At 41.4% G+C, this 105,398-nt stretch overlaps 3 protein-coding genes and 1 long non-coding RNA gene across 14 annotated transcripts; 2 read left to right on the forward strand and 2 right to left on the reverse strand.

The window, feature by feature from the left end:
- Window positions 1-2,462: 2,462 nt before the first annotated feature.
- Window positions 2,463-45,659, reverse strand: KLRG1 (killer cell lectin like receptor G1). Of its 7 annotated transcripts, none has more exons than XM_064591609.1 (7): window positions 45,315-45,367; window positions 36,121-36,269; window positions 34,498-34,546; window positions 26,282-26,386; window positions 23,381-23,541; window positions 3,888-3,988; window positions 2,463-3,551 (listed from the first exon to the last, which is right to left on the reverse strand). In XM_064591609.1, exons 5-7 carry the CDS (start codon window positions 23,498-23,500, stop codon window positions 3,440-3,442), a joined length of 333 nt encoding a protein of 110 aa, XP_064447679.1. In that variant the 5' UTR covers window positions 23,501-23,541; window positions 26,282-26,386; window positions 34,498-34,546; window positions 36,121-36,269; window positions 45,315-45,367; the 3' UTR covers window positions 2,463-3,439. The 7 variants fall into 7 exon arrangements, with proteins under 7 accessions (XP_064447679.1, XP_054363166.1, XP_045729854.1 ...); XM_054507191.2 differs by lacking the exons at window positions 36,121-36,269; window positions 45,315-45,367 and adding exons at window positions 36,827-36,937; window positions 45,023-45,149; XM_045873898.3 differs by lacking the exons at window positions 36,121-36,269; window positions 45,315-45,367 and adding an exon at window positions 45,553-45,659.
- A 147-nt stretch (window positions 45,660-45,806) lies between these two features.
- M6PR (mannose-6-phosphate receptor, cation dependent) lies at window positions 45,807-56,253 on the forward strand. Of its 5 annotated transcripts, XM_045873891.3 has the most exons (8): window positions 45,814-46,038; window positions 49,685-49,864; window positions 51,669-51,835; window positions 52,981-53,090; window positions 53,375-53,505; window positions 54,061-54,187; window positions 54,663-54,781; window positions 55,709-56,253. In XM_045873891.3, exons 1-8 carry the CDS (start codon window positions 45,818-45,820, stop codon window positions 55,758-55,760), a joined length of 1,107 nt encoding a protein of 368 aa, XP_045729847.1. In that variant the 5' UTR covers window positions 45,814-45,817; the 3' UTR covers window positions 55,761-56,253. The 5 variants fall into 5 exon arrangements, with proteins under 5 accessions (XP_064447676.1, XP_045729846.1, XP_045729847.1 ...); XM_045873890.3 differs by lacking the exon at window positions 54,663-54,781 and having other exon boundaries at window positions 45,812-46,038; XM_045873892.3 differs by having other exon boundaries at window positions 45,817-46,038; window positions 54,663-56,253.
- A 334-nt stretch (window positions 56,254-56,587) lies between these two features.
- PHC1 (polyhomeotic homolog 1) lies at window positions 56,588-78,858 on the reverse strand. Its single transcript, XM_045873885.3, is given in 16 exon segments — window positions 56,588-57,321; window positions 58,155-58,386; window positions 58,842-58,992; window positions 59,216-59,324; window positions 60,012-60,126; window positions 60,708-60,919; window positions 61,168-61,315; window positions 62,158-62,757; window positions 62,759-62,967; window positions 65,038-65,533; window positions 70,753-70,908; window positions 71,510-71,659; window positions 72,423-72,503; window positions 73,723-73,833; window positions 75,366-75,523; window positions 78,488-78,858. Coding segments are annotated over 15 exon segments (3,039 nt in total). The 5' UTR covers window positions 75,480-75,523; window positions 78,488-78,858; the 3' UTR covers window positions 56,588-57,166.
- Window positions 62,965-67,280, forward strand: LOC123843989 (uncharacterized). The gene is made up of 4 exons (XR_006790685.3): window positions 62,965-63,660; window positions 64,942-65,025; window positions 65,873-66,097; window positions 66,371-67,280. It is a non-coding gene; the product is annotated as an uncharacterized LOC123843989 (long non-coding RNA).
- Window positions 78,859-105,398: the final 26,540 nt, after the last annotated feature.

A 105,398-nucleotide genomic window follows, 5' to 3' on the forward strand; every position in this document is an offset into this window, starting at 1 on the left:
GTTTGATTTTTTTTTTAAGATTTTATTTATTTATTTGACAGAGACAGAGATAGCGAGAGCAGGAACCCAAGCAGCGGGAGTGGGAGAGGGAGAAGCAGGCTTCCCCCCGAGGAGGGAGCCCGATGTGGAACTCGATCCCAGCACTCTGTGATCATGACCTGAGCTGAAGGCAGATGCTTAACAACTGAGCCACCCATGCGCCCAAGGAGTTTGATTAACTAATCACATACTCTAAAAAATAAAACACAGATGAAAGAAATTGAAGGTGACACAAACAAATGGGAAGATATTCCACACTCATGGATTGGAAGAATAAATATTGGGGGCGTCTGGCTGGCTCAGTCAATAGAGCATGTGACTCTTGATCTCAGGGGTTGTAAGTTAAAGCCCCACTTGGGTGTAGAGATTACTTAAAACTAAAAAATCTTTGGGGCGCCTGGGTAGCTCAGTCGTTAAGCATCTGCCTTCGGCTCAGGTCATGGTCCCAGGATCCTGGAATCGAGCCCCACATCGGGCTCCCTGCTCAGCAGGAAGCCTGCTTCTCCCTCTCCCACTCCCCCTGCTTGTGTTCCCTCTCTCCCTGTGTCTCTGTCAAATAAATAAATAAAATCTTTAAAAAATAATAAAATAAAGAATCTTTTAAAAAAGAATATTGTTAAAATGTCTACACTACCCAAAGCAATATATAAGTTTAATGCAATCCCTATCAAAACACCAACAGCATTTTTCAAAGAACAAGAACAAACAATCCTAAAATTTGTATGGAACCACAAAGAAAAACAAAACTGGAGGTATCACAATTAAGAGATTTCAAGATGCACTACAAAGCTGTAGTAATCCAAAGATTATGGTACTGGTACAAAACCGACACATAAATCAATGGAACAGAAGAGGATACCCAGAAATAAACCCACAGTTATATGGTCAATGAATCTTTGACAAAGGAGGCAAGAATATGCAATAGAGAAAAAGTCCTTTCAACAAATGGTAGTAGAGCTAGGGCTGAGCAGTTCTTTCTTTCCAGTACTTTTTAGTTCTTAAATTTTATGCTTGTATTTGATTATAGATGCCAGTGACATTTCATAGTTTCAAAAGTCCTTGATGCTCTGAGAAGTGTAGAGTCTAGTGAAAATTACATTGTCATAAGAGAAATGTGTTTTGTTTTTGTTTTTGTTTCCTTTTTTAAAGTTGCGCTATTTTGGCTCTACGCTCCCTGGAATATTACTGCTTTGTGAAAGTGCAGACCGGACACAGCGCCCTCCTTGTACCTAGTACATTTATAAACCTGGGTTTCTCACTACTTGATATGTTTGCATTAGTTAAGAGAGAAATTTGGTAGCTTGGTTAGAGGGGAGGGGAAATCTGCTGCTAGATAGGTCTGAAATAAGTGCCATACTCGTCTGGGTAGATTTGGGAAACAACCTCTGTACATTAAAAAAATAATAATAATAAATTAGTTAAACCTCACATAGTATACAGCCATTAAATTATTTAAAAAGTTAATTTATGAAGAAAGACCTTTTGTACAGATTTAAAAAAAATTTTTTTCATGGAGATAACTATATGATCAAGAGAGTTAATTTTTTATTTTTGTGGGGCCCCTGGGTGGCTCAGTCGTTAGGCATCTGCCTTCGGCTCAGGTCATGATCTCAGGGTCCTAGGATCAAACCCCACATCAGGCTCCCTGCTCCGCCGGGAGCCTGCTTCTCCCTCTCCCACTCCCCCTGCTTGTGTTCCTGCTCTCCCTGTCTCGCTCTCTGTCAAATAAATAAAATCTTTGAAAATAATAATAATAATAATGCAAAAGAATGAAGGTAGACCATTTTCTTGCACCAGACACAAAAATAAACTCAAACTTTATTTCACTAGGCAAAGTAGAAGAATTGAGTTAGTAACTGACCCTGGCCCCTAATGAGTAAGTTTAGAGGATAAATAATTAACTAGGAGATAAGTGATTTCTAACGTAACATCCTAAAGGGAGAAAGAGCAGTGAAGAACTAGATCCAATCCTGATGAGAGGTGGTGAGAAATCCTTGCAAAAAGACCGAACCTTTGTTGCAGAGAAGAGCTGCCTGCTCAGGGGAGAGCTCGGGAGCGTACCGTCCTCCTCTGTTTCTCTTTGAGTGAGTAAATGAGATTGTGCGCCCTGCAGCAGCCATGGCCATGGCCCAAGTGGAGTCATTATCATTACATCCTTAACCAAGCGGGAGTCGCTACCATCACATTCGTAATCAAGGGACACCCTCCCGCCCCAGAGCCAAAGGTAAGAGATCATAAGGAGATGGGAGTTTGTTTCCACCACTTCTGTGAACATTACATCTAGACGAAACTGGTTCGTTGCCTCTTTAGAGGCAGCTACTGAATGCACACATAGGTGGGGTTAGGAAGGATTAGAAAATACTGTGTTTCTTGCCCTTAATTCCTCTAATTAACTCATGGGCTAACAGAAAAAACTAGAGTCAGAATTTTTAAATTTTTTATTCATCCATTCATTTATTTAATATTCACTGATACAAGCACTATTTTAGGTGTGAGGGATACAATGGTGGATAAGATACAGTTCATGTTCCTAAAAAAATAAAATCTATGAGAGAAAGATAAGAGATTATAATCCAGCGTCATAACAGTACAGAATGGTGGTCCCCTTCAGTACTCCCTCCTATATCTTTTAAACAGCACCTTCTCTCCTGCTCTATCTCCAAACCCTACTTAAGAGAAATAATCGAGGTTTTCTCATTTTTGAGGCATTCATGCCTAAAATAATTTGGGAATCAAGCATGTAAACGGCTTCTGTAAACTTTCTTCAGATTGACAACTACTGTGAAATTAACCTGCGAATCACACATTCACAACATGGAAAAGCTATGATCATATATCAGTTTATTCAACCACACCCAGAAAAATTAAATTCAGCCAAGGCCAGGTCTCTAAGTGAAGAGCTGAGAAGCAGAAAGCACTACCCTGTTCTCATCCACTTACTACAACTTACATTCTCACTATTAGCATTATCCTTTAGAATACAGCTTTATCTGTGAAGGGCCCTTTACAATATATAACAATATAGTGTGAGGAATAAGTAACATGCCAACCCACTAGCACACATCAAACCCCTATAACACATGAGCAATAGTATACACCTGCACGTATTTTGTCAGATCAGTTCGGATCATAACATAGAGGAAAGGTACATTTTTTGACAGAGATGGTGGGAATGGGGATGAAGGAGGCAGCATCAGTCACTAGAGTGAGAAGTACTACAAAAAATGTTTATTTCCCAAATGTTCCTAGATCTGATCTTTAAATTGTTAAGATAATATCTAAATGTTCTCAGAGAGTCCAGAGTCTTGCATCGAATGCCATGTCCTAGAAGGTTCATGTCCATCCCAGCCCCAGAGGCCTGCTCCTTCTTACTAGGAAGCCATATGACAGATCTGACCCCTCAAAGTCTGACCTTCTTACAGACCCACTGTAAAAGAACTCCACAGCTAGAGGCTTGGAGACCATCTTTGCTGATGGTACCACACTTCTGTATCAAGTTGTTTGAAAGAATCCTGTAAGAAATCAGAAAAGTCAATCACTTAGGGTAACATGAGAGCAAAGGAGCTGCAAGGCATGAAGGGATAAAAACTGGGCAGTTCTTTCTCCCAATTCAGGCCCCACTTCTCTCAGCTCCCAAAACAGGAGAATAAAAATTGTTCACTAGCCTCTCTTTAAAATGTCTTTTTTTTTTTTTTGCTCTCATCCACCATTCATTTCCTCTCCTGTTCCCTAGTTCCTTTCCTTACCCTTTCCTCTCCTCTCCATCTGTTATCCTTGATCTATTTCCCCAGTCACATAATTTCTCTTCCCCTTTTCACTTTTTTTCCCATTGCTTTGAACCCCCTTACCTTGAGATGTTTAGGGCTGATCCATCTTCCCACCTCCAGCCAAAATTGTTCCTCAGACCAATCCAGTAAAAGTCCTTTTTGAGGAAATTTTGAAGCAGGCTCTAAGGGAAAGATTGAAGATGATGGAAAAAGGTAAGAAAATGCAGGAAACTGAAGAAGAGATTCAGTGTCCTGATCAAATTCCTTACATCCCCTCTCATTACCATTATTATGGACCAAATGTTTATGTCTCCCCAAAATTCATATATTGAAGCTCTAACCTCTAACGTGATGGTACCTGGGGGTACAGCCTTTCGAAGGTAATTAGGTCTAGATAAGGTCATGAGGCCCTCACTAATGATGGGATTAGTGTCCTTGTAAGAAGAAGAGACCCCAGTTCAATCTCCCTCTATCAGGAGAGGACACAATCAGAGGGCAGCTGTCTGCAAGTCACAAAGAAGGTTCTCACCAGAAACCAAACCTGTCAACACCTCAATCTTGGACTTCCCAGCCTCCACAACTGTGAGACACAAATGTCTGTGGTTTAAGCCACCCAGTGATACTTCGGTTAGCAGTTCAAGCTGATTAAAACCACCACCTAGTCCAAAATAACTAATCTCTCTTTTAAACTCTAATTCTACAGATGCACTGCAGAGTGGAACATTTCCTAGAATTGAACTTTATGTGTATGACTGCATTCTATAGCATGAAAGATAAACACTACACTCTGCCTTCCACTATAACTTCCTCCTTGATTAGACTGAAGTTATTCAAATAACTTTTACAGAAGAAAAGCTAAATACCACTATGGAAGCAGTCGTCTTTCTCATTATCATTTAATATATAAGTTATTATTAAGCCTGTAGCAATATACTTGTTTTTTCCCCACTACACACCCATTTTTCAAGTTCTCATCAATCTTGCATATGACAAAATAAAAACAGTTCTTAAGGAAACAAACGTAAGACAAAGTTAAGTTGGCTGCACACATAGGTCTCACGCTACCACTAGAACAGAGATAACAGATTCTTCGCTCTGCAGAGTCTGACATTCAAACGAAGAAGTTTATACTCTAAGGTAATTGCCTCTATAAGTGGAATAAAATAAAGGCTAAATCACAGAAGATTAATTCTGTTGTAGGATTTGGTGTTAGTGTAATGAACAGACTTCACAATAAATATCACCTCAGCTTTGAAAATTGCTTTTGTTACAGAGACTTTTCTTGTGATGCTGCATTTTTAATGTGACGTTAACGTTAACAAGTAATGTGTTTTTTCATGAGCAAGAAGGATAAAATTATAAGTCTGAAGACCAACATATTGATGGGAAACAGTTGCATATAAAATAAGAGGCTCAGTTTGTGTATATTTTAGAGTGTGAATGAATATTTAGAGGTATTCCTATGTGTCTTAACAGCAAAGTCCCTGGGTTACAAGTGGTGAGCAAGTATACATATGTGCACTGGCATTTGTGAACATTTGATAACTGATGTCTCTGTGTGTCCCGCAAATACTGTCTGTATAATTAATGAGATCATTGCTTGGCATCCTCTCGATACTCTACTTCTTATTCTTAATCCTCAAAGTCACTGCAAATCCCTTGTGGAAAAAAAATGGAAAACTAATAAGAAAGCATCCAAATTATATCTCCATTCCTTTTATTTTGTTCCCAGGAATCTTGTGTGTTAATGATTTTGTTTGGTTGCTTGGTTGGTTTGGTTTTCTCTGAGTTAGAGTTTAACCTGATAGATGTTAAAGAAAAAGGCCATAACTTGTCCCTGTGATCACGTACTTCCTGACCATTTGTCTCAAGCCTCCTTCCTACATTAATGCTTTGAGATAACCAGCCATTTCATCTGGCAGTGGTCATCACGAGAGCATCATATTCTCAAATTCAGTGAACTTGCTTTGATCTCTCTCCTCACTCTGTAGACTTCTTCCATTTGGAGGAATAGAAACTCAAAAAAGAGCAGTGACATATGTTATTCCACAGCAATTTAGTGGTAGGACTTGGACTAGAACCCAAGGTCTTGCCCTAGTACCCAAGGCCTTGGCATGTCCTCTACTGAGATAGTCCATCTCTCTGCAACCCAACTCTCTTTAAACTATGCTTTCTCAGGGCACCTGGCTGGCTCAGTTGGTAGAGCATGAGACCCTTGATCTTGGGGTTGTAAGTTTGAGTCCCATGTTGGGTGTACATATTACTTAAACAATAAAGTAAAATAAATTATGCTTTATCTAGCCCTGAAAAAAATCATGAGACTCCCAGGATGTGTCAAGAAACATGCACATTTAGCTAAGAAACCACATTCTCTTTGATGAAACACGCCAAGAAGACAGCTTAAGCTTATATTATAACATTAGATTCCAGTATTATTTACTTTCTTGGGGTCCCAGTTTTGCCACAGAACAGGCTGATGTATGAATAAGGATGTCTACTAAAGCAAATACATCACATGTGTTTCTCATTATACCCAAGGTCAGATATCCTAAAACCTGGGCTGGGTGAGGAAGACCTCACATGGCAGAGTACAAACTGCAGAACTAGAGGGCGAAAAGAAGCCACATCAGGGAAGATAGGAAGTGCCCAGACATGATTCTGGGGAGAAAAGAAACACAGGTGCTGCGGAGGGGAGGCAGTTTTGATCTTGGAAAGAGGAGAAAGAGAGAGGGAGAGAGAAAGAGAAAGAGAGAGACCACAAGAGAAACACTTGCCCAAAACCACTGACTAGGAAAACTAGAGCGGCTGATTATCACAAGTTTTTACAAGCAGGGGAGCCCGAAGTCTGAAGCTGCAGAAGTCCATTAGCCACCGCCTGGTGGAGGCTGGCAGCCATAGCAGTACTTCTATGGGGAAGGAAGGCAGAGACCTGGGACCAGACAGCATAGTTTGAGGATCCCCTGGGTTGCGCTGGAAGAGAGAGTTCCCCTTCTTGGAGTACATTTGGGAGAGGTGGCATGGCCCCTCAGGGGATAAAAGAGCTGGTGGGCACCAGTGTGCTGCCCTGGTCATTAGCACAGGAGCAGAGACACCTGCTGAGAGCAGCAAACCCTGGTGCTAGTTTTTGCTGCACTCTACCATAAACTCCAAGCCGCTGTGCAATCACGTCACTGCTTTTCTGGGAGTAATGGGCACCAACTGCAGCATGGCAGGACCTCCCCCAGAGGATCGTCACCATGCTGCACTGCTCTGGGTCTCTAAAATTTGGAGTTTTGAAACCCAGCCGGGAGCCTGAGAGTTTGAAAACACAGGAGTACTGTGCCATGCGGTGGGCAGATGGCTCAGCCACAGACAGCATGAGGGCAGGGTCTGATGGAAGCCAGGAACACAAGAGGGGAGACTGCTCTTCTGTGAGGGCTTCCTAAACAGTGGCAGGGCCCACCCCCCGTACCCTATAGGTGCACCTTTTACTAGGGCAAGTCAGCTTGACAACCAGCAGAGCAGGCTCCTCCCCCAGAAGACCAGCACAAATCCCTCACACACACCAAGTCTACTGACCATAGAGTGCTGCAAAGCTTCAACAGGAGGGGAAATAGGATCTAGCCTCTTAACAAGCAGACCAAAACACACCTAGTTAAAACTTGCCACACTGTGGACAAAATCCAAACACTACCCACTGCAGGCAAAGAGAAACTCTGCAGAGGACTGACCTGAGGGATAGAGCAGCCAAAACACAACAGCACAGTGCACACTCTGAAACACGTCCTAAAGCACCAGGCACTGGATAGTATAGGACCTCTTCTTAATATAGCTATTACTCTCAGGAGCGGGAAACGGAACAGGCTTTCCTAACACACATACACACAAAAACATTGACCTACCCAAAATGACAATAGAGGAATTCACCCTAAAAGAAAGAACAGGAAGAAGTGATGACCAGAGAACTAATCAAAACAGATGAGTAATATGCCTGAACTAGAACTTAAAACAACAATCATAAGGATACTAGCTGGGCTTGAGAAAAGCATAGAAGACACTAGAGATTCTTTCCTGCAGAGGTAAAAGAACTAAAAACTTGTCAGGCTGAAATAAAAAATGCTATAACTGAGGGGTGCCTGGATGGCCCAGTTGGTTAAGCATCTGCCTTCAGCTTAGTTCATGACCCCAGGGTCCTGGGATCAAGCCCCACATGCTGAGCAGGGACCTGCTTCTCCCTCTCCCTCTGTCTGCCACTCCCCATACTTGTGTGTGCTCTCTCTCTGTCTCTCTCTCTTTCAAATAAATAAATATTTTTAAAAATTAAAAATTAAAAAATTAAAAATGCTATAACTGAGATGTAGAACCAACTGGATGAAATGACAACAAGGATGGACAAATCAGAAGAACAAATCAGTGGTACAGAAGATATAATTATGGAAAATAATGAAGCTGAAGAGAAGAGGAAAAGAAAAGTATTGGATCATGAATGTAGACTTAGGGAACTCAGTGACTCCATAAAGCATAATAAAATTCATATCATAGGAATCCCAGAAGAAGAAGAGAGGGAAAAGGGGGCAGAAAGTTTATTTGAGCAAATTATAACTGAGAACTTCCCTAATCTGGGGAAGGAAACAGTCATCCAAATCCAGGAAGAACAGAGAACTCCCATCAAATTCAACAAAAGCTGGCCAACACCAAGACATATCATAGTTAAATTCGCAAAATATAGAGACAAGGAAAGAATCCTGAAAGCAGCAAGAGAAAAGAAATCCCTAACCTACAAGGGAAGATAAATTAGGTTAGCAGTAGCTCTCTCCACAGAAACCTGGCCGGCCACAAGAGAGTGGCATTCAACATGTTGAATGGGAAAAATATGCAGCCAAGAATACTTTATCCAGTGAGGCTGTCATTCTGAATAAAAGGAGAGATAAAGAGTTTCCCAGACAAACAAAAGCTAAAAGAGTTCATGACCACTAAACCAGCCCTGTAAGAAATACTAAAGGGGACACTTTAAGTGGGAAAGAAAGACTAAAAGCAACAAAGACTAGAAAGGAACAGAGAAAATTTCCAGAAACAGCAACTTTACAGGTAATACAATGGTACTAAATTCTTATCTATCATAATTACTCTGAATGCAAATGGACTAAATGCTCCAATGAAAAGATTCAGGGTATGAGAATGGATTAAAAAAATAAGACCCATCTATATGCTGCTTACAAAAGACTCATTTTAGACTTAAAGACACCTCCAGATTGAAAGTACAGGCATGGAAAACCATCTATCATGCTAATGGAAATCAAAAGAAAGCCAGAGTAGCCATACTTATATCAGACAAACTAGATTTTAAAGCAAAGAATATAACAAGAGAATTATATCATAATTAAGGGCTCTATCCAACAAGAAGATCTAACAATTATAAATATTTATGCCCCCAACTTGGGAGAACCCAAATATATAAATCAATTAATAACAAACATAAAGAAACTCACTGATGGGGCATCTAGGTGCTCAATCAGTTAAGTGTCTGCCTTCAGCTCGGGTCATGATCCCAGGGTCCTGGGAAAGTCCTGCGTTGGGCTCCCTGCTCAGCAGGGACTCTGACTCTCCCTCTCCCTCTCCTTCTGCCCTTCCCCCTGCTTGTGCACTCGCTCGCGCTCTCTCTCTCTCTTTCTCAAATATATAAAAAAAAATTTTTTTAAAGAAACTTGTTGATAATAATACAATTATAGAAGGGGACTTTAACAACCCACTTACAGCAATGGACAGATCATCTAAGCAGAAGATCAACAAGGAAACAATGGCTTTGAATGACACAATGGACTGGACAGACTTAACAGACATTCACAACATTTTATCCTAAAGGAGCGGAATACAATTTTTTTTTTTAATGCATATGGAACATTCTCCAGAAGAGATCACATACTGGGTCACAAATCAGCCCTCAACAACTACAAAAAGACTGAGATTGTACCATGCATATTTTCAGACCACAACACTATAAAACCTGAAGTCAACCACAAGAAAAAATTTGGAAAGACCACAAATATATGGAGGTTAAAGAACATCCTACTAAAGAATGAATGGGTTAACCAGGAAATTAAAGAAGAAATAAAAAAAAAATACATGGAAGCAAACAAAAATGAAAACACAACAGTCCAAAACCTCTGGGATGCAGCAAAGATGGTCATAAAAGGAAAGAAAAGAGAAAGGACCCAAATAAATAAAATCATGAGTGAAAAAGGAGAGATCACAACCAACACCACAGAAATACAAACAATTATAAGAGGATATTATGAAAAGCTATATGCCAACAAACTGGGCAATCTGGAAGAAATGGATAAATTCCTAGAAATGTATAAACTACCAAAACTGAAACAGGAAGAAATAGCAAATTTGAATAGAACCATAACCAGCAAAGAAATTGAATCAGTAATAAAAAATCTCCCAACAGACAAAAGTCCAGGGCCAGATGGCTTCCCAGGGGAATTCTACCAGACATTTAAAGAGTTAATACTGGGCGCCTGGGTGGCTCAGTTGTTAAGCGGCTGCCTTTGGCTCAGGTCATGATCCCAGGGTCCTGGGATCGAGTTCCACATCAGGCTCCCTGCTCACCGGGAAGCCTGCTTCTCCCTCTCCCATTCCCCCTGCTTGTGTTCCTGCTCTCGCTATCTCTCTCTCTGTCAAATAAACAATTTTTTTTGGAATGAGTCTACACGTTAAGCTTAATACACAGATCTACAACCAATTTAGCAATTCTAGTGCCATGAGCAACAAAATATTAATATAGCCTCACACACATAATTATTAACCAACTTAAAAATACAATTTAAGCCATTATTCTTGACGTGAAGTTCTCCAAGAAGTTTTAAAAGTACTTGCTTAAATGTCCACAATAGCCAAACTGTGGAAAGAGCCAAGATGTCCATCGACAGATGAATGGATAAAGAAGATGTGGTATATATATACAATGGAATATTATGCAGCCATCAAAAGGAATGAGATCTTGCCATTTGCAACGACGTGGATGGAACTGGAGGGTATTATGTTGAGCGAAATAAGTCAAACAGAGAAAGACATGTATCATATGACCTCACTGATATGAGGAATTCTTAATCGCAGGAAACAAACTGAGGGTTGCTAGAGTGGGGGGTGGGGTGGGAGGGATGGGGTTACTGGGTGATAGACACTGGGGAGGGTATGTGCTCTGGTAAGCACTGTGAATTGTGCAAGACTGTTGAATCTCAGATCTGTACCTCTGAAACAAATAATGCAATATATGTTAAGAAAAAAAAAAAAGAAGAAGAAGAAGGTAACAGGAGGGGAAGAATGAAGGGGGGAAAATTGGAGGGGTAGACGAAAAACAAACTGAGGGTTCTAGAGGGGAGGGGGGTGGGAGGATGGGTTAGCCTGGTGATGGGTATTGAGGAGGGCACATTCTGCATGGAGCACTAGGTGTTATGCACAAACAATGAATCATGGAACACTACATCTAAAACTAATGATGTAATGTATGGGGATTAACATAAGAATAAAAATTTAAAAAAAAATAAAATAAAAGTACTTGCTTAAAATGAAGAATCCCTAAACAGTCCTCTACTAAAGAAATCAATTAGGGGCGCCTGGGTGGCTCAGTCATTAAGCGTCTGCCTTCGGCTCAGGTCATGATCCCAGGGTACTGGGATCAAGTTCCACATCAGGCTCCCTGCTCACCAGGAAGCCTGCTTCTCTCTCTCCCACTCCCCCTGCTTGTGTTCCTGCTCTCGCTATCTCTCTCTGTGTGTCAAATAAATAAATAAAATCTTAAAAAAAAAAAAAAAGAGTTAATACCTATTCTTCTCAAACTGTTCCAAAAAACAGAAATGGAAGGAAAACTTCTGAACTGCTAGGAGTCTTATCTTCTATGATAAGAACCATATGATCCTCTCAATAGATGCAGAAAAAGCATTTGACAAAATACAGCATCGATTCTTGATAAAAACCCTTAACAAAGTAGGGACAGATGGAACATACTTCAACATCATAAAGGCCTATATGAAAGACCCACAGCAAATATCATCCTGACTGGGGAAAAACTGAGAGTTTTTCCTCTACAGTCAGAAACAAGACAGAGATGTCCACCCTCACCATCATTATTTAACATAGTATTGGAAGTCCTAGCCTCAGGAATCAGACATCAAAAAGAAATAAAAGTCATCCAAATAGGCAAGGCAGAAGTCAAACTTTCACTATCTACAGATCACATTATACTCTGTGTAGAAAACCCAAAAGACTCAACCAAAAAATTACTAGAACTGATACCTAAATTTAGCAATCACAGGATATAAAATCAACGTACAGAAATCTGTTGCATTTCTTTTTTATTTTTATTTTTTTAAGATTTTATTTATTAATTTGAGACACAGAGATACAGAGAGAGAGAGAGAGAGAGAGAGCATGAGCAGGGAGAGAGAGAAGCAGGCTCCCCGCAGAGCCAGGAGCCCGATGCGGGGCTCGATCCCAGGACCCTGGGATCATGACCTGAGCCAAAGGCAGATGCTTAACCATCTGAGCCACCCAGGCGCCCCCTGTTGCATTTCTATACACCAATAATGAAGCAACAGAAAGAGAAATCAAGGAATCAATTCCATTTACAATTACACCAAAACCATAAGATACCTGGGAATAAACCTAACCAAAGAGGTAAAAGATCTGTATTCTGAAAACTATAGAACACTTATGAAAGAAGTTGAAGAGGACACAAAGAAATGGAAAAACATTCCATGCTCATGGATTGGAAGAACAAGTATTGTTAAAATGTCTATGCTACCCAAAGCAATCTACACATTCAATGCAATCCCTATCAAAATACCACCAGTTGGGCGCCTGGGTGGCTCAGATGGTTGAGCGTCTGCCTTCGGCTCAGGTCATGATCTCAGGGTCCTGGGATCGAGTCCCGCATCGGGCTCCCTGCTCCTTAGGAGCCTGCTTCTCCCTCTGCCTTTCTCTCTCGCTCTGTCTCTCATGAATAATAATAAAAAAAAAATACCACCAGCATTTTCACTGAGCTAGAACAAACAATCCTAAAATTTGTATGGAACCACAAAAAACCCCAAATAGCCAAAGCAATCTTGAAAAAGAAAAGCAAATCTGGAAGCATCGCAATTCCAGACTTCAAGCTATATTACAAATCTGTAGCCATTAAGAGTATGGTACTGGCACAAAAACAGACACATAGATCAATGGAACAGGAACACAGATCCCAGAAATGGATGCACAATTGTATGGTCAACTAATCTTTGACAAAGCAGGAAAGAATATCCAATGGAAAAAAGACAGTCTGACAAATGGTACTGGGAAAACTGGACAGCAACATGCAGAAGAATGAGACTGGACCACTTTCCTACTCCATACACAAAAACAAATTCAAAATGGAAGAAAGACATAAATGTGAAACAGAAAACCATCAAAATCCTAGAGAAGAACACAGGCAGCAACCTCTTTGACCTCAGCTGTAGCAACTTCTTACTAGACACATCTCCAGAAGCAAGAGAAACAAAGGCAAAAATGAACTACTGGGTCTTCATCAGGATAAAAACCTTCTGCACAGTGAAGGAAACAATCAATAAAACTAAATGACAATCTATGTAATGGGAGAAGATATTTGCAAATGACATATCTGATAAATAGTATCCAAAACCTATAAAGAACTTATCAAACTTAACACCCAAAAAACAAATAATCCAATTAAGAAATGGGCAGACAACATGAACAGACATTTTTCCAAAGAGAACATTCAGATGGCTGACACATGAAAAGATGTTCAACATCACTCATCACCAGGGAAATACAAATCAAAACCACGATGAGATACCACTTCACACTGGTCAGATGGCCAAAATTAACAACATGGGAAACAACAGATGTTGGCAAGGATGTGGAGAATAAGGAACCCTCTTACACTGTTGGTGGGAATGCAAACTGGTGTAGGGAACACCATGGAGGTGTTCTTCAAAAACAGCATGGAGGTTCTTCAAAAAGTTAAAAACAGTATTACCCTATTCCCCAGCAATTGCACTACTGGGTATCTACCCAAAAGATACAAAAATCTGATTCAAAGGGGCACCTACACCCCGATGTTTATAGCAGCATTATCAACAATAGCTAAATTATGGAAAGAGCCCAAATGTCCATCAGCTGATGAATGGATAAAGATGTGGTGTGTATATACAATGGACTATTACTCAGCCATCAAAAAAGAATGAAGTCTTGCCATTTGCAAGGATGTGGATGGAACTAGATGGTACTATACTAATCAAAATAAGTCAGTCAGAGAAAGACAAATACTATATGATTTCACTCATATGTGGAATTTAAGACACAAAACAGATGGACATAGGGGAAGCAAAAAAGAGAGAGAGAGATGGGCGCCTGGGTGGCTCAGTCGGTTAAGCGACTGCCTTTGGCTCAGGTCATGATCCCAGGGTCCTGGGATCGAGTCCCACATCGGGCTCCCTGCTCTGCGGGGAGCCTGCTTCTCCCTCTCCCACTCCCCCTGCTTGTGTTCCCTCTCTCGCTGTCTCTCTCTCTGTCAAATAAATAAAATCTTTAAAAAAAAAAAAAGAGAGAGAGAAGCAAACCATAAGAGATTCAACTATACAGAATAAACTGAGGGTTGATGGAGTGGGGGGATGGGCTAAATGTATCATGGGTATTAAGCAGGACACTTGTTATCGATGAGCACTGGGTGTTATATGTAAGTGATGAATCACTAAATTCTACACCTGAAACCAATTTTACCATATGTGTTAACTAACTAGAACTTAAATAAAAACTTGAAATTTAAAAAAAAAAAAAAACAACTAAAAGATATGCAAGTTTTCTCATCCTCTTCTTTATAGAAGAGTAAAAAAGTTCACCTGGGTGAAAGGGCTTACCCAAGTGTCCTTATTGAGTAAGCATCCAAGTTTTCTCTCCCAGTACTAAACTTTTGCACTACATGAGGCACTTGCTCATGTACTAGATACTAGTAATAGTATTACCTTCTAGTAATAAATAAGATCCTATTGTGCCCCTGATTAATGCTCTCTGATGGTTTCCTCTTTCACATAGAATAAAATCAAAATAGTTACTATGTATTACAAGATTTTACATGATCTAGACCCTGCCAACTATTTATTCACTTACTAGCTTCCAGTCAGGCGAGTCTCTTTCTGTTCTTTTAACATGCCAAGGTCACTTTTACTTTAGGGTCTTTACATAGCTTTTCCCTTTCCCTAGATTTTTACATGGCTGTCATTCAGGCCTAGGTCTCAGCTCAAATGTTACCTCCTTAGAGAGGCCTTCCTTTGCTGGCCAATCTAAAGTAATACCTACATTCACTATTATACTGTTTCATATTCTTCAAAGCATATATCACCATATTTATTTACTTGTTTGTTGTCTGTCTTTCCTCTAACTAAAATGTAAGCACAGTAATAGCAAGAATTTTTGATTACTGTTGTATCCCCACCACCTAGGAAAATATATGAAGTGATTTAATTTAATTATCTAATATTATTTAATAATATTTACAGAATTAAGGAATATAAAGACAAGTCTTAGGCAGCAAGAAATTAAAACCTTTTGAACACAAACTCTGCACTTTTTACTCTACCCCCATGGAGTACTTACTTATTTTTTTTTTAAATTTTATTCTTATGTTAATCCCCATACATTACATCATCAGTTTTAGATGAAGTGTTCCATGATTCATTGTTTGTGCACAACACCCAGTGCTCCATGCAGAATGTGCCCTCCTCAATACCCACCACCAGGCTAACCCATCCTCCCACCCCCCTCCCCTCTAGAACCCTCAGTTTGTTTTTCAGAGTCTATCGTCTCTCATGGTTCGTCTACCCCTCCGATTTCCCCCGCTTCATTCTTCCCCTCCCTCTACCTTCTTCTCCTTCTTTTTTTTTTCTTAACATATATTGCATTATTTGTTTCAGAGGTACAGATCTGAGATTCAACAGTCTTGCACAATTCACAGCGCTTACCAGAGCACACACCCTCCCCAGTACTTACTTATATATGTTGGGGGTAGGGAGGTAAACTGAAGAGTCAAGGAAGGGTAAGAGAGATGAAATGATGTCCTAATTTCCAGAATAGCTTGAAACCTTTCATGCAGTTCTTAACCAAGTTGCTTTAAAGGATTATTTAAATTGGAAAAAATGACTTTTTCCTCATTTCTCCACTGGAATGACAAGAAAAACAGTCTCTTTCTTTCTTCCACTTATTTCAAGGGTAAAAGGATGGCTAATAAAGCAAAGAGATGAATAAAGACTTGCTCAAAAACCTCAGGTAGAGTCTGAAGAGCTGGGATTAGATAGTGCCCACATACAAAATGCCAACCCTGCACTAATTTACTACTCTCTCAGCGCACACAATTCTGAGTCACATGATCAGGCCAGTTTACTACTTCTCATTGATGAGGCTGGAGAGTGAAAATTTTTATATTCCACTTTCACTTGAAAACCTTCACACTTGGAATAAGCCTCAAAACCAGACTGCAATTACCTGTGTTATATGTACTCATGGATAGTGTGTGTGTGTGTGTGTGTGTGTGCAGAAGCAGCATAGAAGTATAAACAAGGGTGTTAACTCAGAATCCTTGTCCTCCAGAGAGGGTGTGAACTAAAGGACTCAGGTTTGTTATATTTACTTTAGAGTTTGTGATGTTTGGTCGTATTTGAGAGAGAAAATATGCAAAACCTAAAAGCAAAATGAAGACAGAACTCAAACAGATAAAATCAGATACATTTTTCTTTCTTTTTTTTTTGGGTCAGTATTTATGCCTTATACACACACAGACATACTTTTGCAAGTAATATTTTAAAATTATAACTTAAATATTATTAAGGCATAGAACATTCTCCTTAAAATACCAAACTAACATGGTTTATGGGATATATCTAAGTTATTTCAACCCTTATGGAAATAAACTAATAATATGTCAAAGTTACTTGGTCATATCTTCAATTGGCTAATCTAATATTAGAAATTATATCCTTAAAAAATGACTTCAAGAAAAATAATTCATGGGGCGCCTGGGTGGCTCAGTTGGTTAAGCGACTGCCTTCAGCTCAGGTCATGATCCTGGAGTCCCGGGATCGAGTCCCGCATCGGGCTCCCTGCTTGGCAGGGAGTCTGCTTCTCCCTCTGACCCTCCTCCCTCTCATGCTCTCTCTGTCTCATTCTTTCTCTCTCAGATAAATAAATAAAATCTTTAAAAAAGAAAAATAATTCATATAAATATGCTTTAACTGCATAAAAATTAGAAATAAGTAAAATTTTGTCTAAGAATATGAAAAATAGATAAGCAATAATAGAATATACAGAACCTTAAAAAATAAATACCTAAAATAATTTAATGTTTGGAAAAAACAGTAATGAAATAATGTTATATGATAAAAGCAGAATATAAATATAAGGTGACCAAAAAATCTAGAAACGTAGGATAAATATATTTTTAAATATATGTATCTGTTTTAAATAAATGTATCTGTTATATTTTTAAATAATACCATTAATATTTTTTTCTTCAATCTCTGGACACCTTTTCAGGTAAAGTGTTTAAAGAGATGAATGTAGTTATTAATTTGAAAAAAAAAAGTACAATACAGATCACCCATAATATCTAAAATCAACTGGATCTATTGCTTTAAATTTCGAGGAGTTTTGGGCGCCTGGGTGGCTCAGTTGGTTAGGCGACTGCCTTCGGCTCAGGTCATGATCTCAGGGTCCTGGGATCGAGTCCCGCATCGGGTTCCCTGCTCGGTGCAGAGCCTGCTTCTCCCTCTCCCTCTGCCACTCCCTCTGCTTGTGCTCTTCTGTCTATCTCTCTGTCAAATAAAAAAATAAAATCTTTAAAAATAAATAAATAAATAAATAAATAAATAAATAAATTTATTTCGAGGAGTTTTGCCTAAAAACATATCTAGAGGTTGAATAACAACATATTGAGCATATTATTTGAAAATGTAACTAACATACTATTTAAAAATAGGTTTCTCCTATGTTTCCAGACTTTCAGATACCTTACAGTCTACAAACAGCAATTAGTATCATATAAAAACATGCAGATACATTAAGAGATATCAAAGGAAAATCTGACAAGCTACACATTACTAGAGGTTAATATTGATATGAATGTTCCTTATAATTTTGTGTATGTACACAATACTAAAAGTCAATTAAGACTTGCTGTGTAGGGGCACCTGGGTGGCTCCGTTGGTTCAGCATCTGCCTTTGGCTCAGGTCACGATCCCAGGGTCCTGGGATCGAGTCCCGCACTGGGGTCCCTGCTTGGCGGGGATCCTGCTTCTCCCTCTCCCTCTGCCTGCAGCTCCCCCTGCTTGTGCTCTCTCCCGGTCTCTCTCAAATAAATAAATAAAATCTTTAAAAAAAAAAGACTTGCTGTGTAAACCAGAGCACTCTCTTTATTTATTTTTTTAGAGCACTCTCTTTAAAAGACAGTGAGACTGTCCATTGACAGATGAATGAATAAACAAAATGCGGTATATCCATATAATTGAATATTACTCAGCCACAGAAAGAAATGAAATTTTGATACATGCCTCAGCATGAATGGACCTTGAAAACATGCTAAGTGAAATAAGCCAGATACAAAAGGACATAATAGGCAAATTCAGAGACACAAAAAGTAGAACAGTGGTTACCAGGGGTTGAGGGAAAGGGGGAATGGGGAGTTAGTGTTTAATGGGTACAGAGTTTTGGTTTGGCATGATGAAAAAGTTCTGGAGATGAACAGTGGTGATGGTTGAACAACAATGTGACTGTACTTAATGCTACTTAATTGTACACTTGAAAATGGTTAAAATGGTAAATTTTATGTTATCCATGTATTTTACAATTTTGTAAAATGTTAACAACAACAAAAAAAGATAGTGAGAGATATCTTAACCTATCTACCACACCTACACTTTTGGTGTCAAGGTCACAGCTGCTGCTTGTTCTGTTTATTAGGGAAGGGTGACAAAAACATAGACATTATCAGACTATAAGCATCTCCAGAGTAAAACAGTTCTCCTACCATCACCCTGTGTTTCCAGGCATTTCTTTGAATCTTCTAACATATTTCAGATTTCCTCATAACAAAAATACATAGGTCAACAAGTCATAATTTATTTTGTGTTATATATTTATTGAAATTTCATGTCTTGGGAGACAGAAGAGAAAAGCAAGTTATTTTGACTCTAGGCTTTATTTTGAGCGACAAAAAGAATTAAAGTGGAAAAGAAGAAAAACTAAAATTAAGTGATTCCTACTATGTTAAAGGAAATTCCACACAGATTTTCTCATTTAATATCATAATAATTCTGGAAAGAATTTTCTCTACTTTATACCTGAGGAAATTGAGAGTCAAAGAGGTAGAGAAAATTTCTCAAATTCACATAGCTAGTAAGCAAGGGAATAAAAACCAACTCATGACTGTCTGAAAGAAACCAAAAAGCCCTTTCTGTTACTTTAAAATATGGGGGAAAGTGAGCACGTTACCACAGTGTTCGTGTTGTAGTATCCAAAGACGGAAGCCCTGAGTATATTTAGATGTAAATCCTAAAAACAAGAAAAGCCAATATCAAAAGTTCAGGAGGAAGACAGGGACAATCCCAAAGTCATAAACTCTGATAGGGAAAGAGGGATAAGGCTGAATGAGAGGTTTTTAAAACAAGAGCCTGATGATATAATCTCACATTATGATAATGAGGAAGAAAGATGTCACAGGGTGAGGAGCAGCAGGATAGATTTAAAGAAACCAAAGTATTTCCACAGGCAACTTTCTGGTCAACATGCGTTTTAAAATAACATACCAACAACTATAACAAATGCTAACAGAAGCGTGGGAGCGGCAAGGGCACTGGTTCCTGTGAGCCGGGCAGAGCGTGGGAGCTAAAAGAAAAAAAAAAAAACCTAAAAGCAAATGCTAACATCCTAAGTGAACTGAACCTAGCGGAAAAACATGACAACAAAAATCAAGAACTTGAATATACCTAAAGATCTAAAGATAAATTCAAAGAGCAAGAAAAACAACAAAGAGTCAATGCCATAATATAAACTGAAAACTGAAGAAATAACCGAGTGATTCAATTTCCATTTTGTATATTATTTTCTCAAAAATAAAATAAATATTTAAGGCCAAGATAGAAAAAAGATAATAAGTGAGCATCTCACTACTTTAAATATATTTAAATCCCAAGAGTCCTATAATGTACATTCCAGATTTCAACTTCAAATGATTTTTTAAACATGAGTAGAAAAGGCACAGCAGAAAATTAATAGGAAAAGTTATTTCATTTTTCAGCATGCCCAAGATGTATCTGGAAGCCATCAAATACAATATTTCTGTAAGTGACTTTAAAAGGCTGGCTGATAGTTTAAAATCTGGGTCTGAATAAAAAAATGTCTAGCTCTGCCAGATATGTAGCCTTACTTGTTCACTAACTCTTGTTCATTAACCATTGACTCCTCAGTAAATGGAGATGTTGAACTCAATTTTGTAGGATGTGCTGTGAAGATTGAGAATAATATACATAGAATACCTGGCACATGGTAGGTGCTCAATATATACTAGTTTCCTATTATATATACTTTGCTATAACTGATCTAAGATAGAAGTGGGCTATATTTATGTATCCTACTGACAGATAACTATTTAACAACAGGAGAGAGATACTTTCCCAAACCTTTGCGGCCTCTGGCATATAGCAAACTAATTCACTAGTAGTATTCTCCACCAGTGGAATGCCAATTTGAAAACCTTCCATTTTAATAGACCCGTATGCTCTTCTAGTAGCTGTTTAGTCCTAAGTATGATACCAGGAATATCAATCATACCTTAAAGTAGTATATAAATCTTGCCTTGAGAACAAAAGAATAACAGCGCTAGTACAGGAGGCTCACAGATCAGACAGAAGTCAAGCTGGTTCTATAGAATCTGACAAAAGCTGGGGGCAAGAAAAAGAATTAGACCAGAGAATCGAGCAAGACTCCACAGCAATGTCAGAAGCAAAACTCATCTGATTGCTATTAATCTCTCAGGGGCATTCTACCTTCTCTTGCACAGCCTTGAACCAAGGGGGCTTATGACAAAATGAACTGGTTTTGGAAATGTAGCCAACCTAATTCTGTTCAGCTTACTCAACAGCAGAGGCAGGACTCGGGGAAAGTAAAGAAAGACAGACAAAAAGCCCTCTAATACCGCTCCGTTCCTTCAGGGGAGCGCTGAGAAACAGAAACATCCCCAACCCCCAGATATTCTGGGCCTTAGGCCTTTTCCTCCTCCCTTCTTATTATCACCCGCCTCTTTTGTAACAGCTGCTACACCACACTTCTCTGTGGCCATCTTGCTTTATGACTCACTACTCTGTTTACCAGTATTAGCCCTGCAATGTTTCAAGCTCTTTGCTCTTTTCTGCTATTGACTTCAGTCAGCTCAAGACTCCAGATGCAGATATATCACAGTGAGAACAGGAGTTGCTGCAAAGGGTCCAGAAAGCAAGGCTATTATGATCAGATGCCACAAAACCAAGATCTACATATCTAATGAATAGACCCCATGCGTTCTACCATCTAGTTTAGGGAAGGCACAAAAGGAAAGGAAGTCACGGGGACAGACTGATTTGGAATTAGATTCTATGCAGAAATTTCAATAGAATGAGCATTCCTCTTTTGACAGAAAACAAGAAATCTAGATGCTTTAATCTTTTCTTAAAAGAGGAAGTTATACAATTTAAGGACTATATGTTCTCCTCATCAGCTTTAGAGTAGTTACCTCTCTGAATTTCCCCAAAGAATGTTAATATAGTTGAAATCTTTTTTTTTTTAATTGAAGTGTAATTGACACACTACATTAGTTTCAGATGTAGAACACAGTGATTGGACAACTCTGGGTATGCAATGCTACAAAAGCAGTTAACATGTGTCACCATACAATGCTATTATAATATAGTCTAATTCTTTTTTTCTTCCTTATCCTTCTTTTTTTTTATTATTAACATATGATGTACTATTTGTTTCAGGGGTACAGGTCTGTGATTCATCAGTCTTACACAATTCACAGCACTCACCATAGCACATACCCTCCCCAGTGTCCATCACCCAGCCACCCCATCCCTCCCACCCCCCACCACTCCAGCAACCCTCAGTTTGTTTCCTGAGATTGAGTCTCTTATGGTTTGTCTCCCTCTCTGGTTTCATCTTGTTTCATTTATTCCTCTCTTCCCCTATGATCCTCTGCCTTGTTTCTCAAATTCCACATATCAGTGAGATCATATAATTGCCTTTCTCTGATTGACTTATTTCGCTTAGCATAATACCCTCCAGTTCCATCCATGTTGTTACAAATGGCAAGTTATAGTTTATTAATAAACTGTTCTCTATGACTTAATTCTACCCAAAAGAGAATACATAAAACAGTATCAACACACAAAAATCAACATGAAATTAGCACTAAAAACCTGACTGGGGGGATGCCTGGGTGGCTCAGTTGGTTAAGCGTCTGCCTTTGTCTCAGGTCCTGGGATCGAGTCCCCACATTGGGCTCCCTGCTTATCGGGGAGCCTGCTTCTCCCTCTCCTTCTGCTTGTGTGCTCTCTCTCTCTGTCAAATAAATAAATAAAATCTCTAAAATAAATAAATAATAAATAAATAAATAAATAAATAAATAAATAAATAAATACCTAACTAGGATTTATTTTCTTTGTATATGTTATTTACATTGACAAGTTAGAATTAGATTTTTGTACCAGGTTATCTCAGGATGTCAATTCCTTATATTACCTTGAGATGCCCTAGGATTAATAACGAGCTCTCCTCCAGGAGACTACTGGGTGGAAAGGAAGGCTCTGAGAGGCATATAGGAAGTGGAGCCCTGCAGCTTAGCCCTGCAAGGAGGTTAAGATCTCTCTCGCTCTCTCTCTCTCTCTCTCTCACACACACACACACACACACACACACACATACACACTGTCCTTTCTTCTTTCCCAGCTCTCTGGAACTGCTTCTTCTTCATGCCCTATGCCTCATACCAAATGTTTGCTAGCCTAGAACTTACTGGATTCCAATGAATGAAGGGAAATTACTGAAAAAGGCATTTAAGCCCTCGCCACAGTCTCTCTGTCCCCATGATCTCTCTCTCTTCCACTCCCTCCCAAATTCCACCAGCTTTTGCATAGGAATCTGCTGCCTCCTTGTTGTTGGACCCATATGTTTCTGGATCTAATGCTTTCTTTTAATTAGACCTGTATTTCACGCCTAATTTCTATCTGTAATACTCCCCATCCTTCCACCTCAAGCACACACATACACACATAGAGGAGTACGCAAACATCTAAGTTTCCGTACCTGAGGGCTGCTGGGTCAAGCAGAGAAAGGGTAAGGAGTAGGAAGGAGAGGAAAGGAGCAGGGGTAGAGGAGGAGGAAGGAAGGGAAAGAAAGAGGAGAGAGAAGGAGAGGGAAAGAGAAGAGCGTTCCTTTTGTTCCTCAAAAGAGAATACACAGTACATTGGAACAGCATTCACCAACAAAACAACCGACATTTGCTAAATGTTTGCATTTACCATTTCCTGGTTGTCTGTGAACATAAGGAGATGTGAGTCTTCAGCTAGGCAGAATTCCAGACTAGAATTCCAGTCTTTTTTCTCCACTGAGAAGTAATAACAGTAGTTACCATACTTCATCCAGAGGTCTGGACAACTGTGACAAGTGGTACACTTGGAACCTGGAAAGGAAGAGGACCTGGTTCACATCTTTATGGACCACTTAGTCTTGGAAATGAAATGGGAGATAAATAGAACATGGCGGCCCCCCCATCTTCCTTGCCCCACCACCTTTCAGACTAAGGTTTAGAGAAATGCACAACAATGCCTTCCCTCAAATTAAAAACTTCATGATGTCCAACTCTATCACTACTACTGTGCATTCCACTACTTAAGCGTGTGACTATGACTAAAGCAGGTAAGGAAATGGATACAACCTGGCAGAGCACCATGGACAGAGTACAACACTTGTGCTAGAGATCTTTATGCACATACGCTGTATTCATACCAGATAAAAATAACTAAGCATCTGCATTATATGTATCAGTCCATTGTCTATGTAGGCTTAGTGCACGCGCTGCGTAACTGCATAATATACATTGCTGAAATCAGGCCAAATTTTCCAGAATGCCCAACTTCAACCGATACCCCATGATAACGCAAAAGAAAAGGACAGGGGCGCCTGGGTGGCTCAGATGTTTAAGCATCTGCCTTCGGCTCAGGTCATGATCTCAGGGTCCTGGGTCTGAGCACCGTATCGGGCTCCCTGCTCGGCAGGGAGCCTGCTTCTCCCTCTCCTTCTACTGATCCCCCTGCTTGTGCTCTCTTGCTCTCTCTGTCAAATAAATAAAATCTTTTAAAAACAGAAAAGGACAGGGCGCCTGGGTGGCTCAGTCGTTGAGCGTCTGCCTTCGGCTCAGGTCATGATCCCAGGGTCCTGGGATTGAGCCCCGCATCGGGCTCCCTGCCCGGTGGGGAGCCTGCTTCTCCCTCTCCCGCTCCCCTTGCTTGTGTTCCTTCTCTCGCTGTCTCTCTCTCTGTCAAATAAATAAATAAAATCTTTAAAAAAAAAAAAAAAAACAGAAAAGGACAGAAACTAGAAAAAGCAAACTTAACTAAAGTGAAAGATAGGTGTTTTATCTTTTATCACAAATGTGATTGTCATCACTAGATATTAGATAAAAGACTTACACTTCAGCAAAAAGAATTTATCAAACAAGTTTCTGACAGAGAAGGATATCAGATGCTAAAGTGAGAAGTGATGTAATTTCTTCACAGGGCTCTTTTAAATACAGAACATTCTCACTCCTTTAAAATGGCTGGATTATATCTTAAAAGGGGGGGGTGCCTCAGTGACTCAGTCAGTTACGTGTCTGCCTTAAACATCTGCCTTCAGCTCAGGTCATGATCTTGGGCTCCTAGGAATAAACCCTGCGTTGAGCTCCCTGCTCAGCGGTTGAGTCTGCTTCTCCCTTGCCCTCTGCCCCTCTCCCTGCCTCATGCTCGATCTCTCTCTCTCTCAAACAAATAAAATCTTTTTAAAAAATGGCTGGATTATAGTTCTGTGAAAATGAAAGGGAACTGAATAAGCTTTCGAGGTCATTTCAGCCAAGGTTCCATAATTCTATTGATTTTCTACTTTCATAAAATACATTTGTATAAACCCCTCACTGGCACAATTCCACGACAGGCGCATATGAATCATTATAGCAAACGAGTGTGAATACATGACTGCACAATAGGTTATATACCTAATCTAGGTTTGGGGGTTAAAAAGTAGCGAAGGTAGTCCTTTTTAAAAATGTCAGAATTAGACAACTTTTCTGTGGCTTGGCATGTGACCAATATAGGGTTCTGTAAATCAAGCTATACGGTTGGCACCTTATAAATTTGTGCTTTTTCCATACATCTGTGACATTATCCAGCCTGAATAAGAAATTCCCAACTTCCTTGGAGTCTCTTTCTGTCAAAGGACTTGGGTCTGAGGTAGAGGTCCTAGGGCTGAACCCATAGAGTCCTTTTTTTTTTTTTTTTAAAGATTTTTTTAATTTATTTGACAGAGAGACAGAGAGAGAAAGCACATGTAGGCAGAGCGGCCGGCAGAGGGAAAGGGAGAAGCAGGCTCCCCGATGAGCAAGGAGCCCGATGCGGGGCTCGATCCCAGGACCCCGGGATCACGACCTGAGCCGAAGGCAGACAGTTAACCGACTGAGCCACCCAGGCGCCCCTGAACCCTTAGAGTCCTAATGAATAAAGTCTGTATAACAATCATCTCCAGATAACATAAACTTAGTCAGCACTCTGGATTATAAAATAATAAACTGAGGGCTTTCTGGATCATCATAGTTAATGATCTAGAAGAATTAAATCTAGAAAATTTCACTTCAATGTGAAAGCACTCTAACTGGAAAAAAAGCAGAATATATTTAATTAAATTTTGATATATCTATTTTGTGAAAAGTTAAACACAATACATAAATAATACAATTTTAATTTGATTATCATAATAGATATGGTATTAGGAAAGTGTTTATGATATAATACCCAGTCTTACTTTAAAAAAAAAAAAAAGGTGGGGAAAATTTTAGAGGACTTGGTATTCTTTGTTAAAAGAATAAATACTTACACAAATGCCTGTAGTCAAAGCCTAGGAGACGATACCCAGGAAATGTTGTTGTGTACAAGTGATGATTTATTTTGCTGGCATTATTTTTCATTTTTCAAATGTTATGTTATGTTGCTTTTATAACAAAATATAGGTAAAATAGGGATACTTCTGACTACTTTAGTCAGAAAAGCATGCAACTCTTGATCTCAGGGTCATGAGTTCAAGCCCCACATTGAGTGTAGAGATTACTTAAATAAATAAACTTTTTAAAAAAATAGGCAAAATAAAAGATTTTAACTTAAGTTAGTACTTACCCTGGCAGCGAATCCACTGGACAAGCAGGAAACACACAAAAATGATGTTCAGAAGTCCCAAAGCTATTGCCACATGGCATGAGAGAGGGAACCTGGAAGAAGAAACTGCAAAAACAGAATCCAAAACAAAATCCTGAGTTAGAATAAAAGTTGAAGGAAAAGAAAAGGCAAAGGAAGGATATCTGGAGCCTTGAAGAAATTTGGCCTAGTGAGAACTGAGACCTAGGCCCTAAAAGTTTCTTTGCTGGATATCAGGGATTTGCTCTAAAGTCTAGAGTAACAACCCACCTCTTTACCAAGGAACATCCTACATTTATCAAGTGAAGAATACTTTTTTCTTGGGATGCCTGGGTGGCTCAGTCGGTTAAGTGTCTGCCTTCGGCTCAGGTCATGATCCCAGGCTCCCGGGATGGGTCCCGCATCGGGCTCCTTGCTCAGTGCTGGGCCTGCTTCTCCCTCTGCCTGCCACTCCCCCTGCTTGTGCTCTCTCTCTCTCTGGCAAATAAATAAATAAAATCTTAAAAAAAAAAAGAATACTTTGGGGGGGGGGGCACTGAATGGCTCAGTCTGTTAAGCAGCCAACTCAATTTCAGCTCAGGTCACGATCTCAGGGTCTTGGGATCAAGCCCCATGTCAGGCTCCCTGCTCAGCAGGGAGTCTGCCTCAGGATTCTTTCTCTCCCTCTGCCCCTCCCCACCAAAATAAATAAATTAATCTTTATTTTTTTCTAAAGATTTTATTTGTTTGAGAGAAAGAGAGAGCGTGAGAGAGAATGCATGAGCAGGAAGAGGGGGAGGAGGAGAAGCAGGCTCCTCACTGAGCAAGGAGCCTGATTCGAGACTGGATCCCAGGACCCTGGGATCATGACCTGAGCCGAAGGCAGATGCTTAACCACTGAACCACCCAGGCGCCCCTGTAATACCATTTAACCCAATTTAAAAAATACATATTTTGACTAGAAAAAAATTGATAATGCAATTCTCATTCTCTTCTCCATTTCAAAATCTCCCTCTTATCACCAGTATATCACATCTCTTTCTCTGTGTCTTTTTCCACTTTCTGAATGGCCTCTTCTAACTCACCCTCTAGACAGTTCTCTTTAAAAAAGACTGCCTTTTCTTTTTCTTGCAGTTGGTGCTTTTATATATACATAAACTTACTAATATATATAATTTATATATAAATATTATAGATATAAAAATATAAAAATTTATATGTATAAATTTTTCTGGATTTTTCAATATCAATATATACGAAGTTTCCAAAAATGTGTATGTCCTTTTCTGACCTCTCTATATTCAATTCCATTGGTCTATTTGTCTACTCCAGCATCAACAGCAGTGTTGTGTTTTTGGTTTTTTTTTAAGATTTTATTTATTTATCTGCTAGAGATAGAGAGAGAGTGAGAGTACAAGAAGGGGGAGCGGCAGGCAGAGGGAGAAGCAGGCTCCCTGCTGAGCAGGGAGCCCGACGTGGGACTCGATCCCAGGACCCTGGGATCATGACCCGAGCTAAAGGCAGTCGCCCAACCAACTGAGCCACCCAGGCATTCCAACAGCAGTGTTTTAACTAAAATAGCTGTATAATGTACCCCCCCACCACCAACTCTACATTAAAATTTGGGATAGGATTATGTTAAATCTATAAATCAATAGAAGACCTGTTGGAATATTTGACATCTGAACATATCAAATCTTCTAATTCATGATCACAATCTCTCTCCACTTATTTATATGCACTATACAAGAATTTTAATTTCTCTAGAATTTTGGGCATCCTTGGTTATATTTATAAGTAGTTTCTTAATATTGTTGAAGCTATTTAAGTAGTATCTTTTTCTATTTTTTTTTTTAAAGATTTTATTTATTTATTTGAGACAGAATGAGAGAGAGAGAGCACATGAGAGGGGGGAGGGTCAGAGGGAGAAGCAGACTCCCTGCCGAGCAGGGAGCCCGATGCGGGACTCGATCCCGGGACTCCAGGATCATGACCTGAGCTGAAGGCAGTCACTTAACCAACTGAGCCACCCAGGCGCCCTCTTTTTCTATTTTTTTTTCCCTGTTTGTTGCTGGGATATGGAAGTGTAATGGAGTTTTATATATCATTTTGTATCTAGTAAACTTACTTAAATCTCTGAATATGATAGATTCTTTTGGATCCCCTATTTATTTGTGACTTCTAAGCTTTTCCTGGTTAGTCTAGCCAGATATCTGTATGTTGTTTTTTGCTGTTGTTGTTGGTTTATTTGGTTTTTTAAGGAACCAACTTTGTCTATTGTTGCATGTCTCTCTATTATATGCGTGTTTTCTGTTTTATTTATTTTATTTTTTTGTGGATGTGTTTTCTTATTATTAATTTCTGCTGTTAACTATATTATTTGCTTCTACTTTCTTTGTATTTTATTTCTCCTTTTTTATACATTAAAGAAGTATTCTATTTTTTAGATGGATATTTGACTCAGTAATTTTTATCCTTTCAGCTAAAAAAAGATTTATTTATTAATTTATTTTAGAAGTTGGGGTAGCAGCAGAGAGAGAGAGAAACTGAAGCAGGTTCCATGCTGAGCATGGAGCCCGACTTGGGGCTCCATCTAACACCCCCGAGATCATGACATGGGCCAAAACCAAGAGTCAGATGCTCAACCAACTGCACCACCCAGGTGCTCCATATCCTTTCAGCTTTTTTTTTTTTTTTAATTTTTTTTTAGATTTTATTTATTTGAGAGAGAGAGAGACAGAGATAGTGAGAGAGAGAGCACAAGTGGGGAGGAGAGGGAGAAGCAGGCTCCCCACAGAGCAGGGAGCCCGATGTGGGACTTGATCCCAGGACCCTGGGATCATGACCTGAGCCAAAGGCAGACGCTTAACCAACTGAGCCACCCAGGCGCCCTCCTTCCGGCTTTTTAATATAAATATTTAAGACTAGAAGTTTCCTAAAAGTACAGCTTTAACTGTACCCTACATATTTGGTATTTAGGATTTTTATCATTCAGTTGAAATGTTCTAAATTTTCTTTCCAACTTCTTCTTTGAACCATAGATTATATTAAATACTAAATGTGTTAGTTTATTCCCTCTTTTTTGCTGGTTTGCTTTGTTGTTGTTTCTAGTTTCTGACTTAAGTACACTGAGGAAAGAAGATATGCCATGTATGATTTCAGTCCTTTGAAATTTGTTTAAACTTTTTTTATGCCCATTATATATTCAATTTTGCAAATGTTCCCTGTGTGTTTGAAAAAAATTATTTTGCACTTGGTGGATATGATATTCTGTATGTGTCAAAATTTAATTATGCTGTAAAATTTTTGTCTGACTTTTTTATATCAATTATGAGAAAACTTGAAGTCTCCTACAATAATTGCAGAGCTATTCATTTCTCCCTATAGTTCAGTTTTTGTGTCATGCATCTTTCCTACAGATACTCACCCATGTTTTAAGCAGACACAAAATTATACATGCAAATATAGGTATTTATATTTGAATTGTAACTTTTGTCCTTATAAATATGACCCTCTTTCTCCCAAGAAATTCTTCCAGCCTTGAAGTCTATTTTGCATGATAATCAATATAATAATTAAATAATAACTAGCTTCCTTTTAGTTAATGTTTGTGCAGTACATTTTTCCATCTTTTACTTTCACCTTGTCTGAATTATGTTAGATCTTTTTCTAATTGACAGCATATATTAGATTCTTTTTTAAAATTCAATCTGACAATCTTCATCTTTTTACAGGAGCATTTAGTTCCTTTTAGTCCATGTAGCAGCTGATATATTTGTGTTTATACCTAATCTTCTATTTTTCTTTTTGTATTATTGATCATTTATTCTTTTCCCACTACTAGTTTAGAAGCTATACATTCTGTTTATATTTTTTAATATACACTACTACAGATATCCTTAACTGATCAAAGTCCAAATTTAACCTTCTCTGGGTATTTTAGGGACCACAGAAACTTTTGCTTGATTTCTTTCTTTCTTTCTTTCCATTTATGTTATTGTCCTTGTTTATTTTAACTTTTTTTAACCATAAAGATATATTTTTTTGAGATATATTTTTTTAAAGATTTTATTTATTTGAAAGAGAGAGAGCATGAGAAGGGGGGAGGAGCAGAGGGAGAGGGACAGACTCCCCCCTGAGGAGGAAGCCTGATGAGGGGCTTGATCCCAGGACCCTGGGATCATGACCTGAGCCAAAGGCAGACGCTTAACTGATTGAGCCACCAGGTTCCCCTAGAGATTTTTTTTTAAAGATATGATATATTTCTTTATCTGACAGAAAGAGGGAACATAAGCAGGGGGAGGGGGAGAGGGAGAAGCAGGCTCCTCACTGAGCAAGGAGCCTGATGTGAGACTGGATCCCAGGACCCTGGGATCATGACCTGAGCTGAAAGCAGACGTCCAACTGACTGAGCCACCCAGGCGCCGAAATAAATTAATCTTTAAAAAAAAAAAAAACAACTTTTTTCTTTTGAAATTGTGACTTACAGTTTCACGCTTTAGTGGTGAAAATATTAATTGGTACAACCTCTTTGAAGGACAATTTGGCAACGTCTACAAAAATTGCAAAGGCATTTATCCTTTGATCCAGCAATTTCTCTTTGAGGATTTTTTCCTACAGATACTCACCCATGTGAAACCTGTCATATTTAGAAGCCAATTCATGGCAACAGTATTTTTAGGAGAAAATGTTATAGACCAGTCAAATACATTTTGATATAGCCATAAAGTGAATATGTAACTTCTAACAAAGGAATAAAGACATGGTTTTTTTTTACAGATAGGAAGTGATTTTCAAGATATATAGTACAGGGAATTAAAAAAAAAAAGATATATAGTACAGGGAAAGAAACATTCTGCAGAACAATGTATGCTAGTATCTCTGAAAGTAGACACAAGAATCTGATAATGGTGGCTCAGTTGGTTGAGCGACTGCCTTCGGCTCAGGAGTCCCGCATCGGGCTCCCGACTCGGCGGGGAGCCTGCTTCTCCCTCTGACCCTCCTCCCTCTCATGCTCTCTGTCTCTCATTCTCTCTCTCTCGCAAATAAATAAAATCTTAAAAAAATAAATAAATAAAAAATAAAGTTAAAAAAAAAAGAATCTGATAATGTTGTTTGCCTCTGGGGAGGGGACATAAGTCCCTGAAGAAAAAAAGAGGAGGGATACTTTTTACCTTGTTTTCTTTTGCACCTTCTGTGTTTTGAACCATGTGGGGGTATTACCTATTCAAAATTTAAATAACTACATTTTAAATAAAAATAAAATAACCTACATCTCAGAAATGCTTTGTAAGCTGTCATTACTGAAAAAACAACGAGTTTAGGTTGATATATTTAAGGATGGAACACTACTTCATATTAACTATGTTACATATAAGAATGCTATTTTCCTTCATTTGGAAAATGGAAATTCTTCTTAACCCACTTTTATTTCAAAATCATAGTGGTCTCATAGTCTGACAATGTAGGAGTTATTTGTAAAGAACAAAAATGTATAAAGTAAGAATTTAAGGGCTAGTTTTGACCCTTTTTATCTGGTAATCTTTAATTTGGAAATTTGGAAATTAATTCTATTTGGGGCCTCACTTTATTACTTAAATTTTAGATAAATTACCCTGGAGACATGTGTGTATATCCATGAAGCATTCTGAACTTCTTTTTTTTAATCACTGTTGTTAAGTGAGGGAGAGGTAGAAAGAGAATCTTAAGCAGGTTCCATGCCCACCATAGAGCCCGACAGGGAGTTCAATCCCAGAACCCTGAGACCATGACCTGAGCCAAAATCAAGAGTCAAATGCCTAACCAATTGGGTCACCCAGGGCCCCCCACCCCACACTTTTTTAAAATTTATTTTAGCATTCTGAACTTCTTTTTTTTTTTTTTTTAAAGATTTTATTTATTTATTTGACAGAGACAGAGATAGCGAGAGAGGGAACACAAGCAGGGGGAGTGGGAGAGGGAGAAGCAGACTCCCCATGGAGCAGGGAGCATGATGGGGGGCTCGATCCCAGGACCCTGGGATCATGACCTGAGCCGAAGGCAGACGCTTAACAACTGAGCCACCCAGGCGCCCTAGCGTTCTGAACTTCTTAAAAGAAAGAAATTCATAGTGAGGAGTGCCTGGGTGGCTTAGTTGGTTAAGTGTCCGACTCTTGATTTCGGCTCAGGTCATGATCCAAGGGCATGGGATCAACCCCCGTGTTGGGCTCTGCGCTCAGCATGAAGTCTGTTTGTCCCTCTCCCTCTACTCCTCCCCCTTCTCATGCTCTCTTTCTCTATCTCTAAAATAAATAAATAAAATCTTTTTAAAAAGGAAAAATTTATAGTGAGTGGTATCTTTAAAATGAGAGAGTTCTGCATGATAAATATTTGGACTGATACATACAAAAACACTAGATTTCTAGTGACATAAGAAAATACATTTTCGGGGGCACCTGGGTGGCTCAGTTGGTTAAGCGACTGCCTTCGGCTCAGGTCATGATCCTGGAGTCCCGGGATCGAGTCCCACATCGGGCGCCCTGCTCAGCAGGGAGTCTGCTTCTCCCTCTGACCCTCCTCCCTCTCGTGCTCTCTCTCATTCTCTCTCTCGCCAAAAAAAAAAAAAAAAAAGAAAATACATTTTCGGGATGCCTGGATGGCTCAGCTGGGTAAGCGTCTGCCTTTGGCTCAGGGTCCTGGGATGGAGTCCCGCATGGGGCTCCTTGCTCAGCAGCGAGCCTGCTTCTCCCTCTGCCTGCCGCTCCCCCTGCTTGTGTGCTCTCTCTCTCTGACAAATAAATAAAATCTTAAAAAAGAAAAGAAAATACATTTTCACTATAGTAAAATATTAAATGAAATAAATGATTTTAGATGTTATGCGAAATGAAAAAAAGGTATCAAAACTTAACTGCATTTTTGTAACCACAATCCAATTCAAGAAATTAAGCGAAATTTAAAATTTTTTAAAAATTTACTTTAGAAATATACATATTAAAAGCCTCTTAGTAGAGTATATATAGTACGTCGGCACAGACAGGCAAAAATAGATCAAAATAGTAACAGTAATAATCCCACGTTGTTGTAAAATTATTAGTGATTTTTGTTTTCTTATATCTGCTTTCAGAGATTCCCTATTTTCCATAATAAACATGTAATAATTTTGTAAAGAGATTTTTAATTTAATTTTAAAGCTCCTGGTCTGTTTTCCTATTCCCAGGTAGAGTACCCTGGAAAGCTGCGGTGGAAATGAGCATACTGGCAGCAAACAAGAATGTGCAATGTGAACTGTATATAAATAAAAAATCACTTGCCTAGAAATCAAAATAATTATATTCAAGTTTCAACTTACCACCAGCTGTGTGACCTTGCACTTAAACTCTAGAATGTAGATTCCTTTGACTTAACGTTTCTATTCCTTAGAAATTGGTACAGATATAATCCGAAAGAAAGATATCTATATATAAATGAAAATATCCAATGCCATATAAATTATAGTAATGAAAATAAATCTCAATGTCCAAGTATACTGAAATGATGTAGCAAATTATAGCAATGCTTTCAAAGAACAACACTAAAAATTATAATAATAAGACTATGTAGCAAAAAGAGAGAAAGCTGACGAAGCCGTACTAAAGAACATACTTTATGGGAGTTTATTGCCTAAGATATAAAATCAAATATTAATTTTGGCTCTTATACTATGATCTGCCTGTCTCAGAAAGTGTTCTCTCAGGGCTCCACGTAAAAATGTCTTTTTCATCCTCAAATCCCCAGAGTCACTGGGAATACTTATTTGTAGTATTCTTAATGCCTTCTTCCTATCCCTGTCACACTCTGGTGCAATACTGTGGGAGGGGAACCTAGGTAATGTGAATCAGTTTCTTTTCTGACAAACTCTTACTATTACCCATTAGCAAAGTTACTGAGGTCTTTCTCCCAATTTAATAGTCAGAAAAACAGAGGTACTTAGAATTTAAACAGCCTTAGCTTGGGTTTCATAGATGAGACCTTAGAAGTGAATAGTCAGAAAAGACTTTACCTGAGACTTAACTAAGATCAGATCCTTGACCGTATACCAGATTTTCATACCCCAAGTCTGGACTTCCAACTGAACCAAATGTATTCCTTCAAATTACCCTTGATTTTTCTGCATCCTCTCCTCCAAACTTATTCTACCTCCCACTCATCCCTTAGTCTATGGGCACTGTGCATGGTTTTGCACACTAACTTGATTAACTTACCTTTTTGCTGTGGTCTGTAGTCATTCTGGGCTTGAGGTTCAGTAGACAACTGTAACACAGAATAAATATCATTGTCAGTCATCTCCAACTAATATCATTCACATTCAGTTGAGAAAGTAAAATTACAGAAGTGTGAAGAGACACATGTCAGTGAGGAAACAGCCCAATGTCTAAACTGCAAGCAGGAAATCTGAAGGTTTTCAAGTTTTGTTTTTTTTTTCAAATGGTCCAGCATGATAAAAACAGAAGTAATTTTTCAGGAAATGACTCAAAATCTGGAGCTGATTAAGAAATTAATATTCTAATGAAGGGGGAAGAATGAAGGGGGGAAATTGGAGGGGGAGACGAACTATGAGAGACAATGGACTCTGAAAAACAAACTGAGGGTTCTAGAGGGGAAGGGGGTGGGAGGATGGGTTAGCCTGGTGATGGATATTAAAGAAGGCACGTTCTGCATGGAGCACTGGGTGTTATGCACAAACAATGAATCATGGAACACTACATCTAAAACTAATGATGTAATGTATGGTGATTAACATAACAATAAATAATTTAAAAAATTAATATTCTAAACTGTGATTTTTTTTTTTTTTGCCTCACCACTCTCTCTAGATACTCATAAAATACATATTAAATTGATTGCCATGTCACTAAGTCTATTCAGCAAGAAGTTGCTCTGAAGTCCAGCAACTTCAGTTGTGGAAACTGGAATAAAAATGACAGTGTTCTTAGTTATGAATTTATCTCAGATTTTATATTTGCTTTGTTTCCTTTTGAGAAAATAGATGCATGCCAAATGGGACCCATTTCATCATTTCTTGGAGCGTTTGGTTAAGCATATGTGACAAGAGAAATGGACTGTTGGCTGCATGTGCCTGGCATCATGAGGAAAATGAGCTATTTCCCAGATATATGTTTTGTGAATATGCTGTACCCCTCTGTTCCCCCAAATATCTTCCCGATTGTGCTCTAATCTTTACACTTGACCAGGTCAGAAATTCCATTAAATTTTCTCTCCTTTTTCTCTTCTTTTTGTATGCAAAGACAACTATAAGGGGAACAAATCAAATAAATACAATCTAAAGGGTGAATAATATATTTCTAATAGGTGAAACATTAATAAAAAGTTAAAATAAGGAAAACAGAAACGGAATTAAAACTCTACATAAGTTCAAGACAGGAAAGAGATGAAAAGCAGGGACAGCATACTAATAAGAACTAGTACAGCTCTGGGGCACCTGGCTGGCTCAGTTGGTAGAGTGTGTGACTCTTGATCTCAGGGTCACGAGTTTGAGCCCCACATTGGGCACAGAGATTACTTTAAAATAATAAAAGTTTAAATAATTAAAAAAAAAACCTAGTATAGTCCTGCTTCCCACCATGACAGAGTAAGACTGGACTTGCTCTTCAGCCAAAGAACTATATACAACAAAACACACAGGCAACTGTTTTCAGGCAGAGAAGTATAGGCAGCACTGTGATCCCTGAAAGAACAGAACATGCAAAGGTGAGCACCAGTATCACCGTGGCATTACCCTACCTCGGGGCACTTTCTGGCCCAAAGCAGGAAAATGAATCCTAAACAGAGGAGGCAGAGATGCAAGTTTTGAGCTGTTTACGTGCCTGGGGTTTGCAGGGCAGGGTAACTGATGAGAGACTGCCGAGAGAGGTGTCCAAAAAATGATATAGGAATCCACCATGGTCCTTGGCTAAGAGCTAGGCTGCACAGGCAGAGGACAAGCCCCTGCCAGTCCCCACGTTGAGACGGTCTCCTGCAGGGCCAACAGCCAGTAGAGACCCGAGGTGATGCAGTGCTGATCAGCATGAACCAAGGGAAAAAAAAGTAAAGCCTGACAGAACCAAAAAGATCTACCAGTAATTTAGCTGCCTATAAGAACAAATGTTGATGCCCTTAAAAAGAAGACAACAGAAACAAAATGTGGTCTATATGTAAAATGGGATATTATTCAATCTTAAAAAGGAAGAAAATTGTGTCACTCTACAACATGGAGGAACCTTGAAGACATTATGATAAATGAAATAAGCCCATCACACACACACACAAAGACAAATACTCTGATTCCACATACATGAGATATCTAAAGTAGTCAATTCATAGAAACAGAAAATAGAATGGTGATTGCTGGAGCTGGGGAGCGGGAGGAATGGGGAAGTTATTTAATGGTTATAGTTTCAGTGCCACAAGATGAGAAACTTCTGGAGCTCTGTTGTACAAGGTGAATATACGTGTGTGTATCAGTCTGCTTAGGCGGCCATAACAAAATACCCTAGACTGGGTAACTTAAACAACAGAAATTTATTTGCTCACAGCTGGGGACACTGGAAGTCCAAGATGAAGCTGCCTGCAGGGTTGATATCTGCTGAGAACTCCCCCATTGGGTTGCAGTGTCCTTCTCACCGTGGTTTCCCGTGGCCTTTCCTTGGTGCATGTGTACAGGAAGAGAGTGAGCAAGCAAGCTCTCTGGTGGCTCATCTTATAAGGATACTAATTCTAACAGATCAGAACCCCACCATCATGACCTATTTTAACTTTAATTATTTCCTTATGTTAGGAGTTAGTTGGACAATTAGGTAGTCAGAGCCAGGGTCCCCAACAAGAAAATATGGAGTCAGGACAGCTAAAATGAAATAGCACTGACATCCTGTTTTGCAGCTTAGACAGGACCACACTAGCATTCTGCTTTGCAGCCTTTGCAGAAATGACTTCTCCAAAACGTCCTAAAATAAGACAATTAGGGTGCCTGGGTGGCTCAGTTGGTTAAACGACTGCCTTCGGCTCAGGTCATGATCCTGGAGTCCCTGGATCAAGTCCCGCATCGGGCTCCCTGCTCGGCAGGGAGTCTGCTTCTCCCTCTGACCCTCCCCCCTCTCATGTGCTCTCTCTCTCTCATTCTCTCTGTCTCAAATAAATAAATAAAATCTTTAAAAAAAAAAGAAAGAAATAAGACAATTAACCACAAAAGCATTTGTCAATATCACGGTCAAAGGGCAGTGAAGACATAAGCCCCCAGACGTCAGCAAAAAAAGACCATCAGCACAGAGACATTAACCTAATAGGTACACAGATACATGACCAAAGCCCTAATTGGCACAACTCAGCACACCCTGATTGCTGAAGATAGTTCTGCAAAAGAGCTCACAAAAACCCCTAAACTTAGAAACTCTGGGGGCAACGCCCTCAGGCCCCCCTCCCTCTGCGGGAGCTTTATACTTTTGCTCAACAAACTGCTTTGCTGCCCACTACTCTCCATCTGGTCTACCTCTTCATTCTTCAAAGCGGCGTGACCAAGAACCTGGGAACTAAGGGGACAAAAATCCTGTAACATTTAGAGTCCCCATCACAAAATAAAGAATAAAGCCACACTGGAGGTTAAGGTTCCAACAAATGACTTTGGGGATGGAAGGGGACACAAATATTAAGTTCATAACAATATTTAACACTGCTGAACTGTACACTTAAAAACAGTTAAGATGGCTCAAGAAGAAGGAAGAAGAGGAAGAGGCCGTGGTGGCAGCATAAGAACCATAGCTTCTTGAGGAAATGACTAAATCTAGGATCAGGGCACAGAAAATCCAAGATGAGTCTGGGGCACCTTTTAGTCTTTTAGTGCTAGAAAATGAGGAAGTACTCAAAAACTAAAAAAAAAAAAAAAAAAAAAAAAAAAGATGAGGGCATGTCGGAAGGACACAGGAACCAAGCTGACAAAGCTCCCAATGGCTAAAAATAAAACAATTAGAACACAAAATAAATAATAGTATTGGATTATAACTCAGGAATAAAAAAGAGCTATGAATTCATACTGATTTTTATCTGCATGCATTTATAATTAAAATTGTACATATTTATCACTCAGCCATCAAAAAGAATGAAATCTTGCCATTTGCAATGATGTGGATGGAACTGGAGGGTATCATGCTAAGCAAAATAAGTCAGAGAAAGACAAACACCATATAATTTAACTCATATGTGGAACTTAAGAAACAAAATAGACGAAGGGGAAGGGAAGGAAAAATAAACTAAGAGGAAAACAGGGAGGCAAACCATAAGAGACTCTTAATTATGGGGAACAAACTGAGGGTCGCCAGACGGGAGGTGGGTGGGGGGATGGAGTAACTGGGTGATGGGCATTAAGGAGGGTACTTGATGTAATGAGCACTGGGTGTTGTATGCAACTGATGGATCACTGAATTCTACCTCTGAAACTAATTCTATTATATTATAATATATAATAGATTATATTAAATTTTTTTTTAAAGATTTTATTTATTTTTTAGAGAGCGAGCGAGAGAGAAACAGCATGAGAGGGGAGAGGGTCAGAGGGAGAAGCAGGCTCCCCGCTGAGTTGGAAGCCTGATGTGGGACTCGATCCCAGGACCCTGGGATCATGACATGAGCCGAAGGCAGACGCTTAACCATCTGAGCCACCCAGGCGCCCTTAAATTTTAAAAATGTATATATTTAAAGCCTATAACGTGGCACTTTTGATACAAGAACACATTGTGAAATGATTACCACAAACTAACATATTCAATACTTCTAACAGTTACCATTTGTGTGTGTGGGTGTGTGTTCAGAACACTTGAAATCTACTCTTTTTTAAAAGATTTTATTTATTTATTAGAGAGAGAGAGCACATGCGGGGAAGCAGTCAGCAGAGGGAGAGGGAGAAGCAGGCTCTCCACTGAACAGGGAGCCCAACGTGGAGCTCGATCCCAGGACCCTGGGATCATGACCTGAGCCGAAGGCAGACACTTAGCCAACTGAGCCACCCAGGCACCCCGAAATCTACTCGAACAAATTTCACATAAACATTTATTTTTTTTTTAAGTAGGCTCCTATACCCAACATGGGGCTTGAACTCACAACCCCAAGATCAAGAGTCACACACTCTGAGCCAGCCAGGCGCCCCTCAAGTATATATTATTTTTTTTTTTAAAGATTTTATTTATTTACTTGAGAGAGAGAGAGCACATGAGAGTGGGGAGGGTCAGAGGACGAAGCAGACTCCCTGCCGAGCAGGGAGCCCGATGCGGGACTCGATCCCAGGACTCCAGGATCATGACCTGAGCCGAAGGCAGTCGCTTAACCAACTGAGCCACCCAGGTGCCCCAAGTATATATTATTTTTTAATAGCTTTATTGAGGTCCAGTTAACACATATGCATGCATCAATGAAACCATCACTACAATCAAGAAAATAAACGTATCTGTCACCCCCGAAAGTTTACTTATATACTCTGTACTACTGCCCTTCTGCCCCTCCTTTCTCTAGGCATCCACTGATCTGCCTTTTATCACCGTAGATCAGTTTGTATCTTTCCCAAGTTTTTTTTTTTTTTTTAAGATTTTATTTATTTGGGGGGCCTGGGTGGCTCAGTTGGTTAAGCGACTGCCTTCGGCTCAGGTCATGATCCCGGAGTCCTGGGATCGAGTCCCGCATCGGGCTCCCTGCTCGGCAGGGAGTCTGCTTCTCCCTCTGACCCTCCTCCCTCTCATACTCTCTGTCTCTCATTCTCTGTCTCAAATAAATAAATAAAATCTTAAAAAAAAAAAAAAAAAGCTTCATGCTCAGATGACTTCAGTAGCATATTCTATCAAACTTCAAAGAATAAATAACACAATTCCTTCAGAAAATAGAAAATGAAAATATACTCTCCAACTTTTTTTAGGCAGCCATCATGACTCTGATACAAAACTGACAAAGAACTACAAGAAAAAAAAATTAGGGACGCCTGAGTGGCTCAGTGGGTTAAGCGTCTGCCTTTGGCTCAGGTCATGATCCTGGAGTCCTGGGATTGAGCCCTGAGCCCCAAATCGCATCGGGCTCCTTGCTCAGCAGGGAGCCTGCTTCTCCCTCTGCCTGCAGCTCCCCCTGCTTGTGCTCTCCCATGCTCTTTCTCTCTCTCTCCCTGACAAATAAATAAATAAAATTAAAAAAAAAAATTAGACTCCAACATTAATGAATATAGACATCAAGATCTTTGAAAAAGATCAGCAAATCAGAATCAGAAAAATGTAAGAGACAATTCATCATTACAAAGTGTGGTTTATCCCAGGAGTGAAGCAAGGATGTCTAATTTTATCATTTCTATGCAACACTGTAATGAAAATACTAGACAGGACTAGAAAGGGACATGAGGAAATATTCTTGGGTGATGAAAATCTACTAAAACTTGATTACAGGGTAGTTACAGTTATGATGCATTGTTAAGATTCATTGAATTGTATACTTAAGGGTCACGTATTTCATTATTTATAAATTTTACCTCATCAAAAAAAATGAAACTTTAAACAAATACTGAACTCTAATTAGTAGGCTTGCTTTACACAATGGTATGGTTTATCAGTTATAAATCTACTTCCTGTGTTTTCTTATGTGTGAACAAATGTATAAATATATTGAGTATAATGGGAGCCTGGTTTCTCACTCTTGAAAAAATATATAGATTTCCTAACTCTGCTGAGAGGCACTAAAGCAGTGACCCAAAAGTAGCAACAAACACACCTTGTAATCAGACCTTGGTTTCTCAACACCACTCTTCACTAAAAGGACCAAGACTCCCTTGGAGAAATGACTGATTCTAGGGTAATTAAAATACAAGATAAACATGGAACATAGTAAAGAATTTGCTCAAAAAATGATGGGGACATGTCAAAATGACAAAGGGAGGCTCCCACTGGCAGTTCAACATCAACCCACAGCCTCCAGCAATTTATCTGTTTCCTCATCAGTGGGCTGCATGTTCCTGTGGCAGAACTCTCTTCACAGGTCTGAATCTCTACCTTGCGGCTGGGGAAGGGAGCACTTCCTTCAAGTTTCTAAGGTACTTCCTTGCTAACTCTTCTTCAGCCCAGAGGTGGTAGCTGCATTTTGTAGTTATTATTTCTGTGTAACTTCTGTATAACATAGAGTCCTTGTTTACCCCCTCTTAGTACTTATTTTTTACTAGAAAACAAGTCTATATTAAATTTTTCCTTAAAATCACTGGTGTGGTATCTGTCTTCTAATTGAATCCTGACTGATACAAGGACACATCACTTCTCTTTTAGTCCTATCAAAATACCTAAATATAACCATGAGGAAGTATCAGACAAACCCAAAATGAGAGACATTCTACAAATTAAGTGACCTGTACTTTTCAAAATTTCAAGGACAAACAAGATAAAGAAAAATGACAACTGCAATGTGTGACTCCTGCTTGGCTTCTGTGGTTGGGGAATGGGAAATAATTATAAAGCATATTTACTGGGACGATTAATGAAATCTGTATATGGACCATGGATTAGGTAATTAATATTCTACCAATGTTACAGTTTCTAATTGTCATGATTATACTGTGGTAAGGTAAGAGAATGTCTTTATTCTTGGGAAATACAAATATACTTAACAGTAGTGGGCAACTTTCAAATTGTTCAAAATAAACTAGTGCGTGAGTGCGTGTGTGTGTGTGTGTGTGTGTGTACGTACAGGAAGAGGGGAGACTAATAAAGCAAATGGGGCAACTTGTAAACCACTGGCAAATCCAGGTAAAGTGAATACAAGAGTTCTTTTTACTGTTCTTGCATCTATTCTAAAAATGTTAAATTATATTAAAATTGAAAGTTACCAAAAACAAAAAATATATTTAGTCCTTGAAATATGTTAAACATCTTAAAAGGAAAGCATCAATAAAAATTCAAAACTGGGGCGCCTGGGTGGCTGTCGTTAAGCATCTGCCTTCGGCTCAGGGCATGATCCCAGGGTCCTGGAATCGAGTCCCACATCGGGCTCCCTGCTCGGCAGGAAGCCTGCTTCTCCCTCTCCCATTCCCCCTGCTTGTGTTCCTGCTCTCGCTATCTCTCTCTGTCAAATCAAATAAATAAAATCTTTAAAAAAATAAAAATTCAAAACTGAAATCGGGTTCAAGATAGCAAACTAAATACATGCATAACAGGATTAAGAAACTACCAAACAAATTTCAAAAGATCCCTGAGCAGATCAGAAATTGTAAACAGGTAGGATTTGATAGTGAAACCAGAGCAAAACCTGTAACACAAAACTCATACAGAAGGAAGCTGCTGAGAGGTTTAAAAAGCCATTCCCAACCAAGCTCCCAGCTCAGAGTTAACAAAAAAAGCAGATCCGGGAAAATTATCAAAGCAACGAACTGAAGGGAAAATTCAGGATACAGTAGTCTGCGCTACCCACAGTTTCACTTTCTATAATTTCAGTTACTCAAGGTCAACCACATCCTGGAAGCAGATGATCCTCTTCCTGACTTATCTGTCAATAGCAACCTAACGTTAAATCACAATACCTATGTCCTTCACCTCACTTCGTTTCATCATGTGGGCATATCATCCCACACCATCACAAGAAGAAGGGTGAGTACAGCACAGTTAGATATTTTGACAGCAACCATATTCACATGTTGTTATAGTTGTTCTATTTTATTATCATTGTTGTTAATCTTACTGGGCCTCACTTATAAATGAAGCTTTATCATAGGTTATGTGTAAGAAAAATATATAGTATATATAGAGTTCAGTACTGTTCGTGGTTTCTTTTTTTTTTTTTTTTTTAAAGATTAGTTATTTATTTGACAGAGAGAGACAGCTAGAGAGGGAACACAAGCAGGGGGAGCGGGAGAGGGAGAAGCAGGCTCCTGGCCTAGCAGGGGGCCCGATGCGGGGCTCAATCCCAGGACCCTGGGATCAGGACCTGAGCCGAAGGCAGACGCTTAACGACTGAGCCACCCAGGCGCCCCCTGTTCATGGTTTCTAAGGGTCTTGGAATATATCCCCCATGAACGAAAGGGGGGGAGACTAGATCTTTCAAGCACCTTCCCCTCCTCTGCTTATACTAAACAGGAGGGATCCTCAGCATCTGATTTTAGAACAAAAGTCACAGAACTGCTTTCCAAACAAAGTGAGCAATTGTATTTGTGGAAGGGGGTGTGGGTACAATGTGGAGGGTGTCCTTATTAATGATATGGCTAGAGAGACGCAGAGCAGAAAGGCAAAAAAAACCCCTGCTAATTTCAGTTTTTGTCCCTGGCACAGAGTTTCCACAATGGGCACTAAAGGCTGAAAAGCAGGGAAGTAACCCAGGTTATTTGTAAGTGGATGGAAAGGGAAGTCTCTCCCTCCTTCTCACTCCTACTACATAAGACAAGTTAGTTATTCATCCTACTCAACTGCATTGCTGGACCTTTCACCACTTCCAACATGCACCCTACCTTCCCTCCAGCCCAATGCTACTCTAGGCAATGACCAAGAAGCAACATTTCTGAAGTTAAAATTTGAATTCACCAACAAATGAACATCAATTCTAGAATGAAAGCTCATTGTAAAAAGGATTTTTGTCTTTTTTTCCTCTGATGCATCCCCCCAAAATCTGCAACAGTGTAATTGTTCAGTAAATATTTGTTGAATAAGTTGATAAAAGCAATTCAATAGAAATAACTTAAATACCTGACTCTAATGGAATTGCTTAAGGAGCAATCCATACATCTAAATACTGTGCAACCGTTAAAAAGTTTATTTGTAAAGTTAGTGATACGGAAAGTATCTGATGACATTAAATGTTTTTTAAAAGGAAATGGATAGGGGCACCTGTGTGGCTCAGTCAGTTGGGCGTCTGCCTTCACTGGGGTCATGATCTCAGGGTCCTGGGATCCAGCCCCACATCAGGCTCTCGGCTCTGCGGAGAGCCGAGAGCCTGCTTCTCCCTCTCCCTCTGTGCTCTCTCTCTCTCAAATAAATAAATAAAATCTTAAAAAAAAAAAAAAAAAAAAGGAAATGGATAACATATTCCTGAAGGAAATACACAACCTCTTGGTGGGTTTTTGGATTTTTGTTTTGCGTTCTCTGTATTTTCTGATTACAAATTATTCTTATTATTAGAAAGAAACTCACCTTTTTTTTTTTTTCCTTGAGAACACATTCAAACCCAACCCAGACATGGTAACTACCTTGGCTGAATTGAATGTACCAATTAATAAACAAATGCAGGATCCTATACAGTAAGCATCAAGTATTGCTTCAGAGCTTGGACTCTGCAGACTACATGCTTATATAACTTACACCTAAATTAGGGAACCTGAATACTGACAACGAAACTTAATAGCTGTGGGACCCAGAGTAAGTTACTTAGCCACCATCAGCTTTAAAATTCAAGGTTAGTGTCAAGATTAAATGAATCAATACTCATTTAAAGCGCTTAAAACAGTGCCGGCACCACAGAACTATGCACACGTATTAGCTTGTTACTACTGGACTCAGAACATTGTACTAGCTCTGGTGAGAGGGACAAATCAAAATCCAGTCCCTACCCGCGAAGAGAGGGGGGACACACACAAAAGCAACGTAGGAGTCAAAGCAGAATGAAATCGGGCTAAAACCAGGCAGAGGCAACAAGCGGGCAGTTAGGGAAGAGTTAATCCAGAAAATCACAGGAGCAAAAGTACTTGAACCAAGTTCCAGGAACGCGCAGGACTTCAGCAAGCGACGAGTTAAGACTGACCTGAGGGAAACCGCAAAGGATCTTGGCAAAGGCAGAAAAACCTAAAAGTGAATTGCACTTTCCCCAGGACACCAGAAATGCGGCCAGGATGGAGTGAACAGAATTGGTTACAGAGTGCTCATCACGCAAAATGCCACGAAACCTCTGGCGAACAGAGCTGGTTGCAGTGTTTTACGCAAAATGACCGGAATGACAAGGTTAACGAAAACAGTATCGGTAACAAAGACCCCAAGGTACTAAACTGTAGAAAGGTAATAAAGAACAAAGGTGTCGTTAAGAAAGCCCGGACTACCGCGACCCAATCGCTGTCCACTATCCTCTAGGTGCCGCTGACCCAGGGGACAACGCGACTCGGGGCCGGCAGACGGCGAAACAGCGCCTCTCGCAGTCGGCAAACGAGCTGGGGAAGTACGGAGAGGAAGAGACCTGGGGTGAGAACTACAGCTCCCACTGAGGCCTGGCCCGAGGTCCCCTTTCCACATTTCCGCTTCCGCCGCCCGCCCTCGCGCACCCTCTTCAGGGGGACCTACCGGGGAGCGGGCCGGGCGCGTGATTGCGCGTGACCCCGCGTGACCGCGCGTGACTCCGCGAGCGGAGAAGCTCGGGGGCGGGACTCTGGGACCCCATTGGTAGAAAAGGCGAACCGAAAAGGTGGAACTCAACTTGAAAATCTCGATAGTGATTGGAGTTGATAGAATAGGGGCGGAGCTACATGGCCAGGACCCGGGCCAATCAGCGTCTGGGATCGGCCAGGAGACCGGGAAGGGGAAAGGGGCGAAATGGTTCTTCGGTCACATGCCGCGGGGTCTAGTGGGAGGAGCAGTTGTCCAGAGGACGCCTGGTGCTTCCTGTTTCCGGTTCCCGGAGTGGAGCACAACGAGGCGCATTGGGGAACCTTTAACACGAGTCCTGGGTCCGGGGTCTGCGGCTGGCCCCTCGCTGGCCCGGTGTCCCAGCCCCAGACAGGTATTCAGCCGGGGATTCTGCGCCTTGGCTACTCCCTTTGCCCGTGACACGTGAGTATGAGGGGCGTGGAGGAGGAGGGGAGCTGGAGAACGCTCACACCTCGGTGTCCGTAACAGGGGCTAGGATCGCTAAGTCTCCTTTGGCCAGGGTTCGAGCCAAAATTCCAGCTAAGGAGCCTTAGGGCAGAATGGAGGCGGAGGCGTGAGGGCGGGGAGTTAGAGTCCCGAGGGGAGTGAGGGAAGAAAAGACCTACCAAGACAGGAGAGGGAATCGACGTGTGTTTGGAAGGCAGAGAAAGGAAGGACCCTGGGTATGGAGTCGTTTGAGGTGTTACTGGATACCCGTAGAGGGAATTTTGGCCTGCATCGTGCAGGAAGGCATAGTGGCATCATTTGGAGAGGATACGGCTCTAGGCAGTTGGAAAGTCAGGAGATTAGACGGAATGAGAATTTCTAGAACCCTGGGAGAAGTTTGAAGGGGTTGCGTGTATAGATAGTATGGAGTAGCTACTAGAGAGCTTATCTAGTGTTTTCTTTTTGTGGGGAGCTTCCGCCCATGGGACCTAGAGCTACTTCTCTAAGGCTTTTCAGCACTGGGTCGTTTAGCTAGTTAGGGCTGGTCTAAAAGGGTAGGCTGCTGGAGACGGGAGATAAGAGCCGCTACCTCAGGAATGAGCCAGACAGCGGAAAGTAGAAATTCCACTGAAAAATGGAAAATGCTCATGGCTAGTCTTGAGGGGTGGTAAAGAGTGGTACAGACGCCCAGTGATGTGAACTGCTTCCCGATTCCTGGCTTAGTCATGGGTCATCCCGTTGAAGAGAATTGTTTGGCATTGCCAAAATAGATCTGTCCTAGAACAAGAAAATTGAAGGGGATTTTTCAAAATCTTAAAGTCCTGCCCTTTATTTCCAAAATATCTAGACAAACTATTGCACCTTGAGGATGTAATTGTAGCACATTAAAAGGGAACTACACAGCCCTTGGATCTCATACTCTCCCTAATAAATTTTTGCACCAGTGTATTTATCAGAAATTTTCCAGAAAATAGCTTTATGCCATGAATTCTCCAACTTGCCGCACCAACTTCATACATGTTTAATACTTGTATGACCTAGGGCAAATAATGTAACGTCTATAAGCATCAGTGTCCTCATCTGTAAAATGAGAGAAATTATACCTACTTTTCTGGGCTGTGAAGATTAACATAATAGATAAAGCACTTAGAGCATTTGCCACTGAATCAAAAAGAAGTAGCGCAAAACCGACAAACCTTAAGCAGAAAAGAGAGAAGAGTATAAGTTGATTCTCATCCTAACTTCTTGAACCAATAAGCAAATGAAAGATGGTTCAGCTCCACTAATGTAGACTGCAGGGTGTTTAACCCTTTATCCTATCCCAGTTTTGTAAGATTCTTTGTTCTAATTTGGGAAAAGAAATCATCAACTGTTAACAAATAAGGAGCTAACTTTGAGGCCATACAACACAGCCTTCTGTGTGAGCATCCCCTCCAGAAAACTGGTCCTGGGGAAAAGAAAAAAAAAAGCTTTTGAGAATCCAGAATGTTGAAATTTTAAATTAGATCCTGAGAGAATATAAAGAATACGGCATGTTAAATCAATCTAATAAAAATCTCTTAATACTTTTTTAGGAACGCAGCTGGTCACGTAGTGTGTTGAGCAATGAGTTAATTTAGGGAAGGTAGGAGTTTGAGGTTTGAGTTCTTTATTCCACCTCCTATTCAGTGAACTGTGTGAGGAGTCACTTCCCCCCTGCTTTGTCAAAAAGAAAGCAAGGCTTTGGCTGCCTCCTCTTGAGCCCCCCAAAATTAATGTGAAAGGGGATACACATGTAGTGGTTAAGTGTAGACCATGAGCTCTGGAGCCAGATTTTCTGGGTCACTCCGCTGGCTGTGTCTCAGTTTTCTCACCTGTAAAATAAGGACAGTAATTGTATTTACTGCATAGCGTTTTTGTAAGGATTAATTAGTTAATGCATGTTAAGTGCTTTTAAGAGTAAAAGGCAAGCACTCAATATTAAGTTTCCTATTAGTGCTTTAAATGTGTTTATGGGGGGCCTCAGATTTTGTGACTGGCGATAATTATTCTGTGGACTTTATTAATACTACTATAGTGGGTTGATTTTGGAAATACACAAAGTTGAGGCGCCTGGTGGCTCAGTCGGTTAAGTGTCTGCCTTTCGGCTCAGGTCATAATCCCTGCATCCTGGGATCGGCAGTGTAGGGCTCGCTGCTCAATGGGGAGTCGGCTTCTCCCTTTCCCACTCCCCCTGCTTGTGTTCCCTCTCTCGCTGTGTCTCTTTCTGTCAAATAAATAAATAAATCTTAAAAAAAGAAAGAAAGAAATACACAAAGTCAGGGAGACAACTTCCCAAGCATTTGTTGCCCTAGTGGAGTGTAGAAAACAGAAGGTCAAGTGTAAGTTTGTTTAGGGGAGTAGAGAAAATTCAGTCAGAGCTCAGAGCTTCCATTTTCCTATTTTTAAACTTACTAGTACCCATTAAACTCTGCCTAGTTTTATATTCTAGAAATGCACGGGAGTTGATGAAACAGCCTGAAAAAGAATTAGAGGATTTTAAAGAGTATTAACCAAAGTCCAGGCTTGTAGTCTGGAAGCATGTTATTGCAAGTGAGAAAAGTTTGGAAGAATTAAATCTGTGTATGATAACAGTGACACTGTTAGGAAATTAACAAGTAGCAATGGCCTGGGGGATCATTAACTAATGGACATCAGAGTGAAGTCTTTTGCAAGGGTAAATCAATATGTCCTGGGTGTGAGGATGGATTAGAGAAAAGAAAATGAGTTTGGGAAGTGGAGCCATGTGTTTCCATTCCTAGAGCAGTACAAGGAGCAGGTGAATTGGAAAGTGACTTAGTGATTCCCAAGAATTGTTACCAGTTCTGAGTGTACAAAGACAGCTCTGCTTACTGGAAATTGAGAAACTCTTAAGATTTGTGACATGTAGAGCCTGAGGTGGGTTTTGGAAGACGTCTTCACTCACTTTGACCTAGTGAATTTTCTTCTTCCTATAATTTAAATGATTGAATGTGTTTTCAGAGATGAGCCATTAAAGTAGATAAATGTCAACTTTTAGGTGCTATGGCTGTGTTTATTTCTAGTCATCTTTCCTATGGTGAATATGAACAAAGACTGTTGGATGCTCCTGACTATTGATAGGAGAAGTTAGGATCCAAAGTACTGAAGTCCCTTTCCCTATCTTACATCTTTCTCAATAACTTTCAACTAGACTTTATCAAGTATTATAATTTCATTATTATCTTAGGGAGGACCGCAGGTTGAGGCAGTTTTTATGAACTAGTATTAAACTTTATGAGATACTGCAGTCTGACTTTTCACAAAACAGTAAAGATGCTTGCACTCTCTGTCTCAAATAAGTAAATCTTTAAAAATAAATAAAAAGAAAAAGAGAAACCTAAAGATTATGAATCCTATTCTGAATATTAAAGAACGGGGGAAAAATAATGGGTGAAAGCTAAAAGCTTGAAATAGACACAAGAAAATAAAACCCAAATTCGTGATGAGGAAAACTGACTAGTGTAAAATAAGTGATGGATGGAAGATAAAACTGTAAAGATGACACATTCCTGTGCTTTATCTCTTTCCCCCCTCTCCTGATCTTCTGCCGCTTCCTCAACACCCACACCCCCTCTCCCAAAAGGATGTTCCCCTTCTGCAGCTGCTGGAGGACTGGACTGCTCCTGCCACTGCTCCTAGCTGTGGTAGTAAGAGAATCCTGGCAGACAGAAGAAAAAACCTGCGATCTGGTGGGAGAAAAAGGTCGAGAGTCCGAGAAAGAGTTGGCTCTACTGAAGAGGCTGCAACCGTTGTATAACAAAAGGTAGATGAGAAGAGCTTTGAAGGGCTTGAGAAAATAACTTTGTTAAAGAATCTTTTCCTCCAGGGCGCCTGGCTGGCTCAGTTGGTGGAGCATGCAACTCTTGATGTTGGGGTTGTAAGTTCGAGTCCCACATTGGGTAGAGACACTTTTTTTTTTTTTTTTGTACATCATGATTTTATTAATGAAACTCTGGTTGCTAACTTCCTTATTAGTCAGCCTCATGTAGATCAAGCCCATTTCATGTATTGTCATTTATATTTGCCCTAGTGACAGTACCAACCCCTAAGGAGAACTCTATGTCTCTGCATGTGAACTAAAGTGATATTCCCCCATTCTGAAGTATATTATCAGAGCTTCCAGGACCACACAGGAAGGCTCATGATACCTTACAAGGAAAATGTACTATTTTAACATCAGACTGCATGAAACATGTTGCATCTTGGCCACAAAGTGGATCCTATTTGTGTGTCAGTTTCTGATTCTTTTTTTTTTCTCTTTATATTTATTTTTTTATTCTTATGTTAATCCCCATACATTACATCATCAGTTTTAGATGAAGTGTTCCATGATTCATTGTTTGTGCATAACACCCAGTGCTCCATGCAGAATGTGCCCTCCTCAATACCCACCACCAGGCTAACCCACCCTCCCACCCCCCTCCGCTCTAGAACCCTGTTTGTTTTTCAGAGTCCATCGTTGGGTAGAGACACTTTTAAAACAAATAAAATCTTGGGGCCCCTGGGTGGCTCAGTCATTAGCGTCTGCCTTCGGCTCAGGTCATGATCCCGGTTCCTGGGATTGAGCCCCACATTGGGCTCCCTGCTCCACGGGAAGCCTGCTTCTCCCTCTCCCACTCCCCCTGCTTGTGTTCCCTCTCTCGCTGTGTTTCTCTGTCTAATAAAATCTTTTAAATAAATAAATAAAATGTTAAAAAAAATTTTTTTTTTCCTCCACTTACTGACTTTATTTTAGTATTACTACTCTATGTGGAGGGAATACATGTATAATAACCTCCTCTGGGAGACGATTCTAATCTGAACTTCAGTAATACTGGCCTTATTTGGCCATAGTATCTTCATTTTTTTTTTTTTTTAAGTAGGCTCCATGCCCAGCGTGGAGTCCAATGTAGGGCTAGAATCCACAACCCTGAGGTCAAGACCTGAGATTAGATCGAGTCGGACACCTAACCTACTGAGCCACCCAGGCACCCCTACTTTTTTTTATGCTATAGAGCAAATTCTCAACCCAGTTTTTAGTAGCAATGTGCAATTCTCTTATGCAGAAGAGTAACTTTTCAAGACTGGATCCAGGAGACCACCTTGTAGGAATTAAAAAGCATTATTTGGTACTTCCATATAATAGGACTTTAGAAGTATCAGATAAACATTGAGGCCTATACACATCATAAGTGTCAGGAATCTTCGGATATATAAATCTGAAGATAATCTTCAAAGAACAAGGGACCATTGGATATTTCCCATGAACATAGATCCTTATTCACAGGGAAATAGCAACTGACACTTCAGCATGGTCTAGAACAGGTATTCTAGAATATCTAGCTGTCTTGGATGTTGTTTTAATCAGTCATCATCAATAGTTAAGATTGTCTCATTCAACAAATTATTCACTATTACATGGATATCTCATGATCAACAAATATTATTCACTAGTACATTTAGTTGTCACATCAGATAAATAAATTGATCACACTTGGGGGGGGTGGGCAGCTTAAAGGAAGAGAGGCTGCTTGTCCTAGGCTGATAGCCAGTAATTCTTGCTTTGTTCTCCTCACTTCTCCTTACAGCTTTGAGAGCACTGTGGGCCAGGGCCCAGACACATACATCTACATGTTCAGGGTGTGCCGGGAAGCTGGCAACCGCACTTCTGGGGCAGGCCTGGTGCAGATCAACAAAAGTAACGGGAAGGAGACAGTGGTAGGGAGACTCAACGAGACTCACATCTTCAATGGAAGTAAGACTCTCCCTGTTGATTAATTGATCCCATGTCAATTCCTCTGACAGTCCTGTGTCAGCCTTTTCCATTGTCTTCTGAGTATCATATGGTACATGTGCTTCAGCTCACCTGAGACTAACACAGCTCCTCTGGAGCATGGCTCAGGACCTTTATGTGTTTGTTTTAAAGTTAATGAAAAGCTCATGCATAAAGAAGAATCTAGCTGGGATTCTGTAGCTTCATGTGTTTTTCACACCAGACTTGAACATACCAACAACGACCATTTCTCATCGAATTAGTCCAGTTTTGCCAGTTACATTTTCAGACATTAAGCTTTTTTGCAAACCAGTCTACAAAAACTTCCCCAACCAACTTGTGCTATGGTGATTAGGTTTCTCAAAAGTCATAAAATCATATTGCTGGAAAGAACTATGAGCACCTGTGGTCTGATTCCCTCCCTTAAGCAGATAACTGTATTTTCCAGTGCAAATATTTGTTCATATCAATAATATAATGAAAAATAACATCAAGAGTTTGGGGGTAGGGATTGGAAGACTGGATTTTTTACCCAGCTCATGTTTCCTTGTCCTGTGACTTTGAAAAATCATTCATCTTCTTGTGTTTCTTCATATGCAAGATTAGAAGAATTTTTACCTTATTCACCTCACGTGATTGATAAATCAAAGGATATTTTGCAAAAGAAAGTTGAATGCCGTAAATACTAAAGAAGAAATGGCTCCCGATCTTAAAAATCATCCACATTGCATTTATCTGTGGCTCATTTTAAATCTTAGGTTTTGCTCTGCCACCTAAGAATTTTATGGAACCTCTTCTGATGTTAGCAGGTGTTCAGAAAATGTGAACCCGTGTCAGAGTATGGGTCCTAATTGTTTTTGTACTATCAGTTGCCTGCCTTTAATGTGGAAAATTAGGATTATTCTTATATGAATATCTGATTCTTAGTTGTCTTAAGGGAACACAGAGCTGTTACAAAGAAGCAGGATTTAGCTTGGTATTTCTGTTCTACAGAGCTCATATTGATACTGGTTATTTTAATTAAGACCAATTTCATTGAACTCCTCAGTGCCTTTTTACCATTGTACCCAGGCCTGCCTCTGCTTTCCCCCCCACCCCAAAGCAACATTTCCCTTGTCCCTCCTCAGGTAATTGGATCATGCTGATCTATAAAGGGGGTGACGAATATGACAGTCACTGTGGCATGGAGCAGCGTCGTGCAGTGGTGATGATCTCCTGCAATCGACACACGCTAGCGGTGAGGCGTCCTGGGGCACACGAGCCTAGAGAACAGATGACAGGACTGGCCTGAGGTGGGAGAGAATTTCCAGAGGGGACAAGATACAGCGGGATGGATAGGAGAAAACTAGAAGTTCAGTTTTTCCTTGTGTCACAGGCACCCGTCTTCCATCATACGTGGAAAATAAGTTATTGAACCAAGAGAAAGCAAATGCTTTTTTAGCTTGTGGGTTTTTTCTTTTCTAAGTAAGGGTCAAAAGGAAACAGTTTACCACATAAGCATTGTGTTCTGTCCTTCATCAGGGCAATTTTAACCCTGTGTCTGAGGAGCGAGGCAAAGTTCAAGATTGTTTCTACCTCTTTGAGATGGATAGCAGCCTGGCCTGTTCCCCAGAGATCTCCCACCTCAGTGTGGGTTCTATCTTACTAGTCACGTGAGTGCTTTTTCCCTTATCAATCCAAAACCTTCCTTTTTTATTTTTTCCTTAAACTCAATTACTTGGTGATATTTCGACACAAATTCTGCGTGTTTGTGTGTGTGCACGCACTATACCATAATTGGAGGTGGGAAACTTTGTGAAAATCCTCTTTAAACTCTTGACTATGCAAGCTTAAAAAAATTAGATCTAATGTTTCACCCCTGATAAATATTTGCATTTGGAAATGCTTCATATTCCATCACTGGAGGACTGGACAGTGTTTAATACTATCCCATTAGATTATAACTTTTGGAGAAATGGAATTATACAGCTAATGTACCTATTCTTGGCTCTAAGAGTCACACACTAGGTCTTATTTTTGTCTGAGCTTTTGCTTTTAGTGCTCTAATTGCTTTTCTAAAGAAGGTACCCTCCTGCTTTGGTTTTTTTTTTTCCCCCATTTTTATAGAATATAGACTGGGAAACCACTAATGAATATAAAGATTATCTTTATTATCAGAGTTTTACTATTCCTTGGTTTTTAAGTAGAGATGTTTTTCTTCCTCATAGGTTTGCATCACTGGTTGCAGTCTATATCATCGGGGGGTTCCTATACCAGCGATTGGTGGTGGGAGCCAAGGGAATGGAGCAGTTTCCCCACTTAGCCTTCTGGCAAGATCTTGGCAACCTGGTAGCAGTAAGTAATAGGACTGCTGGCTGAGTCTGTAGCCTGCGGGCAAGGTTGAATGACCAACCATCCTGGTTTACCCTGACTGAGGGATTTCCAAGGACATAGGACTTTGGTGCTAAACCCACAGAAGTCCCAGCAAACCAAGTACAAAGTACTTGTTGGCCCTGGTACAAAGTGACATCTTGGTGTCTGGCCTTGCTAAAGACTTGGCTGGAAGAGCAACACTGTTGCTTAAATTGAGGAATATGATAAAGCTATTAAATAGGGTCCTGGATGGGGAGAAAGACAGACCTAATTAGAATTTTTCTCCCGTTAGCCCTAAATTCAATTTAGGCTGATCCTTAGAGCCTCTGGATTTTCTCTTCATCTTCCTTGAAGAAACCTAGTTCTTGTCATATTCTTAGACCATAGGTACATTTTGTCTCACCCTCGAAGTTGGTTATTCCAATTTATCATTTCCTTCCTTTGCTTCTCTCTGCAGGATGGTTGTGACTTTGTGTGCCGTTCTAAACCCCGAAATGTGCCTGCTGCATATCGTGGTGTGGGGGACGATCAGCTGGGGGAGGAGTCAGAAGAAAGGGATGATCATTTATTACCAATGTGATTGCACTTTAAATGCCCAGCTGCTGCTTCAGTCCCCCAAACCAAAGCATACTCGGCCAGATTTCTTAAGCAGTCTCCACTCCAGTCTCTCATCCCACCCTTAACATTGCTCTTGCTTTCCAGTTTGCTTTTGATTTGTATTCTCTTCTCACTAGTAGAAATGCCTTCCTTTTGTTCCCTATTTTGTTTTTCCTCTAGAGAGTACAGTTGTAGGACAGAGAATAGGGCCTGTGCAGAAGAGGCTATTACACTATCTCTTGGTATCAAAGGTACAAGTAGGATAGTTACAGTGAGCAAAAAAGTGTGGCAGGCTCCTTTTTTAAACACATTTTCACAAGTTTTTGAGACACTGGATTTCTTTAATTAAAAAAAAAAAAGGCAAAGCAACATTATTTATACAAGGTTTGATTGCTTTCATGCTGTTACTCTGTACCCTACAGTAGTCTCCATGAGAATCTGGATGTAATTTCTTGCTGCTTGTAACTACTCTGGTGATTACTTGGTTGCATTCCAAGTATTGCCATTTGGTCTGAGCCTGGAGATGTTGCAGACTTGCTTCTCCCACCTCTGGGATTAGGATGGGGAAAATGTTTTAATTTCCCACTTAGAGGATTATAAAATACCATCACATCAGTTGTTGGCATTGGAGTGACCTTATAGCCGGAACTGGGCCCTGGATTGTGGGCTCGTGGTCATTGGTCCATATGTGGCCAAAATGCCTTATCCAGAAGTCTAGTCCATTGGAAAGGGAAAGTGAATTGGACCTCCTGTGCTACAGGGGTTCCAGAAAAGGAAGTCTGTTTACCTGTAGTGGGATCTCCTCGATGGCTTTCTTCTTCCACTTGCAGTAAAAGCTGGCAAAGCTTTTCTTCTAAGCTGTTTCCCCCTACCCGTATTTCTAAATGTGTTGCACTTTCTTCACAGGCATGTCGACTTCCCCCCGCTCCCCTCCCCCAATCTTCTGGAAAGGGAATGAAAGCAGAGGTGGGACATCTAGGGCTTTGCCATCCTGTGCTCTGGGTGTGGAATGCTGCTGTACCTGTTCCTTCTGGCTCAGGGAAGTATCTTGCCCACAACAGTTTCTGTGGGGAAAGGTTTTGAATCCTCTGATGCTTCCACTTTTTTGTTTAGACCATGTGCCCAGAAGCCTGGCCCGATCTTTCTGTAATAGTGAACCTGGGCCATTGAAGAGTAACATGGCTCCACTGGACACCAGAGGATGGAATCAGTAGGCAGGGGCTTTTTAAATAGCCTTTAGGGAAGAAAATGGAATTATTTCATCTTTGGACTTTTAAATACTATTGGAATGATTTTTTTTTTCTTCTTTTCTAAACAGGGAAAATAATGTTATAAAAACATCTTTTTTGTTATTTGTTTGCATCCCTCCCCCAGTTTTAAAAATGCAAAACAAAAAAAAAATACATTTTTTGTATAAAAACACGTAAAAGATTAAAAAAACAAACAAACAAGTTGCCCTAGTCTTTTGTATGAAAGAAGAGGACAGAGACACTGGAATGGAGTAAGAGACAACTGAGACCAATTTTTATCCTTTTACTGAGGAGGAAAAAAATATTTAATATTTTTGTTGTATAAGGAATAGCGCCTAAGGCAGGTACTTATACTCCTGACCTCAGCCCCACACACTCTCGTTTTAATAAAGCTATAGGACAGAGCAGAGCTGAATTGAAAAGAAAGGCAGGGTAGGAGACACAACAGGGAAACTGAAGGGAGCAGGGGGATGCGGAAAGAATGACAGCCATATATGTGCCACACACCTTTTAGCCCCTGCAGCAAATCAGAATGACACCAGCCAAGTCTCTGCACCAGCGAGTGACTCTGCCATGGATGCAGGAGAAGACGTTCAGTACTAAGGGAGCGACAACAAAGAAAACTCTGGGCCACAGCCGCAGTTGGGCAATCCAGAGGGAAGAGAGGGAGTACCAGATGTCACTAAACTTGTGTCACACAAGCTAGAAGAACCCTACCTCTCCCGTTGTGGAGGCACACCTACGTCCCACCCACTTCCTTACCTTACCATACTGTCTACTCCTCCTCTTGGAGAACTGAGACCCTGGCTAGATACTCCACTCCAGGATAAGGCTGAGCAGTCCTAGTTCTCTAGACTGCCTCTTTATAAAGATTACATTAGGGTAGATGAGAAAAGTGAGAACTGTAATGATTTTAAAAAATAAGGTAGAACCAGAGAAAATGTCATAGCTGCCGCCATGTAGCACCAGCAACAAATTCTTGCACTTTTCTTCCCTGTCTCAGATTTATGTAATTGGAACAGCTCTTTCTTCCCTGTAGAATCTGCTGGTACCAGGTTATAACCTGGACAGTGGAGAGTGTCTGCCTTCGGCTCGTTTGTGCAAGAGGGCCACCTTAGGTCTCCTTGAGGACGTTTATCTTGGCGCAGATCTTGAGGGCAGGGCCCAACTTGATGTTCATGGCACTCATAAGATGTTCCTCTTTAAGTAATAAAAGGGCCTGTCCATCAATCTCCTGGGAACGAAACTCCTCTGCAATCTCTTGGCAGCCTAGAAGGAAATGGTGGGAATACATATGAGCAACTAGGTGGTGGCACCAGAGGATAGGAGGGGGAAACTCAAGATGAAAAAATGGAGACCCAGCAGTGGTTAATCCCAAAGTACTCATCCTAAATTCAGGAATATAAAAGTCTGAGGTGGGAAGCTTTGGAAGTAAAATGAAATCCGGGAAACTGGCTATGTAAAAAAGCCAAGAGGAAATAAGAACAAAGTTGTTCAATCACAGAAATAACTTCATTCAAATAGCTTGAGGGAGAAAAGAGAAGGAGCAAGACCGCATGTTTTCTTTCACAGTAGCAAAAAAATCAAAAGTTCAGAGCCTATAGGGCATCTTTGTTTAAGGGCCGAGAATTCAGACAAACGGCAAAAAGGGTAAGGTGATTTTCTTTTCTGGAGAAAACCATCCTTTGTCAAGAACAGCTTACAAACAATCCTGCCTGGAAGAGTGTGGGGTAACGACGGCCCCTACTTTCCTAATCCCTTTAGTGGAAACGTCTTTTATCTATGTCTGGTATCACAAAATCACATATAAAAAACATACTTTATCCAAAAATTATTGGTAAGAAATATAAAAGTGAAAATCAAACATTGCAAGATTGCTGACATAGCAGAGGACAATCAGCCCAAAAGGAAATTAAGAAACCAGGCTGTGGGCAAGTAACCTGGGTAAATATGAATAGAGCCTTCGTCATAACCATACTTCAGCCCCTACTGCTTAAAAGTCAGTTCTGGTTCTGTTCCCTGTCACAAAGGCCCATGTGGGATAATCTAAAGAAAAGTAAACCTGTATGTGATCTGGGTTCTACTGGATAGGCCCTCAATACCTTGTAGAGAAGCGATAAACTCATACACCTCTTCTACACTCCAACGGCTGGGATTGCTGGACAGGAACACAGGGTTGATGCCATGTAATTCCGGCGTCGGTGGCGCTGTATTGGGGTTCCCCAGGTCACGTTCTCCATGCCCAGTTCGCACAGATAGAGGCCCAGGAGATGTCGGAGAGAGTGCTTCATCGTAACTGGAATTATCTGAACCCCGGCTAGAGTCCTCTTGACCCTACGGAGAACAACACAAAGCAGTGAGGTCATGAATAAGTGTCAGAAGGTTTCTCTCCCTCGCCCCTTCCCAGTCAACTGGGTTCAGGTTAATACTGGGCATAGAGGAGAAACTAGTATTACAGTGAAGAAACTGTACTTTGCAAATGCCCGGAGTCACTAGTCCACTCTCAAGTAACTTTCAAGTATAAACTATCACTTTCTTGATTCTCCCCTTCTTCCAAGAATCGTAATCTAGATTTTGTCAAATGTAATGATTAATGGACACATGAACCAGTAATCAGGTGAGAAGAGACCAGGAGTCAGGATCTCTTGGAATTTGGAGTAATGCCATCAATACAAAACTCAGAGTTCTGGTCTCACACTCTTTGACCGGGGCAAAGGAACTGCCCCGTAGGGAAAGAGGAAGGAAAAAGGACCATTTTAAAAGTTGCCGGCTCTGCAAAAGACGCTCACCCGGTGGCGCTTGCCCTGGATTTTGGCACGGGCGATGTCAGAGGAGCTACGGCGGGGTCCACGCCGACGAACGCGAGCATAGTTGGCTTCTTGGAACTCTTTCATTTTTTTCCTCTTCAGCCGGAACTGGTGACTACAGCTCACATTATACCTACGGGTCGGGGCATATGTGGGATGTCAGCGGTGCCAGAGACAACCACCTGGCTAGCCTTCACTGCATGGGAATTGGTATTTTAGGTACCGACTCGGGGAGGAACATGAAAGCAAAGAAGACGGGAAACATCAGCTGTGAGGTGATGCTAGGGGAGGGGCCCACTGGTAGATGGAGAAGCTGGTGCTGAAGGTGAGGAAGGGAGGGTGGGGGCCCATGGTACCTCTTAGCGCAGGTCATTGAGCAGAACCTCTTGGAGCCGCGAAACTGCTCAGCAGGAGCATACTTCCCGCAGTACTCACACTTCAGGAGATCTGCCTTCTTATCTAGCTCTGGAAAACAAGGCATCCCTGGAGACTTGTCACTGGGACTGCTGCCGCTTGGGCCATCATTAGGCCCACAGCTGACCCTAATCACTTTGAGGGGTTGCCCCCCAAGACCTACACAACCTAATTCAGAATCCCTCAAACATAAAGCTCAAAATCCAAAACCATAAAGACACATCCCTCAAGAACAGCATGGTCTTCCTGACTTAAACCAGCCTAGTTTCCAGTTTCGATGACTGATTATCCCAATTCATACTCTCAGACTGCAGACAAGACTGCAATTCAGAATAGGAGAGAGGAACTAATTACTAACTAGAAAGATACAGGATCCCTCTCCCAACAAAAGTTTACAAAAGCAGTGGGAGAAATGTAAACAAGAGACCTTAATATAGATTATAAAACCTAGAATAAGGAGAAATGGAAATTAAGAAATATACTATTTTAGATCATCTTTTGAAAAATACATCCTTACAGTAAACAAGTAAATAAAATTCAGGTTGGCTTGTTAAATCACCCTAATCCGATAGGGAACTCCTTTTGTGTGATTCTACACATTCTGATATTTAATACAGTTCCTGTGTGTGGATGGACTTTGTATACCTCCCACTTTAAATAATTACCATTTTACACTGAGTCCTCAAACACATCTCCCTGAGCCTCCTTCCCCAGATGGGTCTCTAAATAAATACTTACCAGCAGATGGGCTGTCCCCTCCCAAGGGGCCCCCTGACTGATTCTCATTCAGCCCTGTCGGGAGGCCAGTCTGTAGTGGCTTCTCAGACTCTTTCAGTAACTGAGAACAACCCACCTGTGCCAGAAAAAGTTTACAGTTCGGTTAGCCTAGTCCCTTTCTGCTTCTCTATAACTTTCCCCAGTTATTTCTCACCGCCATGCCTTTGCCTGGTTCTCGGAGTTAATGGCCAAGTCTGGTTTAGAGAAACATTTTTCAACATGGCAATCAAGAGGCCCTAACTGGCTCTTTTCAGATGAGCCATTGGAAAACAGGTTCCTACCTTGGCTCTCTAGCTTGTCCTTTTCCTTCCGAAGTTGCAGATACCTGTTGTTCTAGTCCTAGTTCTGCAAATCCTGGTATCTAGAAAAGTCCCTTAACTTCTCTACCACAAATTTCTTCATTATAATACAGCCTAGTTTGTGTAACTAAACATTATAGCTTCTTCCTTCTCTTCCCACCACTTTCATTTGCTGGTCTACACATATTCTTTCCTTTCCCCCTTCCCTTCCTTCTTTACAATTAACCATACAAACAACAGAACTGAACCATTCTCGAATAATTAAATGGTTCTGAGACTTGATTTTAGTGGACTTTGGAAAGATAATAATCAGACCAAGTCCCCACTTGAAAGTCCCACCTTATGGCCCTGCCCTCACCGGGAAAGGCTCTGCTCCTTCCTGGATAACGAAGCCTTCAATGATGTGGGTAAGAATCTGGGGCTTCACGATGGCCTGTGGAGGTTTTGAGTCACCCATTTGTCTGGACACCATGGCTAGTGTAGGAGGGGGTGCAGATGGGGCAGAAGCCAAGGCTACTAGTTCACTGCTTGGAGTATTAGCATTCACACCAGTCACTGGTTCAACTTTCTCTGGAACAAATTAAGGAACAGATAGGGGATGACATAATTGATCCATCTATTAGCCAAGCCAGTCTGATCTTCCACAATCATACATGTTCACCTTTGATCATTCACCCTGGAGTCCCTGTTTTTGGATCTACCCATTCGTCCACCAAGTTCAGGCCCATCTTCTATGGAACCAGATTTAGCTCCGAGCTCACTCAGAACAGGTCTCTAATCTCCGCACTCCAAAAGGACTGCAGAAGTCAGTTACTCACCTCCAAGACTGCTCTTCTCCTCCATGGCCTTTGGGCTCTCGGCTACTGGAGATGCCTTGGCAGGAAGCATTGAACCCAATGTGGAGACATCGTCTCTCTCCTCCTCAGACTCTGCCTTGCGTTTGACAGCCAGTGTCTGGGGTTTGCTCTATAAAGTGAAGAATAGGAAAGAAACCAAGATTTATGAGTGAAGGATAATAAGGAACCTCAATGACTCTCATACTGTCAGTGAAAATGTTCTTAGTTCCAGATTTCCCAATTTGTGTACTTTCCACAGTACACTAAAATTCCCAGTCATTCCCAAGAAGCGTATCTTCTACATCAGGACAAAAGAAACTGTCACATTTAGTCCTGACCTACACCTCGGGATCCTGGGTTCATTATGGCCCCACTGAGAACCACTTTTTCTAAAGACCAATTTAAGTGATTAAGGCTATCTTGATCTAAGTACAGATCCAAAAACCCAGAATGATTTCAGTAGCAAATTTAGGAGTATGAAGTACAGATTATTATATGCATTAATGTCTCCTACAAAAGGAACAAATAAATACCAGTATCTTAACCTTCCATCAGTGTCTGTCTTATAAAAGAAGCACATAGCAGTTTAAGTTTTACAGTTTGTAACAAATAGTTGTCACAGACGAAACAATTAACAGAGCAGTTGCTGCAATACCATATTCGTGCGCATGCGTGTGCGTGCACACACACACCACACACATACATGCTCACTCACACATATTAATTACGTTATCTGTCATGGACTAAATGTTTGTGGTCCCCTCCCCCTCCCAATCCCTAGGTCCTAACCCCAGTATGGCTGTATTTGGAGATGGGGCTTCTAAGGAAGTAATGAAGGTAAGATGATAAATAGCAGCATCTCAACCTTCCCAACTCTTTACTCCCCTCCCAAGTTAAGATCCATATGGGTCCACTGAGCCCCAGGTGCACTCAAGGGTGACTGTGCCCTCAAAACCATCAGACCTCACTCACCGGCAGGTGCACGGACTGCATGTAGAAGGCAGCAGGCACCTGGGCCACAGCAGGTGAGGAGGTCGTAGCCCCAGCCTTCACCACATGTGCTGTCCCCTGCATGGGAGCCAGGCTCATCCCAGAGGCCAATGTGGGGGGGCATTCTTGCAGCGCCCCGGGAGCCTGGGATGAAGGTGGTGAGGAGGCCAAGTGCGCCTGCCCAGGCTGCACCGTATTGGGCATCCCCCGGGAAGTAGGTACGGCAGCCGCCAGCTGTGCCAACCCCAGAGCCTGCGCCTGGGCCGTCCCCGGTTGCCGGGTGCCCACGACTTGCACAGGGATGTGGGGCGGTGGTTGCTGGGCAGCTGACATCTTCGTGGCGCCTAGCTGAGGAGGCTTGATGGGTGCTACAGGTGGCTTGGACTGGATGGGGATGGGTGGCTTGGGGATTGGGTCAGGCGGGAGGGACAAGGGTGAAGACTGAAGCATGGGTTGAACCACCAGGGTCTGGGCTTGCTGCGGGGTCTGGGAAGGTGGGACCTGCTGCGTAGGCGGGCCCTGCGGCGGCTGAGGGGCAGGGAGGGGGGTGGCCGGCGGTGGCGGCGGGGGAGGCGGGGGGGGGCGGCGGCGGGGGCGGCGGGGGCTGCTGCTGCTGCTGCTGCTGGGCCAGCTGGAGGTGCGTGGCCGTGTGCAGGAGCTGGGACTGCCGGTGCTGGAACTGCTGCTGGTGGTGGATGGCAATCTGCTGCTGGATGACCACCTGCTTCTGCTGCAGGTGGATCTGCTGCTGCTGCTGAATCAGGGAGTGGGGCTGGATCTGCGTGTAGGTGGCTACAGCAACAAGCCCAGGACGGAACAAAGAAGAGCGGGAAATAATCATTAACATTACAAGTTAAAAGTGAAATCACCTTTCCAAGGCGTACCGAGCTTTGGTATCACACAGGGAATGGCAACCTAACCGGGAAGGACCGGGGAGATCGCTTCATTCCTACTCTTCTGAGTCAGACATAACCAACTATCTCTCTCTACAATGAAGGACCTCAAGGGAAGAAGTCCCTTGCGCTGTCATTTCACGATCCTCAGTAATTTCTTGCAGCCAGCTAACTTTTATTTTCTTTGCTACACTAAATCCTGTCCGTTTGATCCAGCAAAGGAGAAGGGCTGGCCCATCGCCCGTATGATTAGACTGAGTTCTTCAAGGGCTGAGTCCCTGCTTTCTACATTTGTACATCCCCAGAACCCAGCCCAGCACCTGGCACATGAGAAAGACTTAATGGTCACTGAGAGAATAAATGTCCACAGAGGTAAAGATTCCAACAGCTTCCCGTGGATGCCTCGGTTCTTCAGACTCATCAGGTTAGGTCACCACCTAGGAGAAGTCTCAAGAGCCAGCTGCTGCAGGCCTGGCCTTTACCCAGTTTCCTCTGCGGCAGGCGGCGCCGACAATCTCCCCAACTCGCGACTCTCCCAGACTGCCCAGGGAGCATGTAGGAGATGAAAGCACTTCGGAAACCGAGTGCTACGGTATGTAAATACTAGGTAGGAGGAGTATAGCTGATAACGAACTCATAACTTTTTGTAAGTAAATCATCCAAATACAGCAACAACTAAAGTGCTAGAAACAAGGTAGGGAAAAATAAACATTACCAAGTAAGGTGCACACATCTAACTATACCGAACCACAGTCTAAAAGCAACTATAAACCATTGGGGTTATTTTTCTTTTTTTATCCTTATCATTGATCCAGATGATCACAAGTTCACTATATTAAACCGTGGCTCGGGCACCTGGGTGGCTCAGTCGTTAAGCGTCTGCCTTCGGCTCAGGTCATGATCCCAGGATCCTGGGATAGAGCCCCACATCGGGCTCCCTGCTTGGCGGGGAGTCTGCTTCTCCCTCTCCCACTCCCCCTGCTTGTGTTCCCTCTCTCGCTGTGTCTCTCTGTCAAATAAATAAAATCTTTAAAAAAAAAAAAAAACCGTGGCTCTATTTGCTAGTCCTAAGTGCTCTAAGGCACTTACACCATCTCCGCTCTACCCTGGCCCAACAAATCATCATTAAACAGAGTGAGGAGGGGCACCTGGGTGGCTCAGTCGGTTAAGCGTCTGCCTTCGGCTCAGGTCATGATCCCAGCATCCTAGGATCGAGCCCTGCATTAGGCTCCCTGCTCAGCCGGGAGCCTGCTTTTCCCTCTCCCTCTGCCCACCCCGCTTGTGATCTCTTCCTCCCCCCACCCCCTGCTTGTGATCTCTCTCTCTCTCTGTGTCAAATAAATAAAATTTTTTAAAAAAGAAAATAAAATAGGGGCGCCTGGGTGGCTCAGTCGTTAAGCGTCTGCCTTCGGCTCAGGTCATGATCCCGGGGTCCTGGGATCAAGCCCCACCCACATCGTGCTCCCTGCTCCGCGGGAAGCCTGCTTCTCCCTCTCCCACTCCCCCTGCTTGTGTTCCCTCTCTCACTGTGTCTCTCTCTGTCAAATAAATAAAATCTTTAAAAAATAATAAAATAAAATAAATGGAGTGAAGAGAGAAGTCATCCCTTAAGCTAAATCGTAAGCTCCATGAGGACAAGGAATCTGTTTTTCAAAGATGCATCCCTAACACCTCCTACACCTCCTACAGCAGGCAATTCAGTTAAGAACTGGGTAAATGAATGGGTGGGATGGGTAAACTGACAAACTCAGGGCCAAGAAGGGGGGATTGCTGCCTGGTGGAAACAGAGATCTACCTCTGTTACCCATCCTCCTCTCTCCCTGGACTAAGATGATCAAGGCTGATGTGATTTTCTTTCCTTCCACTACTCCAGGACCAAGAGAAGCAGGAAAAATGGCAAAGCAATGTACTCTGAAGATTTCAAACAAGTTCTGAGAGAATAATGACCTTGGGAGAGGTGACAGCTTACCTGAGCTAATAAGGGTCTGGCTGGGAGCAGGTGTAGCTGTCCGTGTCAGGTTCATGCCCACATTCTGCTGACCAGGCCCATCTGCTTCTGCCTTCTTGGCCGCTGCACTTTCTGCTTCTGTCTGGCTTCCCTGACTCACAGTCACTGTTTGCGCTGCGGGCAAGGGCTGCACCACTCCTGTGCCCTTCCTGGGACAGCTCCCACCCCCACCCATTCCTGAGGAAGGCAACTGACCCAAGCCCCCAGGTGCCTGGCCACCTCCGCCTGGCCCCACGGACCCGGGGATGCTACTCCCACTGCCTGCACCAGCTTGACTGAGGTTGAGGGACTGGCCCGAGGCCCCAGAGGAAGCCTGAGCCACAGCGAGGGCCTGGCTAGAGGCCTGGGACAGGCTAGAGACAGGGGAGGCTCCAGGAGGAATGGCCTTCTGAGTAGAGCCTTGCATCTGGGGTCCTTGGGCTGAGGCCTGTTGGTTCCTCACTGCCAAATTCTGCACCTGAAAGATAAGAAGAAAAAGATATACTGAGAAAAGGGGACAGGGGGCATGAAGGTCAAAGACTTCTGTGACTGATTCAGAAGCAGTGAAGATAGCTACAGATATTCCCCAGCCCCCCCTCAAACCTTGTTCCCCCACCTTTACAATTACATACATTAAAGTCCTTCCAGTCACCCAGGGAGGGACTCTTGAATCCTATTTGATTTTCAGTCTCCTTCATTCACTATCAAATCTATCAGCAAGTTTGCTCATTTATTCCTTCAAAATGTCTCAGATTTTCCCTTTCTTCTCCGTTCGTTCATTCATTCAACACTGACCAAATGACCTACTATGTTTCAGGTACTACACTGGATACTGGAAATGCAAAGACGAAAGACACTGTCCCTGCTCTTAATGAGTACTTTCTACCGAAACAGACAGACAAGAAAATCAACGATAGCCCTATCATACTATGCAGAGATCTGCGCAAAGTGCCATGGGAGCAGAGGAGGAAGATGGACTCAGACCGGGGAGATTAGGGAAGACTTCCTAAAAAAGTCTTTTGTTCCATCTGAGACTCCATGGGTGAGAGCAAAAGCAAAGTTTGAAGACATAGGTAACATTTGGAAGACCATCGAGCCAAGGAAGAGCATAGCATTTTTGGAAATTATGAATATTTCACTACGTTTGGGGTGAGATGGAGGGAGTGGAAAGAAATGAAGCTAGGAAGACAGGCTGAGGCCGGGGAGGGAGGAAGGTTTCAGATCAGGAAGGGCTTGGTGCATTCAAATGAGGAGAGTCTGAACTTTAGTTCGGGAACAGAAAGTTTATCCATCTTCCCCACTGTTCTATTTCCAGCACCTAGCACAGTGCCTGACATAGGAAGTACCCCAGAATATGAAGAGAGGACTGATGAGCACTTCACTGATGACAGGAAGCCACTGAAGAATATTAATCAAAATAAACGTAATCAACTCTACAGCTGAAACCATTCTCTTAAACATTGCTGACAGAAGTGTAAATCAGTACAACCGCTTTGGCAAACGGTTTGGCATCTTATCCTCAAGCTGAACATTCACACACCCCCTAATCCAGGAATTCTACAGGAGAAACTCTTGCTATATACAACAGGAGGCATGTGTGAGAAAGTTCACAGCAGCACTATTCATAGTTAACGAAAGTCTGGAAGCAACCCAAATGGCCATTATCAGAAGAGAAGATGAATGAACTAAAGTATATTCACATGGTTCAATACTACATAGAAATTAATAAAATACAATGACATGCAATAATATGGATGGATCTTGACAATAAGCTATTAACAAAGTATTCCCCCCAAATTACATACAGCACAAAAACCTTATAAACTTAAATACAAATATATACACACACACACACAAAATATAGAACATATGGTATCTGGAATTACTTCTAAATAATCCACAGGTGGAGGAAAGTGGCCTGGATAGAAAGGCGATGTGTTGATAAATGTTGCAGCTGGCTGGCAGGTGCAAAGGGATTCATATTTTTTTCTATTTTTGCATAAGTTTGAAATATTCCATAATAAAAAGTACTTTTTAAAAATATATGTAAACACGATAAAACTATAAAAAAAGGGACACAGGGAAGGATGAACCTAGGAATCAGAATGATTGTTACCATGGGTAGGGGCAGGCAGTGGGTGGAACTGGGGATTGCTTATTACATCATTAAAACATAGTAAATAACTAAGAGTGGGCCATGAATGGACCACTGCTGACAGGATGTCACAAACCAAGGATTATGATTTATCAAATTCAGTATACCAGAAGTACCATTTAAAATAATGTTAGGAACAACAGGTATTTTCTTATTTAAAAAACTTATTCAGATAGTAATATGGAAGATGCTTAGAGGTAGACAAGGCTGAAGTCAAGAGACCAATTAGAAAACCAGTAGAGTAATGCAGGTGAAAAATATAAAGACCCTGAGTTCAGGCAAGCAGTAAAGAGGTGAGAGCTTTTGAGAGAGATTGACAAGATTATCAGGATGGGGTGCTGGGGCACTTAATGTGATCGGGCAATTATATAATTTGTTTCTAATCAGCTTTCCATAATGACTATTTAAAACTTTCCTGGTCTCCCGATATACCTCAGAACCACCTGCTCTTCCCCCTCTCCCTCATCACCCCTGCAGAGACAATAAAACCATCACATGAGCACACTGCAGCAGTTCCATCACCAAATCTATACATGCCCTTCACAAACCCCCACCACTTCCTTCTCCCTGCTCTCCCTTCTATCCTCCCTCCTATCAAGTCCTTCTCCACACTCAGGGCCCCAGCCCTCCTCCTTCTCAAGGAACTTGTACTATCAATTCCTTCCTGTATCTTCAACCTCACCGCTAAAGGCACCCTCCCATCACACCTGAACCCCACTTCCCCAACCCCAGCTTCATCCTCCTTTCTTTTTATTACTAAACTGGTAATAATTGGTTACATTCACTGCATCTATTCTCACTATCCAGCCATTCCTCAAGTGATACTAGTTTGGCTTCAACCCCCCCAAACTCCACTGAAATGGTTCTCCGTCCATATTAGTAACTCTATCTTGTCTCTCTACTGCGTTTGACAGAGGACTCCCTGCCGTTCTAACATTCTGCTCCCTTGTCTTCATGACACCACATAATCCAGATTTTCCCATTTCTCTGTCACTCCTTCCTACTCCCCTCTGCCAGTTCATCAGCCTCTACTTGACCTTGAACTATTTTCTAAACAGTCCTAACCCTCAGGGCTCCATCTTAATATAAAGGCTTTTCTCTTGTCAATCCATACCTTTCCCTAAGCAATGCCAAATGCTCTCTTGACTTCGATTATCATCTATGTGTCTACTACTCTTGAATGTTTATCTCCAACTCAGACCTTCCCTCTAAGCTCAAGCACCAAATATATAAAACAGCTGACCTCGTGACCCACTGACTCACAAGCACGTCTAAGACAGTGGTATCCAAAAGTTAACTTCACCCTAGATCCCCTTCTCCAACATTCTCCATCTCCTGAGTAGCACTAAGCAGCCGCCTCACCGCCATCACATCTCGTCTCTGGCACTTCCCTCAACTGAATCAGTTTTCCTCTTTCAAAGATCTTCTAAGTTTTTCTCAAATCTATTCATTTCTGTCCATCTCCGTTGTTACTGCCTAACCCAAACATCATCCTTCCCCGAAACTGTTGTTCTCCCTAGATTCACACTCACACCACTTCCATTTATTCTCCACAGAGGAGCCAACATAGTCTTTAAACAAAAAAAATGAACAAGCCTCGAACCTTTCTAGGTCACTTCCAAATTGAAAATCCTCCCATAGTATCCCATCACCCTTTGCATAAAGCCCAAAATCCTAAACACTGTTCCCAACGCCCTGCAAGATGAAGTTTCTCCTACCTCCCCGGTACCATCTCCATCCCCCTTTGCCAAACTCCAAGCACACAGGTCTTCTTTCAATTCCTCAAATATATAAAGCTCCTTCCCTCCTCTTTGGATTCAAGGGGTATTTGGACATAAGGTTCCCCCTGCCTTCACCACTCTCCTTCCATGTCTTCACCGGACACCCAATTTAAATGTCACCTCCTCGGGGCAGTCTTCTTGACTTTCACCCCGATCCCAAGGCTGAATCAGGTCTCTTTCTGTGTTTTCAGAGCACTCTGTACTTTCTAATGAAGCAATTATTAAACCATTCAGGTGATTCTTTGTGTAATGTCTGGTGCCTCAATGATTTGTAATCTCTAACTCATTTAATCCTCAACACACCCCAAAGTAGGTATTTAACAATAGCTACTTTATACACGAAGAAACTGGCAAAAAGATGTTAGGCCATTTGCCTAGGTCACACAGTAAGTCATGGACTTGGAATCTGACCCAACTATCAGATTCACATTTGCAACCACTACTCTGTCCCTCCACATATTGACACTCAAATATCTGATGAATAAAGAGATGGATAAATGGAAGAACTGGATATGAAACCAGTCTCAACCTCATCCTCTGATCCCACTGCTGTTACCATAGTCTAAAACGAAGGTCTTACTCTAGTAACTAAATGACCCCCAAGAATCTCTTACTAGGTTCCTTAACTTCTCTTTCTTCTCCAGGCACATGTTCCTAGATGATTCTTTCCAAAGTATTTTCCTTATCCTATTAATCTGCTGTGCAATAGCCAGCCTTGACCCCTGCTACCTATGAAGTTACTTGGCTTTCGGACTTCTCCCTGACAATGACCTTTTCTACCATCAGGTGTGTTGTCTCCACTTTATCCACTCATCCCCAACTCAGTCACATATGAATCAAGCCTTTACACACACTGCTCTCTCTCCAGTTTTCTTCTAACTCCAAATCAAATCCTACCGATCCTTCGAGAATCTCCTCAAGTATCCCAAAAGTCCTGAGCAGGGATGCAGCCAACTCTTCTCTAAACTCATGTGTCACTCCAAGTTAGTACCGTTTACTTTGTACCTCTTTGGGCTCTAAGATCTTTGTACTTCTTTGTTCTCTAAGATCTTTGAAGACTTGACTTGTCTTTCCTTTCAAGCTTCCCAAGTTTCTAGTGTATATCTGAGCACATCAGTAGAAAGAGCTCAACCTCAATATTTACTTGCTAACTGATAAACTAAAAGAATGAAAAAAGTTATTATGCGATCCCAATTTGTATTCCATCCATAAGTAGCAAAAACTCAGGCTCGAAATATATGTACATGTTTGGGGGTAAGGCATGGGAAGCAATGGTGAAGAAGACTTTCCTGGGCACACAGCGAGGAGAAACAGACTACTGAGAGTTGGCAGCCACAGTAACTCATAAAGAGAAGGAATCAAACATTCTTCCAGCAACAGCCAGGTGGGCTTCACATCTACCTAACTGCAGAATTCCCTCAATCACCCCTTACTTTAAGAGAGCACTGCAAATGAAAAGAACTAAGACCTCCTGAATAAAACTGAGCCATGGAGGGCTGAAAGAATATAAGGAAATCTGCCCTGGATTGAGAATAAGCCTTCCCAGATCTACAGGGCTGTTTTCAGTCAACTCCACTTCTCTTCCTAACTCAAATAAACTCACAAGTTACAAGGGATTCGAGTGCTATGGAAATTAAAAAAAGGGGAGAAAAAATAAGAATCCCGAGAAGTCGTAATGGGGTAGCAGGGTGGGCCCTGGTCTACGGTGGTTCCCTTCATCCTCCCCAGTGCCCATCCACAGGTCAAGTGGTTGCCACTGACCTGATCTGCATCTGTATGAACTCCCGGAGACTGAGCAGATGGCACCTCCTGCTGGACCGCAGCCACTGCCCCGTTAGGCATCAGGATGAGTTGGGAGGCTAGAGGCACATTCCGGCCCAGGGTCCGGTTTACCTGCAATAGGTTTCCCAGCTGTGGCTGGCAAGGAGAGGAGGAAGAGGAAGAGCAAAGGAAAGAGAACAAGAGGAGAAGAAGAAAGACAGAAGAAACGGAAGGGAAGGACCACAAGACAAAATAAACAGAAGATACGAAACTGCTAAGCCCTGCCCCTTTCCACACCAACCCAGGAGACCCTTATTCTCCATATGCGATGAATCATCCAGAAGGAAACCTAGAATGTATATAAAACTATAGATTGATATCAAAGAGTCAAACATCAAAGAAGTTGAGACAATGAGGATTTTAGAACAAGTATTTATGTATAGTAAGTAGACAGGCTAAGAGATAACACTTAGAATTTGGGTACTCGAGCCACAGGTTTGAAGATTAGATTCTATGTGACACCACTTCGGTCAAATATTAAGGCGGACACCTTCTCACTTAGGATCTCAATGCAATCTGCAGGCTACCTGTGAATACTGAGCATCACTTCTAGAGGTAAGGCAGGCCTAGGAAGTAGATCAGCATATCTTAACGTATCTGGGCAACCATGGTTAAATCAAACAGCTTTCACTCAAGTCTGTGGCAGGGGCATAACAATTATGCCCCTAGAACAATGGTGGTTGTGTTCGTGGCTTACCCGTAGATACATCTGGGCCTGGGACTGGTTGAGAGGTGGGGAGGTGGTGTTCCCCAGTAGCACAGATTGGGTCAAAGTGGTAGCACTGGGAGAGCTCACACTCTGGGATCGGCTGATGAGCTGGGCGGCCGACGTGGTGGCCAGGTTGATCTGTGTGGTACAGAAAGGAACAGAACTAAAGACTTAGGAGACGTAAAAAGAAATGCACATCACCGACAAATGCAGAGGGACACAGTGAAGAACAGAATATCTAATTTTCTTTCTTTCTTTTTTTTTTTTTTAAGAACAGACTATCTTATTTTCAGAGTCAGAGGGAAATGAATAATACCTTCCTGACCATAACTGTCATCCTGGCTACTGGAGGGTAGTACCAAAGTAAAGAAACTAGTCCCTAACCACTAACATTACCAGTTGAGAGGGAAAAGGAACAAAATGGAGCAGACTTCACTCCTTGTTAAAGGGTCCAGAGATCAGGGCGCCTGGGTGGCTCAGTTGTCAGGCATCTGCCTTTGGCTCAGGTCATGATCCCAGGGTCCTGGGATCGAGCCCCATAGGGCTCCCTGCTCAGCGGGGAATCTGCTTCTCCCTCTCCCACTCCCCCTGCTTGTGTTCCCTCTCTCGCTGTCTGTCTCTGTCAAATAAATAAATAAAATCTTTAAAAAAAAAAAAAAACGGGTCCAGAGATCAGTCCCGTCCCTTTGTCATCTCCTCTTCTGCCCCAGGATTTTCTTCCTCCTTTCTTAGACCTCCTCACTGAGACCCCTATATAGATTCCAGTCAGTTGTTTCCCTTTTACTAAGACTCTCTACATAAGAGCAATAATCACCATTGATGGCTCAATTCACAAAGTCCTTCCACCCAGAGACAAAGACCCAGGGAAGGAAGCCTCTCGGTGGGGAGCCGCGGTACTCACTGAGGCCTGGGTGGTGGTAGTCTGCTGCTGTGCCGTGCTGGTGTTTGGGGAGCTGGCCTGCCGACTGGCAGCAATCGTGGCCTGTTAGAGGGGAAAGGAAACAAGAAAGCAGAGACAACTAAGGAAAGACTGAATCTTCTAATCACAGGCACAAAATGTAATAGAGATTTCAGATAAAAACCCAGAGACTCTACTACGGAGCAAGGAAAAGTATATCACTATCCCCAAAACTCTCACGTTACCTCCTATGCCAACCTAGTAACTCCCACATAACCCTCCTGGGGCAATCGGGTAATCTGCCCTCCTCCTCCTCCCACTTTCTTTTAGGTGGAAGAAGAACCTTTGACCAGTTCATATCATGAGTCACTCATAAGTTTAGCCCAGGGCTGTCCAAAACAAATACAATGCAAGCCACATAAATTATTTTCTAGTACACACATTTTTTAAAAAGTGAAAAAAAGAGGGGTGCCTGGGTGGCTCAGTCGGTTAAGTGTCTGCCTTCGGCTCAGGTCATGATCCCAGGGTCCTGGGATAGAGCCCCGCACTGGGGCTCCCTGCTTGGTGGGGAGTCTGCTTCTCCTTCTCCCTCTGCCCTCCCCGCCAGCTCATGCTCACTCTCTCTTGCTCTTTCTTTATCTCAAATAAATAAATAAAATCTTAAAAAATAAAAATAAAAAAGTGGGGACGCCTGGGTGGCTCAGTCTGTTAAGCGGCTGCCTTTGGCCCAGGTTATGATCCCAGGGTCCTGGGATCGAGTCCCACATCAGGCTCCTCACTCAGCGGGGAGCCTGCTTCTCCCTCTCTGTCCCTCTGCTTGTGCTCTCTGTCAAATAAAATCTTTTAAAAATAAATAAATAAATAAATAAAAATTAAAAAGTGAAAAGAAACAGGAGAAATAAACTTTATTTTATTTAAGCCAATGCATCTCATTTCAACATATAACCAATAAAAACAAAATACTGAGATATTTTACTTTTTTTTTCGATATTAAGTCTTTGAAATCCAAAATTTTACTATACATCTCAATTTGGACTAGCCACATTTTAAGTGCTCAATAGCTACACGTGACTAGTGGCCGCCATATTGGACAGTGTAGTCCTAGAACACAGACATTCTACCTCCTAGTTCCTACTGCAACCCCAAAAACTAAGACCCCTTCGTCCTCCTACGGAAGGACAGGAGGTAGACAAGACGATGCTTCTAGCGTGAGTGGCAGGAGGACTGCAGGAGGCAGTATGCCCCGACCCACCGGTAGTGCCTATCCCCTCCCTCTTGGGCCAGCTGGCTGCTGACCTCTCACCTGCTGGACTGCAGCCAGGCTATGCAGCTGGGCATTGCTGAGCTGCTGCTGGAGCATGAACTGGTGGAAATACTGAGCCGCGTTGGGCTGACGCTGCAGTGCCTGCAGAGCCTAAGAGGAAAAAGAGAGGACCAAGCCACTTAGAATGAATCGCTCCTAATTCCTATTCTGTGCAAATGACTGTGATCTGGTGAAAGGGACAACTGGTAAAGAGAGAAACAAAGGAAGATGGGGAGCGTGGCTAAGTCAACATCTGATTTGTCCATTTTTATATTAGAACTAGTTAAGTTCACATAGTTCTCAAAAAGTGGAAAAACAATTAATTCTGATCTTGTATACAAAGAAAAGTAAAGCAATGTAACTCACATGAACTCTTAATTCCCAAAATGGAATGTGGAGATACATGACGTAGCAAGGAAAAGAACTGGACTAGCCAAGTTGAAAATAAATTGGACATCAAATAATACAAAGAGAAGAAGGGGCGCCAGGCTGGCTCAGTCGGTAGAGCATGCGACTCTTGGTTTCGGGGTTGTGAGTTCAAGCCCCAGACTGGGCATAGAGCTTACTTAAAAAAAAATAAAAATAGGGGCACCTGGGTGGCTTAGTCAGTTAAGCATCCAACTATTGATCTCAGCTCAGGTCCATGGTTTCAGGGTCATGAGTTCAAGCCTGATGTTGGGCTCCAGTAGAGAGCCTACTTAAAAATAAATAGATAGGGACGCATCGGTTGGATGTCTGCCTTCGGCTCAGGTCATGATCCCACGGTCCTGGGATCGAGTCCCACATCGGGCTCCTTGCTCAGCAGGGAATCTGCTTCTCCCTCTGCCTGCTTCTCCCCCTGCTTGTGCGCTCCCTCTCTCTGACAAATAGATAAATAAAATCTTTAAAGTAAATAAATAAATAAATAAATGGATGGATGGATGGATAGATAGAAGAAAAAAATTGAAGACCATATCCTAGGGACACAAAAGACCATGTTCTAGGGACACAAAAGACCATGTTCTTGGGACAGAGCCCCAGGTGGTTGGAAATGATGAAAAATAGAGTAAATAGTGGCTTGTGAAAGATTCTATCAGGTAAAATTTTCAAATAACTGGCATTTTCAAATATTTACAGATGTTTATAAAGATGATACTGCAGTTTTAGTGTCACCTTCAGGATATTACTGTATTCTTATTCTTTAATAATTAGAACTATTCTTATGATGTGCATAGTTACTCTAGCAACCAAGATATTTTGAGTAAAATGCCCCATTCCCAAGATTTTTTAAAGCATGGAATTTACTATTTGTCTAAAAATAAAACTCCAAAGAGTTTCATACTTCCATTACTCAGGGCGATTTACAAGAGAGACTGAAGATTAAAAACCTGACAATCCATGAAGAGAAATGGTTAGTTAGAATCTAGCTACATGAACTGAATGGTATAAAAAAACCGTGATTTGCTGACTGAATCTCATTCTCTGTTTGCTTGCTCGAACTGTTGTAAACTCCTAAGATTCTCAGAGCTGGAAGGGACATTAGTCATCACCTAATCCATCTCCCTCAGTTTGCTGGAAAGGAACTAAGAGCAATTATCTTCCAGCACCTGTGCCCACCCGAAGCCAATATTCACAGATCACAGCCCCTCACAGTTGAGCCTCACCTGCACCGCCTGCCGTTCATACAGTGACATCTGAGCTATCTGGGGCCGAGAGCTGCCCCCAGAGCTGGAGCTCCCATTGGTGGAGTTGGAGTTCTGCTCACTCTCCGTCTCCATGATAGTGGTCCAGGGTCCCCAAAGCCGGTGCTCTGACTCAAGACCTAGATGGAAGTTAGCGAAGGATTAAAATTCACACCTGATCTCAAACTATTATTTCATGTTATCATTCAAGTTATCTAAGACTCTTCCTCTTCTTTCCATTAGTCATGACTCCTTGGGCTTAACTACCAAATCTGCAATACACACTTACAACGATATGTTTCCCATACCATCTTTTGAAACTATGCAGTGTCTCAAAAGAAACCTTTACATATTCCCTCATGACTGTCTATTAAATATCAAATGGCTAGAATTTAAGACTCATAATACTAAGGCTACCTTACATTCCCATAACATTTTTTAATAGTTTAAAATAGTCCCACTTAAAAGTTCCTGTTTTCTCACTTTTATCTGCACCTGCAACATCATTACCAGCATCACCTTAACATTTACCATTTACTGAGAAGTCACCAGGTGCCTCCTCTCGCTGGCTTAGGCTCTTCATCTCCATTACCTCTCACAGTGCTTTAATATGATTATCCCCATCTTATAATTGTAGAAATGAGGTTTTCTGAAGTTAAAGTTTTCCTAGTATCAAGTCTCTTTACATTAACACATGCTGCTTCCTCAAACCAAAACAAAAAACAAAAAACAAAAAACCTGTGACTAAGGCAGTGTCATTTGGTTTGAGTATTCACTGTCCTCATTTTATGGAGGAGGGGCTCAAGATACAGATATGTTAAATGCATCATGGAAAGTCATTAATCTAGAGGTAGAGGGACGCCTGGCTGGCTCAGTGCGAAGAGCGTGCAACTCTTGATCTCGGGGTCATGAGTTCAAGCCCCACATTGGGTGTGGAGATTACTTAAATAAAACTTTAAAACAAAACAAAAAACTAGGAGGTAGAAGAGCTATACAAATAGCTGCCTGATTCCAGCTCAGGTTATTAATAAAAACACCTTGGGCACATCACTTTCCCTGCTGGCACCTCAGTTTCCCCATTTGCAGAAAAGCCTTCACAACTGAATGTAACATATCATTTTAACAAATGACTACCAGGTATTACACATATTAAATACACAGCAATGAAAATCTTCAAGAAAATAAAACTCAACTTTTTAGCTCATTTTAGTAACCAGAATTTACCTTCTGGGGTCTACACTAAAATTTGCAAAAAGACATGAAGACACTGCTAAGAACCAAGCAGAGACAGGAGAAGAGAAGTAAGAAGAAATATGCCTCCGAACAACACTAAATGACAATAAGGGTTTTTGTTCATTCTTTTTTTTCTCCTCTTTTGTTAGGCCTAGACACTATATTCTCTACTTTGGAGGCACGGGGCCACTAGAAATACTAGGTCAGCAAAGCACTATTCGGTTTAGGAATGTAAACATCAAACCAGAATTCCTGCTAAGGCCTGTCAACAGTTTTATTAAAATGGATTTATCATAATGATTACATCCAAAACAAAGTAAATAAAATCAAACCGCTTGGCCTTGGAAACAGAGTTGGGGAGATTTCTTATTCTGTTCCCAGTATCATCGGATGGCATCATTATCCCCCAAGTACTCAACCCATCTCTTCAGTTTTATTTAGGTATAGCAAACGTCACTGCAAACATGGATATAACCTAAGAAGTACACAGAAGAAATCATATCAGCTTCAACTCTAGTTATCTTCTCCCACATCTTTTGCCACAATATCAAAGCACTGAACAGATACAGACCCATGAATCCTCATTATCAGCATGTGAAGAAAAAAAGTGGGTAAGTATTAGAGGCAGCATGGCATAGTTATATAGATCAATGGATTTAGTTCACTGGACTCAGAGACATGAGACCCCTTTACTAGTTAGAGGAGACATTAACTCCTATATTCATAGGTGAAAATGCTAAAAACTGTAGGACCCCACATCTCCCCCAAAATGGAAGTCTTAGTGGTATTTTTTTTTTTTTTTTCAGATTGTGAATTGAAAAGAGAGATGGAAAGGTACTGGCTTAAGTAATAAAATCAGGAGAAACTGACATCAAAACCAGGATTCCTGGATCCCAGGCACATACTATTCATTTGTGATCAATGTTGGGACTGCAAAATTAAACACAAAAAATGAAAACAACAAAAAGTTTGGGAGGCACAGTGCATTTAAATTTTCAGAATTACGTCAGAAGAGAAAGTGCGAGAAGCTGATCCACAGAGGTGCCCACAATAGCTAAACTATGGTCACCCTGAAAGGTAGTATTTGAGTGTGTATGGGTTGGGTTAGGTAAGGAGCACAGACCTCTGGAAGGGAGCTAGAATAGTGAAATGGACCTGGGACTGGGTCCATTGAGCCCAGAGTTGGAGGAAATAAATTTTCCTAAGCCTAAAACTCTGTCTTGTAGAAAGTATGGGACATAGAAGGGCGGCAGGAGAAGGGCGGCAGGAGAAGGGGTGGGGGGGGGGCGGGGTAAGACTGTGCAAAAGAAATGGAAGTGATCTGGAGAACAGGGATAGTAAGCGCCCAGGGGTCCTTGTTGTATACAGAACCTTGATGAAAATGAGGTTCCAAAGAGGAATCAAAGACACCGGGGGAAGGGGGCAGATAGAGTGGAGCCAGGAGTGAACTGACCCAAGTGAGCAGGGAAATGTGCTTACTGATAGCCGGGAGACAAGCAGGAGAGAGACAGACAGAAGTCAAGGAATTGGAGACCGAGGGACCAAGCGGACCATAAAAAGCAGGGAGACTACCAGACAGCATGCTTGGATGGGAGGACCAAAGTCAGAGAAGGAAAAATGAATGAGAAAAGGAGCAGTCAGAAGCAACTAGGGTGACGGACAGACGGCATTCAGCGCAGCGAAACGAAGAGCAAGAAGACTTGGACAGACAGAGCCGAAGGACCGCAGAGCTAAGCGCTAGAGGTAGGCAGGGAAAGCAACTGGGGGAGGTACCTGGGGCGTTACACAGACGGAGGTGGCTGAAGAAACATCCCCGCGCAGCCAAGCCCCCAGAGGTCCTGTCCCTCCCCAGCCCGCGGCCGCCCGGTTACCTTCGCGCCGGGCTCTGCACCCAAGTGCTCCTGGGGGGCGTCCACCTCACGTGCCGGGGTCCCCAGTCGCCGGGCTGGGCGGGGGGCTCGCTCGGCCTCCGCGGCGGGCTCCCCTCGCCTCCTCCCCTTCCTGGAGGGGCGGGGGCGCCGAGGGCGGGGTGGGAGGTGCCCGGCGCGGCCGCGGCTCCCCGCCCCTCCCGCCGCTCCGGGTGCGGGCCCGGCCGCGGCTCTGCCAGGCCTCCGGGGCTCGCTCCGGGCCTGTCACTTCCTGCCGGGCCGAGAGGGTGGGGGCTGCAGGCCGGGGGCTGCGGGCCGGGCTGGAGGAGGGGGCTGGCGGGGAGGTGCTTCCGGGGCAGCCGGACCCCTCCCCCGCCCCTCCCCTCCCCTCCCCTCGGCGCCCTCCTCCCCCTCCTCCCTCCCGCGCGTCCCTCGTTTCCTGCCGGCGCCCGTTGCCATGACGACGCCGCTCCCGGGCCTCTGCGCTCTGGGCCCCGGGGTTTTTTTCCCCCTCTCTCGCTCTCTCTTTCTCCTCTTTTTTCCCCTTCTTTCTCTCCGAGTTCTGCTCGCCGGTTGGAGGGACGAAACTGAGAAAGTGCTGGCCTCTAGTGGGGAACTCGCTCTCACCGAGGAGATGGGAGAAGGGAGGGAAGTGACGTGAAAAGGGGGGGGAAAGGAGGTATTTTCTGGAGCTTCTGGGAATAAGGGCTAGAAAGAAAGGATCAAAGGGACGATCGAGCAAAGAGGGAGAAAGCGCAGCAACAACCCTAGAGAAACAACAGACTGGGAAAGGGAATAAAGCCGAGGAGAGGAGAAAACAGGAAAGAAAAAGACTGAGGAACTGGAGAGAGAATGTCGATTGTTCAATCTCTCACCTCAACTCCGAGAAGGCGGGAAAGAAGGCTGCTCAGAAACTGAACCCATTAGGAGTTGACATTCATTTAAAAGCAGCCACCCAATAAGACTTGCTTTGAATAACACATTTAAGTCTGTAGTTTCAGGGATTTTGCGTGCGTGTGTGTTCTTAGATTTAAATGTGTATGTAAAAGAGAACGACAAAAACGAGGCAAGGGGCATAAAGAGAGCAGAACAATGGGGCTGTATTTGGGGATGCTAAACATTGGATGAGGCAGTAGCCTTTGTCATTTTATTTATGATAGCAGTTTGTCAGTTTTTAACTCTCTTACTCTTGTGAACATTCAGGAAATATTAGTAGAGCACCTACTATGCGTCGCCTCCTGTTTTGGAAGCTTCGGTGCACAGAACAAAGATAACTGCCCTCGTTTACCTTTACTGAAGGCTGGGGGACTCCTTGTGGATTAGTAACTGCGGCTGGTGCTTTTTCTTTCTCCTCTTAATCCAGCAACTATTTTTTACCTCATATTTTTTCCTAACCTCTGTTCTCCTCAGTTCTTTTCTCTGTCCGCCCACTCCTAATTCTCCCCTTTAGAAGCCAATGCATGATTTGTTTTTAGATGAAAAATAGAAGTGTTCTCTTTGTTTATAAATTAGACCCGTTTGGATTTGCACTGAGAGAGGTGTGTTTGGACTCCCAGCTTTTAGTTTGTGGTAGCCAGATTTATGTCAGAGAGAAATCCCTGCCAGGCTTCTAGGAACCAGCCAGACGAGTATGGCAGCCAAAGGACTGGAAAAGCAAAGGCATGAGGTGTGGGGAGGTGAAAGGGTATGTTGCCAGGATGGTTGACAGGCTTTGGCAGAGGATGAATGGAAAAGATTCTGGCAGAGAACTAGTGGTAAAAAAACTAGGTAAAGCATTAGTCATTTAATTCAAACTTCGGTTTTTGACATGTCAAAGAAGTTTTAAAGCTTTCTTGCGCAGGCTTACGTGGATATATTGAGCCTAAGCTGAATCTCCTAGCACCAATGAAAAAGTTGTATCCATAAGATAATTTTCAGATGATCCAACGTTCACATTACTCATGTGCTTCCATGGGTTCCATGGGAGAATTGTTGCTGTTAAGTGTCTAAAGAAGGTCTGTACTATATCCCAAGGATAAGGAATCCAGGTGTCAGAGAGTATTTTTCCAAAAGCCTGTGGAAGTTGCATACCTGGCAGAACATGGCCATTCCAGCCCCATTAGAAGTGAAGTACTACTATGGTATAGAGATGCGTTACGCCTCTAAAGATTTTTTGTATTCCCTCGTCTACTAAAAGTTACACATTTCAACGATGTTAGGGAAAAAGGTAGTGATGATGTATAATTTTGTTGAATGACCTAAATCTAGCCTGGGAATACTCACAGACCATGTCTTATTGATTAGGAACCAGTAGTTTAATTTTCTGACCTAAAGGCTTGTACCTCATGTTTCAGAATAATTCTTTTCAACTTCATTTCCCTCTAAGACAGACCAGTCTTCCAGAGTCATGGGTCTAAGGAGTTTTCCAAAGACAATTTCAGGATAAAAAAAAGAAATGCATCAATAATAAAGTGAAGTATTAGGAAAACCTCCAACCATAGGAAAATCATTCTCATGGACTAAATCAGCTTGGGAACAGGTACTGAAGAATGTGTCTCCCTCGATCTAAACAGAGCAAAACAATTTGTAATCCCTAGAAAATCCTCGACTGACTTTTCTTTCTTTTTGAATTTTGCTAAGCTTTCTCATTTTCATTTAATGATTCTGCTGGAATTAGTCTTTTCTTTTTCAAACGAAATAGTTCTTCTGAATGGAAGGCCACATAATTTCTTTACTCTGCATAACACTGAAAGTCATTAGCCTAAACAGGTGAAAAGGAAATGCATTCTATCTGTTGTGTGGAAGTAGAAGCCCTCCCCCTGCAAACTCTGCTAAATAAGGAAAGATAAGGATTTGAAAAGAACTCAACTGTTTGACAACAACTAAAGCAAAGAGAAGGTTGGCCAATATAATTTTGCATATCAACCGAACATTGAATAAGCTTTCCTCAAACCTTCCAAGCCCAGCATTGCACAACGAACTGTAAAAGAAGAGTGGGCCCTTAACCCTAGAGGTGTTAGTATCATTGGACTGTATCTGTTTACAGGTAACCAAGTAAGTAAACAAGTATGATCACCGCTTGTATGCAAAGGTGGACTGGATGAAGTAGGGAAAATAGGAAATCATAACCTTTACTCTAACCACCACCAACTGCAGAATGTTGCAAATTGTTTTGCTCTGTTTAGATCGCGGGAGACACATTCTTCAGAACCACCATACACATCACACCTCCATCCCACCACCATGCTATATGCCACTTTAAAGTCTAGTCAAGAGGAAGTAAGATGAAGATTAAAAGGACTTACAGACTCTTAAATTTTTTAAGCAAAAAAGAACTTTAAAATTATGCAAGCCCCTCGACTTTAATGGGAGAAAATTGAAGGCTAAAAGATGAATGTAGAAGAGGGACATTTTATATTTCCTACCAAAGAGAAGATGTCCAATAAATATTAGTTAACTGAATTAATTTCCTAGATGGCTGCCCTTCTCTCAACTGAATAAAATATATGGAATTAAAAGATTAAAAATACCTCTTATTCCTCACCACTAATAGTCATGATGGAGTTCTCAGGACACACTACTCCAAAATATAGCACCTTGGTATAGTGACTATTTTAAACTGAAGGAGTTTGAGAAAATGGCAGAAGCCCGAAAGTCATTCTGAACTCCTGCTTCCCTCTTCCTTCTTCTCTAAAACCGGTCATAAAACCCTCCTGTGAGAGGTGCCCTGGGCGGAAAGGAATATACTTATCTCTGAAGCCAGAGGGACACCAAGAAGAATCCTGATAGACTTTGCTAAACTTCTCCCAATTTATAACAATTACCTCATACTCCTTAACTTAAGATATTCCTCTACAACAGTTCACTTCTACAACAGTTCACTCTTTATTAAACCTAGCACAAAAACACACTGGTCTATTTCTTTGGGTCTTCATTTTCTGATGAAGGCTCCCAGGTCACATCAAAATTATATTAAATAAATTTTGCTGAAATAAATTTGTAGGTCTGAGATGGAGTCGCTTCTGCCCAGGATGCTGGGCCAGCAAACTGAAATTTAGATAAATTTCATGTCCCTGTAAATGCTTCACTAGGCCAAAAACTCAATATATCCAATCAGCCAATCCCCAAACACTAAGCCAAACCTGGGCTCAATACTTACTTCCTTGTTCTTTATTGTTTATCCTATAAAAGCTTCCTGCCTTCTGCCCCATTTTGCAGTTCTCTGAATGGAAACTGTCCACTTGTTAAAGTGTTAAAGTTTGTTTGTGTCAACTAAATTGTCTTCTTTAATCATTTTTAAACAATTTGTATGCTTTTCTCCTGTTAATCTGTCTTTGTGAATTTAATTTTCAGGCTCAGCCAGGGACCCTAAGAGGGTTAAGGAAAACTTTTTCGTCTACTACACTGACCATACTTCTTTAGAGTAGAATTTTGGAATTACCATATCGATAGGTTCTTCTCAGTATTCCATCCATCATTTCCATCAAAAGAAATGGATACACCCCCACATCCTCGAGTAGCATAAAGTTGACAATAACATAGGATTCACCAGTTTAGACTGTTAGCATGCAATTAGAGCAAATAATGTACCTTCTCTTGGCCTTGATTTTTTTGTAAAATGGGAGTAACATCCAGTAATTAATGGAAATAAATGTAACATTTGTAAGTTATTTCATGCGATGTCAGACACATAGTACGATCTGTTAGTATTAGTTTCCTTTACTAACTCAATATATTTTTGTCATCACCAGATGTATTTAAATCACTAATTTTTTTAAAGATCTTTTATTTATTCATTAAAGAGAGAGAGCCAGCAAGAGCAGGAGCAGGGGGGAGGGTCAGAGAGAGAGGAAAAAGCAGACTCCCCGCTGAGCAGGGAGCCTGATGACCAGGGCTGAGTCCCAGGACCCCAGGACACCAGGATCATGACCTGAGCCGAAGGCAGACACTTAACCAACTGAGCCACCCAGGTACCCCCCCATCACTATTTTTTATTCAGCATACATGACAGCTTTATTAACTCACAATTGAGTTAATGAGTTTATACGTTAATGAGTTTAGTTAATGAATTTACTGTTGAGGAGGAAACATTTACTCTCTTAATGGGGGCCCATGAATTAAACTAACAAAAGATAGATTAACAGGAGAAAAGGCACTCAATTTTATTAATATTTATTTGTATGAGAGTTCGCAAAAAAGAAGTAAAACTCCAAGAAGGACTTAGACTCAAGAGCTTATATGCCCTTCTTAATAAATGAAAAAGGGCTTGGGCTTTCAGGGATGATAAATGACAGTGACTTGTTCACTTTTCTCCCTGCACCCAAAACCAAACTGGGTGCAGAGGGGATCTTCCTCAAAGGGAAATTTATTAGGGGGAGAACTTGTCTGGCATCTGTTAATTCTCAGTTGCCTTCAGCTCAAAATAATCTTTATACCAATGTGGTATATTCTGGGTGGGATATTCTGATCCCTTTATTACTATCATTTTATAAGAAAAGAGTATTCCCGGGCTGCCTGGGTGCCTGTCTGTTAAGTGGCTGCCTTTTGCTCAGGTCATGATCCCAGGGTCCTGGGATCGAGCCCTGTCGGTCTCCCTGCTCAGCGGGGAGCCTGCTTTTCCTTCTCCACCACTTATGCTCTCGCGCGCGCCCTCTCTCTCTCAAATAAGTAAATAAAATATTTTTTAAAAGAAAGAAGAAAAGAGAATTCCCTTCCCTACGTACAAGATTTACCTCCTTGGGGGGCTGCCTGGCTGGCTCAGTCAGAAGAGTATGCACCTCTTGATCTCAGGGTTGTGAGTTGGAGCCCCAGGTTGGGTGTAGAGATTACTCAAAAAAAATTACCTCCTTAGAGCTTCCAGTGTGTCTTCTGGTCTACTTTTCTAGGATTTGAGTACAAATCCACGTTGAGATTAAACACTAGATTTATACACTTTGGGGTTATGTACCCTAGCTCAAGAGAGCTAATTTCCTAGGAAGAAGTCTAAAAGGAAAAAATGATTTAAAATATACTCAGAGGGGTGCCTGAGTGGCTCAGTCGGTTAAGCAACTGCCTTCGGCTCAGGTCATGATCCTGGAGTCCCGGGATCGAGTCCCACATTGGGCTCCCTGCTCGGCGGGGAGTCTGCTTCTCCCTCTGACCCTCTCCCCTCTCATGCTCTCTCTTTCTCTCTCTCTCTCTCTAATAAATAAATAAAATCTTTTTAAAAAAATTAAAATATACTTAGAGCCTCTGTTCATGACTTCACATACATTATTGTGTTCAACCCTCTCAATAACGTTTTTCACTAGCTATTATTAATCCTTAATATACAGATGAGGAAATTAAAGCTTAGGAAGGTTAGGGAAATTGATCAAAGTTCATGAAGATAATAGTAAGTAATAGAATTTAAATTCAGTTCTGTCTGACTTCATCACATCTTTCACTCTATGAAAATAGAGTAGTGCAAAAGATCTATTTTAAATGTGTAGAACACACATAAATGTTTGCACAAATATGCCTGTCATTTGTCACTGTAAATACATGCAATGGAAGGCCCACCCGCCTTTGTTAACAAGGGAAATAGCTCTGGTTCACGAAGATACTGGGGAGATGTCTCAGCAAAAAAATTATTTTTATATTTATATATTTTTTATATTTTATATATTATATTTATATTTATATTTTATATATTATTTCCCTAAATCTCTGCTTTCTCCCTTGATGCTTATAACTATGGTATGCAGATAATGGCCCCAAACATGTCCCCATCCATGAAACCTGTGAATGTATTAAGCTATGGCAAAGGGCATTAAAGTTGCAGATGGAATTAAGGTTGCTAATCAGCTGACCTAAAAATAGAGAGATTGTTCTATATTATCTGAATGTTCTATATTATCTTAATGAGCCAAATAACAAGGGTCTTTGAAAGTGTAAGTGGGAGGCAGAATAGACAGCTTGAATGTTGCCATATGAGGACTTATCCTGTCATTGCTGGCTTTGAAGATGGAAGGGGACCATGAGCTGAGCAATGCAGGAAGCCTCTAGAAGCTGGGGGAGAAAACAAGGAAATGGATTTTCCCCTAGAGTCTCCAGAAAAGAACACAGCCCTATGACACCTCAATTTTTACCCAGTGAGATGCATGTCAGGCTTCTGATCTATAGAACTGTGAGGTAATAAATTTCTGTTGCTTTAAACACTAAGGTGTGGTAAATCGTTAGAGCTGCAATAGAAAACTAACACATAAGCTAACCAATATTTCCAAAAGCAGCAGCAAATTTTAGGCCTTTTCTGCTGCCTAAAGTCCAGCCAATTGCCAACTTCATTACTCCTTTGTCTGCTAACAACGGGAGAATGTATTGTATCACATGCTTGGACTAATCAATGAGTAAGAGTGCCCAGGAATCATTTGAGTGGCAGCTTTTCAGTTCTGTGACAATGATACTAAAGTATAATTTTCAAAAAGGTAGAATCATAACTCTCCTGCAAATGTAAAATGAACACATGTCAAAGGTTTTATATAACTTGTTAAGTAATGAAAGAACCAATGAGACATTAAAATCAGCTCAAAGTTCATTTGAGAAGCTGGATGTTTACAGTCAATTTAATAAAGGAATGCTAGAGAAGATTGCTGGGTTGGATACAAAACTGATTAATGTCCTTTTGAACCATCAACCATAACCTTAAGGATTATTTTTTCCTCCACTAGACAGGAAGTATTTGCATCTATGAGTTAATCTCTGCCTTTTCAGAGTTGTAAAGTAACCCAGTCAATAGAAAATCAATCAAAGGCACAGATCCAGTCCTAAACTGAAAGGACACATACTACCCCAAAATATAGCACCTTGGCATACTGCTTATTTTCAGCTGAAGGCGTTAGAGAGAACAACAGAAACAGGAATGTCATTTCACCCTCTCCCGACCCTTCCTCCTTGAAATAGGTCATAAAAGCCTCATATGAGAGGTGCCTGCCCTACACCTGCAGGAAAGGAGCAACCTTAGCTCCAAAGACAAAAGAATGCTGCAAAGAATCTGAACAGGATGTGCTGAATTTCCTCCAGTTTACTACAAGTACTTCATACTCTTGGACATACCATATTTCTCCTCAACTATCTGTTCGTCATCACACCTGGCATAAAAATATTCAGGCTTAACCATTTCTTTCTTTTTTAATTTTTTTTTTAAAGATTTTATTTATTTATTTGACAGAGAGAGACACACAGAGAGGGAACACAAGGAGGGGGAGTGGGAGAGGGAGAAGCAGGCTTCCTGAGGAGCAGGGAGCCCGATTCAGGGCTCGATCCCAGGACCCTGGGACCATGACCTGAGCCAAAGGCAGATGCTTAACGACTGAGCCACCCAGGCGCCCCTAGGCTTAACCATTTCTTAAGTCTTTGTTTTCTTGTGAAGTCTCCCTTGTCACGTCAAAATGATATTAAATAAATCTGTATGCTTTCCTTCTGTTGTCAGTTTGGCTTTCAGACCCAACCAGAGACCCTAAGAGGGACAAGGAGACTCCATGCTGAGTGCAGAGCCCTACCCTGGGGCTTGATCTCACAACCGTAAGATCATGACCTGAGCTGAAATCAAAAGTCCCTGGCTCGGGGCGCCTGGGTGGCTCAGTTGGTTGGGCGACTGCTTTCGGCTCAGGTCATGATCCTGGAGTCCCTGGATCGAGTCCCGCATCGGGCTCCCTGCTCGGCAGGGAGTCTGCTTCTCCCTCTGCCCCTCCCCCCTCTCATGTGCTCTCTCTCTCATTCTCTCTGTCTCAAATAAATAAATTTAAAAAAAACAAAAAAAACAAAAGTCCCTGGCTCAACCAACTGAGCCACCCATGTTCCCCACCTCCAAGCTTTTTGACATAAGAATAGACTTTAGTGATTATCCGAAAGAAAATATGTAAAGCCACCATATTCTTAACAATTGCATAGTATTCCCTTGTGTAGATATACTGAATGGACATTTTTGTTATTATACAATATAGGTATATTGATGAACGTTTTTGTCATTTGTAATATTTTGTAATCACAATAGCCTTAAACATGTATTAGTGCACATAGATGCAAGCATAACTATAAAATAAGTTCCTTAAAGTATTACTATTAGGTCAAAATATGTGTACGTTTTGTATTTCAATAACTATTGCAAAATTACTCTCCATAGAAGTTGTAAGTCTGTATTTTCCTTATTTATTTATTTATTTATTTATTTATTTATTTATTTATTTAAGTAATCCTTACACCCAACGTGGGGCTTGAACTCACAACCCTGAGATCAAGAGTTATACACTCTACTAACTGAGGCAGCCAGGCATCCCTGTGTGTTCTTAAGTGGGTGAATTAATGCTAGCAGCCAGAATTAGATGTAATCCTGGGCCCCTTTATAGAGATGAATAAGTCAGGATACCGAGGGCATGTGAAAAATGTCATCTCATTCATGCTGTAGCAGTAAAATGGTTAAAAACCTCTGCTTTAGATGACTTCTTGTCTAAGCCTGCCTTTTAATTTTATAGTTGTCTTCTTCTATCTTTTAAATTTTTCTTTCTGCCTTTCCAACCCTCCACACACACATGCACCAACTTGTCTAGACACACACACACAGAACATGTCTTCTAAGGACACTTGTTAACTAAAGATAAGCTGTAATTCCCATAGAAAGATTATCTATTATCACCTGAATACACACTTTTGATGTTTTTTGTTTGTAGCAACAAATTTATGCTGAGCTATGTCAATATCATATATTTACAAGATGATGGTTAGGGTTAGAAGTATATTATATGACCATAAATGAGTTTTCTGCACGTAAACCAAAAATTTAAGTTTTTATTTATTTAAGTAATCTCTACACCCCACCTGGGGCTTGAACTCACAACCCCAAGATCAAGAGTCACATGCTCCTCCAACTGAGCCAGCCAGGTGCCCCTAATGCAAAATTATTGAATGAAAAAGCAAGCCTGAATGGATTCTAGCATCAAGAATATTAATATAAATTTGAAAGTATTGCCCCCAGGATCTATCTAGGTGTGTTCAGCTTTAATAATTCTACACTTTTGGCGCCTGGGTGGCTCAGTTGGTTAAGCGACTGCCTTCAGCTCAGGTCATGATCCTGGAGTCCCGGGATCGAGTCCCGCATCGGGCTCCCTGCTCAGCGGGGGGTCTGCTTCTCCCTCTGACCCTCCCCCCTCTTATGCTCTCTCTCTCTCTATCTCATTCTCTCTCTCAAATAAACAAATAAAAAATCTTAAAAAAAAAAAAAAGCATGAACTTTGAGGATACAAAAATACAGATTTGAAGGGGTACATGCACCCCGATGTTTATAGCAGCACCATCAACAATAGCCAAATTATGGAGAGAGCACAGATGTCCATCAACAGATGAATGGATAAAGAAGATGTGATATATATATAGATATATAGATATATATATATACACACACACACATATATATATAATGGAATATTATTTAGCCATCAAAAAAAATGAAACCTTGTCATTTGCAATGACATGGATGGAGCTAGAGTGTATTATGTTAAGTGGACTATGTCAGTCAGAGAAAGACAAATACCATATGATCTCACTCATATGTGGAATTTAAGAAAGAAAACAGATGAACATATGGGAAGGGGGAAAAGAGAAAAAGGAGAGAGGAAAACAAGCCATAAGGGACTTTTTTTTTTTTTAAGATTTTATTTATTTATTTGTCAAAGAGAGAGCACAAGCAGGGGGAGCAGCAGGCTCCCTGCTCAGCAGGAAGCCTGACACAGGGCTCTATCCCAGGACCCTGGGATCGTGACCTGAGCCAAAGGCAGACGCTTAACTGACTGAGCCACCCAGGTGTCCTGTTATAAGGGACTCTTAATGACAGAGAACAACCTGAGGGTTGATGGAGGGAGGTGATGGGGGATGGGCTAGATGGGTGATGGGTATTAAAAGAGGGCACTTGTTGTGATGAGCACTGGGTGTTGTATGTAAGCGATGAATCACTGAATTCTACTCCAGAAACCAATATTGCACTGTATGTTAACCAACAAAATTTAAATTAAAAAAAGAAGAATCAAATAAAAGACCTTAATAAGGAAAAAACAAAGAGCATGAACTTTGAGATCTGGGTTCAGATTCTGATTCTGCTACCTGCTAGGTCTGCCATTTACATGGTCCTGAGCATGTAACATAACCTCTGTAAGTCTCATTTTCCTTATATGTAAAATGAAGAATCTACCTACCTTTAGAAAGTTGTTGTGAAAATTAAGGGAGTAATGAATAGAATTCAGATAGCCAATTGTTTGTCCTTGGTAAGCATTGAAAAAATATTGTAATTGTTATTATTAACTACTAAGAGGGTAAAACAGGTTGTGATAAGGACTCTCTAAGATTTTAGACTCAAGAATGTCCCCCCAGTCTGGTCTCCAAAAGAGTTGCCCTTCCTACAAAAAATGGAAAAATAATATCCGGAGTAGGGATTGGTCAGAATATGAAGGAATCAGAGGGAACATCTTTAGGAATCCTCTGTTGATCAAACTGACCAAATGACAACTTCAATAGTCATTTACATGAGCTATTCTAGATGTTTTTCACTTATTATCCACTTTATCTTCACATTGGTCCCAAGATGTCATCATTACAGTGTCTGGTCTACATTTGGGGGTTATTAATGAGCCTATACTCAAACTGTCTCTGATCTGGCTTTCTGGAAGGCTTTAGAGAGCAGCCAGATCTAGACAGAAACCACTGCAAATAAACAGCAAGTTACCAATTTACTGGCCCTCCTTCTCCCTCGGCACTTATGGCCCATAATTGATTTTGGTTTTATTTTTGTTTTTTTAAGATTTTATTTATTTATTTATTTATTTATTTATTTATTTATTTATTTGTCAGAGAGAGAGCGAGCACAAGCAGGGGGAGTGGCAGGCAGAGGGAGAAGCAGGCTCCCCACTGAGCAAGGGACCCAATGTGGGGCTCGATCCCAAGACCCTGGGATCATGACCTGAGCTGAAGGCAGACACTTAACCAACTGAGCCACCCAGGCATCCCATGTCAATGGTTTCTTGGGTTATAAAGCCTCTGAGTTTGTTGTGCCAAAAGGTGAACTGTAGAGTGAACTCATGGAATCTCCCCTGATTTCTCTTCTTTAATTGTAAATTAGTGTAATATCTCCTTTGTGTCATCATAATATTACAAGTATAAAATAAAATAACCCATTGGAAAAGTTACAAGTTCTAGGAGAGAAAACTGAAATTTTTTGAAAGCTTCATTTGAGAGTTAACACAGTCCCATAGAAGTAAGACACTTTATAGGAGAAAATAATCAATATGTATATATTTTAGCTTGTATTATGTTTTCAACACTGTGCTACCCAATGTAAGGGATACAGAAGAACTGTAAAACATTGTGTCTGTTCTCAAAAAGCTTGTAATATGATAGGATAGAAGAAAATTACTAATGAAAATTGCAGCAGGCAACCAACATAAACAAATTTTTCTTTACTGAAAATACTAAAACCATATGATACATTATCTCTGAACAGTGGACGGAAGAAAAGAAAACTAGTATCGGGCTAAGTGATTTCACATGTAATGTCTTATTTAATCCTCTCAAGCATTCCTTGAATTAAGGACTATTTTCTCCACTTTTATAACTGAAGTTACCAAAACTAATATGCTAAATGACTTATCCATGGTAACTGATATGCTAAACAACTAATTCATGGTAATATTAATAAATACTAGAACACGGACTAAAACTACATCCTTTTTGTTTTTACCGTATAGAGGCAGTTTTTATTTTATTTTTAAAGATTTATTTATTTATTTATTTGACAGAGAGAGACACAGCGAGAGAGGGAACACAAGCAGAGGGGGGTGGAAGAGGGAGAAGCAGGCCTCCCGCTGAGCAGGGAGCCCGATGCAGGACTCGATCCCAGGATCCCGGGATCATGACCCGAGCTGAAGGCAGCCACTCAACAACTGAGCCACCCAGGCGCCCTGAGAGGCAGATTTTAAGACCTGTCACAAATGTGGGTGCTTGGGTGGCTCAGTCTGTTAAGCATCTGCCTTCCACTCAGGTCATGATCCCAGGGTTCTGGGATGAGCCCTGCTTCTTCTTCAGGCTCCCTGCTCAGCGGGAAGCCTGCTTCTTCCTGTCCCTTCGCCCCACCCCCCGCCCCCGCTCATGCTCTCTCTCTCTCAAATAAATAAATAAAATCTTTAAAAATAATAATAATAATCAAATAAAAAGACTTGTCACAAATGTTCCAGATCTTTCCCTTTCTGGGCATATGGTAGGATTATACTTCCCGGCCCACCGGAAGTTAGGTATGGCTATGTGACCTGCTCTGGCCAGGGAAATGTGAGTGGATGTGATATACATCACTTCCAAGCAGAAGCCTCAGGAACCGGTACACCCAATTAACCTTGTTCTTTCTTCCTCTGCCACAAAATGTAGCAATATTCAATATGGCTGCTGTTTAGTCACTTTGGGTCCTGGAATGAAGACAACATGGAGCACAGGACATGGAAATTGGGATAAATGTTTTCACTTTAAGCACTAAGTTTTAAGTTTGTTTACTTTGGCAACTTACAACCAATCCTGACTCACTGGAACTGGAGATATGGTGCCATTCTCATTAAATTCCTAAAATACGTAACTTTAGCTTAAGAACCAGGTGGAAACTGGAAACTTAGTGGCGACTGAAAGTCTGGGACAATATGTTGTTATTTTGTCTGTAATAACTTGAAAGTCAGAAAATGTGTTTGACTATCTTATAGCTCTAGAAGAGGTTGGAAAACAGAACACCGGTAGCACGTTTTGGTTACTGCTGAAATTGACAAGGTACTACAAGAGATGACCATAGCAAAGAACTGGCTAGTTTTCAATCAGGAGTGTAAGGGAAAGAGAATCCTAAACTCTGGGCACTTAATGCAATTGGAAGAGGCAACTGTACCATAAAGCTTTTGATTAATAAAGGCCAATCAGACCTTAGTTTCGTGGCAAAGATCACATCAAGGTATGGTAGTCCCATTAGCTGTTAAAACCTCAGCGTGGATTAATGTACTGCCCAGCAAATTCTTTCAGTTAGAAAAAATGGCTTAGAGTATAGCTCTCCCAACCAAAGCTGCATAGGGCCTAGAGTAGCCACAGATTGAGAAAGATATAAGTCTTGAAAGAATCACTGTTGTGGCTAATGACACATGGAGCTGACAAGAATAAAAGATAACAAGCTGATTAACTTTGGAACCATGAACCTGAATTAGGAAATCTATAAATATCGGAGATGGGAAATGACTCCAAGACACTTAATCTTCTGTAGGCAACGAGGAAGGTGTAACCCTGCTAGGTAATCTAGCATCTTCTTCAGAAGTGACCAAGGGAAATAATGGCAAAGAAAGATCTCCCAGAGGGTGGAGACATAACCACAGAGAACATAAACTGGTGGTGAGTCCTACCTGGAAAACAAAATTGAAGCCAAATTAAGAAAATTCCTCAATCCCGGGCTCCTGGGTGGCTCAGTTGGTTAAGCGACTGCCTTCGGCTCAGGTCATGATCCTGGAGTCCCGGGATCGAGTCCCGCATCGGGCTCCCTGCTAGGCAGGGAGTCTGTTTCTCCCTCTGACCCTCCCTCCTCTCTCTCATTCTCTCTCTCTCAAATAAATAAATTAAATCTTAAAAAAAAAAAAAGAAAGAAAGAAAATTCCTCATCCCTTGGTAGGAGACCCTCTTAACATTTGTCTAGAATTTCTTCAGAGTAACATTTTTTTCTAGTTAAAAAAAAAGGAGCTCAGAATTCCTTACCTTTTCTTTTAAATCATCTCCACCTTCCACACATCACAGAAGGCTAGTTACCGGGGAAACATATCAGCACACCAGATTTTCTGTGAGATTATAACCTGTTCAATTTCTGTAGCCCTCAGGTCTCCTGGGCCGCTTGTCTTGAATGTCAGAAAGAATTCTGTACTTTGGGTCTCAGTTTCCTCATTTTTCAGTTCAAGAGATCCTATTAAGTGATTTCTAGAGGCCCTTTCAGTAGTAAAAAATTATAATTCTATCTCCTGCTAATGGTAGTCAATTCTTGAACTTTATGCAGGATTCAGAAAATGATTTTCATTGCATCTAAAAACTAAAACGTGGGGCGCCTGGGTGGCTCAGTCGTTAAGCGTCTGCCTTCAGCTCAGGTCATGATCCCAGGGTCCTGGGATCGAGCTCCGCATCGGGCTCCCTGCTCCGCGGGAAGCCTGCTTCTCCCTCTCCCGCTCCGCCTGCTTGTGTTCCCTCTCTCTCGCTGTGTCTCTCTCTGTCATATAAATAAATAATAAATAAATAAATAAATAAATAAATAAATAAATAAATAAATAAATAAATAAATAAAAACTAAAATGTAGTACAGGGCTGTCTTTCCCTAGGATCACTAACATGAGAGGCTTGCACTGATGAGGGATGTTAGTCACAGAATAGATTCTTATGTATTCAGGATGATGACTTTTTTTTTGTTTCATTTAAGTAATCTCTACACCCAATGTGGGGGTCAAACTCAAGGCCCCAAGATCAAGAGTCACACACTCCTCTTAATGAGCCTCCCAGGCACTCCAAAGGTAATGACTTTTAACTGGGAAAATCTATGTATACATACCTATTCACAATATTTGGAAAGGCGATCACAAGATAGTAGAACAAATGGCCAGACAGGGAAAACAGGGAAATTGAAAAAAATAGCCTCAGGTTCCAGAGAAGGCATAAGCTATTTCCACTCACACCTACACCCATATCATTCCTGCTTATCCCTCTGCATGCAGCACCAGCATCAGTTCTGGGAATCCTTACCTTGGTCCCAAGATTAGGTTAGGTTCCCATACCTCCTGTTCTTTGTTATATTCATTCCACTCATAACTATATGTTCAGTTTATCTTCCTCATTAAGCTCTAAGCCCTGTAAGGGCAGAGAATGTAGTTATCATATTCATCCTTGTGCCTAGCACAGTACCTGGAACTGAGTGGATGCCCAATGAACATGTATTTAATAAAGCTCTCTCCAGTTGCCTTCATATTTCAGTGCTATGGAATAATTCTTTCTCTCCCCTGCTACACAGCCTTGTAACTGCACTTTAAGATGGAAAAGAAGAAGTCAGGAATAAGAGAAAATGTGCCCCACTGGTTTTGCCAAAACCATGATCTGTTAGATAAATTGTTGAGGGGGAAAAATGCTGGTGGAATACTTCAAACAGTAATTCCATTCAACTCAAGAAATAAAAACATGCAAACTCTGAAAAAAAGTATGTCACATATCACTACAGAGCAAATGCTTTTGGAGAGCTATTATTTAAGGAATATGTCATACCCAGCGTCTATATTTCTGCAACAACTGTTAGAGGGTAAAAGATGACATTTCTTTTTTTTAAACTTTTTTCTAAAGATGACATTTCTTAAATGAATACATGTATGACTGAATAAGCACAGAATATTTCCAAAAAGATGTACAAGAAACTGAGAACCATCTACATTAACTTGACTTTACTATTCCACTATCTTCATCAACAGGAATTTAGTATCCCAGGAAATTCTTGCCCAGAAAATAAAAGTTGCGGGGCCCCTGGGTGGCTCAGTTGTTGGGTGTCTGCCTTCTGCTCAGGTCATGATCCTGGGGTCCTGGGATGGAGCCCCATATCGGGCTCCCTGCTCAACGGGAAGCCTGCTTCTCCCTCTCCCACTCCCCTTGCTTGTGTTCCCTCTCTCACGCGCACTTTCTCTCTCTCTCTGTCAAATAAATAAATAAAATCTTAAAAAAAAAAAAAGTCGCAAATAATTGTAGTGTTCAATTCAGGAACATCCAGAAAAACCATTTGAAAATGCCCAGCTTTTCCATAGGCAGTTATCAAATGATTATTCTCTAAGACATTTCGAAACCCTCACCGTTGCTGTGTCCTAAGCCATGATTCTAAGCAATCTTAAACCCCTACACTGAAAGACGCCCCCACTTAAACCAGACCCCCAAACCACATAAACATCCTGGCTCAGCTCTCCCCTCCCAGACAGTACTAAGCTTCCTTCAAGGCAGTGTGCTTCCTTACCATGGTTTGCATAAACTCAGCTTTGCCTTATCATGGGTGTTTGAGTCTTTACAGGGAGCTAGCATTTGACAAAACAGTAGTTACTCTCGAGGAGCAAACTGAGAGAAGAGACGTGGAAGGTGGGGTTTTTTTGTACCCTTAAATTTTACATCAGTATGTTTTATCTATTCCAAAATAACTGATAAAAACAAAAACAAAAATGAAGGAAAAATCTGAACACTTAAAAAAGCAGAAGATACCATTGTGTACTCCCATCTCTGGCCAGAAGGTGTCACTTTTTTGCCTAGATACAAGCTGCCTCCACCCTTCCTCAGTCAGTTCCAGGGCAGAGGACCTACCTGGGCCTGGAAACTGTAACTGCTGGAAAGGATTCAGGATCTCTCCTTACAATGATAGCTAATATTTATTGAATGCTTACTAAATGGCAAACAATATTTTTAAGTGGCTTTAAGGTAAAATTAGTACAACTAACCACACATATTTAAAGTGTACAATTTTTTTTTTTTTTTAAGACTATTCATTTGAGAGAGAGAGGGACAGAAAGAGCACAAGCAGGGGGGAGGGGCAGACGGAGAGGGAGAAGCAGGATCCCTGCTGAGCTAGGAGCCCTACATGGGGTTCGATCCCAGGACCCAGAGATCATGACCTGAGCTAAAGGCAGATGCTTAACCATCTGAGCCACCCAGGTGCCCCATAAAGTATACAATTTTTAAAAATTTCATTTATTTATGGTGCACCTGGGTGTCTCAGTCGTTAGGCGTCTGCCTTCATCTCAGGTCATGATCCCAGGGTCCTGGGATCGAGCCCCGTATCGGGCTCCCTGCTCAGTGGGAAGCCTGCTTCTCCCTCTCCCGCTCCCCCTGCTTGTGTTCCCTCTCTTGCTGTGTCTCTCTCTGTCAATAAATACATAAAATCTTTAAAAAAAATAAAAGTAATTTAAGTAATCTCTACACCCAACATGGGGCTTGAATTCACGTCTGAGATCAAGAGTCGCATGCTCCACCGACTCAGCCAGCCAGGCACCCCTAAATTGTACAATTTGATGAATTTTGACGTTTGCAACCATGAAATTATCACCACAATCAAGATAATGAACATACCCATCACCCCCAAAAGTTTTCTCATGCTAATTTCAGCCTCACCACCACTTTTTTTTTTTTTAAGATTTTATTTATTTATTTGACAGAGAGAGGCACAGCGAGAGAGGCAACACAAGCAGGGGGAGTGGGAGAGGGAGAAGCAGGCTTCCCGCAGAGTGGAGAGCCCAATGAGGGGATCGATCCCAGGACCCTGGGATCATGACCTGAGCCAAAGGCACATGCTTAACGACTGAACCACCCAGGTGCCCCCTCACCACCACTTTTTGAAGTAATGAACAGGAGAGAAATAAGAGGCATATTCTGAGGGGATCATGTGCTATCTTGCAAGGTAGAAGGGTCTGCCTCATCTGTATGCAAGAAAGAAATTCTAGCATTTAACAGGGAGGAGTGAACCACTTTTCAGGCCCTGAGAATTCAGGGGAATCTGAAAATTCAGAAACTTGGAGTGCATCAATTGTGACATCCCCATCCCAATGTCTAGGGTCCGAGTCCTTCCCAAAGAGTGCTTTGACCTGGCAATGGCTGAGAATTCAACGTTCCCTGTAACTGTTCCTCTTATAACAAAATGTTTTGCCTGGTCTTCAGATTTTCCTGACCTGTGGCTGCAGAAGTTGAGAATTTTTATATCCTGCCAAGAGGCCCTCTGACTGTCATATTTAGTATTTAATTGCTTATTGTATTTATTTATTTTTTTTAAGAGCGCGAGAGTGCACGAGTTGGGGGGAGGGGCAGAGGGAGACAGAATCTTAAGCAGACTCCACGCTCATCATGGAGCCCAATGAGGGGCTTGATCTTATGACCCTAAGGTCATGAGCTGAGCTGAAATCAAGAGTCGGACTCTCAACCGACTGAGCCACCCAAGTGCCCCACATTTAATTGCTTATTAATCACCCTCAGCATGTAATTCTCTCTCCAAAGTATCTATTGCTCCTTATCAAAAGCCATCTAATTCCACTGTCCTAATAAATACTATTATTTTAATACTATAACACTATTATAGTAGTATATGTAGTACATATAATATATATCAATTAATATATTAATTAATTGCTATTAATTATGATTGATATCTTAATATATGATTATACATTAATATAATATGTGATTTTATTATATGATAATATATAATTCTGTTAATATATTATACCACTATATTATACTATACTATTACAAATACTATTTTCCTTTTCTCAAACATCTGACACAATGCCCAGCCTCCTGCATTTTTTTTCTTAAAGATTTTATTTATTTATTTGAGAGAGGGAGAGAGAGAGAGAGAGATAGCAAGAGAGAGCACAAGCAGGGCGGGGAGAGGGAGTAGCAGACTCCCCACTGAGTAGGGAGCCCAATGCGGGGCTCGATCCAAGGACCCTGGGACCATGACCTGAGCCAAAGGCAGACGTTTAACCGACTGAGCCACCCAGACACCCTGCCGCCTGCATTTCTTTCTACAGATATGCCATTTCACTTCAATGCAGGGGAAAATTTTAACAGCTGTGCAGCCAGTGATGCCAGGGGCTATGAATGCTCCACCTGTCTGCAGTGATGAGGTCTTCAGCAGCTGGTCAGTTGATGATCCAGCAACAAGAGCTCAATTTAGTCTTTTTCTTGGACCAGTTCTGATACTCCTGTTTCAAACCAGATTCTCTAGGAAGCAGACTTTGAGACGTAGGTTTGCATGCAGGAAATTTATTAAGGAATGATCTCAAGAGCAATGGCTGTTGTTGATGAAGTGAGAAGCTGGGCTGTGATTAATTCCTTCACAATGAATCTCATGAGGAGCTCTGGAGCTGAGATGATTGTTCAGAGTGTTCCTGAATTGAGGCAAGAAGGTAGAATCTTTATCCCCCCACACTGGCCCGTTATTGATTATGGGCTGTCCCTGGGAAATGGATAATAGCTGAGGGCAATAATCCAGAAGGAACACCGCTGCAAGTTGTCAGCTGTTAACACTCCCAGTAGTAGCTGGAGCAAATAAATGCTTCTAACCTGAACAGGAATAGATGTGGGTGGTGTGTCAGAGTCCACTATACTGTTCTATAGATTACAAGGTTTTGTACCTAAATAATCTAAAAGATTCTAAGGAAAAATCAAGACAATAAGCAGATTTAGGAAGGTCACTGGATTCAGATCCAAATATAAAACAAACAGGAAATTAAATTTAAAGACTGTTACCATTTATAATAGTATCCAAAAAAAACTATCAAATACCTAGGAGTAAATCTAACATAAGATGCACAACACCACTACATTGAAAACTACAAAACATTGATGAGAGAAATTAAGAATGACCCTTAAATTGAGGGATAAAGCATATTTATAAATTGAAAGATTATACTATAAAGATGTCAGTAATCTGCAAATCTATGGCTTCAAAACAATCCTTTCAAGTTCCCAGCAGGTGTTTTGAGGAAATAACAAACTGATTTAAATTCATATAGAAGGGCGCCTGGGTGGCTCAGTTGGTTGGGCGACTGCCTTCGGCTCAGGTCATGATCCTGGAGTCCCGGGATCGAGTCCCGCATCAGGCTCCCTGCTCGGCAGGGAGGCTGCTTCTCCCTCTGACCCTCCCCCCTCTCATGTGCTCTCTGTCTCAAATAAATAAATAAAATCTTTAAAAAAAAATAAATAAATAAAATAAATTCATATAGAAATTCAAAGGCCAGGCAATAGCCAAGGCTATCTTGAAGAATCACAAAACTAGAAAAACTATAGTACCATTATAAAGCTTGTGTGTGTGTGTGTCTGTGTGTGTGTGTGTGTGTGTGTGGTATTATTATGAGAATAAGCAAACTAAACAATGAAACAAAACAGAATCCAGAAGTAAACTCTCACACGTATGGTTACCTTGTTTATGATAAAATAACACAGTGCACGGTAGTAAGGAAAAGATGGTGTTTCAATACATGGTGCTGAGTCAATTGAGTATCCATAGAAGGAAGCAATGTATTTTGTCCCCTACTTCACACCATTTGCAAAAATTAATTCCAAGCGGACTGTAGATCAAATGTGAAAGTTGGGAGGCACCTGGCTGGCTCAGTGGGTAGAACATGTGACTCTTGATCTCAGGGTTGTCCCATGTTGGGTGTAGAGATTACTTAAAAAAAAAATAAAATCTTTAAAAAAATGTGAAAGGTGAAACAAGCTTTTAAGTGAAAACATAAGGAAAACATTTTTGTGATCCTAGCACAAAGATTTCTTTTTTTCCCAAATATTTCTTAAATAGAACATAAAAGCACTCACCTGAACTGTATTAAAATTAAGAACCTTTGTTCACCAAAAGACTCTACTGAAAGAGTAAGAATGCAACCCATAAACTGAAAGAAGATATTTGCAATACATGTATCTAACAAAGGCCTCTTATTTCAAATATATAAAGAATTTCAAAAAGAAGACAACCCAATAGAAAAATAGACAAAAGGCCTGAACAGACACTTTGCAAAAAAGGATATCCAACTACAATGGCTAGAATCAGAATGTCAGATTAACAATGATTTTTTTTTTAAAGATTTTATTAATTTATTTGAGAGAGAGAATGAGATAGAGCATGAGAGGGGGGAGGGTCAGAGGGAGAAGCAGACTCCCTGCAGAGCAGGGAGCCCGATGCGGGACTCGATCCCGGGACTCCAGGATCACGACCTGAGCCGAAGGCAGTCGCTTAACCAACTGAGCCACCCAGGCGCCCAGATTAACAATGATTATTAAGGAGGATGTGGAGAAGGCAGAACCCTCATACACTGCTGGTGGGAATATAAAAGGGTATAACCACTTTGGAAAAGAATCTAGCAATTATTCAAATAATTCAACATAGAGTTACCATATGACCCAGTAACTCCACTCCTGGGTATACAACCAGAAGAACTGAAAACATATAACAATAACTTGTAAATGAGTGTTTATAGTAGTAGTATTCATCATAGCAAAAAGGTAGAAACGACCTAAATATCCATCAATGGACAAATGGATAAACAAAGTGCGGTATAGCCACAGATAATATCTGACCATATTATCAGGTCACAGAAGTATCATCTGATCATAAAAAGGAATGAAGTGTTGATTCATACTACAACACGGAAAAAATCTGAAAACATTATACTAAATGAAAGAAGCCAGTCACAAAAGTTCACATTTCGGGCGTCTGGATGGCTCAGTCAGTCAAGTGTCTGACTCTTGATTTCAGCTTAGGTCATGATCTCAGGGTCGTGAGATCAAGCTGCATCAGGCTCCGTACTGGGCTTGGAGCCTGCTTAAGATTCTCTCTCTCCCTCTCCCTTTGCCCCTCCCCCAACTCTCCCTCTGTCTCTCTCTCTCTCTCTCTCTAAAAAAAGTTCACATATTATATGATTACATTCCTATGAGAGTTCAGAATATGAAAATTTGTAGATATATACAGTAGATTAGTGGTTGCTTAGGGCTGGGCAAGGGGAGTAGGGCAGTAAAGGATGATAGCTAAATGGTATGGGGTTTCTTTTGAGATGATGGAAATATTCTAAAGTTGACTGTGGTGATGGTTGTATATATCTGTGACTATACTAAAAACCTTTGAATTGGACACTTCAAATGGGTGAATTGTATGGTATGTGAATTATATCTCAATAAAGATTTTTTTAGGCACACCTGGGTGGCTCAGTTGGTTAAGTGTCCAACTCTTGATTTTGGCTCAGGTTATGATCTCAGGGTCATGGGATGGAGCCCCCCATTGGGCTCTGCACTTGGTGTGGAGTTTGCCTGTCCCCCTCTCTCTCTCTGTTCCTCCCCCTGCTAGCACATGCAAGCCCTCTCTCTCTAAAATAAATAAACAAATAAAATCTTTAAAAAAAATAAAGCTGTTTTTTAAAAAAGAGAATATCCAAATGGCCAATAAACTTTTTTCAAAGTGCTCAACTTTATTAGTTATCAGGAAACTACAAATTAAAAACCAATGCAACGGCAGTATACACCTACTATAATGGCTAAAATAAACAAGTCAGGAAATAACAAAGTGTTGGCAAAAATGTAAAATAACTGAATTTTCATACATGGCTGTTGAGAGCATAAATTGGTTCAAACACTTTGAAAAATAGTTTACTAAAGTAAAACATGTATACCCTCTGATCCTATATATTCCTAGGTATATATCCAATATAAATGCATACAATATGTTCACCAAAAGACCTGTATTAGAATATTCATAGCAATGCTATTCAAAGTAGCAAAAACTTGAGACTTCCTAATTTCCCAGCAATTGTAGAATAGATAAACTGAAGTACACTCATACAGTGGAATACTATGTAGCAATAAGCATGAATGATCTATAACTATACAAAAGAATATCAAGAATAGCTATAAACATACTGTTGAGGGAAATAAGCCAGGAGCAACCATATATTTTCTTACATTTTTTTTTACAGTAATCTCTTTGCCCAATGGGGTTCGAACTTACGACCCTGAGATCAAGAGTCACATGTTCCACTGACTGAGCCAGCCAGGCACCCCACATTCTTGTTTTTATGTGCAAAGAGCACAGGCAAATATAATCTGTGCTCTTAGAAGTTAGTGTTGTGGGGGCGCCTGGGTGGCTCAGTCGGTTCAAAGACTGCCTTCGGCTCAGGTCATGATCCTGGAGTCCCTGGATCGAGTCCCGCATCGGGCTCCCTGCTCGGCGGGGAGTCTGCTTCTCCCTCTCATGCTCTCTGTCTCCCATTCTCTCTCTCAGATAAATAAATAAAATCTTTAAAAAAAAAAAAAAAACTATCCTTTTCGGGGTGCCTGGGTGGCTCAGTCGGTTAAGCAACTGCCTTCGGCTCAGGTCATGATCCTGGAGTCCCGGGATCGAGTCCCGCATCAGGCTCCCTGCTCGGCGGGGAGTCTGCTTCTCCCCCTGACCCTCCCCCCTCTCATGCTCTCTCTCTCTCATTCTCTCTCTCAAATAAATAAATAAAATCTTTAAAAAAAAAAAAAAAGAAGTTAGTGTTGTGGTTATCCTCGGGGGTTGGTGACCAGAACTGGAGGGTGCACTTCAAGGATGCTGGTAACATTCTAGAATGCTAGTTACATGGGTGTGTTTTTAATTTCTTTTAATTCATTGAACTACATATTTATAAGATGTGTACTTTCTATATATGTTTATTATACTTCGGTAAAAAGTTTAGGGGCATCTGGGTGCCTCAGTCAGTTGAGCATTTGACTTCAGCTCAGGTCATGATCTCAGGGTCCTGGGATCAAGCCCCGTGTCAGGCTCCCCACTCAGCAGGGAGTCTGCTTCTCTCCCTCTCTCTCTGCCCCTCCCCTGCTCTCTCTCTCTCAAATAAATAAATAAACTCTTTTAAAAAGTTAAAAAAAAAAGTAAGCCATTTATTATTTTCATTACCTATCCAAAATGTCCAAGGACAGGACTGATCTGTGATGTCATCAAGCACCCAAACTCCTTTCATCCTTCTGCTCTCCCATCTTCAGCATATGGCTTTTATCTGTATGATTGCAAAAGGATGCTCTTCCCCCAGGATTCTCGTCCTTGTTCCAGTCAGAAAGAAGGAAGAAGGGCCAAAAGCTTTCCCTTCGTGAGGTTTTGTCATCTCATTCAGAAGGGATTTATTTCCAGAGACTTCCAGTTACCTTTTTTGGCTAGAATTCTGCCCCACTGCTTCCCCTAATGTAAGTAATTCTGAGATGAGTATTATAGTTGGGCACATTACTGTTTCAAATACAACTGTGCTTTTCCTTAGTGAAGAAGAAGAGAATGGATGATGGAGAGGCATTAGCAGTGTATACTCTAAGGCATAAGCACTCAAGGGTCTCACATTCTGGTGGGAAACGTGGGGGTATTAACAGAAAATGTGAACCCAGTTTGGTAAGTCCTCAGTAGGAAGCACAAAGTGCTATGGGAATGGAGAGGAATTCTTGTGGAAGACTTACTTACTAAAGTAGAAAACACACCTTGAAGGCCATACCTTATAGGACCAATGGAAGTCCTCCAGGCAGAAGAGATGGAGAGGCTTTGCAAGCACCATAAAAAGTGTATTTCAAAATTATCAGAGAACATAGTAGAAAGAGGGAACTAAATGTAGTTTGGTGTTCCTAAAGAAATAAGGGTAAGGTTGGGAGACCAAAGGTGTATCTACAAAGCAGATACAGGAAGAACTCTGCTTTCCTCCTTTCTGCCTGAAAGCAGGGCATTCATTTCCTTTTGTGAGGGTGTCTCCCCTCCCCTCTCCCATACCAGGAGAACAACCTTTATCACAGGAGATGGAAAGTCAGCATTAACTTTTTTTTTTTTTAAGGTTTTATTGACTGATTTGAGAGAGAGGGTGAGCAAGAGAGAGAGAGAGAAGGAGCAGAGGGAGAGGGAGAAGCAGACTCCCTGTTGAGCAGGAAGCCCGATGCAGGACTCAATCCCAGGACCCTGGGGTCATGACCTGAGCCAAAGGGAGACACTTAACCTAATGAGCCACCCAGGTGCCCAGTCAGCATGAACTTGTATCTGCACAAGTAAACCTTACTAAAATAACCTTAATCTTCTATTCCTTTCCCCCTATATTTATTTACCTTCCCACAATGTCATTGCCCCTAGAAGCCCAAACCCCTTTTCCTTTGGTAACTTCTCCCACAACAGTATCACCCTTTGTTAAAATGGTAATATAAGCCCACAGGCCTACCTACCTGATTCTTGGGGTTTTCATTTTTTTCCTGTGAAGTGACCAGTTGCATACAAATAGATCTTTTTTCCTGCTAATCTATTTTTTGCCAGTTTAATTCACAGGTCCCAGGCACTGAATATAAGAGATTAGAGGAAAAGGTTTTCCTCTCTTATGTATTCTACAATCTAGAATCCTGGCAGACTTCCCAGACTCTTCTCTGACTCTCCTGTCTTATATCCAACTAATTACTGACAGTGGTGAGTTTTACCTGAACCCTATGCTTCTAGAAAACTGGCCAGTTAAGAAATACCCCCATTTTTTTTGTTTTCCAAAATCCCATTACCTTTTGTGTTCTGGCAAAACAGCTAACTCTAAAGAACCACCCTATTCTCAGATATTCCATGAAAAGACCCATCTCTACCCTTCCTCACGACTCCAGTAAGATTCATGCATCCTTTGTTTTCCTACCTCTATAAAACCTCAGGTCCCTTTCCTTTTCTGAGACATTCTTCATTAACACACATGTTCTCTATTGCAATAGCCCGAATAAAATCATCTCACTTGTCTGGTGCCTTTTGTCTTTGACATCACTAAGTCCTCCTGATGCCATCTCTTCTATGGAGTCACTTCTGCAGATGCCCCCTCTTTGTGCCCACTGTAGCTTCCCAGCCCCTGTCCAGATTATTGCAGCACTTTCCTAGATGGTTTTGAGAACTTCAGCTTTACTCTTCTCTTCATTCTTTTTTTTTTTTTAAAGATTTTATTTATTTATTTGAGACAGAGAGAATGAGAGAGAGAGAACACATGGGAGGGGGGAGGGTCAGAGGGAGAAGCAGGCTCCCTGCCGAGCAGAGAGCCCGATGCGGGACTCGATCCCGGGACTCCAGGGACTCCAGGATCATGACCTGAGCCGAAGGCAGTTGCTTAACCAACTGAGCCACCCAGGGGCCCTTCATTCTTTATTCTGTTGCTAGAATGATCTTTCTCTCTTTTTTAAGTTTGTTTATTTATTTAAGCAAGCTCTACACCCAATGTGGGGCTCGAACCCACAACCCCGAGATCAAGAGTTGCACGTTCCTCTGAGCGAGCCAGCCAGGTGCTCTGCTAGAATGATCTTTCTAAAAAGCAAGTCATGACCTAATTTCTCTCCACTTTCTCAATCTAACTTTTAGACACACACA

The sequence above is a fragment of the Mirounga angustirostris genome, unplaced genomic scaffold (assembly GCF_029215605.1).
Source record: "Mirounga angustirostris isolate CCGP_5_RB_7025 unplaced genomic scaffold, mMirAng1.0.hap1 SCAF_5, whole genome shotgun sequence".
NCBI classification, from domain to species: Eukaryota; Metazoa; Chordata; class Mammalia; order Carnivora; family Phocidae; genus Mirounga; species Mirounga angustirostris.

Excerpts from the sequence above, each read along its gene's own strand:
- M6PR (XM_064591606.1), top strand. The coding sequence starts at position 45,818 with ATGCCGCGGGGTCTAGTGGGAGGAGCAGTTGTCCAGAGGACGCCTGGT. Across the intron at positions 46,039-49,684 it reads ACTCCCTTTGCCCGTGACAC|GATGTTCCCCTTCTGCAGCT; the intron begins GTGAGTATGAGG and ends CTCTCCCAAAAG. Across the intron at positions 53,091-54,060 it reads GCAATCGACACACGCTAGCG|GTTTGCATCACTGGTTGCAG; the intron begins GTGAGGCGTCCT and ends TCTTCCTCATAG.
- KLRG1 (XM_045873895.3), bottom strand. The coding sequence starts at position 45,504 with ATGTGGAAAGGGGACCTCGGGCCAGGCCTCAGTGGGAGCTGTAGTTCT. Across the intron at positions 3,989-23,380 it reads TCACAGACAACCAGGAAATG|AGCCTGCTTCAAAATTTCCT; the intron begins GTAAATGCAAAC and ends TCTTTCCCTTAG. Across the intron at positions 3,552-3,887 it reads TCAGCCCTAAACATCTCAAG|GATTCTTTCAAACAACTTGA; the intron begins GTAAGGGGGTTC and ends GATTTCTTACAG.